General features: G+C 38.6%; 4 protein-coding genes, 2 long non-coding RNA genes and 1 other non-coding gene across 9 annotated transcripts; 5 read left to right on the forward strand and 2 right to left on the reverse strand.

The window, feature by feature from the left end:
- Positions 1–8045: 8045 nt before the first annotated feature.
- Positions 8046–18256, reverse strand: LOC104120520 (WAT1-related protein At1g43650-like). Of its 3 annotated transcripts, XM_070200009.1 has the most exons (11): positions 18149–18256; positions 17861–18008; positions 17030–17564; positions 11218–11253; positions 10070–10187; positions 9887–9949; positions 9687–9800; positions 9312–9561; positions 9060–9218; positions 8418–8581; positions 8046–8306 (listed from the first exon to the last, which is right to left on the reverse strand). In XM_070200009.1, the coding sequence occupies exons 3-11, from the start codon at positions 17502–17504 to the stop codon at positions 8150–8152; spliced, it is 1536 nt and encodes a 511-aa protein (XP_070056110.1). In that variant the 5' UTR covers positions 17505–17564; positions 17861–18008; positions 18149–18256; the 3' UTR covers positions 8046–8149. The 3 variants fall into 3 exon arrangements, with proteins under 3 accessions (XP_070056110.1, XP_009630586.1, XP_070056111.1); XM_009632291.4 differs by lacking the exons at positions 17861–18008; positions 18149–18256 and having other exon boundaries at positions 8418–8569; positions 17030–17852; XM_070200010.1 differs by lacking the exons at positions 11218–11253; positions 17861–18008; positions 18149–18256 and having other exon boundaries at positions 17030–17854.
- Positions 18257–27216: 8960 nt separating this feature from the next.
- LOC104120521 (uncharacterized) lies at positions 27217–35773 on the forward strand. The gene is made up of 3 exons (XR_011415807.1): positions 27217–27299; positions 27422–27502; positions 35256–35773. It is a non-coding gene; the product is annotated as an uncharacterized lncRNA (long non-coding RNA).
- A 17101-nt stretch (positions 35774–52874) lies between these two features.
- Positions 52875–52981, reverse strand: LOC117273474 (small nucleolar RNA R71). Its single transcript, XR_004503478.1, has one exon. It is a non-coding gene; the product is annotated as a small nucleolar RNA R71 (small nucleolar RNA).
- Positions 52982–53716: 735 nt separating this feature from the next.
- Positions 53717–55241, forward strand: LOC138910661 (uncharacterized). The gene is made up of 3 exons (XR_011415808.1): positions 53717–53830; positions 54150–54213; positions 54986–55241. It is a non-coding gene; the product is annotated as an uncharacterized lncRNA (long non-coding RNA).
- Positions 55242–56331: 1090 nt separating this feature from the next.
- On the forward strand, positions 56332–58590 carry LOC138910144 (uncharacterized). The gene is made up of 4 exons (XM_070201367.1): positions 56332–56579; positions 56685–57061; positions 57191–57377; positions 58026–58590. The coding sequence occupies exons 1-4, from the start codon at positions 56332–56334 to the stop codon at positions 58588–58590; spliced, it is 1377 nt and encodes a 458-aa protein (XP_070057468.1).
- Positions 58591–61730: 3140 nt separating this feature from the next.
- On the forward strand, positions 61731–62831 carry LOC138910145 (uncharacterized). Its single transcript, XM_070201368.1, has 2 exons — positions 61731–62166; positions 62506–62831. The coding sequence occupies exons 1-2, from the start codon at positions 61731–61733 to the stop codon at positions 62829–62831; spliced, it is 762 nt and encodes a 253-aa protein (XP_070057469.1).
- Positions 62832–62918: 87 nt separating this feature from the next.
- Positions 62919–65686, forward strand: LOC138910146 (uncharacterized). Its single transcript, XM_070201370.1, has 2 exons — positions 62919–63297; positions 65613–65686. The coding sequence occupies exons 1-2, from the start codon at positions 62919–62921 to the stop codon at positions 65684–65686; spliced, it is 453 nt and encodes a 150-aa protein (XP_070057471.1).
- Positions 65687–102538: the final 36852 nt, after the last annotated feature.

Below are 102538 nucleotides of genomic sequence, written 5' to 3' on the forward strand. Positions count from 1 at the left end.
GAAGGGTCAAGAACCTATCAACTCTGGCCCGTCTAAGCTCTGGTGGCAGATAATGATGAAGAAAAGCTTCTGTAAACTCCTGCCATACTGCTGGAGGGGCATCCTCACCTCTGGACAATTCCCAAGACTCGTACCAATTAACTGCAATATCTTGGAGTCTATAGGAAGCTAGATTAATTGACTCAGTCGCAGTGGCCTTCATTACCCTCAACGTCCTCTGCATTCTATCAATAAATACCTGAGGGTCTTCATTTGGATCTGCCCTAGTGAATACCGGAGGGTCCAAATTAATGAAATCACGAACCCTCGCGTTGACGTACCTATCTGTATGACCAATACCTACTTCCTAACACCGAGCCTGCGCGATTACTAATCGGGTTAATAGCTGAATAACATCTCTCATCTCCTGACCCAATGCATCCGGTTGAGGGGATGAACGTACAGGGACGGGCGCTAAAGCTGGTGCCTCTCGGAGCTCTCCTGGAGGGGGCGGGGTATGTGAAGTCTGAGTTGGAATCTCACTATGAGACTCTCCCCAAGCCCTAGTCACTCGTGGCGCTCGACTAATAATCTCACCAGCCACAGACTTTCCCTTCTGGGCGGTTGTAGTCTTTGGAGGCGTCGCTGAAAATATAATATATCGTTAGGAACATGAATTCTTATATCGCACGATCTAAGATAAGAAAAGAGGATAACGTCATATATGTCCTGTAGCCTCCCGTTTATAAGTGTGGTGCACAACACACCCATAAACAAGACTCTACTAGACACAGTCTGTAGACAACCCTAGGACAGAACTGCTCTGATACCACTTTTGTCACGACCCAAACTGATGGGCCGCGACGGATACCCGAATCCTACCAGTTGAACACCCTTAAGCATACGTCTAAGATATAAAAATAAATAGTGTATGTGAGGGAAACCTGCCCAAAAGACATATATAGATAGACATACGAAATACAGTGGGGCGAGCCGGCAAGGCTGCTATAGACAACTATATATACCCAAAACTGAAAGCCGACAAGGCCACATACTATCAAACTATACATAACTGTCTACAGACCTCTAATATAAAATACAACTATACAAGGACGGTACTGGGCCACGTCATACCCATATATGTATACAAGCATATCATACCAAAATCAAAAGCAGTTCCGGATCAAGTGGAGTACGTCAACTCTCGCTGATCGGGAATCCTAAGAAGGGGACCGTCGACTTGCCTACCTGCACCTGCGGGCATGAAACCCAGGTCCCGGGAATAAGGTGTCAGTACGAATAATGTACTGAGTATGTAAGGCATAAAAATCAGTACATAACAACCATAGATGAAACATGAAATAAAGAATTCTGACTGTAAGTCTAAATCACTTTGTAAATTCTGAAACATTTATAATGTAATGCACGTGCGCATAAATGTCGTGTCATTCATAAGTATAAGTGTACATAATATCATTAAACTTCTGAGGGCATCCCATTATATTATCTCGGCCACTGTGAGAAAAATCATCAACATATACCAACTGATCAGGTGGTAGTGCGTATATAACGCCGTAACCTTTTTCAATATCCCATATATATATATATATAAATACGCGTATATAACGCCATCTGGTCATGGGTCAATGTATATGTATAAATGAATGAAATGCATAAAAATATGTTAATAATCTCAATATTCCTTTCGGATAAACTTTATTAACTGCGTATTATTCTGAGACCCATGAACAAAAGATATAATAATATATCACATGGGGAATCAAGAACACAGAGACCCCTAGTATTTCTATGAATAGAGTCGCTTATGAAAACTGTGCGTTTGCTCGTTTCTTCTGTATAATTTGGATCATGCCAAAAAAAAAGGGATAGCCTTAACATACCTGGAATAGGGAAAAATTCGTATGATATTCTTGGAAAGGGTTGCACCATACTCCTTTAGAACCACAAAATTTTACGTTGCTAAAGTTCTAATAATTCTCGTTGGATTTTTATTTTTTTGTGTGTAGGAAATGGTTGAAGAATCACGTTGCTAATGTGGTGTTTAGAATCTGATTGAAGTGTTGTATTCCAAATATGATGTGTTGCTAACATTCTGACATGAAGTCTTTGTATTCAAAATCCTAGAAATGAATATATTAGGTTGAAATTAATATCCTAGAATGAAAGGTGTCTTGAAATTAATGCATTAAGTTGCCACCTAATCATAAATGACCAAGAGTCATTTGTCTAATATGTGGCTTGCTGACACGTGGGGGTGGGGTGAAAATTTTAAATCTTTATCCAACTTATTAGTTAATAAGGTAATGTCTTGTTACCCGATAATTAACCAATTATCCACATAATTAAGAATTATCTCAAATTACTTAAAATACTACTCATTTTTAATATACTTTATATATCATACTATCATGGTCATATGGTATCTTGTATGGTACTAGTCCATAAATATCGGGTATTATAGCTCGGACCGTATTTTACTCCAAATCGACAACTTTCAACGAAACTCATTTTCTTTAATTCGTGTATCATTTACCCTTCATGGCACTTACTTATCGCTTGTTATAAATAGCATAAATACGTTAACCTCAAGATAATCTCATCCCCGGGTCTACGTCGATTAACTGAAGGAGAAACTTTAACGTACGAAAACGCGAGATGTAACACAAACACCCCGGCAAGTCACATAATAATGATACAACATAGAGGAGACAATAAATAAGGGATCAGGTCTAAAATACTCAAAACGATCGGCCGGGTTGTTAGAGTGAGCAATGGTACCTACAATCAATTAGATTTGCTAATGTATGGAAAGAATATTATATAGAGTGCTCAAAAACTAATTAAGAAAGAAAAGACAATCATGATAAAATTGAGCCTATCATTGATAAAGCAGTTCTTCCGTCAATGGTGGAGTTTCGTTCGTAATGAGGGTACATCCATTTTCTTAACTTTCTTGGAATAAAATTAACATATAGGAATATTACATTATAAGTATTATAAGCAACAATTTGTTATAGCTAATAAAAACAGATATGAAAGATTAATTAACTCTTTGGTTTCAGTGTTACAAGTTGTTTGCTCGATTTTTTTAAATTAGAATAATATGATGTCCAACCTTGACTACTGATGCGTTAGTAGACGTAGTGATCAGAAACTGCTTTCAAATAAGTTTCTAGCCTAGTGTCACGTCCTTAGACTTAAACTAAGCGCACGTGCGACACTTGCTTACGTTTTTGCACAACTCGCTCACGATCTTGCTTTGCCAAGTCAGCTGAAAATACTGCACTCAAGATCGCTAAAGGAATGTTAGATAAGAAAGACAAGAGAAATTTGCCAAATGAAACTTTTTATTATAGAAAACTTGATTTGTTTTTGCTTGGTGAGTTACAAATAAATAGCCCCCTTTATATACTAGTCTCCTAGGGGCTAGTGAGTAAATAATAATTATTACGCAAGACTCTTATTATTTACAAGTAAGTCCCTTCTCTAGAATTTTTTACATAGCTAGAATCTTCTAAGTACTTTCCTAGCAATTCCATAGGGTTCTAAGGTCTTCCATGAGAAATCTCTATATTTCTCTAGAACCTTCCCGTGTGTGCTAGTCTATTTCATATGTAAGCTTTCCATATAACCGAAATATATGCCAAGTGGCACCTATGTGGCATAATGATGTGGCGGTCCATGACACTCTCCCCCACCCAATTTTGTGTCGCCCTCGGCACAAAGCATCGATACGTACAACTTTGTCCATTAGCCATGATGCCCTGTGGAGCGGTTCGTCTTCCCATATCACAAAGTACTGGTCATATTTCTTCTTGCCCCATTTGTACTTTGGATGACTAGCAATGGCCTCGATCCTCCGCCCATCAGATGCCTCTCCTTGCTCTTGGCTTGAATCTCCCCATGACTCAACCAAGTCTAGCAGCTTCTCAAGCATCGGGTCCATGCTTCCACTCCATATTTGGCTGTCCTTTGTGGTCCCAGCCCTGCTAGCAAACTTGACCTCTCTGCTTGGTGCATCGTCTAAGTCTGATAGCGTGCCATTACTTTGTAATTCGCCATCCTCTTCAACTATGTCCGCCCAACTTTTCTTGCTGCCACCATGCTCCATTTGCAGGGTGCCAATATAGGCTTTGGAATCCCTAACTTTCGGCTTAGATTCCAAGCACATCCTTCCAATGCAGGCGGTCCCTCCTGTGTCACCCTTGTATGCCTAAGCAAAGTTCCTGATCATTGCTGCAAGCTTCCCCAACTCTGGGCATTCACTTTTCCAATGTGATCATTTACAGAAGTAGCACCCTCTTTTAGGCATGTACTCGCTACCATTTTTCGCCCCTTACCATTTCTCTTGGGCTTCTATCCGTTATGGGAGGACCTCTTGTCATTGCCCTTGTATACCTCGGCTATGCCTTTCTCGTTGTCCTTGTCATGATCTCCCTCACCCCTCTCGGTGTTGTTTTCTTTGGACTTGGCAGGCTCCATCTTGAAGTCAACAAACGACTCGGCTACCGCTATGGCCTCATCCACATTGGCTACTTGATGTCTTCTTAACTCCTGTTTTGCCCAATTTTGTAACCCATACATAAAGTAGAAGAGGGAATCTTCCTCGGATAATGACGGGATTTGCAACATTAAGGTACTGAACTCGCGGACATACTCTCGAATTGTGGCCGTCTGTCGGAGTTCCCTTAGCTTCCGCCTAGTATCGTACACCACATTCATGGGGTAGAATTTCTTCTTTAACTCCTTCTTCAACTGCTCCCATGTCTCAATCTTGTTTAGCCCCCTCTCTATGTCAGTACACGTTTGACGCCACCATAATGCGGCAATCTCTGAGAGGTACAATACAATGGTATTGATCTTAGCCTCTTCGTCCCTCACCTTTCCGTGCTTGAAGTAGTTCTCCATGTGCCAAAGAAAGTTTTCCACTTCTTGTGAATCACAAACACCTTTGAATACCGGTGGCTTGGGAGCTTCGATCTTGGCCTCCCTCGTCATAACAACATTGTCGTTTGCCTCAGTCATTCCAGTATCAATATGCTCATCGATTGACTCTATCTTTGCCTTCATTGCATCGATAGTACTCAAGGCCTCCATGAGTCTGCATTCCAATATAGTGATGATTTGCCTTAGCTCCATCTCAGTCTGTGTACGTCCCTCCAAGTCATTTCGGATACTCTCAATCTCCTCAAGAGTGTGTCCCTCAAGAACACTAAGGGTGCTTTCCACCTTCCCTAAGCGTTGGCCAAATATCTCCATGGTATCCATTCCCGCATTCACCTCTATCACCCACTCTTTACATAGCGAGACGTCCTCCGATAGGACCACCACTGCATCCTCACTCGCCTCAATGACATATGGTTCTTGGTATGTAAGCCATTCGTTTGACGCAATCTCGGGCGACACCTCCTGGATCTTGTTGGTGAAATTTCTCTTTTTGTTACAGCCCTTCTTGCCACTGGATGACGTTGGCTTGGGTGTTGGCAGCATTAATTTCTCCGCCGTTCTCCATTCCCTTAGTTGCAACCTTTGCTCTGATACCACGTTGTCACATCCTTAGACTTAAACTAAGTGCACATACGACACTTAACAATTTGCTCACGTTCTTGTACAACTCGCTTACGATCTTGTTATGCCAAGTCAGCCAAAAATACTATACTCAAAATCGCTAAGGAAATGTTAGATAAGAAAGATAGGAGAAATTTTCCAAATGAAGTTTTTATTGTAGATAACTTGATTTGTTTTTGCTTGGTGAGTTACAAATGAATAGTCCCTTTTATATACTAGTCTCCTATGGGCTAGTGAGTAAATAATAATTATTACGCAATACCCTTATTATTTACAAGTAAGTCCCTTCTTTAGAATTTTCTACATAACTAGAATTTTCTAAGTACTTTCCTAACAATTCTATAGGGTTCTAAGGTCTTTCATGAGAAATCTTCATATTTCTCTAGAACCTTTCCACATGTGCTTGTCTATTTCATATGTAAACTTTCCATATGACAAAAATATATGCCAAGTGGCCCATATGTTGCATGATAATGTGGTGGCCATGACACTAGTCATAATAATAATGGAGTGATTTCTGGACAGGCAAGGAGATTATATTGGCAGAGATAATGCAGCATACTTTTCATCCTTTTCTCTTTTTGCTTTTATTTTAAGGGGTTAACATGATAGTCACCACTTAATATTACTGTAGGAAAGTCATTAATCTACTTGTTGTAATGAAAATTACTCATTTGTATTTAAATATCACAAAATTAATAAATTATTTTTTATAACGAAAAAGTCAATCAACTTTGTAAAGTATTACAAAAAGTTATTATGAGAAAACAAAAAAGGATTTATATGATACTTAGGTATGGTTGAATAACCTTTTAAAAAGATATTGGCTAATGACTTTCTATGATACTTAGGCAAAATTGAGTGATTTTTTGTTCCAAAAATAATTAAACTAGTGACTTTCTGTAATATTTAGGCAAATTTAATTGATTTTTTTGTTACAAAAAATAGTTTAATAATTTTTAATAAAAGTTAAATGGCCATTCATGAAATTACCTCAATTATAAGTTACCTGAATGTTTATTTCAAAAAGAAAATACTTCTAAAATGCAGTCATGGAATACCAATAAGTTGGATTAGTAAAATTTATGGTACTTTAGATTTTTTATTTCTCTGAAACACATTTCTAATGTTCCAAATATACTTTTAATATGGTGTGATATTGTCCGCTTTGAGCCAACATCGCACGGTTTTTCCCAAAATGCCTCACACCATTAATAGTATCCAACTCCTTATAAGTAGTTTTTTTTTTCTTTTTTACATTTGAGGTGAGACTTTGTTCGCACACACCCAACAATTTTTCCCTTGAACTAAGTTCATGACCCATCACCATTCATGGACTAATTTAGAGATTTAACTATGTGTCACCCATATGATTTTGAGTATTTACGATCACCGAAGCTCAAAGACTGTGTATGCGTCTTGAGAGTTACGAGTAAAGGTCGTAAACCCCGTAGACGGGCAAAGGCACTAAGCCCGGGACCCACGCCACACTCCACCATCTTTATAGTCTCGCCAAATCATTGGCTCTAATACCAGTTGTTTGGCTAAAATGACCCAAAAATACTCTTAACATGATATGATATTGTCCGTTCTGAACTTAACCCACTTTGCCTTATAGCCCACTAATATCAAGACATATAAATATGACTTATTTTAAGTCAGAAACATAACAAGAGAAAAAACATAAGGGGCAGTCGATTTTAAAGCCTTGTGATCTACTCCAATTAGCTCGTTCCGGCTCGTTAACAGTTGGATCATACTGAAATTTTGACTGAGTGTTCTTAATATCTTGATCTTTTATTTGAACGGTGGAGATCGGATTTGGAGGCCTGTAGGATCCAGTTTCGACCCCTGAACAACATGCCCGTTTTGTGAATTCTCCTCTTTCTTCAATTGATTTGTTGTTGCTCTTGTTGTTATTGTTGCTCCGTATTTTACACTTATTGTGTAGCCAATTTAGAGAACTTTTGTAACCCTCTTATTGTTATAGTAGAGGTTTTTTGTATCTTTGTGATCCCGTGGATTTTATAGGGTTTCCACGTAAACCTTGGTGCCTCGTGTGTTTGATTATTTACCTTCCATATTTGTGGTGGTTGATATAATTGCTGCCCATATATGTTTGTGTTTGAAATTGTTTGTATTCTCTTGGTTCAAATAAATTGGAAAAGTTTGACTTAGAATATTATTCCGCTTCTATCTCGTCGTGCACATTGCTTGTGCTTATTATTTCCCAACAAAGTGGAGCCCAACAATTTCAATAGACAATTACTTACAACTTATACTAGTTCCTTTTTATTGACCTAATAGTATATGAATGATCCATTGACGCTGTCAGTGTCTATATAAGTTAAATTCTACTAGAATTTATAGACGGCGAAGTGGCGTCTATGATCGAAGTAAGATTTGTAAGACTTCAGTTTTATGATTTTTCTTTTAAGTTGATCATGATGAGACTGGAGATTGGAGATCACTGAAACTTTGTATAAGAACCAAATCTATTTGCTAGGTAATATTGGACAGTCCATGCTTGTTAGCTGACATGCTTTTAGGAAAATAAGTGTAAAAACCTAATACTGTCCTATCAAATTACTGATGTAGAATGCAATGTAATGCATTCCACTGTGGTTCCTTCCTTGGTTTCCAGTATTTGATCCTTATTTACTTTCCTCTCTGCTTCTCTATTCTTTCCCCATAGGACCAAGTAGAGTCCACCAACTAGCAATATTCCTCCACAAACACTGCCAAAACAAAGTACAGAAAATTGAGCTTTTGAAGTTTAATTATACTGAGGAAATTAAAGGGTTGATTAATTTAAGTTGAAATTAGAAGGATAATATATGATTATGGACCTTCCCATATAAAGTGTTTCCTTCCACAAAAATGCTGACACTATAGCAGTTATGATAAGTGATAATGGAGTGAACATGGCTGTGAATACTGGTCCTTTCTTCTCTACTGCCCAAAGCTGTAACCAGTACGTTATCCCTGTAACAATCACACCCTGCAATGTTTTCTGCTGAATGAATTATTAACTACAAAGCAAAAAACTAAACTTAAACAATATAAAATAAAAACCATAAACAAGGATTTCAATTGTTTGTGGATGAGAGTACTCTTAGTAGCTTAGTTGGTTGGTTACCTGAACTTTCACATTGTTGGTGAGGATATGATTCTCCACCTTCTAATTCCCCTCCCCCATTTCCCCCTCTGTATAATTAAAAAAAAATTACTAATTTCTTTTTGCGGATACCAATAAAAAAGTGATTTAACTTGTATACAAACAAAGTAAGAAATTTTTGCACTAGTAAGACGGTTTTAACTCGTTGGAGCATATTGCTTTCCTTATTTTTCATGTTTGAACGGTTACATGTATTTATCTTTAGATGACTTGATAGTGTAAAAATCGTTGTTCTAATCGTTGTTTTATAGAAATAACTCATAAAAACAGTCTCAATCCTAACAGGAGGTTGTATGTATATTAGAAAACATACACAGTAAGCCACAGAAAAAAGATTGATGTCCCACTTGAGCTTCCATGCTGAGATGTTCCTTTCCATTGCCATTGCCCAAACTGATGATTGTATGCAGCTAAACAAGCAGTATAGGGTGGCAAGACGTAGCTTTGCCGAATATTGTTTTATAATAGGGACCTAAGAGAAGCAATATGTGTCAATGAATGAACATATTGTAATCCTTTTTCTTAAATTTTCTATTAAAACTTAGGGATGTGGTTGAAGAATTACCTGTAAAATGAGCCACAGAGACCATGTTATGTTAGCTAAAAGCATGACTAGTGAACCTTTTATCCATTCTTCCTTCAAAGTATAATGAAAATTTGAGCTATGAGTTCCCTTTGTGTTCCCCATAGACCAATTCATGAAGTTTAAATGTGGTCCTTTAACTAAGGCAAACACCAAAGCTCCTGAAACACAAATTGAAGAACCCAATACTTTTGCCATTCCATGTGACTGCTTTATTGATAGAGTCTCCACCCTATATGTTTGATTCAAAACAAAGAGAAAAAGATCGAAGACAAAAACAGAGAATATTAGCTACATATGGTTCCTTTTATCCTCGATATAATTAAGGCTGCTTAGGTAGTTTTGAAGTGTGCCTACCTTAGGATAATTGCCATAACAAAAGTTATGGATGGAATTATGTTAGTGGTGGCTGCAGCAAAGGTTGCTGTTGTATAGTGTATGGAGAAGTAGTAGAGATTCAAACTTAGAGTGCTGAAAATGTCACAAAATTAATCCAGTGAGGCTAAGAAATTTACAAACAATAGTTCAAGAAATTGAATATTTAACAGTGAACTTACCTAAGAAATGACATCAGTAAGATCTTGAACAGGATGTTGTAGGATAAAGGAACCACAGTCTTTCTATTTAATTGAAAAAGATGAACATATAATAGGTTTTATAACTCAATAATTAAGTTCTCAAATATGAAATGGACCTAGTAAGAGATAGATAAATTAAAACAAATTGTGGGACAAATTAACCTCTCGAAGAAGGCAGCGAGTGGCGCCAACGCGAGGACAGCAAATGCTTGACGATAAGTAACAAATACATAAGGATTCATCCCTTCAGATATTGCAGCTTTAGAAAACAAAGCCATGCCTGCGAAAATCATTTGTGTGAGGAGCATGGCTATATTAGCTTTATGCTTTTCTATTGAAATAGCACAACCTAGTAAATGCTTCATTTTCAGGTCTATTTGGTTTCTTGGACATCAATGCATTGCAGACTCTTCAATTTATAGAGAAACTTGTAACCAAAACGTTCATTTATGTTGTGCTGTTGATCAGTTAAGTGGGGTCAAGGTTCATTTTAGCCCTTCTGATGACTAACTGACTATTCAAAAAGCTAATGTCTCTGAGTAAGTCAATTGAGATATGTTAACTTTGTATATATGCAGACTAAAACCAGCTTTTAATGATAAGTTCTGTGATTGATTGTTCTGCTAAACTTGTTAGCTGTAATTTTTTTTTCAGTTGAGAAAATCTTTTTCTATCATTCTGTGTTATACAGTAGCCAGAAGGATGAAGTTACCATATTTTAGATTGTCGTTAAAGTGTTGCAAGATCCACGTTTGACACTTAAGTTTTTGTTACATTATTGACATATTTAGGCATGGAAAGTAAGTTGAATGGATTTGTACTAGCAGAAATGTCTCCCCGCATTGGTCTCATAAAGCAGAACACTCTATTGAAAAATTAAATTTAGCCAATATCCTATGGTTTGAAAGGTTTAGTCCTATAAGCAAGAATTACGAGCTTGACTATCCAAATCACTTTGAGAGTGCTCCTTCGAATTGTTATCTCAAAGACTAGATATTCTTCTCTATTTTGCTAGTACTTAACTGGTAATAGGCACTCTTACTGTGACACCCATAACGGAGGGTGAGCCGATGACGACGGATCAAAGAGAATGACTGACAAGCTTCTAGGCTGGCAAATTTCTGGAAGAAGGGCTAGGCGAATCCTACATCGAAATGGGAGATGAAAGTAAAGAGCTTTATAACGCATAACACAAGTTTACATGACACGCACGCTTTTTGGCTCGATAGTGTAGCCCAAGGGACAAATCAATGAGGTCTATTGGGCCAAAGCGAAAAATACGTAATATAGGCTTGGGCTGTGATACTTACTATAAGGTTGGAGAGGTACAACTCGTTGGTGGAGCACTGAGATCCAATCCGAAAAAAACAAAGGCACAAGCTTTAGATTTATCAACAAATAATAAACATTTCACGAGAAAATTAAAGAATGCTTTTTTATGTAAATCTCAAAGAAAGGTATAGTTAACAACTAAAATAGTCATTCCAAGTTTGTTTCTTCCAATTTGCAGAAAGATCAATTAAATAGTCTTGGTCCAGAATAATAATATATATGCAGTTATGCACTATCAATTATATAAAGTTTGTTTTTACAAGAATTAATATTGTAATAATGGTTTTGTTTTTTCACTTCAATGCCGTAAGATTTCAGGGTCACTCCATCTACAATATTGACAAGTTAAATATACCTCATCTATAAGCTCTTGATATTTTTTGTGTCTTTAGACTCTTAAATAGCAAAAATAACATAATTAAATCTCGACTCTTGATCAATTACAAAATTTTTTGTGATGACCCGATCATCCCTCAACTCTTCATCGTATCTCATCCCCCCCCCTTATCTTTTCGTAGGTTTTATACAATAACAACAACAACCCAGTATAATCCTACTAATGGGGCCTGGGGAGGGTAGTGTGTACGCAGACCTTAATAGTCATTCCAAGTTTCTTTCTTCCAATTTGCAGAAAGATCAATTAAATAGTCTTGGTCCAGAATAATAATATATATGCAGTTATGCACTATCAATTACATAAAGTTTATTTTTACAAGAATTAATATTGTAATAATGGTTTTGTTTTTTCACTTCAATGCCCTAAGATTTCAGGGTCACCCCATCTACAATATTGGCAAGTTAAATCTAGCTCATATATAAGCTCTTGATATTTTTTGTGTCTTTAGACTCTTAAATAGCAAAAATAACATAATTAAATCTCGACTCTTGATCAATTATAGAAATTTTTGTGATGACTCGATCATCCCTCAACTCTTCATCGTATCTCCCCCTTATCTTTTCTTAGGCTTCATACAACAACAACAACAACAATAATAACAACAACCCAGTATAATCCTACTAGTGGGGTTTGGGGAGGGTAGTGTGTACGCAGACCTTACTCCTACCTAGAGGTAGAGAGGCTGTTTCCGATAGACCCTCGGTTCCCTCCCTCCAAGAACTCCCCACCTTGATCTTGTAGTGACTCGAATTCACAATCTCTTGATTGGAAGTGGAAGCTGCTTACCACTAGAGCAACTCACTCTTATGCTTCATACAAAGAACATCTTGGAGGTGGCTTGCCTAATTAGCAACCTTGTCGAACATCTCTGAGACGGAGGAGAGTGAAGATATTTCTTTTTGGTAATAACTGTAAAAATTACCATTAATAAATACAAAACAATACACCTATAGAGCACCTAAGAAACCAATTTGGTTGCTAAGCCCCTAACAAAACGATTACATAATCTCCTTATCAGTAAACTACATCTATGGGCTCTCTTTGATCCTCTTAGAAAATCTACTCTCTCTCTGTGATCCCTCTTTTTATCTATGCAATTACAAAATTCTTATTTACATTTGTTACTCCAAAGAGCTTTTAGTTTCTAGCAGTCCATGTATGATAGATTGCAGCTCTCCAAATTGCAGTGATCACTTCCTTTTTGAAGTGTTTCCAGTGTCTGGTTTTGATCCATTACAGACTACGCATGACTCCTAGCTTCCTGATAGTTACTCCAATCCAGTTTGCTAAGCTTTCCCTGATCACTTCTATCCAGCTACATTTAGAGAATATGTGTTGTTGTGTCTCCATATGTACAGCTTCACATAGGCAGCAACTAGTGTCCTCCATTGGTATATGCAGCCTTACCAATCTTTCTCTTATAAGTAGTTTATCTTGAGCTGCCAACCAAACAATGACTCTGTGTTTAGGTTGCAGCACTGAACTCCAGATCAAGTCAGCTTCTGGAACCTTAGGCATGTTATTCTTCATGGCTAGGTAACTCTTGCTCACTGAATATTTGCTTGTTGAATTCAGCCTATAAATGCCATTCAAATATCAATCGACTATCTTGTTCTTGATTTCATTAAGTTTCTTCTAGTATCAAATACAGTCCACTGGTAGTATATGAGTCCATATGTAATTAATTTGTTTTCATATAAAATCCATGTATCCATTTAACTCATAACAAGTCCTTCTTAGTAGCCAGTTTCCAGATTAATTTTCCCACTGAGGCAACGTTCTAGGTTTTACTATCTTTGATGTTTAAACCTCCAAATTTCTTTGGAACACACACATATTCCCAAGCGACCAAAGCAATCTTTTTTTTTCCTCAGACCTACCCCAAAGATACTATCTGCACTTTTTATCCACCTCTTTCAAGATGCTCTGTGGCAAAATGAAGACAGCTCCCCAGAAGTCGTAGATTGAAAACAAAACATCATTAATTATTTGTAACCTTCCAGCATAGAAAAATTACCTTGCATAAATTTTAGTGATTATGCTATTTATTTTATCCACTAGTTGATAACATTCCACCCTGCTCCACTTATTTGAGGATAATGGTAGTCCTAAGTATCTAATGGGAAAGGTACATACAGTAAAACCTGTCATGCCTAACAGTTCCTCCCCTACAGATTCATGCACTCCTACTAGGAAGATGCTTGATTTGTCAAAATTTGCCACAAAACCAGTCACCTTGCTAAAATGATTTAAAGCTTCCATTACTCTAGTTACTGAAGCAATATTGCTACCTTTACAAAATATCATTAAATCATCTGCAAATATAAGATGTGTAAGTTTCAGTGCTTTACACATGGGATGCAGTTTGAAAATTGGAAACTCACATATTTTTCTTAATACTCTTGATAGGTACTCCATAACAAGGATAAACAATAAAGGGGAAATTGGATCTCCTTGCCTTAGACCCCTCTTCCTAGCAAAGTACCCATATCCTATTCCATTTACCTTCAGATAGAATCTAGTGGATGTGATACATGTTATAACTCTTTGAGTAAAACTTGCTGGGAATCCATGACCTTCCACTTCCTCTTCAATAAAGTTTCAACTTACCATGTCATATGCCTTTCTCATATCAATTTTCATCATACAACTAAGAGATGTATTCCTATTCTAATGCCTTAACAAATTATGAAAAATAAGTACATTGTGAACCAATGGCTTCTCTGCAATAAATCCTAATTGGTTATCAAATACTATATGAGTGATTGCCTTCTCTAATCTAGTACAAAGCATCTTGGAAATATATTTGTACAATACACTGCAACAACAAATGGGTCTATACTGGCTAGCATTTTCTGGAACTTTGACTTTTGGAATCAAGGAAACCATGGTGGAATTTACTTGATTCAACAATTTCCCATTGTTATAAAACTCTAACACTTTTCAGTTATGTCTTTACCTATTATTGCCCATGCAGCTTTATAAAATCCACTTTCATATCCATCCTTACCAGGACTCTTATTACTATCTATTCCAAACATAGATTCCTAAACATCCCTCTCTGTGAAATGCTACACTAACTCAATGTTGTTCTATGCTCAGTGTTGGATAATTCTTCAGCAATCCTGCATAAGCTTTTGTTTTTGATGTTTCCTTCCTCCCCAATAGTTTTTCATAGTACTCCACCAGTATTCCAGCTATAGCATTAGGTTCTGTTTGCAACCTATTATTCTTAAATTGTAGTTGAGTAATAGCTTGTTGCATCTTCCTATATTTTATAACTGAGAAAAAATATTTTGTATTGTCATCACCTAGTTTGATCCATGTTGCCTTACTTCTTTGTTGTAGGAACAACTTATCCAGATAAGATGATTGCCTGTACTTCTGATACTTTACTTTTTCATCTTGCTGAAGCACTGGATCCAAAGGGTTGGCTTGCAAAGATCTTTGAGCGAGAACTAGAAATTCCCTACCTTCACTTGCCTCTATTAGAATGTTTCTGAAATGTTGACCATTCAGTTCTTTCAGCTTCTTTATTAGTAACTTAAGTTTTTTTTACCATCTGCAGCATTTTACATCCATCTACTTAGACTTGCCACACCTTTTTTACTTTATCAGCAAATTGAGGATGCTTCGACCAAACATTATAAAATTGAAATGGTTTCTTTACTCTAGGAGGAATATTCAACATAGCAACCTTAATTGAGCAGTGGTCACTTATGCTTTCAGGAAGAAATGTGGCTACATAAACAGGTATGTTAAATAGCCACTCATTATTAACAAAAGCCTAGTCTATTTTGAAAACACCATTTGATCTCCTTATTTGTCATTTCATGAATATCGACTACCATGAGTTGGCAGTTCTAGCAATCCACGTAATTTCACACAAGTGTGAAAGTCCAGCAGCTCAGCTAAAGTTGTAGGATTCCCTCCAATTTTATCCTCCTGGTGCAACACTGAGTTGAAATCACCTAGGACCAATCAAGGGATATTACACCATATACTCTGATTCTCCAAATAGCTCCACAATTCCCTCCTTTCTGCCCTTTGGTTAAAAAATACACAAAGGTCAGCATAAATGTCATCTGCATAGGAGTATACCTCACTTTGCAAGTAATTTCTTGTGCTGAACTAGTAACAAGAGTTACATGCTAAGAGTCTTGCCTCCAAGTAATCCAAATTCTACTATTGTAATGATGTTCTAGGTTTGTGACATATTGCCAACATCCAAACAATTTATTTGCTAGACCCTCAATCTTATTAACTTTGACCTTCGTTTCTAATAAACCAACCAGTCTTGCTTCTTGTTCATTGCAAAGGAGTCTGATCTCCTTCTGCTTATTAGGGCTATTGAGGCCCCTTATATTCCAACTTAAAAGATTAACTATTTCCCGAGAGAGGAATAATATGTCCTTCCTCATTTCCAACTGAGTTGATTGAATCAGAGTATTATTCCTTTCTTTGTCAAGAACTTGGAAGGATTTTTGATTGATCATTTGTTGGTTTTGTCTGAACCGCTACTTTCTTACATTCACTGGAGTAATCCACCCTGTGTTCCGATCAACTGGTCGCCTACTCTGTACATTTGAGTCTTCACTAAGTTGGTAGATGATTCAGCATGTGTCATTCCTCTCTTAGTCATGGCTACTAATTTAACATAGTGTATCTTCTCCCGATTCCCTGCTTCTTCAATATCCACCTTTTGTTTCTCCTTCCTCACCTGCTCTCCTTGTTTTGGGCGATCCAGGTTTGGTAACCTTCTTTTTCCTACATTCCTCTTTGGAGTTCCCATACCTACGACAGAAATTGCATAATGTGGGTTTTCAATCATATTGGATCTTTTGTTCTAATAGTACTCCCTTCTCATTCCTAAATATTATCACATCAGGAAGCTTAGCATCCATTTCTACCTCTATAAAAAACCTAGCAAAATTGAGCCCCATTTTTTTTCTCAGTATTATGATCCACAAAAGGTGGTTTCCCAATTAGACTGCCTATTTTTCTTAAGCCTTTAGGACTCCAATATTTGAATTCGAGGCTGGGTAGCTTGATCCATATAGGAACTGTAAGTAGTTCTCTTCTTGTAAATTCCATATCCGGATTCCATATTTAACTATAAATGGTTTGTTGTCGAAATGATAAATTCCCTCTTGTATCACTTCATTTTTTCCCTCCTTTGAATCAAATCAAATTAATACAATTCCATTCTTCAGCATAGAAATCTTGTTGATTCCATGCTTTGCCCATAACCTCTGGTATGTATCCACTTAGCACAGCAAAAGGGGGGGAGGGGGGGATGTGTGCCCCAATGACATAGCAAACTACTGCCGAATTCTAGTAATCTAACTCTGAACTTATATCTTCAACGTTAATTGCACAAACAAAAGACTTACCATGAGTTTCAGGAGCGATGTATCCCAATTTGAAACCGGCATTCGAGATTTTCCCGATATCGAAGTTATCCCAAATTGGCCTTTTCGCCACTGTCTCTTCTGCTGCCTCCACTACCTCTGTCCAAGACAATTTGCGACTGCTCGTTGGCGATTGAACCATTTTAACCCATTCTTCTTGCATTTTTACATGTGATTCGGTCTCTTCTTCCGTCAATTGTTCCTCCAATTGTGTGTTTTCCTTACCCCTCGGCGACTGGTTCACTACCACATCAAATTTGTTTTGATTTCCTTTTCTTCCTTGATTTGTAGTTACCAATGATGACGACGCTTGCGCCACTAGTGCTTTTTGAGATGGAATTCGTGCCCTCTTCCCCATGGATGCGCACATTAAGCTAACATGCGCTGAGAGAAAAAACACATCGCAGAAAACGCCTTTTGAAAACAGAGTGATGATTTTCTCATTCATCTTTCTCATGATAATGGCATAACCTGCTATTTAACTTCTTCATTTGATATTCCTCTTTAATTTTCAAAACTGCACAAATCACAAGGAGCAAATAATTTTGTTTGAATTCTAGGTTAGTCCTATTGGAGCAAGGTACACAAGAGGGAAAGGGAAATTAACTTTTGTTAGTCATTACGTAATGGGATTTCTCTCATTTGCAGTCATGTTGAGGGGGTCCGAGTGTAATATCATATAAGCCAAAATAAGATTTGAGCATTTTTTTTATCAGATTAGTGAGGGTGTGAGTATCTGTCATCAGTGGCGAATGCAGATTTTTTACCAAGAGATTTCATCATCTACTATATAAAGATAAAAAGAAAAATGACCTTGTATAATATACATTATGGTTTTTCAACGAATAGGATACGGACGAGCCCCCTTCCGCTCCTCTAGCTCCGCCACCGTTAATGATGAAGCTTATGCCAGGGTTATGCACATTCTGTGGCTCAAAACCATTTGATCCACCTTGAGAGCCTGCAGAATAAGCATGCATGCCATTTCTTTTTTTAGTTCGAGTCGCAACACGTGCTCAAATGTTTTGTACCATCTTATATTGCGGAAACAGTTTCCAACATAATAGTCATATCACATTACATATTACCAACACGACATACATAGTACTGTTTGATTTGGTTGATGCATGTCTGATTTGGTTCATTTTTTTCTGAAAATTCAGCACTGTTCGATGTGCTCCATTTTCATGCGTTTAATCACCTTGAAAGCATCAGCTTGACAATCGTGTATATGTAGACCAACACTTTATCTTTATGTCAATGACACATATATTGAAGACTAATAGTGTTGTCATATTTGAGATTTTTATTTAAATTGACTCATTTTATGTTGGTTATCAATCTACTGCAATAACCGTTCTTTTTTTTTTATCCGGGATTGAGACTGGAAATCCAAGCTGATAGAAGATATTTGGCCCCTAAAAACTCTTATCTTCATAGTGTAACTAGTCCATCAAGTACATAAAAAGCCAATGTGACAAGGACAACCATTAAATAAAACGTACTAATTAAAGGACAGTTTTAAGGAAGCATTATCAATATATATCCAATGAAACAGCAGTGGAACCTTTGCATTATATTGGCACTTTCCAAGATGAAATCATTTCACTCGTCTGAAGTAAGAACATATGTTCATAACTTTAGGATAAGAAGAAACTTTGAGAATGTATTTTCCACGTGACTTTACAATCTTTAGGCGCAGAACATCTAAAATGCAAGCTTTTATCTTCTTCTTTTTTTTTTTTTTTCTCTAGTATCATTTGTCTTCTTTAACTTGCCTTTCATAAAGTGAACATATATAAGATTTATGTCCGATATAGAACAGTAAGCCATAATGCACGAAAGAAAGCTCCCAAAAATCACCAGTTAGTAAAGTAACTATACATCTAGGCTTACTATGAGATTTTGCTGCAGCTGATCCAGAAAGACGTACGCATTATCCCACTCATTCCCATTACAAGTATAGTACTATTCCAAGAATTAGTCAAATTAGCAATCCATTTCTCAACTATACAATGCCGCTTATAATTTTCTTAATTAACTGCACTTTAGCAGTACGGCGGCGTGTCCCTTCCACAAGTGCACAAAAGTTACAGCCAGTAAGGAGGAGGATATTAAACATCCTTAACTCCAAAACATGCCTTTCTATACAAGAAAATTTACTAGACAGATGCATCTCCCCAATACAAAATAGAACCAACAATACAGAAGAGAAGAAGCATCTATATCTATCAGAAATCACAAAAATAGATTCTTCCTGTCCCATCTGAATGAGATCCAACCTGTATGGTCCTAATTTAGCTTGGTCAGGTAGTGAATTAGGAAAAAAAATAATCTGATTTGGTCTTCCGACACTCCATTTTGCTAAAGCATCTGCAACTTGAATCGCTTTTCTGTAGCAATGAATAATCTGGCATCAAAATTTAAGCTTCCTTAATAGTGGCTTGCATCTGCCATGCAAGACACTATTAAGTATTTGATGTTGAATCCCTTAATTAACATATATAGATTCTGGTGCCGCTTTCAATTAATTCATGATATAATTACTGGACTTTGCTAACATTTAATTACCTAGTTAATTGGTACTCATATGATATATCTAATCTAATTTATCTCCCCCGCGGCCTCTTCCTTAGTCCATGATGGAACAAGACTAAAAATCTACTGTCTCTTTAAGAGACTGACAATGTGACCCTGTTGAGTGTAGTAGTATAAGTGATGTAGTTAGTGGTGTAACATAATTTAACCATAGTTTAGAAGACTATAGTTAGCTAGCCATAGTTAGTAGTTAGTTATAGTAGTTAGACTTGTATAAAGAGGACATGTTACTGTACCGCTGTCAATAACAGAAATGCAGATTAATTTTCTTCCTCAGCTTTCTCTTCTCTGTTCTTAGATGCAATTGCTTCCTCCTTCTAAATTCTATCTCGTTCCACAAACTTAACATGGAATCAGAGCAAATTACTAAGCGATTCTAGGGATTTCTTTGCAAAGTCAAAGTAAATCGAGAGAATCAACTTCAATTTTTCCTCAATTTCTTCAATTTATTTCAAATCGGGAACGACGATCTGTGGTCGGAATCCTAATTTTACTTCAGTTGTGTAATTGCGAGTAGATTTCTGTAATTTTCCATGGCGATTGCTGACGATTACGGCAATAGCACCACCGCAACAGTAGCATCGACCGGACATGTGAATAGCGGGAATTTCATTCTAGATCATAATCACCCACTCTACTTACATCCATCTGATATACCAGGTTCATTGTCGATTGGTTTGTTATTAACTGGATGGAGAATTATACGTTGTGGAGTCGAGTTACTAAAGTAGCTCTTCCAGGAAAGAATAAACTTTGTTTGGTACGCGGTACTACCTCGAAAAGTGATTTTGGACCAGAATTAGCTCATCGGTGGGATCGTTGTAATGCCATTGTTACTTCATGGTTGATGAGTAATGTTAATTCACACCTCCTTACTGATGTTCTATTCTCAGAGAATGCTCAAACTGTTTGGGCACAATTTAAGGAACGATTTGACTAAGTAAATGCTTTGAGGCTCTATTACTTACACAAGGAAATTTTTACTTCTACACATGGGATATCGTCTGTTTCTGTTTATTTTACAAAATTAACTGACATTTGGGCTGAATATGATGCTATATCACCCCCATTTCCTGTTAAGGATTATGTTGAACAACTGGAATTTCAGAGGTTATTGCAATTCTTAATGGGGTTGAACGATAGTTTTGAGCAAGCTAGAAGTCAAATTTTGATGATGCCTAATGTTCCTTCCATTTACCAAGCTTATGCTATGATAGTTCAAGATGAAAGCAGGAGGATAATCTCAGGCAACCATTTCAACACACATACATGACAGGTTGAGCCTACTGCTATGTTCACCACACAGTCAGGGAACAAGCCAAGGAAGAACTTCAGCATAGAATGTGAGTACTGTCACCAGAAGGGGCATATAAAGGCAGGCTGCTACAAGTTGGTGAACTGTGAATTCTGTAACAAACCAGGTCATTCAAAGGATAATTGCTATAAAATAGTGGGCTATCCATCTGTCTTTAAGCCTAAGAGAAGAGGTAATGCAGCACAGATAGAAAGCAATGTCCCACAGGAAGCAAATAAAGGAGTTCCAACACACATGGTCACAAATGAATAATATTCTTAGACCCTATAGATATTGAACAAAAGCTCGATTGGTGAATCAAGTGGCACTGTGGCAGCAATGGCAGTTACATTTCTTTATAATAATATTAGCATTCCTAAGTAGATTGTAGACACAGGAGCTACAAACCATATGATAGGAAATAAAGAATTGTTGCACCATGGAACACAAACAGAAAATGCATGACAAGTTTACCTACCAACAAGGGATTCTGCTAAAATTACTCACATAGGGGATTGTCAATTGTATGGAGGTGACACTATTAAGGATGTTATATGTCTCCAAGGTTATAAAAGATCTGAACTGTTTTGCTTCTTTCTTCTCTATATTTTTTGTATTTCAGGACCTCTTGTCTGGAAGAGTGAAGGAGATTGGTAGGGAGGTAGATGGGCCGTACACCATGACCTCAGTGGAGTTACAAAATAAACTGCATTCTTGCAGAGCTTTTGCAGTTGTCAAACAAGGAGATCCAGATATATGGCACAAGAGAATGGGACATGTATCTCTGCCAGTTCTTAGAAAATTACAATGTTTCAGAAATAGTATAGACTTTAATAATGCTCATAGGTGTGAGATCTGCCATTTGGCAAGGCAAACTAGAATGCCATTTCCACTAACCACTACTAGAAGTGTTGAACCTTTTCTAATTCACATGGATGTTTGGGAACCCTATAAGGTTGCTACCTATATTGGAAAAAATCTCTTTCTTACATTAATGGATGATTACACTAGATGGACTTGGAAATTTCTATTGAGATTGAAATATGATGTAGTTTTCATACTTAAAAACTTCCTTGCAATGATTAAAACTCAATTTGGCAAGTCTGTCAAGATGTTCAGATCAGATAATAGAAGTGAATTTTTCAATACTCATTGTAGAGAACTGTTTCAGTTGCATGAGATCCTACATCAAAGTTTATGTCCTTACACACCCCAACAGAATGTGGTAGTAGAGAGAAGACACATATATATTTTAGAAATTACAAGGGCTATCAGATTCCAAAGCCATGTACCATTTAGATTTTGGAGAGATTGTATTGAGACATCTGTATATCTTATCAATAGAGTGCCCTATACTATTCTTGGCAATAAATCACTATTTGAGCTATTGTATCACAAACAACCTTCCTTATCTCATATAAAGATCATATGATGCTTGTGTTTTGCTTCTTTACTGCCTACAATTGATAAGTTTGGGCCTCTAGCTGTGAAGTGTGTGTTGTTGGGATATGCAACACTTCAGAAAGGATACAAGCTACTTGATCTTGAGCACAATGTATTTTTTATCAGCAGAGATGTAACATTCTTTGAAGAAGCGTTCCCTTTTCAGAATCCTGAAGCGGGGACTGATTAGTCTTTTCTAGATGATCTAGATATGAGATAATTTCCTAATCATAATGGTATAGATCATGAGGCTTCTCTTCCTCCTGCATTAGCTCCTGTTGCAGACTCATTCTCAGACTTATTCGGTGCCTCTTCTTCAGAGAATGCATCTGTGCTTAACTCAGACCAGGGGTATCCAGAGTCCCTTCTTGGAACTCCTGCATCAGTTGCAGCTCCTGAGCCAAATGAACGACTTGTTGATGATGTTAGAAGATCAAGTAGGATTTCTAGACCTCCCATCTAGCTTAAGGATTATGTTAGAGTTGACAAAGTTGAACAAACCAATAATTGTAGATATCTCATAGCTGCTGTCATAGGCTATGATCACCTGTCTCCCAAATACCAAAGCTACTTATCTCATATTTCATATGAACAAGAACCCAATAGTTACTATGAGTCTGCAAAAGATAAAAGATGGATTGAGGCTATGCAAGCAGAAATAAAAGCATTGGAGGATAACTAAACTTGAGAGATAGTGTCCTTGCCCCCAGGGAAGAGAGCCATAGGATGCAAATGGGAGTATAAGATTGAGTACAACGCAACTGGAGAGGTTGATATGTTCAAGGCACGATTTGTGGCAAAAGGGTACAACCAGAAGGAAGGATTGGATTACCAAGAAACATTCTCACCAATAGTGAAGATCATAACTACTAGAAGTGTAATTGCTTCAGCTGCTGCCAAGCATTGGACAATCCACCAAATGGATGTTTACAATGCTTTTCTACAAGGTGATTTAACTGAAGAAGTGTTTATGTGCATTCCACCTGGATTTGTAGGCTCTAACAACAAGTCATTGGTATGTAAATTGCATAAGTCCCTCTATGGGCTTAAGCAAGCATCTCGACAATGGAATATCAAAGTCACTACATCACTCCTTGCCTCATGATTCCAATAGAGCCACCAAGATTACTCTTTGTTCACTTAAAGAACTTCAGGGAAGTTGGTAGTGGTCCTAGTATATATAGATGACCTCATTATTACTGGAGACAATCTACAGCTAATACAAGAAACCAAATCACAATTGCAAGATAGCTTCAAGATCATAGATTTGGGAGAGCTAAAATATTATCTAAGAATTGAATTTTTCAGAAGTAGAGATGGTATTTTGATGCATAAGAGGAAGTATAGCTTGGAGTTAATAGCTGATTTGGGTCTAGCAGGCTGCAAACCTGTTACTTCACCCTTGGAGTTGAATGCCAAGTTGACCACATTGGAGTTTGATACACACACAGGTTCTACAACTGATGATACTCTACTAGAGGATCCTGGTCCATATCAAAGGTTACTTGGTAGATTGTTGTATTTGATAATCACTAGACCTGACATCTCATTTGCAGTACAAATCTTAAGTCAGTTTATGCACAGTCTCAAATCATCTCACATGGAAGTTGTCCTGAGAGTTGTGAGGTATGTTAAACACTATCCTGATCTGGGGGTGTTAATGAAGGCTGAATGTTCTGGATCTCTATCATCCTTCTGTGATGCTGATTGGGCAGCATGTCCCAACAGTAGAAGATATATAACAGGATACTTAGTGAAGTTTGCTGACTCCCTCATTTCATGAAAATCCAAGAAACAATCAACAATTTCCAGAAGTTCTACTGAGGTAGAGCACAGGAGTCTTGCTTTGACGGTAGCTGAGATTATTTGGCTTGTTAGTTTGTTTAAAGAGTTAGGCGTTGATCAACAAGCTCCAGTTCCTATTTACTATGATAGCAAGTCAGCAATTCAGATTGTTGTCAATCCTGTCTTTCACAAACGGACCAAACACACATACATCGATTGCCATTTTGTGCGTGAAAAGATTCAGTCGGGGTTGATTCACACTGTCTATGTTAACACTGCTGATCAGCAAACTGATCTTCTCACTAAAGGCTTGAGCAGGTTTCAACATGGCTGCTTATTATCCAAGCTAGGGATGGAGAATATCTTCACCTTCTCTAGGTTGGGGGGAGGTGGGTGGGGTGGTGTTGAGTGTAATAGTATAAGTGACGTGGTTAGTAGTGTAACATAACTTAACCATAGTTTAGAAGACTATAGTTAGCTAACCATAGTTAGTAGTTAGTTACAGTAGTTAGACTTGTATAAAGAGGACACGTTACTGTACAACTGTCAATAACAGAAATGAAGATTCATTTTCTTCCTTATTAGCTTTCTTTTCTCTGTTCTTAGATGCGATTGCTTCCTCCTTCTAAATTCTATCTCGTTCCACAAACCTAATAGACCCGCATATTAGGTAATTAATTAAATTACTTATCTCAGTCTCCCAATTAAGTAATGAATCCGATAATATTCTATTGTTTGCAAATATTTTCTTGAGCATGCATGTTTGTCCGATTTCTTGTTTCACCTTCTTTAGTCTTTCTTCGTAGACTTGCAAAGATCTGATATGGTCACTAGACCGTATATGCGTCCTTACAACAATTTTGGAATACATGAACTAGGAAACTCCATGTACTTGTGACGAATCAAGTTTATTTATGCAACAGATAATTAATTGCCGCAATTATCCAATATCCAGATCATATTTTCATTAATGACGACCATGATTACCGCCTTCTCCACTCAAGGGATGGCCCTATGGGGAATGGTAGGGAGGTGTAACTATCACTTCCCTTGCAAAGTTTCAGTTATTTTCAGGTCCTGGCACCCATTTCAGAAATTCTAGCATGTGTTTATTGTGCATCCTAGTATAGGTCTTTTTAGGTATATTGCTAGGCACTGTTTTATGGCCATTAGCATCCCCACAATGCCATTATTTTGTGTCCCATTGAAGGTTGAAAAATGATAACTGCTGTCAATGCTAGCTAGGATTGTCATGACTCATGAATTCATTATAATACCTATCATTCTTTCCTATTTTTAAGCTTTAGACAACTCTGTCATATCAACTTCTTGTCACTGCTTTCTGCCATGTACTCAGGCCTGTACTGTTCTTTCGGGAAAATTGGCTTTGTATTAGTGAGCCAAGTTTTTTGATTTCTTCTTGTGCCCGAAATGGAAAGTAGTGAAAACTCACTGTTACACTCCCACTAGGGAATGATGATCAGATTCAGGACACATCCACTAACTGAACTGTAATATTATTGCTTCCCACTACCGAATTCAGTGGGGAGAAAAGTGAAGGCCGATTCTCTCTGAAAGACACATATATAGATTACGGGAATTTTGTTAGTTGCGAAAACAAAGTCTCACGTCCAAAAGCTGATAAGAAATTAAAGCTACATATAATGTGAGGCCTTTTTTCAAAATCTGTAAGTTTTGGCTCAAATCCGACAACACACACCATGTTAAAAGTATTCTAAGACTAGCTTAATCCAGCAAATTTCACATATGATCATCAAACTTTATCTGTTGTAGCGGACAAAAATAAAATATGACCAGAACGAAAGTTTATATTTTTTCTGTAAGATTATAAAACGTCATTCCTCACGTTAGCACTACAACATTTTAGGCCTTTAACTACTTTCGAAAAATGTAGGCTAAACTATCAAAAAGTAAGGCATTTGATCAAATGCCACACTTTTCGATTTTAGGCAACCTTTTCTGGAGTGGCCTAAACTAGCGTAACATTTTTCTTAAGGGCACGCTTTTCAAGTATTATTTTAAAAACCACGCTTCAAAAGTGTGGCCTATATGATATCAAGGCCACGCGTTTGTTACCTTATTGGCAACGATTTTCTTTTTCTAAAGCTACGTGTTTGAAGTGTAGCCTTTGTTATGTTATAGGCTACGCTTTTTAAGTGTGGCAATTTTGTTTGGCTGTAATAATTTTTTTTAATATTTATAAAAGGTACAATTTGTGATTTATTAGTTACATTTTTTACATACTACGATCATATTTATTTCAAGCATAGACAATATTATCTCATTTTGATTATCTCAAGCACTAAATTAGCTAATAAAACACTAAAAATAATAATTCATATGAATTTATTTGCAATAAACTTTGAAAAACCAACATATTTCTTGTATTACACCTACTAATAAAGCAATATTCCAAAATGTGCACCGGCAATAAACTGTACAAAGTGGAATATATTCAAAGATCACTAGTGTTCAAAAATATTCAATAGTCACTCTAATAGATCAAATTGACTCATGGCCACCATATCAAATTACATCACCCGCATTTTTCTATACAGTCAAAATACAATTAAAATTAAAAATAATATATAGTATGTATTCATATCACTACTAAAAAAAAAAGCAAATTTTTGACTGAAAATTTGCGACCGAAATAAGGTAGTCGGAATTTCCGACCGTTTCAGTTGGAAATTTAATTAAAATTATATTTTCATTTATTTAATAATTTTTGCGTCCAAATTTCGATCATTTCCGTCGATCAATTACGCGAAAAATGCCGCAAAAATATAATTTTGGAATTCCGACTAAGTTAATCGCAAAAATTAAAAAATTAAAATAAATGTTCTGACCGATTTGGTCGGAAATGCTAAAACAAATTGGGTTTGACTGGTCAAGGAGTTTGCGATCGATTCGGTCGCAATTTTAAATTTTAAAATTTCTAATTACGACCGAATCAGTCGCAAATCCTTTTATACAACTCCCCCCCCCCCCCCCCCCCAAAAAAAACCCGTTTTTCCTTTTCTCATTCTTTCTTCTCTATTTTTTATTCCTCTTCTCCCCTCTCCTCTTCTTCTCCCACCCGATCTATTTTCCTTCTTCTCTCAATACAAGGTAAGTAATTCCCTCTCTCTCACTCTCTTCTCCATCTCCCAGCCCCCTCTCCCCCGTCCATCGCCCTCCCCTTCCCCATAATTTGTTTTTGCCCCAATTTGTTTAACTCTTTTTTTGTGCAGTAAATCCGACGGCTCTTCTATTCTCCGATGGTGGTCCAGCAATTTCTCCGGTGAAGTAAATCCCGCGGGCTTTGGTACAAGGTTATTTTTTTTTGCTTGTAATTGGCATCTTCTTTCTTGGGTTTCATACGGTTCAAGGATTTCAAATTTAGTGTGAAAACTTTCTTGTTCTTAATTGCTTTTTAATATTTTAGCAATTTCTAGTTGTTTTTAGTATGTATAAATTAGATACACTAAAAATGTTTTCTTATACTTTTAGCGATTTAGTATGTATAAATTAGATATAGTATGGATAATTTTAGTTAGATGTTCTTGTGAAATTAGCTAGTATACTTGTATGTATACAATAGTAAATCAAGAAAAATTTAGAATAATTTGGGTATTTTCTACAATTATTTAATTCTTGTTTATATAAAAAATAATTTAAGTGCTAATACTTATCTTTTAGAGTTGAACAATAGTTTAAAGAGTTAGAATTTTTATACATTCATGTTAGGTTAGTTAAGAAACAACCTAAGTGCTAATACTTCTCTGTTTCGGCTTTTTGTTTGGAAATTCTCCATACCCTATCTATAGCCACTCTTATCTCTCCTATAGCCATCCTTATTACTCCTATAACAGCCTCCCTTATCCCTCCGCCCTGACAATATCGATAGCCACCATTATCGCTCCTATAGCCACCCTTATCTCTCCTATAGCCACCCTTATCGCTCCGCCCAGACAATATCCTAACACACATAACAACAGTGAAATGCCACCCTTATACCCACATAATATCAACAGTGAAATGCCACTCTTATATCCTCAAAATAATAACTCAACAATTTACACAGAATATTATCACGGTAACATAACAAAATCAATTCATAACACAATTTGCCCTATGGCCACAACCAATTCCAAAGATATAACAAATCAATTAATTTCATAACAAATAGCCGAAGATTCCACACAATATGTATAAGACCTCAAAAACAATCAACAGAGATAGAAATTACTCATCATAAGGCAGCGCCTTCATTAATCCAAATTCTCAATAATTATATAAACACCTCTTCTTAAACTCATTTAATTTATTATTTGCAGAGGAAAAATCCATAATAAAATTAAATTCCAAGAAATATCAAACCATAAAACTCACGGCATTCACATAAATATACAAGTAATATTCACATCAAATCATCATATAAAAATAAATTCAATAAATGTGAATTGAGGTATGGCAAATAGATGATTAAATAAATGCCAATAATTATCCAATTTACTACACAACATGCTCAAGACTTTAACTCAGTAAATTTTTCACATATAAGCCCGAGTACGTACTCGTCACCTCGCGTACACGGATTTTTATATTTTACAAATGGTACATAAGACTCGATGCCTAAGGGGTAATTCCCCCACTCAAGGTTAGGCAAGATACTTACCTTTTTGAACTTAGACCGATATTCCAAAATAGCTTTCTCATGTGAATTGACCTCCGGACGGTTCCAATCTTTCTTGAGCCTTCCTTATATTACTACGAGGTTCCGAAAATCCTAGCAACTTCAATCAATTTAGAAACATAACAAAAGTGAACGATAATCAGGAAGATTTTCATGGTTTTAGCTCATTTGAGTATTTTATCAAACACTAGTTGTAGAAATTTGGTTACAAGGTTCTTCTACAAGATTTCCTTCATTCCACAATCCAATCTTTATTTATTTGATCTCAATAATCTTCCCACAAACCTTATTGGTACAAGAATATATACATAATACTCTTATACCCAAGAATCATACTCCCAATCATCAATCTTTTACCCCAAACTCGAAATTTGAAGACTAGGGGTTGAATCTTACCTCTTAGATGAAGATCTTATGATTAGCTTCCTTGATTCTTGAAGATTGGATGATTAGAATGCTAGGTTCCCTCCTTCTCTATCTAAAATGGTCTTACCTCTCTCTAAAACCCTTAGAAAAATACCCCAAAATAAGCTCCAAAGGCTATTTATTAAAATGAGGTCGGGTTATGAAAATAGAAAGATTAACCCTTCGAAAATAGGTCTGCGGTCGCATAATAGACCACAGAATGGGTATGCGGGCCACACAATGCTTGCACATGGGACTATCCCCACATAAATGACATAATTTCAATTTCCAGAATCGGATTCCGGCCTTGTTATCAAAAATTCAACCTTCGATCGTACTTTCCGAAAATCGTCTATTTTCCAACTTTCGCCAAATTGCGTCGAATTGTCCTACGGACTTCCAAATCCAAATTCGGGCATACGCCTAAGTCCGAAATCACCATACGAAACTATTGACATCATCAAAATTCCATTCCGGGGTTGTTTGTTCAAAGGTCAACTCTCCGGTCAACTCTTTCCATTTAAGTTTCTAAATAAAAATTGTTCTTTTAATTTATTTTTGAATCTTCCGAAAATCAAATTCGACCATACCCGCGGGTCATAATACATATTACGAAGCTGCTCGAGACCTTAAGTCACAGAACCGGGCGTTAATTCTTAAAAAAACAAGTCGGGTCATTACATTCTCCACCTCTTAAATATACGTTCGTCCTTGAGCGTGCCAAGAATCTTTCTGATGACATTAAATTACTGAGTGTATTCTTACACACATACTCATGGGTGATTCTACGTTTCGCAATTTAACATGGGTCCGACAACACCATCTCAGTTGAGATTATTTCTTTTATCCATACTTATAAACTTTAAAACTAATTTCTTACACTCCAAACATTTTCAAGATGCCTGATTTTCACATCAACGCACGATATTAGTCTCAATTGGCTATAGCAACTCGTGCCTACACACACATCAATTTTTTTGATAGTGTTGAAGTACTTCAAAATTTTTTCCGGGGTGTTACATTCTCCCCCATTTAGGATCATTCGCCCTTGAATGAGAAGTGGAGTTCGCCCTAAAACACATAACATAACTTATCTCTTCTTTCGCACGTCTCAATCCCCCAAATTTTACTAACTCCCAAATTTTTCAGAAATTTCGGCAGAGTCTACCCTGTAATTAGGCCTATCCACCTGCCAGAGCAACACCAAAACAATTCCTAACAATACATCCACAACCCCACAAAGCACCACAATGTCTACATCAATAACACTAATCTCAACATTACAAGCACTACATTATCATAATGAAATTAGGACATAAAATACATCATATATATGCCCATTATCACATCTTTGGTCTTAATAGTTATTCATAATCGATTACAACATCGCCAATTAACTTCATATTAACCAAAACCTCGTTTCGAATTTTCACAACACTGACAGCAAAATGTGAGGCATGGAGACCTCATAACTATTTACCCGACTTAACGAGTCACATTTAACGCCACCTAGACACTCACCTCATAGGCTAAAACTCAATAATTACAGCACAATTATGGCACAGAAATACATAAAAGAATTATCACATAAGCCTATCAGGCATAACTCCCTATTAGTACTATATTACAAATTAAACTTTACAAAAGGGAGAATTTAAACTCATAAATATTTTACCACAAAGACCTCGTCCTTATATAACTTCCACTGCGGCTTGTAGCCTGGATTGAATATTTCACATCATATAAAAATGCGAGGATCTCGTTCTCAACTCCGAATCACATGTATTTTGCACATTGTGCCAACTGAAATTTCAATTTCCTTTCTTTCTTCTTTTCAATAAATTTCGTAAATATTTTTCATAACATATATTGAACCCTCATACCGGTAGGGCATATAATTCATAAAATTGGAATCAATTATTCCGAAACACATCAAACCCACTCTAATGAATAATAAAAATTACTTTTGGACTTATAGCCCTCAATGGTTCCCAAAAATAAAAATGACAGACACAGGCTCACATCTTCAAATCTCCCAACAGGGATAAACATATAAGTGGGTCACAAAATTACGAAGCTCACCCATAAGCGGAGCATAATAGGAGGACTCACCTCAATATTCAGATCCGAATCAAATTAAGGGAAAATATTCTTTTATAACAAATCGGGATCGTACCTATAACGACATCATCTGGTGTATCGGCCTCAGCCAAATCATAGCGATTATATCAACGGGTCAGGCTGCCACCTCTTAGGAGCCCTTTACCTGTCTGTCCTCCACCCCTAACTGGCTGTGCACGTGGGGTAGTAGCTGTACTGGGTCCATAGTCTGAGTGTTCTGATAAAATCCACCCCTCCCAAGTCTGGGACAATCTCTCATAATGTGCCTAGTGTCACCACACTCATAACAGCCCCTCTGAGGTCGCGGTTGCTCATACTGAGTCTGTATCGGATAACTGGAATAACCATTATAGGAATCCCGTGCCGGTGGTGCATTGTAACAACTTACTGGAGCACTCCGAGTAATCTGATGTGCGGACTGAGCTGGCCGAATGCTCGAGCCTCCGCTATAATAGGTCCTAGCTGAAGAGTAAAATCCACTGAACCCTCTAGAGCTTCGAGACCTTCTGGCCTCCTTAGACTCCCTTTCCTCGCCTAGAACACCTTCAATCTTCCTCGCAATCTCCATTACTTGTTGAAATGGAGGATCAATTTGCAACTCTCGAGCCATGCATATTTTAATATCATAATCGAGCCCCTCAATAAATCTGCGGACCCGCTTTCTAACTGTAGGAACCAATATAGGTGCATGACGGGCTAACTTACTGAACCTGATAGCATATTCTGACACTGTCATAGTGCCCTGACGCAACCGTTCAAACTCTGTGCGCCATGCATCACGGAAAGTCTGGGGAATAAACTCTTTCAAGAATATTTCCGAAAATTGAGCCCAAGTTGGTGGTGTTTCATCGGCTGGTCTACCTTCCTCATAGATTTGCCACCACTGATACGCTGCGCCTAACAGTTGAAATGTAGTAAAGAAAACTCCGCTCACTTCCACAATACCCATGGTACGAAGAATATGGTGACAATTTTCTATAAATTCTTGGGCATCCTATGTAGCTGTGCCACTGAAAGTAGGTGGACTATACCTCTTAAACCTCTCAAGTCTCTTTTGTTCTTCTTCTGATGCCTCTGGCCTGACCTTAGGCCGAATCGGAATAACAGGTTGTACCGGCACCACACCCGGAACCTGACCAACGTGAACCTACTGCTCAGGAGTTGTGGTAAGAGTCTGAGCTACTACCCCAATCTGCAAAATATTTGGTGCAACAGAGATCAATCCCGCCTAAGTTAATGTACCAAACATACTCAGGAACTGTGCTAAAGTCTCCTGAAGCCCGGGGGTAACAACAAGTGCTTCGGGTACCTGTCCCCCAGCTGGAGCTACTAGCAGCTCCTCAACTACTCCTCTAACCGATGTTCTAGCTGTGACACGTGTCCTTCCTCGGCCTCTACCCCGGCCCCGGCCTCTTGCGGCCCAAGCAGTATGCACGGGTGCCTGGTCAGCTGACCCGGTAGCACGTGTCCTCACCATCTGTGAGAGAATAGAGATTCAAAGGCTCAAATTCCAAATTTAACAAATTCCGCACGACAAGAATGAAAGAAGTGGAAATTTTCTAACAGTTCTGTAGCCTCTCGAAGATAAGTACAAACGTCTCCGTACCGATCCGCAAGACTCTACTAGACTCGTTCGTGACTCGTAGAACCTATGAACCTAGAGCTCTGATACTAACTTGTCACGACCCAAAATCCCGCCACAAGCGTCGTGATGCCACTTAGTCTGTAAGACTAGGTAAGCCGATTTTATAACAATTTAAGCCATTTTATTTTTACCAACAGCGGAAGTAATTACAAATATAACAACCTCCTAAGACTGATAATACTTAGTCACGAACTCTAACTGAATACATGAAATGATCTCGAGGATATAATACTCAATACTGTTTGATTAATAATTAACAGTCCAATAAAATGAAAAGACTTCAAGTGACTGCGAAGACCAAACAACTCTACCTTGAACTCTTGCAATCACACTTTAACTTTGTCTGAGTCCAATAGCTTCAATACCTGGCTCTGCATAAAAATGTGCAGAAGTGTAGTATGAGTACACCACGATCGGTACCCAGTAAGTATCAAGACTAACCTCAGTGGAGTAGAGACGAGGTACAGTCAAGACACTCACTAGTCTAATAACCTGTGCAATATAATATACAAAATAATAGGAAACAAATAACAATAAGTGCAACGCAAATTAACCAGTGATATGCCCGGCATGGTAACAAGAACACTATTAATATTACTCAACAAGTAATAAATAGAAGTACACCCAATTAAACTAAGTTCTTCAAATAAATATTTTTCATATATAATTCTTTCAAATAAATATTTTGAATATCATTCTTTCAATTAAATATCCTTCAAATATAATTCTTTCAATAAATCTTTTTCAAATATAATTTTCTCAATAAATATCTTTCACATACAATTCCTTCAAATACTACTTTTAGAATAAAAATACTTTCAAATAAATATTTTCAATATAATTCTTTCAATTAAAAGTCACCATGTGACACCTCATTTCATAATCATAAAAATATGGGTCTCAGCCCTTTTCATATTTTCACGGCACTTCATGCCCATAATTTAATCAGCATATTTTTCCGGCACCTCGTGCCCTCATTTCATATCACAACTGCACAGACAATTCACGTGCCAAATATCATTATCATTTACTCACGGCACCTCGTGCCCACATTTCATTTTATAATCCGCCTGGCAACAGCCACATGCTCTCAATTGCAATATAAATCAGATTGTTATCAATTTGCCAACAACAAGACAAATTGTTGTGACCCATTTAATCCCCCTTTTGATATTCATCATGATTTGGTTTAAACATCATTAAATTTCAGACCTTAAGTGAGTGTTGATTACGTGTTTAAGGTACAAGAGACATTCGTTCGAGCTAAGGAGCACACTTTAGGAAAGTCGCTCTTTTCTTGGCTTAGAGGATCTTAAATCCCTTGATGTCATTTGAGCTTTAGAAACACTAAAGCTCCAAGGTTTGCACATAAAGTTGAGTGTTTCTTTCAATTTAATTTGTTGAGATATTGTAAGTGGTTAAGGTTTGATGAAATTTTACCTTACTTTAAATTTGTTATCATATTGACTTTGTTGCTACTTTACTAGTTTACTTGCTTTGTTGCTTGAGAAAGAATATCTTGAGACATTTTGATATATCAATGGTCATTGAGGGTATAATTTTGTAATTGAGTAATGAATATGTTAAAAATCATATGGGCGTCATGTGAAATATTTTTGAAAGATAATTTAACTCGCCCACATATACGGATTGCTTGAGCATCATTGCATTCTTGTTCAGATTTTGTCCCTCTTATGATAGTGTCTTTGTCACTTATATTAGCATGACTTTGTTTGGATCTTGACCCATCTTGACTTTGGATTCACATTCCATCTTAATCATGAACTTTGTTCATTTTGAGTATGGATGGGAAAGCCACTTTCAATATGGCTCTTGATTCTCTTGATAATTGGATGACGACCCTACTTGATCTAGGACTCCGGTCCTCCTTGTTACTTGATTATGCTTTGATGTAATTGCATGATGCATGTGTTGGGCGAATCAACTAATCGGTGGACTTTCTCGGATTATAGTTGAAACTCTTCTTGACATTTGAGATTTTGAATAATGGTATCTTGAACTATTTTATAATTTAATATTTAGCCCTCTTGAGATGATTGTACCTTCATTAAGTACTTGATGTTGATTTTAATAAGCTCATATCTAGAACTTATTCCTTGTATTCATTTTATAGTTTATCTTTCTTTAATTATGAAAGGTTAGTTAAGTTTATGTGTCACTAAGCTTTATGCTTAGCGATAGTTTGTTACTATCGTAGGTGATGTGCCGAGAGATGCTTGAGGACATCATTTGAAGTAGACTCTTTGGAAGATTAGATAAATATCACACTTGCTTAGGCATATGTATGTTTTTTGTATATTTTGGGGGACTTGTACATGATCCATATGATACACTTAGATATGCATTCATGGGCATATGTTTTTTTTTGGGCTAGTTTATATTATTAAAAGAATGTTTAAATTTATAAGTATTACATTAGTGTTTATAAGTGGCATCCTCCTAGGGGTTGATACATTACATGATGGGTTACCTCTTCATTTTTTCCAATTCAACTTGACCACTTTACCATCTCAACGTTAGTTGATAGTTATACTACTTTATGCTCTTTTAACATATTTTTCCTTAGCTACTCATTTTTTCAGCATTTTAAACTATATTATAGACTCTCCTTTTTTATAAGGATATACTATAGATACTTCTCTATAGAATTCTAAACAACTGGTGTCTAACCCTTTATGCAAACAAGAAAAAGGATCAAGTTTGGCATTGTACTATCTAAAATTGACCTAAAAGGAATGTAATATGTCATTGTAACTCCAAAAAATAACTTGAAATAATAGAAAAATACCTTTTCAAGAATCAGATATAAGTCGAACCAGAGGAATGTGGAAGAATTTGGCCTCACATAACCCCGTACACTACTCGCATTGATCGAATAAGGTAGGTTAGATTAGACGCACCCTGTTATATCCTGTTGTAAAGATGTTTCATAGAAAGCAAAGACAAAAAAATGCAGTACATAATATCTATCTAGATGTATAAGGAGAAAAGTGTTACCAAGGTAAAGACTAAAATACAATATAGTTAATCTTAATCCGCATATAAATAGAGATCACTTTGACAGACTTTCTATGTGAGTTCAAAAGATTGGATTGTAGTTTCAAGGATAGAATCAAGCAATTGTCTTATTATATATATTTTACATTTTTTTCTTTTTCCATCATTGTAATGGATAACAAAACACTTCACAGAAACTATAAATTTGTGCACAAAAGATATTACTAAGCAGCCCTTGATTGCAGGTCAGTTTTCTCAATATCTCAACTTCTTCAAAGTTCTTACTCTATTCATTTCCTATTTGATTTTCCTTCATACTTAAGACATTTTCTAATTCAATTTTGTAGGTGCAGCTTTAGGCACCTTTCTTGTTTCCACTATTATTCTCTCAGTTTATCAGTTCAATTTGACAAAAGTAAAAATAAAGAGGAGAGGGTCAAGTTAGACTTGAAAGTTTTTGGAAGACTACAAGGTCATAAGAGCAACTAGATATTCTTATGATAATATTAAGAAAATAAAGGATTTTAGTGAAAACTTAGGAGAAGGAAGTCATGGCACTGTTTACAAAGGCAAACATTCCAAGAAAATCTATGTTCCAGTAAGAGTCCTACGTAATTTTAAGGCTAAATGAGGATAATTAATCAACCACAATCATCATATATCAAAATAAAAGTAGCAGGAAAAGCGTACCTGATATCACTACTTGAAGTGAGTCTCCGAGATCAGGCCCTTGTTTTAGTGAAACAAAAAAAAGTATTCTTTTTTTCACAATGAACTTTCAATAATGATTAGAAAGGAAGTTTATAAACAAAAAAGTGTAGTTTGTTTTATTAGAAGTTTATAAACTTCTAATAAGATCACTATGAAAATTATGACCATAACAATAACGACATGGCTTCTATAGATATAGTGCAGAACATTACCTTTTCTAAAGATGGCACACCAAACTTTGAATGCCCTGGTGGATTATATATTTACTATCAACTACTCCCCCTACAATAATTTCAAATTCCATATAAGAGTTAGATATACATTAAGTTTTCTCAAGATATAGCCAAATATATATGATGTGCCATCACTTAAAAAGTGTGCTCTTTATAGTTAAAGACAATATTTTACAAGTGTTGCCTAAAAACTGTGGTCAAAAGCTATTACTAAAGGTCACCCTTACAAAAGCGTTCCCATAGATATTTTTGGGAAAGCATATCTGTAACGATCCGACCAGTCATTTGGTATATTATAGCCACGTCCCCCCATTTACTATTCATTTTATACCTTACAATTGTTATGTAACTTGCCGGGTAATTAGTTCGGGTCCGGTGAGGTTTCGGAATGAATTAAGACACTTAGTCTCAAAGGTGAAAACTTAAGTTGAAAATGTTGACTGGATGTTGACTTATGTGTAAAACCCCCCGAAATAGAATTTTGATGATTCCAATAGCTCTGTATAGTATATTTAGATTTAGGAGAGAGTACAAAAAATTATTTGGAAGTCCGTAATTAAATTAGGCTTGAAATGACGAAAATAGAAAATTTAAATTTGAAAGTTTGACCGGGGAGTTGACTTTTTGATATCGGGGTTGAAATTCAATTCTGGAAATTAGAATAGGTTTGTACCGTCATTTATAACTTGTGTGTAAAATTTGAGGTCAATCGGACTTGATTTGATAGGTTTCGACGTTGAATGTAGAAGTTGGAAATTGTTAATTTTTATTAGGCTTGAATTGGGGTATGATTCGTATTTTAGCGTTGCTTGATGTGATTTGAGGCTTCGACTAAGTTCGTATGATGCTTTAGGACTTGTTAGTGTATTTGGTTGAGGTCCCGGGGGCCTCGAGTGTGTTTCGGGACTAGTTTTGAACGAGTTTGGGCATTTCGGCACTCTCATGATGTTCTGGGAACAGTTGGAGTGCGGGGGCACATTTTGGAGTACGGAGGCAGAGCCTCATGTGCAGACCTTAGAGCAAAATTGCGAACCGCAGAGGAAAATTGCGGACCGCAAAAATGCTCTTGCGGCCGGAGAATCTGCAGGTTCGATGGTCTAACTTCGGAAGCTTATATCGTTTCATCTATAAGTAATTTAGAGATGATCTAAAAATAAAAATTGTATCCCTTTGAGTCTAGTTTTCAGAAAGGTAAACCATTCATAATTTGGACATTTGTACAGAAAGTTATGGTCAATTTACTAAAGCCTGATAGTACAGATGCTGCTGAACTGCGACCGCACAATTTGGGCAGAGGCCGCAGAGACCTTAAATGTGCGGACCACACAAAACTTTTGCGGGAAACTCAATGGGAGATTAGATTTTGTACTATATGAACGAGGGTTAGAGTATTATTTCATATTTGGACTTTGGGAGCCCGGTTTGTGGCAATTTTTCGTGGGATTTTCAAGAAATTCATCGGGGTAAGTGATTCTAACTCGGATTTGGTTAATATACATGAATATATCATTGTTTTCATCATTTAATTAGTATTTTGAGATGAAAATTTGGGTAAAATTGTAGAAATCTCATAAAATGAATTTTTGGGATTTGAATGTCGATTCGAAGTCGGATTTGAGTGAAACCAGTATGGTTGAACTCATAATTGAATGGGTTATCGGATTTTGTCAGTTTCGTCAGATTCTGAGACGTAGGCCCCATTGGCGATTTTTGAGTGTAATTTCGAATTTTGTTAGAAAATTAGTATTTTCATATGGAATTAATTCCTATAATTTGTGCTGACTGTATCAAATAAATTGTGACTAGATTCGAGGCGTTCAAAGGTCGTTTTACGAGACAAAGGCATATTGGAATAAAGAATTGCACGTTTTGAAGTAAGTATCGTATTTAAACTCGGTTAAGGCACTAGTTTCCTAAATTGTTGTAATAGTCACGTGCTTTTGGGTGCGCACATATGTGGGGATAGTCCCATGTGCAAGCATCGGGCTGTGTATTTATGTTTGGGCTGTGCTCGGACTTCTATAAGCCCAGGAATGACTGTTAAGCTTCGAGCTTCAATATCTAATATGTGGTAACAATTTATGTGATCTGATTAAACCATGATGTGGTTACTCAGAGGTAAAATTTTTGGAACAAACTTGATAAATGTTTTTCACTGATAAAATTTTCGCATTTATTACGATCGCACACTTTGTAAATACCTACACTTTAGCATGTCATTTATACCAATCCAGGGACAGGGGAATCTTATTTCAGTCATTATATACTTGTACCCTTACTTTATTATTATTGCATGATACTTTGGCACGTGAGTTATCCGTGCAGAATATGAGTTGTCTGTGCAGATCCATATATTGATACTTTAGCACGTGAGTTATCCGTGCGGATCCACATATTGATACTTTAGCACGTGAGTTGTCCGTGAAACACGTGATTTGTCCGTGCAACACGTGAGTTGTCCGTGCGAATCTATATATTGATTCTTTACCACGTGAGTTGTCCGTGCAGCACGTGAGTTGTCTATGCAGATTCTATTGTTAGCACGTGAGTTATCTGTGCAATGTGTGAAACTTGTATTTTCTCGATCATTATCTGATTTACTGGTTTAATTTCCCCTACATGCCATAATACTGTTGAGCAGGATATAGTTGTACTGAATTAACTGGTGAATTCAACAAATTAAGCTTCTTTTACCTTGCCATATTTATTTGCGATACTTATTGAGTTGGTTGTACTCACACTACACCCTGCACCTCGTGTACAGATCCAGGTTCTTCCGGATATGACAGTTGCTAGATTCAGGGATTTATCTGTTGGAGACTATCGAGGTAGCTGCTTGGCATCCGCAGACCTTGACTCTCTCCCTCTTCAGTTATTGTGATGTTCTATAATTTCAGACAGTATTTCTATTAGTCAGATTGTGTTGTTATTTAGATGCTCATGTACTCAGTGACACCGAATTTTGGGAGTGTATTTGTATCAATAAGGTTGTGGGATTTTCTTTTAAATTTAAATATTATATTTTTAAACTTAAAATAAATTGTGGTTTATTGAAGTTGTCGGCTTGCCTAGAATTGAGATAGGCCCCATCACGACATGCAGATTTTGGGTCGTCACAAGTTGGTATCACATCCTAGGTTACATAGGTCTCACGAGTCATGAGCAGGTTTAGTAGAGTTTCGCGGATCGGTACGGAGACATCTGTACTTATCTTCGAGAGGCTGTCGAACCCTTAGGAAAATTTCACTTTCTTATATTCTGTCGTGCGAATTTGTTGATTCCGGAAACTAAATTTCTGTTATTCTATTCTCTCACAGATGGTGAGGATGCGTATTTACCTCAAATCTGATTAGCTTGAATCACAAATTGGGATACTGTATATAAGAATTTATACATTAAACCTTACTAGTATACTCTACCTTTTAAGAAATTTATCATAATGTATTTGTTTAGGAGTTTAGAATATTTTGGGTAAATATGTATATTTTTACTTTGTTGTGCCCCTAGCTCCGCCCCTACACATAGACCATGCGACGAAATTGACAGATATACAAGTTCAGAATGTGTTAGAGACTCTCACGATCAATTTATCCCACCAAAATTAAAAGATCATATCCTCAACTTGCAGCAGATTTTGGCAGGTATAATAATTATAGGACAAATTAGTCAGACCATCATAGTTGTTGGACATCTGAAGATTTATACTTATTGAATTCCAATTCTAAACCACACCAAGTGCATACACCTTCGACATAAGTTTAGTTTAATGTCAAGATCAGATCTTAACAGGTTAAAAATCGACAACACATCTTCACAAAGATTAGTTATTAAAAATAAGGATGCATTTCAGAGTTAGGATAGTGACTTCTTGGTTTTACCATTACTAGGAGACTGAAATAATAAAATGAATAAAGCACTAGTCGCAATTTTTTAAATTAATTTTCGAGGATGATAAGGTAGTAGTGTGGAACTACTTTCTTTTTTACTATTAATTAGGTATTGCAAAGCTTCCAAATCTGAGCACTTCTCTGTCTTAAGCTTTTTATTTAATTTTTCGATTAGTTCTAGGTGTTTTCTGGGGTATGTCACATCTGTGCGTGCACCAGAAGCGAGTCCGGAATGAAAGTGTGATTTTTTTAGACTCAAACGACAAAAATAGGTAAAAAAATAATTGATCACCATTTTATATATAGCGCGGTTATTTATCACATTATACCTTAATGATACGTTTGTCCGTTAAGGTATAGCGCATGTAATATATACACTATACTCAATATTTATAATTTGACTGCATAGCGCACGACCGGTGCTATCCATAGAATTTGTCTACGCTAATTCCTTTTGGTCAATTCAATACCTTATTTCCTGCATATCACTCCAAACTTGAACGGCTTTGACATAGGATTTGTCTATGCTATTTATTTAACAAAGGATTTGCAAGTCCGAAACCAAAGTGGTCTTGAGATAAGTGAATAGCATAGACAAATCCTATGGATAGCACAGGTAATTGATGCGCCATGCAGTCAAAATACAAATACTGAATACAGCGCATATATTACATGCGTTATATCTTAACGGACAAACGTGTCGTTAAGGTATAGCGGGGTAAATAACTGCGCTATATATAAAAATAGTATCAGTTATTTTTTTTACCTATTTTCGTCGTTTGGGTCCAAAAATATCATACTTTGGTTCCGGGCACGCTAGAAATTAACCCACTCTTTAATTTTCTACTTTTTCTATAGAATAAATTAAAAGAAATAAGGTGATAAAAGCTGACATCTTGGGCATATTCGCCTAGATTCCAATTTAATTATCATCGTCGTGATCAAGTTCACAAATCAATAATAAACAAATAAAGATTACTTCAAGAGAATTTGTTGTGGTAAGTAGGAGAGGATTGTTACTCCGTTCGTTTCCCAAAAGATTGATATTATTACTTGTTTGACAAAAACAAAATCTTGGTTCAAATATCTAAATATAAATAAATAGGGATTAATCTTAGCTAACAATAATATCCTTAGATGGAATTCTTAAAGAAACAACAAATATTACGTAGATTTGGTCGGACAGTGACAGTGGCATACAATAAATGTTCTAGAAATCAGAAGCAATAATGTAGCATTCAATAATAATGAATAGCAATAAATGACATTTAAGTAAATAGAAGGAATGATTCACCCAAGAAAGGATGAAATAAGTGGATGTTCTATCTGACAATGATGAATGACAGACAATCCCTTGAATATTTGAGTTATTCTTGGATCTAGTGAAAAAGTATATACAAGAATTTTAGTGAAAAAGGTGATGTTTGTATCTTAGCAAGTGAGATTCGATTCTCTTTCTCAAGTCAAGGTGTGTTTTTTACAAATGAATACCATATGTCCCTTATCATTCTCTCCTTTTCTATTTATAGGGAACATGTTCCTAAGAAACCCTAATAGTACAAGTGCAGAGAATATCCACTAGAATATTCTCTTTAATTTCTCTTGAAAACTAGCCGTTAAAACTCTGTCAACGGTACTCGACCTCGGCCTCGACCCTTCTTGACACCTCGACTACGGCTCTCGTTGGCTCTTCAATCACAGAATTCGCTGCTCCTTGGGCCATTTTGACAAACGGCGACTTAGGAACTCTTCCCTTAGTACTATCTAGTCTTGAATATTCTAAAGACAGATTTTGACCCATACAGTTAGTCCCTCCGCTTATTAAGGCCGACTTCAGGCGGGCTCGATGACTGGATCTTGTTCTTTGCGGTCAACTCAATCGAGCGAGCTATGCAGGCCATAGTGGTTGTGGCGAACTGGCAGTGTGGCCCTATGTGGACCGCACATTTCAAACGCTTCGATTTTCTTGGGCGATTTGCTGGAACTATGCTATCCACGAGTTACGATGACGTCATTACGTCATGCATCATTATGATGCATATTCCTGATGTGTTGTTTCATTTCGCGTGTGACCCCTGATTGAACCTACCGCTTTGGTTCCGTTGCCAGTGATGATGAGCCATTTTTGGTTCTGGTGTCAAGACCTTTATAAATAAAGGTATTTGGACACGATTTTGAAGTTTAAGTTTTCTGTTGCTTCGAAATCCCATATTTTTCTCTTGCTCTCTTATTGCTTCGACGTCTCTTCTCTGTTCTAGTGATTCGTATTGTTCTTAGATTTTCCTTGTTTGATAACTCTCTTTCCTATTTCAAACTATGTCTAACATGCCTTCTAAGTCTGGTGAGGGGAGTCATGTGCCCCCTTGGCAGTGGTGTATTCCCCTCATGAGGAGAGTGTTATTGCCGTTGTTGAGGATGAAACCTTCCTAATGGTGGAGGAGATAATTCCTCGCAACCCTGATTCCAGATCCGATTTCACCAAATTACCTGAAGCTGGCCTTGGGGCCTTTCGGTCAGTGATGACGGTGAAGGAATTGGAAGAGCTTAAGGCTAAGTTCCTCCTTCCCAATCATATTGAATTAATCCCGGCTGGGTGGGATATGCTGCAGGTTCACCGTCCTGGGTATTGCGCCTTCTACGCCTACCCTTTCCAAGTCGGCTTCACTCTCCCTCTCTTACCGTTGGCGGAGGAATTTTTTCGTTATTACGGCATTTGCCCAGCTTAGCTCGCACCGTACGTTTATAAACTTATAAAGATGCTTACCAAATTTGTCGAGCTAGCCGGGGTCGAATTGACACTTCGACATTTAATACATATATTTTGCCCCTAGCTTTTATAGGGGGACGATATTGAATCTTCGCCACCGAGGAAACAAGTGCTTGGTGGTAAAGATGGACGATAAAGCCAACCACCAATTCTAGTGCAACTTCTTCTTCATAAGAACCAAGGACGTGGTGTCCAACACGACGGTTTTCCCGAGGCTTGGAATTATGCTCGTAAGTACCTAATTTCCTTGTTTGTAATTATTTGATTTTTTTCCTGTGCTTGGTCATGGGCTTTGACCTCTTGCCTTTTTCTTATGCAGCCAAGACCTCGCCTTCTCCTTCGGTCGCTCACACTTCTGACTTGATTGGTCGGATCCTCCCTTATATTGCAGGGATTCGTGAGTGATCGGGTTTCTTTAAGAAGTTTGGGGATGCTCTCCCTTCAGCTGGTAAGTTCCTTCTATCATTGGTGTCTTAGTTCTCTCTTCTTGTTTTTGTTTACCTTTGCTGACTTTCCCCTTTCCTTGTGTTTTCCTAGCTTCGGCTAGGGGATCTTCGAGGAGGTTGAAAGCTCCCGCACCCTCGTTCCGAAAGAGGAAAGCTATTACGTCCTCGTCTCCCGCCCCTTCTTCGACTGCGGCTGATGTTTCTCGTGTCTTGGTCCCTCCAGTGGTTGCATCCGAATCTGTCCCTTCTTTGGCCGTGGAGACTTCGGTCGTGGAAACATCATCTTCTCCCTTGTATTTTCTTATAGATGAGGAGGATGAACTTTTGCTTGGTGATGGAGATTTGATGCCTCGTAAGAGGAGGGCCGTGGACATCGGGGGAGAGAGGTCGATGGCCGCTGATGCAGGAGACTGTGGTTTTGTCTTGCGGGAGACAGTCACAGTGCATATCGGGGAGAGCCCTGAAGCTAGTCATGAGGCTGTTTGTTTAGAGGATACAGATATATGACCTGCAGGGGTTGCGGTCGAAGGCGTGCTGAACAATGGCGGCCCTGTTCTTCCAAGACGCGAAGAGGCCTCATCTTCCTGGGTTGCGGCAGACGTACCTCCTTCGACTGATGATAGAAGTAAGGTTGTTGCTGAGTAGGATGTTGGATCCGATTGCGACATAGATGTAGATGATCTGAGGATGATCGACGAGGGACTTACTCAACTTGAAGTGAGGTTGGAGGGAGGTTCGAGGTCTATTACAATCCCGATGGACCATAATTTTCCCATGGATACCGAGAAGATTATCCCATCCCTTATTCCTCTTAGTTCTGAAGTTGAGGGTAAGACCCTCAAGGATATGAATGACAGTGACCTGTCAACTAACATTTCCAGCCTCGCCCTTCGGGTAAGTACATTCGTTGTTGATTGTTTTCCTTTGGTTTTGTTCTTTTACAGTCTAAAACTTCTTTTGTTCGTTTTGTAGACGGTTGTCCTGGAGATTGAGAGTGCTCGTAGGGAGCAGAGGCGTAAAGATATTTATGTGAAGTAGAAGGACAAGTACTTCAGAGTCCTTGACAAGTACATAGAGCTTCGGTGCCGACTTCGCAAAAGCGGCGATGTGCGCCAATTGAGGGATGACTTGAAGGAGAGGGACGAGGAGCTAGTGCGGATGGTGGGGAAGTGTAGCATCTTGGAGGGTACATTGAGGAGCAAGGAGGAAGAGCTCGATCTCAAAAAGGGGGTCGAAGCCTAGTGCAGTGATCTCCAAGCTCAGGTGGTTTTGCTGCAATCCCAGCTTGAGGAGTATCAATTTAGGGCGGAGGCTCATAGCGGAGAGGTCGTCGAGAAGATGGTGGAGCTAGAGAAGGCGGATTCCTCTCGGTTGGGGCTTTGAGGAAAGCGGAGTCTCTTGAAGTAGTTATTCGGACTCTCCGCTCCGAGCGAGAAAATGACTTAACAACAACAAGTCTCAAAGAAGAGTGACTTGATGAGAGGATCAGAGAGTTGGAGAAAGAAACTTCTGGCTTGTACGACCGAGTTGCTATTCTGGAGGCCGAGAAGGCCCAGTAACTGGCACAACCGTCCTCTTCATGCACTTTAAATTTTCCCAATGTTCCCCCGGAGTTGTACGAGAAGTGGATCCATGTCGAGGCCCAGTTTGATTTCTTTCGAGATTTACATGCAGCGGGATCCGTTTCTGAGTCTGCCCTCAAAGTTGTTTGTGCTAAGGCTCGTGAAGCTCGAGTCGCTTGGGTATGATCCCGTTATTCCCGAGGCCGGTGATGACGAGGGGGACTAGTGCGTAGACCGGCTCGAGGAGAATGGTTGGTATGATGCCGCATATCCTAAGGGAGAAGGTGGCGATGGCGAGGGTGTTGATGGTCTAGGTGGAGATGTTATTGAGGGCGAAGTTGGGGAGGATGTTGAAGGCCCTAATGGTTGTGATCAGTAGTTTTTCCTTTTGATCTTTTGTGTATATTTTGTCGGCGTCTTCACGAGCCTATTGTAAACAGTTTTAAGTTTGTGAAATATCAAAGTTGTTCCTTGCATCTTCTTCTTTTCTTGTGGTTTATTTTCTGTACTTGTGTGTATTTTTTGTTTGTTTGTTGGGATGTGGTTGTTCCCTGCCGGCCCTCGGCCATGAGGTCGAACATAACCTTTCACTAAATCATGGCCGGGGGCCGGTAGGTGTTTGTTCGAGCGGGGTCGAACATAACCTTTCATTAAATCGCGATCGAGGGATGGTAGGTATTTGTTCGAGCGAGATCGAACATAACCTTTCATTAAATTGCGGCTGAGGGCCGATAGGTATTTGTTCGAGTGGGGTCGAACATAACCTTTCATTAAATCATGGCCGAGGGCTGGTAGGTATTTGTTCGAGCGGGGTCGAACATAAACTTTCATTAAATAGCGGCCGAGGGCCAGTAGGTGTTTGTTCGAGCGGGGTCAAACATAGCCTTTCATTAAATCGTGGCCGAGGGCCGGCAGGTGTTTGTGCGAGCGGGGTCGAACATAACCTTAACATGAAAAAGGTGTGTTGATAAGCGTAAGTTTCTTATTGCTTTGACATTGTTGCTTTGGTTACATACTTGGAGAAATTTACAAATTTTTAGGTGTTGGCTGGCGTTCCAGTCCCAGTCCCAGTCTATCTAGTTTCTTCATTGGTTGACTTGGAGCGTATTGAGAGGTAGAGCAATAAAATCGTAGCCATAACCTTATCTTTACGTACTTCAACTCGAAGCGTTCCCTTCGCCGCCTCATTAAAAAACTCCTTGAGAAAACCCAAATGGAACAAAACTCAAGTGAGGAAAAAGGAGTACGACTTGATGGACGTTTTTTCTCTTAGAAGTTGAAGTATTTGAGGTGGCTGATATTCCAATTGTTTGGTAATAGCTTTCCTTCTACTGTCTCTAGTTGGAATGAACCCTTGTTTGCTTTGGCTGTGATTTTATACGGACCATCCCAATTTGTTCCCAACTTGCCTTCCCCGGGATTTTTGCTCGCTTGAGTTTTAGCTTTCAGTGCGTTGTCCCCGACTTTGAGCGGTTTGACCTTTGCGTTCTTGTTGTAATAGCATTCTGCTTATTGTTTTTGGGCAGCCATTCTTATGTAGGCCATATTCCTTCGTTCGTCGACTTCGTCGAGTTCCTGCCTTCTGTTCTCATCGTTACTCATGCCGCTTTCATGGAAGTACCTTAGTCTAGGTTCTCCGACCTCGACTGCTATTACTGCCTCGGTCTCATAGACCATAGAGTAGGGCATCTCTCATGTGTTCGTTTTTGGAGTTGTTCGGTAGGCCCATAATACTTCTGGTAGTATTTTTTACTATAGTTTAGTATTGACTTATTGGAGGACTCTGTTTTCCCGTTACCTGCTGGGTGGTATAGGGTTGAGAGTATTCTCTTAATGTGCCATTTCTCGAAGAATTTGGTGGTTTTCTTCCCCGTGAATTATGGTCCGTTGTCACAGCTGATTTCCTTGGGTAGGCCGAATTAGCATATGATGTTTCTCCATATAAAGGTGATTACCTCATGTTCCCGTATTTGGGTGAATTCCCATGCTTCTATCCATTTAGAGAAATAGTCAGTTAAAACCAAAAGGAATCGTACATTACCTCACCCTGATGAGAGGGGGCCCACGATGTCCATTCCCCATTTGATGAACGGCCAAGGGAAGGTGACTGAGTGGAGGTGTTTGCCTGCTTGGTGAATCATTGGGGAGTACTTCTGGCACTGTTCGCATTTCCTCACAAAGTCTGCGGCATCCTTTTTCATGGTGGGCCAGTAGTAACCCACACGTATGAGGCATTTGACCAGTGCTAGATTGCCGGAATGAGCTCCACAATGGCCTTCATGGACTTCTTAGAGGATGTGTTGGGTTTGGTTCAGGCCCAAGAACTTCGCTAGATAGTCACCGTAAGTCCTCTTGTACAGATCGTTATAAAGGAGACTATATCTGGCCGCATGCGTTCTTAGTTTCTTGGCCTCTTTTTTGTTGCCTGGGAGTGTGCCATCCTGCAAATATGCAATAATGCGATTGCGACAGTCCCAAGTTAAGTTTATGGTTCTTACCTCGATTTGGTCTAGTGATGAGTTAAGGAGGTGGACTATGCTTTTATCTCCAGTCGTGATGCTTTTGGTGGCTGCGACTAGTTGGATGAGGCCGTCTGCTTCGGCATTCTGTGCTCGTAGGATTTGATCGAGCTGGCATTCGTCGAACTGAGGCAATAGCTTGCAGATTTTGGTCTGGTATTTTTGCAATCTTTATTCCTTGATTTGGAAAATCCCTATAACTTGTTGACTACGAGTTGGGAGTCACAACGGAGTTTAAACCATTTCTCCCCATATTTGAGTGCTAGCCTTAACCCTGCAATTTCGGCCTAATACTCGTCCTCATTCTTAGTCATATTCGGGCACCTTATGGACTGGAAAATTACTTTGCCTATTGGGATCTCGAGTACAAGTCCCAGTCCGGACCTTGATACGTTGGATGCTCCATCGGTGTATAGCACCCAGAGGTCTTGTGTTTGGAGGGAAGTTTGGACGACTTTCCTTTTGACTCCAGTCATTATTGTTGCACTGAAGTCGGCGACGAAGTTGGCGAGCACTTATGACTTTATTGTCGTTCGCGCCTGGTATGTGATATCGTGCTCACTTAGCTCGATGGCCTATTTGGCTAGCCTCCCCGGTAGCTCAGGTTTATGCAAAATGCTCCTCAGGGGAAAAGTTATGACGACCGAGATTGGGTGGCATTGGAAATAGGGTCTAAGCTTCCGTGAAGCTACGACCAAGGCTAGAGCCATTTTTTCGAGGTGTGGGTACCTCGTCTCGGTGTCGACGAGTGTTTTGCTAATATAATAGGTGGAGTATTGCGTACCTTTGTTTTCATGGATCAAGATTGCACTTACTGCTACCTCGAATACGGCTAGATAGACGCGAAGTTGCTCCCTAGGTTCAGGTTTCAAGAGCAGGGGCGGTGATGATAGGTATGCCTTTAGTTCTCGCAGAACCTGGATGCACTCAGAAGTCTATTCGAGGTCATTTTCCTTCTTGAGTACGCCAAACATATTGTGGCATTATCCGACGACCGCGAAATAAACATTGATAGGGCGGCGATACGACCAGTCAACCTTTGGACTTGCTTTTTGGTGGTTAAGAGTTCTGGTATCCCCTCGATAGATTTGATTTGGTCGGGATTGGCCTCGATCCCTCGCTGCAACACCAAGAAACCCAAGAATTTTCCCGAGGCTACGCCAAACGCGCATTTCTCTGGGTTCTGCTTCATTCTGTATCGTCTAAGTATGTCGAAAGTTTCTTTCAAATGATCGATATGATCCTCTGCCCTTTTGGATTTTACCAACATATCGTCTATATATACCTCCATGGTCTTACCGAACTGGTCATTGAACATCTTGGTTACCAACCTTTGATAAGTAGCCCCTGCATTTTTTAGTCCAAACGGCATGACCCGATAGCAATATGTTCCTTGGTAGGTGATGAACGTGGTCTTCTCCTGGTCTTCTTCCTCCATGAGAATTTGATTATAGCCCGAGTAAGCATCTAAGAAACTCAGTAGTTCGTGCCCGGCTGTTGCGTCGATGAGTTGTTCGATGTGGGGTAATAGGAACAAATCCTTCGGACATGCTTTGTCCAAGTCTGTGAAATCTACGCACATCCGCCATTTCCCATTTTTCATTTTGACCATCACTACATTGGCAATCCACTTTGGGTACTTCGACTCCTTGATGGAGCCATTTTCTAATAATTTTTCCACCTCCTCCCGGACTGCATCATTGATGGTGGAGTTGAATTTACGTCTGACTTGCCTTACTGGGGGATGAAATGGTTCGACGTTTAACTTGTGTATGGCGATTTCCTTTGGGATGCCCAGCATATCTGCATGGCTGAAAGCAAACAAACTAGCATTATCTATTAAGAATTGACTGAATTTACCTGGTTCCTGGAGTATCCAGTCGATATAGGGTTTCTTGCTATGATCGTTGAGGTCCAATTGAACGGGTTAGAGGTCTTCTATGGTCGAACCTGCAGCCTCGACCAGGTCGGGATCCATGATGACATCCCTGATTTCTTCTTGTTTCGACCTCGACCCTGTTGATTGCTATGCCTCTTTTTCTTTGTCTTTTTTTTCTGTTGGATGGTCGTGCTGTCCAATGCAATGCGGTAGCATTCTCGAGACGTACACTATTCTCCGTGTATGCTGAATATCCCCCATGGTATCGGGAACTTAATTTCTTGGTATAGGATGGATGGGATGGCTCTCATGGGGTTTATCCATGGTCGTCCCACTATGGCATTGTACGCGGTGGCCTGGTCCATGATGTGGAAATATTGTCTCCATAGTCACGCTACCGGCCAAGACGGGGAGTGTAATTTCCCCGAATGTTCGCTCAACTGCATTATTAAAACTGGCTAGCGTGATGCAGCGTGGCACTATCTTATCATCGAGCCTTATTTGGGTAAGGACTCGGGGATGGATAATGCATGCACCACTTCCATCATCCACCATGATGCGTTTGACATCGGTATCTAAAATGCGTAAAGTAATAACGAGGGCATCATTATGAGGGAAAGTCTTATGGTAGGCTAGAAACCCATGTTTTAGCCGTAGTATTGCATTTTACGTGTGTTTGAGCTTAATTGATAGTAAATTATACTTATTACGTGTTTTATGCATTGTAGGAAATGATTCTGAGCTATTTAGGTAATTTGAAGCGAAATCGAACAAGTTGGAGCTTTGAAGTCTGAGTGGAATCCCAAGAAACTAGGCCGGGATCATGTTCGGGGGTCGAGGACCAAGTCCAGATATCAAAAAGTGAACACATGAATTTACTCTGAGAAAAGACCACTACCGCACCACATGGGGCGCCGCAGTGCAAAGGTAGCCTGACAAGAAAAATGCGAGCTCTCTGGATTTCCTCACTAGCGCGCCGCATGGGGCGGGGCGGCGTGCGGCGCGGCTGTGTAAAATTTTTCAGAGTCATTTCCAAATTCGGTTAGGAAAGGGTAGTTTCGTCCGGGCTTGTTTCTATACGATATAAATACACCAAAAACATGATTTTGAAGGGACTTTTTGACCTACAAAAGATTGGAGAACCAACCAAGGCAAGAAGACTCAAGAATTCATCAATAATACAACCTGCAATCGGTGCAATACGAGAGTTTGTATCGAAATCATTAGCTTTGATATTTTCTTTATTCTTAAATTTATTTGAGATATATTACTCCATTGTTATGGAGTAATTTCCATTAGGGTGTTGACAGATACGATATTTCGATAACATAATTAGGTATTTGATTCTTGATAATTTTTAGAATTAGTTGATGGAGCTTTAATTTGTATTGTGAGTTATTTGTTGTTTTGCTTATTCGAAAGAGGAGTTTGATATTGAATTTCGTCACATCTTATGCTCTAAATTAAATTCGTGATTCAAATAGGTAATCGAAAGAGCCTCTTGAATTGTTAATCGAACTAGAAAATAGGGAAATATTCGTGAGAAGTTACCCTTTAGATCATAACCATCATTTGATTGTTGCAATTGTTCACCGTGCTTCAATTGGATTAATTACTGAATTAATGTTTAATCTAAAGAGGAACATTAACTTCAAGTGCAATCTGATTATCGGTTGAATTCGTGAGGATCAACCGTATTATAGAGTGAATTAACTCAAGAATTGGATCCTGAGTCGGTTATCTTTCACCTATCTAGTCAAATACCCTTATCCCTCTCATTGATATTTCTTTGTTGCTCATCTGCTGTCTTTTGTGATCAATTGTTATTTGCTTAATTTTTAGTAGTTCACTGTAGTACCAGTTATCAAATCAAGTGTTAATTTTCCTGGATAGTAATCAACTGAAGATTATTCGAACACTGTTTAAATCCAATCCTTGTGGAGATGATAATAAATCTATACTATCTTTGATTAGCAAGCAATAATTTTGTGTTGTGTGTTGCGCTCGTCAAATTTAGGCATTGTTGCCGGGGATTGACAATCAATAATGTTTAAAATAGTTTTTAGTACTAATTCAGGAACCACTTTTTACTTTATTTATTCACATTTCATACTTGTGTGCATGATACAGGTTTGATTTCTCTGGTGTATGACTCGATCATCTTCAAAGGAAGTGATAACCTACGAACCAGAGTTGGAAAAACACCTGCGACAACTGAGAAAAAAAAGAGACTTAACAGAAAAAATCTTGGGTCAAACTTCGACTCAAGATACCATGGAAAACGAAGAGAATGATGGAGTAGACTTAGCTGCAAGAGAGGTAGCACAACTAGAAGTTGCACGGAGAATTACTAACGAGACCATCAACGATGATAGGGGTCGAAGATTCAATCTAAACCAACCCTTAGTTGAAGACCAGTTCGAGAATGCAGCACCCAGGCCTGGAAGATCATTGAGTGACTATGCTAGGCCAGTCTATAATCAAGGATTGTCAAGTATTAGACCCCCCCCCCCCAATAGCAGCAAACAACTTCGAATTGAAGCAACGCTTGCTTCAAACCATCCAAAACAACTGCACTTTCATAGGGAAGGTGAACGGAGATCCTAATACTCACTTGATGGACTTTGAAGATATCATGAACACATTCCAATACAATGGAGTTTCAAAGGATGCAATCTACTTAAGGGCATTCCCCTTTTCATTGAAAGATGACGCGAAGCAATGACTTCGTGGCTTACCCGCAAGTTCTATCAGGACATGGGAATATATGACCAAGAAGTTTCTTGACAAGTACTTCTCAGCGGTAAAAACAGGGAAGTTCAGAAAGGAAATCCACAATTTCTGCCAGAAGGAGACAGAAATGGTTTTTGAATCTTGGGAACGATTCAAGGAGATAGTCAGGAAGTGTCAGCACAATGGAATCGATTTGTGGATGCAACTCCAGGATTTTTGGGATGGACTTATACATCCTCGCGACGAACTCTGAATACTGCATGTGGATGTCCACTAATGAAGAAAACGCCGGAGGAGGTTATCTTAATCCGTAATGAATTATCTGAGTATTCTAATCAGTGGCCGACTGAGAGTAATGACAGAAGAAAATCAGTTGGGGTTCACCAGGTGGACTCTAACACATCCACGCAAGCCAAGCTAGACACCATAGCCAAGGAGATAAAAAAAAGTTGACATTGGCCAAGGTACAGAATGAGCCGCAAACATCATGTGACTTTTGTGGATTGGGACACCCTACACATGAGTGTCAAGCATCAGCTGAGAAAGTCAACGTAGTGGAAAATTTTAATAGGGGAAACTACCAAGGTGGGAACAAATATAATTCTATGGGTCAAAGGCATCCAGGTTTTTCGTGGAGTTTACCTAGTGGGAGCTTGAATACATGGCAGCAAACTAATCTCAAACCCCATGGTCAATGTAATGCCCCAATATTTTAAAAGAGGATATATCGGATATTTAGTGAATAATTTAAGTCCAAAGAAAAAAAAAGAACTAACTAAAAAACAAAACAAAACAAAAAAAAGGAAAAAGGGATAAGGAATTGAAAGAAAAGGGTCGAAGCCCATTAGAACATATCTGCCAATTGAAAAGAGTTAGGGGAAGGGGAACGAAGCAAAAGCTTCAGAGAAACGAAATACCAAAAAACGAGCAGAGAAGGAAAGAAAGAAAAGAGAAAAGAAGGAGGAAGAAGTTGATGCAGTGCGTTGGAACCATAGCTATAACTGTTGAGGAATCTTAAGCACTAATTGTGTCTTACGGGTATTACTTGAGCTTCTTCTTCTGGTAGATTTTAATTTCGATTATCATGATTGGAACTACAGAGTAATAGAAATTATACTAGTTCATTCACACAATTGAGAATTTTCTTCCTAAAGAATCAATAGAACTTTATGAAATTGGATTAATAAATTATATGAATAGGTTGGAGTTGATAGATTAGTAATTACTCATATGTGGGTAAATATAATTCGGCGAATTAAGAGTCAAATATGAAACCTCGAGGGTTAGGAAGTCTAAATTAGCTATGAATTAGCCTAAACAAGGAAATTAACATGAAATTGATATTATGTAATTATAGATTGATCGGAGAAATTTGTACGAATTGCTCGAGGTGAAGTATTTGGTATTTCGGCACGAGTACTGTGAGTAGTAATCTTACCGCAATTTGTATTTTCATAACTTGCATGATTTACACTGATTTTAATATGAATATGTTACCAATTATTTTGAGTTGCATGTGGGACAAGTCTTTTACTCGATATGATACCGAAATAGTTATGTGAGATGATTACCGTTATTTTAAATATTCTTGTTGTCACTAGATATGTTTTACCGTTACTTGAATTTACGGTTATCAAAATGAAATTACATGATTTGATAAGAACCGAAATGCTCTATATTGTTTTAAAATATTTTTTTATAAGTATATACGGATTACAAAGACAAGTATAAATGGGAATAGACTTTGAAGGATCCCGTAGCTAACGGCGGGGTCATTAGACCTGGTGCACCTTGTAATTACTGAGTACAGTTATAGCCCACTCTAGTGGGAAGGTAGAACTAGCATACCGTTATCGATTTTCCTCGAGTAGGGACTACCATTATATTTGACTTCTTGCGAAGAAGTCCACAGTTATACCGATTACATGATCCATTCATTGAAACCTCCCAAACATGAATATTAATATTACACAGTATTTACCGAGCTTATTACCGAATTGTCAATTGATTTATATTACATGAAAAATATGATGATACTGATTATTATTTATTATTTCTGAAAGGGCATTCTTATGATATTTTCTGTTTAAAATATATAATAGCATGTTTTCTGACTTGTCACCAAAACGGTTGTGGTTAAGTATTATTACTCACTGAGCTAGCGACTCATTCCCTGCTAATTTTATTTTACAGAGACAGCAGTTGACGCGGGCGAGGATTTCGTTAATTAGAGCGCACAGGTTGATAGTTCTTGGTGAGCCTCGCACTTGTTCGCGTGGGCAGAGATTTTCTTTATTATTATGGTCTTTTCTTTGAACTCTTAGAGTCGCTCCATAGTCATTCTTTTAGTGTCTTGAGTATTCTTTTGTTATTATAGACTTATGTTGAGTATCGCTCATTCTTATCAAAGTTGGAGATAAAGTAGTATTTCTTGTTATTAGTGGGTGGACTATTAATGGTAGATATTTTTTTTGGTTAATTGATAAAGTCATTATCGTTTGAATTGATATTAGGATTTTTGGTTGTTGATTTGAGACAGGGAAATTTTTGTGATAGTCCAAAAATAGGGGAAACTCTGTCCGATTTTCTGTAAAATACCGATGAGGCTTACTTGGGGGAACTTGCTCCTAAGTGCCGGTCATGATCCTAAATTGGGTCGTGACAAAGTTGGTATCAGAGCTTAGGCTTTAAGTCCCGAGTCATGAAGCAATGTTTAGTAGAGTCTTGTTCATGGGTATGTAGGCACCCATACTTATGATCTTGAGGCTACTGAACATCTAGGAATGTTTTCCCTTCTTTTATTCTTTGATCATGCGTTGAGATAACTTGAGATTGACTTTGGAGTATTTCTTAAGCAGATGGCTAGGACACGCACACCTTCATCTACTGGACGTGGTGCTGGACGTGGTACTACCCGGGGTGGTGGTCAAGTTGGGGTTCATCAAACTAGAAGACAGGATGCTCCTTAACATGAAGTTGGGAACATGGGTCAACCCTAAGCTACTATGCTAGATCAAGTGCAAGAACAGGGGGTTCAGGATATTCCATCACCAGTGCCAACTGTTGTACCTAGTGTTACCTTACCTGCAGACGTCGTGGTAAGGTTATTGAATGTGTTAGAGGCATTGGTGCCTACTCAGGGTGGAAGTTCAGCTCCTCGGGCTACTTTACAAATACAAGCATCTGCATAGACTCAGACTTTCGGGAATAAGGAAGTATCCCTACAAGTGTTCCTGAAATTGATATCACCAAAATTCACAGGTTCTGATAATTCAGCAGATCCTCAAAGTTTCTTGGATGGGACACTCAAGGCATTACGTGCTCTAGGATGTTCTAGTGAGAGAGTCGTGGAGCTCGCAGCATACAAACTAGAGGATATGGCCAATATATGATATGAAAGTGTGTTGCTGGGAAGGCCAGCATGAACAACACCACTGACATGGGACGAGTTTACTAAGTTGTTCATGAATCATTTTCTTCTAGACAGCCTGATGCAAAAATATATTAGAGACTTTGAGAGATTGGTTCAGACTCCAGATATGGACGTGTCAACATATAACACCAAGTTTTGTAAGCTGGCAAGATATGCTCCTTACTTAGGGCCTACCGAAGAAGCTCGAGTTCAGAGGTTTGTTGATGGATTGGTTGGTCGTCTATACACTATAGTAGCCCCACAGATGAAGACTTTATCCTACTCTGATGCAGTTGACCTTTCTAGAAAGATTGAAACCAAGGGACGTGATGAGCGTGCAGCTCGTGATTTACGTAAGAAGTCCAAGATGGGAGGGTCTTTCAGTGGCGGTTTTAGTGAAAATCGAAGAGCAGGAAATCAGGGACAACAACAATAGGGTTCTCAGATAGGGACACACCTGTCTTCATAGTCCACATACAGACCACATTACAGACAGGGTACTAGGGGACCATCACCATCTGGACATCGTAATTCTGGGCAGATATATGCCACTACTTCAGTCTGCCAGAAATGTGGTAGATCACATCTGGGCCAATGTCGTGTTCTAACTGGAGAGTGCTTTCGGTGTGGCCAGTTGATACATCACTTGAGGGATTGCCCTCAGCCTCCGAGGAATTTCAACCAGGCTTCTATTCAGTCAGCTACACCTACTCAGACTATAGGTACAGGAAATAGACGTCGAGGTGCTGGAGACCGTGCTACTGTGAATCAAGGACAAGAAAATGCTGGTAGAGGTCAGGCAAGAGTTTTTGCATTTACTAGACAGGATGCTCAAGCCTCGAATGATGTGGTTACAGGTATTCTTTCTGTCTGTTTATTTGATGCACTTGCGTTGATTGATTCGGGATCTACTCACTCATATGTGTCCTCGTACTTTTCTTTGAGGTTTAGTAGATAGCCTGAGCTATTGAATGATCCTTTTCTAGTTGCTACTCTTGTTGGAGAGTCTCTATTAGCTGAATATGTGTATCGTGCTTATCAGATTCGGGTTGAGGGTAGGGATACTCTAGCTAACCTTATTGTACTTGATATGATTAACTTTAACATACTGATGGGAATGGATTGGTTGCCTTCTTGCTATGCTATCGTCGATTGTCATGCAAATATAGTTAAGTTTGAGATACCAAACGAACCCAGTTTTATTCTAAGAGGGAGTCAGGTTTCAGAGATTTGCAAAGTTGTATCTTTTATGAAGGCTCAACTACTTCTAAAGAAAGGTTGATTGGGTCTCTTAGCTATTGTAAATGACATAAGAAAGGAAACAGTCAGTATAAAAAATGTACCAGTAGTGAGAGAATTTTCTGATGTATTTCTTGAGGATTTACCAAGATTGCCTCTAGTACGAGAAATAGATTTTGGTATTGATTTGCCACCTGACATACAACCCATATCAATACTCCCATATCGGATGGCGCCAGCAGAGTTGAAGGAGCTAAAATAATAACTACAGGATTTCTTAGATAAGGGTTTTATCAGACCGGGTATATCTCCATGGGGTGCACCAGTACTCTTAGTAAAGAAGAATGACGGATCCCTGAGAATGTGCATTGACTACAGGCAGTTGAACAAGATAACAATACGCAATAAATATCCTTTGCCTCGTATATATGACATGTTTGATCTGTTACAAGGAGCTTCCTACTTTTCAAAAATAGACCTTCAGTCTGGTTATCATCAACTTAGAATCAAAGATGAAGATATTTCTAAGACTGCTTTCAGAACTTGATATGGGAATTATGAGTTTCTTGTGATGCCTTTCAGACTGACTAATGCTCCAGCTGCATTCATGGATTTGATGAATAGGGTGTTCAAGACGTTTCTGGATAGATTTGTAATAGTATTTATTGATGATATCCTGATATATTCTCGTAGTCAAGGAGAATACGAGAATTATCTCAGGACTGTGTTGCAGACATTGCGAGAATATCGGCTTTATGCTAAGTTCTCGAAGTGTGAATTTTGGCTAGACTCAATAGCATTTCTGGGGCTTGTTATATCCAAAGATGGAATTATGGTAGATCCTAAGAAGATAGAAGCTGTGCAAAAATGGCCCAGACCTACTTCTCCTACAGAGATTCGTAGCTTTTTAGGCTTGGCAGGCTATTACAGGCGTTTTGTGCAGGATTTCTCCAAAATAGCAGCGCCACTAACTAAGCTAACACAAAAAAATGCAAGGTTTCAGTGGACGGGAGAATGTGAGAAGAGCTTTCAAAAACTCAAAATGTGTTTGACAACTGCACCAATATTATCCTTACCATCAGGTTTCGGAGGATTTACGGTGTTCTGTGATGCATCGAGGGTGGGATTAGGATGTGTTCTCATGTAAAATGGTTGTGTTATAGCTTATGCTTCGAGACAATGGAAAACGCACGAGCAAAACTATCCTACATATAATTTGGAGATGTCTGCAGTGGTATTTGCTTTAAACATTTGGAGGCATTACCTATACGGTGAAACTTGTGAGATTTATACTGTCCATAAAAGTCTGAAGTATATCTTTCAGCAGAGAGATCTAAATCTTCGGCAGCGTCGGTGGATGGAACTACTCAAGGACTATGATTGTTCTATTTTGTATTATCCTGGAAAAGTGTCACGACCCAAAACCTAACCCGTCGTGATGGCGCCTATCGTGATACTAGGCAAGCCGACATCTCCAAAACACTTTCAACATTTAACAGAAATGAATTAATATATTTAAAATAACCGGAGTCTTTCATAAAAATGGGGTAAAACCCAAAGCATAAGTGCGGAAAAATTAGCCCGACATTGGAGTGTCATTGAGTACATGAGCATCTATACCAAGAGCAGTCTAATACAACATCTAAGGAATAAGAACTAAAAATGCGATAAAGATAATGAAGGAAAGCCAAGGCTTGCGAAAGCTATGCAGCTACCTCGATAGTCTCAGGAATCGGCTGCTAAACTATCAACACCCGCTATGACCGGGAACACCTGGATCTGCACACAAAGTGCAGGGTGTAGTGTTAGTACAACCAACTCAATAAGTAACAAAAATAAATAAGGAACTGAGAAGGTAGTGACGAGGTATACAAATACAGTTCATTTTCAATAGTTCCAGCAAAGAATAGACATGCTTTCAAATCTGGCAGTTTAAGTCAACTCAGTTTTATACAGTTCAAGTTCAGGTGATCCGAATATAAAATCTTTCAGAAATTTCACAACAATGACAGATAGCAACTAGGTGCATCAACAAATGAAAAGCAAGTACAGCCTCTCAGGCTAACAGTCACTCAACTCGTCACAATAGCTCAACCACTCAGCTCTCAGCCTTTAGTACTCAAACTCAATAGGTACATGCGCTTACTGGGGGTGTGCAGACTCCGGAGGGGCTCCTTTCAGCCCAATCGCTATATCTACATGGACAACTCACGTGTTGCACGGACACTCACGTGCTATAGTATCAATATGTGGATCCGCACGGACAACTCACGTACTATAGTATCATTACCTCACAGACAGGCCCTCGGCCTCACTCAGTCATCAACCTCTCTAGTCTCTCGGGCTCTCGGAAATCACAAAGATCGGCCCAAACAAAGATACCATAGTGTATCAACAAAAATAAAGAAGAGGCTGAGATATGATACGCGAGTAAAACCATGACCGAGTACAAGACAATAATTAGCAAGTAATTCAATAAGTGCGCGACCTCTACGGGTCCTAACATGATTTGCAGTCAAATGTTTATAACACAGGGAGAGCATATAGCTAGCAACAAGTTATTCAACTTTACAGTTTCACAGAATGGACCGAGTCCCAATTCCTACGGTGCACGCCCACACGCCCATCACCTAGCATGTGTGTCACCTCCAAAATACTCACATAATCCAATAGTTCTGGGTTTCATACCCTCAGGACCAGATTTAAAACTGTTACTTACCTCAAACCGCGCAAAATCCTACTCTGCCATGCCTTTCCCCTCGAATCAATCTCCAAACTCCCTAAATCTAGCCATAAGTAGTACGATATAGTTAATATAGGCCAAAAGAATCAATTTCGCATGAAAAATACGAAATTATAAGCCAAAATCCGAAGTAGACTCAAACCGGCCCCCGGGCCCACGTATCAAAATCCAACAAAAGTCACAAAATACGAACACCCATCCACTCACGAGTCCAACCATACAAGAATTACTCGAATCCAACCTTAAATCACCTTCCAAAACTCGAAATTGTAGCCTATTAAGTTTCTACCATTTCCCCCCAAATTTACAACTCAAATCCCTAATTAGATGATAAAAATAGCAATAGATTCATGAAATATAGTCCAATCCGAGTTAGAATTACTTACCCCAACAATCTTCTTGAAGAAACCTCGAAACATCACCTTACACCGAGCTCTCAAAGTCCCAAAATCAAAATGGGACACAAACCCTCGAAATCCCATTTTCTGCCCAGTTCTTCCGCACCTGCGGACATACTGTTGCACCTGCAGAATTTCCCTCACAGGTGCATAAATGACTTAAGGGACTGGGTTCGCATCTGCGAGCAAGAGGTCGCACCTGCGTGTGCGCACCTGCGGACAAGGGTTCGCTTCTACGATCTTTCCCTCCAGCTCACTCTCCGCATCTGCGGAGCTTCAAGCGCACATGCGGGCTCGCATATGCGGAAATTCCCTCGCACATGCGACACCTAGACATATCCTCAATTCCTGCTTCTGCGCTTGGCCTAACGCACGTGCGTGCCTACACCTGTGACCACCCACCGCAGGTGCGATTATACCAGAAGCTTCAAAGCTTCAACAATTTGCCTAAGTCCAAATTCAAACTGTTAAGCATCTGAAACACACCCTAGACCCCCGAGACCTCAATAAAATATACCAACAAGTCCTAAAATACCATACAAACTTAGTCGAGCCCTCAAAACATGTCAAACAACAACAACAAAAAAACACGAATCACCGTCCAATCCAAACTTAATGAACTTGAAACTCCAAATTCTACAAACGATGTCGAACTATACCAAACCACGTCCGATTGACCTCAAATATTGCACACAAGTCACCTTCAACATTACGGACCTACTCCAACTTCCGGAATCAGAATTCGACCCCGATATCAAAAAGTCAACCCCACGGTCAAACTTTCCAAAAATTCGACTTTCGCCATTTCAAGCCTAAATTAGCTACGGACCTCAAATTCAAAGTCTGGACACGCTCCAAAGTCAAAAATCACTCAACGGAGCTAACGGAACTGACGGAACATTATTCCAGAGTTGTTTTCACATAATTCTGACTACAGTCAAAATCTTAAGACTTAAGCTTCTATTTTAGGGACTAAGTGTCCCAAAACACTCCAAAACCAAAAAAAAGACCTCCCGGCAAGTCACATAAGCAGAAATAGATACGGGGAAAGCAGTAAATAGGGGATCGGGGATAATACACTCAAAACAATCGGCCGGGTCGTTACACAAAGCCAATGTAGTGGCTGACGCATTGAGCAGAAAATCTATGGGAAGTTTGGCACATATAGTTCCTGTAAGGAGACCTTTGATTGAAGATATGCATATAATAGAGGGTACAGGCGTCAGATTTAGTGTCGAAAATTCAAAAGCATTTTTGGCTTGTGCTCAGGCTAAGTCTTCATTATTTGAGCGCATTAAGGCCACCCAATATGAGGATGAGCGATTTTGCAAATACAGTGATGAGGCCTTAGCTAGTAAAAACAAGGTTATGATTGTTGAAAGTGATAGTGTCCTTCGAATGGGTGACATGCTATGTGTCGCGGACGTAGATGGGTTGAGGCATGCTATTCTTAAAGAAGCTCACAACTCTAGATACACTATACATCCTGGATCCACAAAAATGTATCATGACCTAAAGCAATTTTATTGGTGGAAAAGTATGAAGAAAGATGTTGCTAACTTTGTTTCTAGTTGTTTGACTTGTCAGTAGATCAAGGCTGAGCATCAGTGACCCGCATGACTATTACAACAAAATGAGATTCCAGAGTGGAAGTGGGAAAGAATTACTATGGATTTTGTCATCGGTCTACCATGAACCCTTAGAGGTTATGACTCGGTATGGGTGATTGTAGATCGATTGAAAAAATTAGCACACTTTTTTCCAGTGAAGACTACATATAATGGAGTAAGATATGCACAGATATTTATGAACGAAATTGTCTGATTTCACTAAGTTTCAGTATCCATCATCTCTGATAGAGGATCACAGTTCACTTCACACTTTTGGAAATCTTTTCAAGAAGCATTGGGTACATGAGTAGATCTTAGTACTGCATTTCACCCACAGACAAACGGTCAGTCTGAGCGTACTATACAGATCTTGGAGGATATGTTGAGAGCTTGCATTCTTGAGTTTGGAGGTAGTTGGGACGCTTATCTACCTTTAGCTGAATTTGCTTACAATAATAACTTCCAGTCCAGTATTCAAATGGCACAGTACGAAGCACTGTATGGTAGAAGATATCGTTCTCCTCTCGGATGGTTTGAAGCTGGTGAAACTAACTTATTGGGACCCGACATAGTACAAGAAGCTATTGACAAGGTCCAATTACTCAGGCAGAAATTGCTCACTGCTCAAAGCAGATAAAGGTCGTATGTAGATAGGAGAAGAAGAGATTTAGTGTTCACAATTGGGGACAAAGTTTTTTTATGAGTCTCTCCTTCGAAAGGTGTGATGCGGTTTGGGAAAAGAGGCAAGCTGAGCCCCAGGTTTATAGGACCGTATGGTATACTAGACCGAGTGGGAGTTGTGGCTTATCGTTTGGCACTTCCTCCTGAGTTGTCTTTTATTCATCCAGTGTTTCATGTCTCAATGCTAAGAAAATGTATATCAGACTCATCTATGGTGCTTAAAGCGCCGACCATTCCACTTGATGAGAAGTTGTCTTACGAGGAGGAGCCGATGGCTATTGTTGATAGACAAGTAAGAAAGCTACGGTCAAAAGAAATTGTGTTTGTGAAAGTCTTATGGAGAAACCATATAGTTGGAGAAGCTACATGGGAAGTGGAAGATGTTATGCGAGTCAAGTATCCTTATTTATTTCAGTCTACAGGTACGTACTTGAGTTAAATTCGGGGACCGAATTTTATAAGGTGAGGAGGATGTAATACCCCAATATTTTAAATGAGGACATATAGGATATTTAGTGAATAATATAAGTCCAAAGAAAATAATAATAAAAGAACTAACTAATAAAACAAAACAAAACAAAAAAAAAAGGAAAAAGGGATAAGGAATTGAAAGAAAAGGGCTGAAGCCCATTAGAACATATCTGCCAACTGAAAAGGGTTAGGGGAAGGGGAACGAAGCAAAAGCTTCAGAGAAACGAAAAAACAAAAAACGAGCAAAGAAGGAAAGAAAGAAAAGAGAAAATAAGGAGGAAGAAGTTGATGCAGTGCGTTGGAACCATAGCTATAATTGTTGAGAAATCTTAAGCACTAATTGTATCTTACAGGTATTACTTGAGCTTCTTCTTCTGGTAGATTTTAATTTCGATTCTCATGATTGGAAGATTCTACAGAGTAATAGAAATTACACTAGTTCATTCTCACAATTGAGAATTTTCTTCCTAAAGATTCAATAGAACTTTATGAAATTGGATTAATAAATTATATGAATAGGTTGGAGTTGATAGATTAGTAATTACTCATATGTGGGTGAATATAATTCGGCGAATTAAGATTCAAATATGAAACCTCGAGGGTTGGGTATTCTAAATTAGCTATGAATTAGCCTAAACAAGGAAATTAACATGAGATTGATATTATATAATTATAGATTGATTGGAGGAATTTGTACGAATTGATCGAGGTGAAGCATTTGGTATTTCGGCACGAGTATTATGAGTAGTAATCTTACCGTAATTTGTGTTTTCATAACTTGCATTATTTACATTTGATTTTTAATATGAATATGTTACCGATTATTTTGAGTTGCATGTGGGACAAGTCTTTTACTCGATATGATAGCGAAATAGTTATGTGAGATGATTACCGCTGCTTTAAATATTCTTGTTGTCACTAGATATGTTTTACCGTTACTTGAATTTATGGTTATCAAAATGAAATTGCATGATTTGATAAGAATCGAAATGCCCTATATTATTTTAAAATATTTTCTTATGAGTATATACGGATTACAAAGACAAGTATAAATGGGAGTAGACTTTGAAGGATCCCGTAGCTAACGGCGGGTTCGTTAGACCTGTTGCACCTTGTAATTACCGAGTACAGTTATAGCCCTCGCTAGTGGGAAGGTAGAACTAGCATACCGTTACCGATTTTTCTCGAGTAGGGACTACCATTATATTTGACTTCTTGGGAAGAAGTCCATAGTTATACCGATTACATGATCCATTCATTGAAACCTCGCAAACATGAATATTAATATTACACAGTATTTACCGAGCTTATTACCGAATTGTCAATTGATTTATATTACATGAAAAACATGATGATACTGATTATTATTTATTATTTCTGAAAGGGCATTCTTATGATATTTTCTGTTTAAAATATATACTAGCATGTTTTCTGACTTGTCACCAATAAAAACGGTTGTGGTTAAGTGTTATTACTCACTGAGCTAGCGACTCATTCCCTGCTAATTTTATTTTACAGAGACAGTGGTTGACGCGGGCGAGGATTTCGTTAATTAGAGTGCACAGGTTGATAGTTCTTGGTGAGCCTTGCACTGTTCGCGTGGGCAGAGATTTTCTTTATTGTTATGGTCTTTTCTTTGAACTCTTAGAGTCGCACCATAGCCATTATTTTAGTGTCTTGAGTATTCTTTTGTTATTATAGACTTATGTTGAGTATCGCTCATTCTTATCAAAGTTGGAGATAAAGTAGTATTTTTTGTTATTAGTGGGTGGACTATTGATAAAGTCATTGTCGTTTGAATTGATATTAGAATGTTTGGTTGTTGATTTTAGACAGGGAAATTTTTAGGATAGTCCAAAAATAGGGAAAACTCTGTCTGATTTTCTGTAAAATACTGATGAGGCTTACTTGGGGTCACTTGCTCCTAAGTGCCGGTCATGATCCTAAATTGGGTCGTGACAGTCAAGGACCACCAGGTTTTCAGAACCAGCAGAGGCAGCAATACCAGCCATAACAGTCAAATCAGTCTAGTATGGAAGACCTCATGAAGGCTTTCATCAACAAGTCAGATGAGAATTTGAGACTCAGGGCACAACTATCAGAGAGCAGGGCACGGCCATACGGAATTTAGAAAGACAATTGGGACAAATTAAAAATTTGTTATCTGAGAGGGCTTCTGGGACTTTGCCCTCTGACACTGAAAAGAACCCAAAGGAAACAATCAAAGTTGTATCTCTGAGAAGTGAAAAAACATCGGTTAATCCAGTGGTGAAAGCTAGAATCGAGGTGGTGAACAAGCAGGCAGAGACACTAGCAGGGAAAAAAAAAGGTGAAGAGTAGCAAGGTCAGAGTAGTGGGGTACAAAAGGAGAGTGAAGAAAGTAGACATATGCCAGCTCTACCATTCCCTCAAAAGATGAAGTGGGAGAAACTTGACAAATGTTTTGGGAGATTCTTGGAGATGCTCAAGCAACTTTATGTGAACATTCCCTTCATAGAGATACTCACTTAGATGTTGGCCTATGCAATGTTCTTGAAGGAAATCCTGTCTTGCAAGAGAAAATTAGAGGAAACAACAGTGGTCAAGCTAAATGCCCAATGCAGTGCCATATTGCAAAATAAAATTCCCCAAAAGTGTGGGGACCCAGGTAGCTTAACCATACCATGCTCGTTGGGGAGTGAAAAATTCGACAAGGCCCTCTGTGATTTTGGTGCGTTGATAAATCTAATGCCTCTGTCTGTATTCAGGAAACTGGAAGGTGAGCTCAGAGTGATCAAATCAATACTAGTGTCCCTACAACTGGCTGACCAAACCACCATTCTACCTGAGGGAATCATTAAGGATATCGTAGTGCAGGTGGACAAGTTTGTGTTCCCCGTAGACTTTATTATGGTGGATATGGAGGTGAACAAGGAGGTGCCTTTAATTCTAAGGAGACCATTCATATGTATAGGTATAGCTATCCTTGATATCTATAAAGGGCAGCTTATGCTCAGAGTGGGCAACGAAAAAGTGGTGTTCCAGATAAAGAGGATGATGAAATACCCCAGTGATGAGGTGCCCGCCTACTCGTGTTTCAAGCTGGATGTTGTTGGAGAATTGGATGAAAGATACAAGTTTGACAAGCTTATGTGGGATACTCTAGAGAGGTGTATTACTTAGTCTAGCATAGTGGAGGATGAAGATCCTGAAATAAAAAAAGAGGCTGAAGCTCTTAAAACTGAGGATCAAGTGGTTGATGAGGAGGAAATAAAAAAGGAGTCTTCTAAGCCTAATGTGGAATTGAATGTCCTCCCCACTCACTTAAAATATGCTTTTCTTGAAACTAATAATTTTCCTGTGATTATTTCTGCTGACTTGTCAGGTACACAGGAGAAAAAGCTAGTGGAGCTGCTGAAAAAACACAAGAAGGCCATTGGCTGGAGTATAACCGATATTCAAGGAATCAGTCCAGCCATTTGCATGCATAAAATTCTGTTGGAAGAAAAAAGCAAGCCAGTGGTGCAGCCCCAACGCAAGTTGAACAAAAATTTGGAGGAGGTAGTGCACAAGGAGATCATCAAATTACTAGATGCGGGAGTGATATTCCCCATCTTTGATAGCCAGTGGATTAGTCCAGTACAAGTTGTACCTAAGAAGAGGGGCATGACAGTGGTGAAAAATGAAGATAATGAATTGATCCCCACAAGAACAGTCACTGGTGGAGAATGTGCATTGATTATAGAAGGTTGAACGATGCAACAAGGAAGGACCACTTCCCACTCCCCTTTATTGATCAAATGCTCGAGAAAGTGGTTGGACATGGATGTTACTGCTTCTTGGATGGGTACTTAGGCTACAATAAGATACCCATTGCCCCAGAAGATGTTGAGAAAACCACATTCACTTGCATGTCATGCATTTTTTCTTAAAGGAGGATGTTGTTTGGGTTATGTAATGCACCTGCCACTTTTCGGAGGTGCATGATGTCTATATTCTCTGATTTAAATGGGAAGTGTCTAGAAGTATTCATGGATGAATTCACTCTCTTTGGTGATGACTTTGAGGACTGCTTGAAGAATTTGGAGTTCGTGCTTGAATGTTGCGAAGCCACGCACTTGGTTCTTAACTGGGAGAAGTGTCACTTCATAGTGAAAGAGGGAATTGTATTGGGCCACAAAGTAACTGCACATGGAATTGAAGTTGACAGAGCCAAGGTGGATGCAATTGCTAGGCTCCCTCCACCAACGTCGGTGAAGAGAATAAGGAGTTTCTTGGGACATTCTGGGTTCTATAGGAGGTTCATCAAAAACTTTTCCAGCATTACCAAACCATTGACCGCATTGCTAGCGAAAGATGTCAAGTGTGTTTTCAACGTGGAGTGCTTAAGAGCATTCGAATTGATAAAGGAAAAGCTTGTAAGTGCTCCTATTATGGTGACATCTGATTGGAGCCAGCCATTTGAGATAATATGTGATGTCAGTGATGTAGCTGTGGGGGCAGTTCTGGGGAAAAGAAAAGAGAAAATCTTTAGGCCTATTTACTATGCCAGCAGGACGTTGAATGATGCTCAAGTAAACTATGCCACTACTGAGAAAGCGTTTTTTGTTGTGGTCTTTGCTTTTGACAAGTTTAGATTATACCCGGTGGGGAGCAAAGTGATTGTACACACGGATCACTCAGCCTTGAAATCTCTGTTGAGTAAGAAGGAATCCAAGTCGCGTCTGATACGGTGGGTTTTGTTGCTCCAAAAGTTTGACTTGGAGATCAAAGATAGGAAGGGCACAGAAAATCAAGTCACCGATCATCTATCTCGACTTGAGAGACCTCCGGTTGAAACAATTAACGTGAGAGAAGAGTTCCCTGATGAGCAGATTTTCTCCATTGTTGCGGTCTTCGAAAGACCGCCTTGGTATGATGATGTAGCCAACTTTTTGGCTAGTGGATGGTTGCTGCATGACCTCTCTCGTGATCAAAGAAGGAAGCTTCAAGGTGAGGTAAAAAGTTATTTTTAGAATGACCCTTTCTTGTTTAAACTGTGTGCAAATGGTGTGATTCGAAGGTGTGTGCTTGAAGGAGAGATGGCAAGCATTCTTTCTCATTACCATGATGGAGCAGCTGGAGGACACTATGGTGGAAATCGCACTGCAGCAAAGGTCATGAAAGCCGATTTCTATTGGCTTACTTTGTAGAAATACACACGAGCATATATAGTTGCATGTGACAAGTGTCAAAGGGCAGGTAACATTAGCAAGAGGGATAAGATGCCACTTAACTCCATTTTAGTATGTGAAATTTTTGATGTTTGGGGCGTTGACTTCATGGGTCTATTCTCATCATCTTATTCATATGAGTATATCCTAGTAGCCATTGACTACGTCTCTAAATGGGTCGAAGCAATCCCTACAAGGACCAATGATGCTCGGGTGGTGTGTGAGTTCCTACGGAAGAACATCTTTACCCGCTTTGGGACACCTCGAGTGATTATCAGTGATAATGGGTCACACTTTGTGAACAAACAATTTGCTACATTGTTATCTAAGTACGGGGTCACACACAAAAATTCAGGAACCCCGTACCATGCCCAAACTACTGGGCAAGTTGAAGTGGCTAACCGTGAACTTAAACGAATTTTTGAAAAGATGGTTAGTGCTTCTCGTAAGGATTGGTCTATAAAGTTAGATGAAGCTCTAAGGACATATAGAACTGCGTTCAAAACAACCATATGGACTTTACCATTCAAATTAATAAACACAAAGCTTATTGGACAATTAAGATGCTTAATCTTGATCGTAGTCTTGCAGGTAAACACAGGTTGGCGCAGATGAACAAATTGAAGGAGTTTAGACTGGAAACGTATGAAAATGCGTGAATCTTTAAGGAAAAGACAAAGAGGTGGCATGATCTTTTGATTAAGCCAAAGAAGTTTCATGAAGGGGACAAAGGCTTACTATACAATAGTAGACTTAGGTTTTTCCCAGGGAAATTCAAATCAAGATGGACAGGTTCGTATGTGGTGAAATACATCTGGGGCAATTGAAATACAGGATGAAGAAGGGAATGAAAGTTTTAAGGTGAATGGGCACATGTTGAAATAGTACCTTGTTGGAGGATTTGACAAGTAATCCTCAAAAGTCATGACCAAATGAGGCTAAATGACGGAGTCAAGCAGACGACTATAACTCAGAACTACTTCTAACCCTCTTTATTTCTTTTGTAGACTAGTTAGATAATGGTAGTTTAGGATTATTAGAGTTTAGTAGTTTTGATAATTGTTTGAATAGGTATGAGCATGAATCGAACACATAATAAGTATAAAATAGAGTCGGGGTGCGACTCGTAGGCTAAAAAGTAAAAATAAAATCGGGACTCTGAGAAAAGTGGCCAACCGCATCGCATGGGGCACCGCGCTAGACCAAACGGGCAAAATCTGTCAGAATCGACGATATCGAAAACTCTACTACCGCGCCGCACCCAGCAACGCGGAAGTACACATTTAAAAAATAATAATTAAAAATTTTTAAACGTGAAACTTTAACACCCCCGACCCTGTTCCTTCTTTTCCCATTCTTTCATTTTACTGCTTCCCAACTATTCCCTCTCTCTCACCCTAAATCCCTTTTTTCTTCTTCAACTTACTTCCACTCCAACTCCCCATCTTTACCACTCCAATTTCAAGGTAAGTTCTCCTTCTCTTTATTTTAGTATTTAGTTATAGAATTTAGTTAATTTGAGTTTAAGTTCTCTAACCCTAGGTATTTTATTTTGTGCTAATCTTTTAACTATTTTTTCTTCTATTTTGGCCGAATTTATTGCATAAAATTGTGGAGTTTTTATTGTTCATTTGATTATGGGTGATTCTTGGTATGTTTTGATGGGTTGGAATTAATTTGTGTTGAAGCTTGGTGGGGGTGCCCAAGTGGCCGAAAATTGGTGAAGTTTTGTGTAAAATTGTGCACTTTGTGCTATTGGGAACATACGGTGATTTTGTAGTTGTGGTGAGTGGTATTTTTGATATGGTTGTATGATGATTCTAACCCACTTTGAATTGAAATAAGAATGTGAAAGGTATGCCCGCAATGTGTTTGTTGAAATGTCTTAGTGACATAAAATTTTGTAGTGTTGCTAATATTGAAGGGAATTACGTTGTGGGATGTGATGCTAGATGATAAGTGTGGGGTGAGATGTCATGTTCGTATGTTGCTAAACTTTAATTTGTTAGCCCCTAGTACTAATTGATTGGCCACCCCATACTAATGTGTTTCTAGGTGCTAAATGGGTTGCCCGATTCATGCTAACTACGTTTGTAGTGTTGTATTGTATCGTAAATGTTGTTAGTAGTGGATTAGACTAACTTCTTGTGATTCTTTTCTTAATTACTAGTTTAGCTTCTTAATTTTGTCTTTTACACTAGTGTAGTCCGTGGTTATGTTATTGTAAGGCTGTATTGGTGGTCGGGTGGGTTGTTCATTACTCGTGGCGTGCTTTCAATGGGGTAGTTTGAGTCCCCGATATAGATTGTACTTGTGAACATGCCAATAACATAAGTGTGGGGTGGTTACCCCATTTGGTCCTGTTTATATTTTAAGTGTAGTGGCTAATGTTGTTCGTCTTGTGCAGGTACAATGTCTCGACGCCCTAGCAAATGTTCCAACACATGTACCTCAGAGGTTGCCTCTAGTAGCCGTTGAGGAGCTAGACGGTCACCTCCCCCCACCCCAGTGGAGGAGGAAGAAGAGCGCATTGATCCTGATGCGGATGTAGTGCCAAGCTGCAAGTATGGCATTCAGGCTATGCCAGCTCATACTAAGATGTGGTATTGGACCTTTGTTCCAGCGGTGAGTTCTGACTCGGAAGTTGGCATTGCTGATGGTAAGTTATCCAGGAAATACTCGGGGATTTACAACAACATCATATACATGGGTTTTGAAAGCTTGTTCTGTCCCGGTGAGTTGGTGAATGTGAACATGGTTAAGGAGTTTTATGCTGACTGGCAACCCGAGGCCAGTTTAGATGCATTGTATGAAGTGGAGGTGCGAGGCAAGATGATTCCATTTTCTTCCCGAGTAATAAAACAGATCATGGGATTCACGGAGCATTCACATAAGTTGTTTTTGAGGTTGCTGCGTTGGCCCCCTATCCTGATATTAGACGCCAGCTGTGTGGCGCGGGGTCTCTTGCCACATGGACGCGTGATGCTAATGAGTTCCACAAGAACATGAAGAAGTTCCATTTCCAGCGTCCCGCCAGAGTCGTTCTCCGTTTGATTAATGCAAAGATCATGCCTACCCAGAATGACATTGATGTCTCCCGGTTGAAGGTGTGTCTCATTTATGCTATTTTGACTCGGATAAAGTTTGATCTGGGTAAGATTATTCTTGAGCACATGTCTCGAGTATGACCACTTGGGGCCTGCCGCCTATATTTCCCGAGTATGATCACGGGGCTTCTGAGGACCCACCATGTGGAAGAGGAGTTCCACTATGATCGACAGATTCTAGTTTTGCGACCTCTTAAGACTTTTGATGTCACAACTGTGACAGACCCTCATGTTGTTGTTCTTGTAGATCAGAGATTTGTTCGTGTTGAAGAGACACTACAGCTGCTATTTGCCGATATGCTCCTTCGCTCTGATCGGGGGGAAGTTGACTTGGCAGAGCTACAGGAGGACCATCCACTCTCCGCGGTCATGCAACAGTGGTTGGGCTTAGATGCTAGAGTACAGATGCCGCCAGATGAGGACGCCAACTCTGTTCCCTCTTATGATGAAGAGTACTTGCGCACTTTTGAGGTTATTGATGAGGAGTAGGCCATGAGCCTCAGGGAGTTACCTTTTCACTCTTGTTTTATTGTTTTGCATTGGGGACAATGCAATTTTTAAAGTGTGGGGTGCTCCTATTTGATTGTATTTGTATTTGTTTTCTATTTGCCAGTTGGTTTTGTTTGATTTGTTTCTTGCTTTCTTAGACAATATGGTCTGTAATCATAACTCTGAATTATATCGGCCTGTAATAGTTAGTAATTAACTATTTAGTTTTGACTCTTCCCGACGATGGATTTTGCCGACTGGCTTCTTGAGGGATTTGAAGTTGAACGAAACAAAAATTAAAAAAAATTGAAAAATCCAAAAATATGTCCTTTGTTTTATTTTATTCTATTTTATTTTACTTTCTTAGGTAGTGTAGTAATTCTCCCTTGATTTTTATTTGTGCCGCGATTCTTTTCCAAGGGTTTTACTTGAACCAGGCGTAGTTAGTTTTTTGTTTTATAGGAGTAAAGAATCTTGAGTCATAGTGCTAATTTGAAGCAATTTCCCTTGACTGCATATGCCTTGAGAGTGGTGAGTGTCTTAGTCGTGATGCCTAGGTTCATTTCTTGACTTTTAGATAAGTATCTTAAATTGCTTGATCGTAACTCTACTTAACTGCTTTGACTAGAGAGTCGGGAAAGATCCAATCATGAGTGAGTTATGCACCAATGTGTGAGTGTGGTTTTTGTTGATATTATGTGCATGTCAGTTGATGTCTAGAACTTGCCATGTATGTTTGCAAAGCGAAATAACAGTCTTGTTCAGTCTAGGAAGTGATATAGGCATTTCTTTGTTGAGCCAGATATATGCTTTTGCCCACCTAATTAATGTTTATCTTAGTTAGCCCTTTTGAGCCTGTAATCATATTTCTTTGTAACCACAATACAAGTCTGAACTCTTTGTTTGAATTGACTATCTGTTTGAACCGTCGACCTCTCTTGAGCACTTGAGTTTGTTATGAGCTTGTAAAAGCTAGGTGGAGATATGGTTGGATTTTTGAGTGGAACTATAGAAAAGGGAAAGGTGCACTGTTGAAAAAATATTATGAGAACCACTTGTAGGGAATTGAAAAAAGAAGAAGAGAATATCAGAATCTAGAAAAATAAAAAATATTGGTGTTTGTATATATTATAAAAAATAATTCCTTGCTAGTGGTAGTTTTTATTGTGTTTGTGCTTAAAGAAATTGGGAGCTTTATGCTATTATGTGTGAAGGTTGGGGTTTGGTTCCACACAAGTGTGGGGTGAAATTGTTAATGTATATGTATTAAAGTGCTTAGGGAGGTGTAGTCACTATATCCAAATGTATCATACACGACCTGTAGCCTACATTACAACCAATTAAAGTCCTAATTTCTCTTGAACTTTATTGTATATGGAACCACTCTCTATTGTTTGTGTGATGGCACATGACTTGTGAAGATAAGGAAAAGTCTTTGACCTCTGTGTTAGAGTAAGCGAACAAGTTGTGAAAAATGCGTGGTGATTTTGAGTCGAGTCCTGAGGTCAGGATGTTATGATAGGGTGCTTAGTTGATTTTAAACATTCTTGGCATGATGTGTTAGGGATGTTGTTTAATGAAAAGGTCGTCCCTAGGTGAAGTGCAGTTTGATTGCTCGAGAACGAGCAATAGTCTAAGTGTGGGGTGTTGATGGTAGGATAGAAACCCGTATTTTAGCCATAGCATTTTACGTGTGCTTGAGCTTAATTGATAGTAAATTATACTTATTACGTGTTTTATGCCTTGTAGGAAATGATTCTGAGCTATTTAGGTAATTTGGAGCGAAATCGAACAAGTTGGAGCTTTGAAGTATGAGTGGAAGCCCAAGAAATTAGGTCGGGATCATGTTCGAGGGTCGAGGACCAAGTCCGGATATCAAAAAGTGAACACATGAATTTACTCTGAGAAAAGGCCACTACCGCGCCGCATGGGGCGCCGCAGTGCAAAAGTAGCCTGACAAGAAAAATGCGAGCTCTTTGGATTTCCTCATTAGCGCGCTGCATGGGGCAACGCGGCGTGCAGCACGGCTGTGCAAAAATTTTCAAAGTGATTTCCAAGTTCGGCTAGGAAAGGGTAGTTTCATCCGAGCTTGTTTCTACATAGTATAAATACATCAAAAACACGATTTTGAAGGGACTTTTTGACATACGAAAGATTGGAGAACCAACCAAGGCAAAACGACTCAAGAATTCATCAATAATACAACCTGTAATCGGTGCAATACGGGAGTTTGTATCGAAATCATTAGCTTTGATGTTTTCTTTGTTCTTAAATTTATTTGAGATGTATTAATCCATTGTTATGGAGTAATTTCCATTAGGGTGTTGATAGATACGGTATTTCGATAACATGATTAGTGATTCGATTCTTGATAATTGTTAGAATTAGTTGATGGAGCTTTAATTTGTATTGTGAGTTATTTGTTGTTTTGCTTAATCGAAAGAGGAGTTTGATATTGAATTTTGTCACATATTATGCTCTAGTTTAAATTCATGATTCAAATAGGTAATCGAAAGAACCTCTTGAATTATTAATCGAACTAAAAAATAGGGAAATATTCGTGAGAAGTTACCCTTTAGATCATAACCATCATTTGATTTGATTGTTGCAATTGTTCACCGTGCTTCAATTGGATTAATTACTGAATTAATGTTTAATCGAAAGAGGAACATTAACTTCAAGTGCAATCTGATTATCGATTGAATTCGTGAGGATCAACCGTATTATATAGTGAATTAACTCAAGAATTGGATCCTGAGTCGGTTATCTTTCACATATCTAGTCAAATACCCTTATCCCTCTCATTGATATTTCTTTGTTACTTATCTGCTGTCTTTTGTGATCAATTGTTATTTGCTTAATTTTTAGTAGTTCACCGTAGTACCAGTTATCAAATCAAGTGTTGATTTTCTTGGATAGTAATCAACTGGAGATTATTCGAACACTGTTTAAATTCAATCCATATGGAGATGATAATAAATCTATACTATCTTTGATTAGCGAGAAATAATTTTGTGTTATATTTTGCGCTCGTCAAAGTCAAACCATCGGCATCCGCTCGTCAAAGATGATACTTTCTTTGAGTTCGTCGTACCGTTCGCGGGTGATAGACCGCTTGAGTTTGTGAGTGGTGGTGAACTTCATGTTGTTGATAGAGGCATCGTTGCTTCCGCCGATGATCATGTTAATGGTACGAGCTGGCGATGGCAGCTTTGGCAGGCCTTGGTGTTCACGTCCTTTGGCAAAGTTGGTCCTACCCCTATCGCTTAATAGCTCTTTGAGGTTCCCTTGTCGCAACATGTTTTCGACTTCTTGTCTGAGGGCGATATAATCTTCAGTTTTGTGCCCTCGTTCCTGGTGGAACTCACAGAGGGCGTCAAATTTTCTGTTGTTCAGGTCTAATCTCATCTTCGGCGGCCATACCACTTTCGGTCCGAGCTTCTCCAGAGCGTAGACTATCTTTGTAGGTGACACAAAATAATTGTGAGTAGATAATAAGGAAGGCATACCTCTTTCATTCCGATGAGTTCCCGTCCTTGGCTTGGACGGGCCTTCTTCGTAGCGGATGAAAGGCGCAACAACCGTCTTGACATATGGTTGGTGTCATTCCCTGTTAGGTCGCAGGATTGGATGATCTCTTCTGGTCCTGTCTCTTCGTTCTTTTCTGGATTCGGCTTGTACCAAGGTTAGTTAGTGGATTGGCCCGTTGAGGTCATCGTCATCTTCTCGGACCTCGGCATAGTAATAATTATGGATTTTATCCCAAGTGCTTGGAGGATACTTCATAAATCGACTCAACAATTATCTAGTTGCTCTTGAAACCTCTCTATTCAGCCCATTCTGAAAAGTTGTGACCGTCATCCCTTCGGATACGTTTGGCAGAGTCATCCTTACTCTGTTGAATCGGGTGAGGAAGTCCCTTAGTCCCTATCCCATGGACTTCTTAATAGCAAATATGTCATTTACTCTCGCCTCGAACTTCTTGGCTCCGGCATGGGCGGTTACAAACTTATCGGCCATTTCTTCGAAAGTTTCTATGAAGTGTGTTGGTAGCTGCGAATACCATGTTAGTGCCCCTCTTGTGAGGGTCTCGCCAAACTTCTTCAGCAAAATAGAAGACACTTGTTCCTTGTCATTGCCTTTCACGGCGGTGTAGTGAGTCACATTGTCTTTAGGATTGGTCGTTCCGTCATATATCCTGAGGTAGGGCGGCATTTTGACGGTTTTTGGTATGTATGGCATGTGGGGCTGCATCATCATTGTATGGCTGCTCTACAAACTTGCTGGCATCCCTTTTCGGCAGCAGCTTAGGAGCGCCCGGTATCTTGTCTACTTGTTCTTGGTGTTCTTTCATCTGGTCTCGGAGTACTTGTTTTCATTCTCCATTTCTTCCACCCTCTTTAGAATGGCAGCGAGGGCGTTGTCACCTGTAGTATCAGTAACATTGGAATTTATACCTGTCGTTAGAGGGAGGGGCCAGTTGCACTGCTCGTCTGTTTGTTGTATCGTGCAGGCACTTGCGATTTCTGTAGCCCTATCGGGAGCGAGTTTGTTGAGGGCGCTCGTTAGCGTGTCAGTCAGCCATGCCTCAAGGAGTCTTTTCACAGTTGGGGGTGTCCCTTCTTCTGTAGATATGGAGGCCCTTTTTCCGCCGGGTTTTGTTATACTATAGTGTGGGGGTGGTGACCTTTCTCGCCTAGGGGACGCGTTGGGAGTCGGGTCCTCGCCTACTATTTCACAGCTTTCGTTGATGACATTCATCAGGTTGGTTGGGAAGTCACTTGTTATTTTTGTCCTTTGTCCTTGGTTACCTGCCATGTAGGATTTTGTATACACAAAGAGAAGAGATCTCAAGGTTTTTTGACGTTAGTGACCGACGTTAGTTGTAGATCTAGAGGAAACTAAAAATTTAACTAAGAAATTACCACAAATAGGGATTAATCTTAGTAAACTATATCTTGGTTCAAATATCTAAATATAAACAAATAGGGATTAATCTTAGTAAACAATAATATCCTTAGATGGAGTTCTTAAAGAAGCAACAAATATTACGTAGATCTGGTCGCGCAGTGGCAGTGGCATACAATAAATGTTCTACAAATCAAAAGCAATAATGTAGCATTCAATAATAATGATAGCAATAAATGACATTTAAGTCAATAGAAGAAATTATTCACCCAAGAAAGGATGGAATAAGTGGATGTTCTTTCTGACAATGATGAATGATAGACAATCCCTTGAATATTTGAGTTATTCTTGGATCTAGTGGAAACGTATAGGCAAGAATTTTAGTGAAAAGGTGATGTTTGTATCTTAGCAAGTGAGATCCGATTCTCTTTCTCAAGTCAAGTTTGTTTTTTACAAATGAATATCATATGTCCCCTATTATTCTCTCTTTTTCTATTTATAGGGAACATGTTCCTAAGAAACCCTAATAGTACAAGTGCAGAGAATATCCATTAGAATATTCTCTTTAATTTGCTATCTTGAAAACTAGCTATTACAACTCTGTCAACGGTACTCGAACTCGGCCTCGACCCTTATTGACACCTCGACTACGGCTTTCGTTGGCTTTTCGACCACAGACTTCGCTGCTCCTTGGTCCATTTCGACAAACGACGACTTGAGAACTCTTCCCTTAGTACTATCTTGTCTTGAATATTCTAAAGACAGATTTTGACCCATACATTACTATTTTGAAGTAATATATATGACATAAATTTTATAAAGAAATTTTAACTAGCTTTAAAACTATCTTTTTGACAAAATAAAGATATCGTACTATTTTCAAGAAGGAATCGCTATCAGGAATGGGAGTTGATTTCGGTGATCTCTTCCTCCTATAGCATGGAAAAAGGTATAAAAGCCAGTCAACCACATGGAAGGAAGGATCGAAAGATCAAGGTATGCCAGTTGGTATACTCTACTTTCATGATTGGTTAAGTCTTAAGGGCATTTAGTAAGGTATGAAAGATTTAGTGACTATATATCTGTCTGCTAAAAGTCGTCAACGAAGAACAGACGAGAGTTGATAGGAAGTTAAAACTATTCTCATGTCTTCCTCATACATATATGGTTAATACTTGTAGTTCTCTTCACCTTGTTACTCTAACAATGTCTCCTAGAAACTCCATTGGATCATTAGTTGCCCTAAGTTCTCTTCTCCGTCTTTCTCAATCCTACTTGTCTCCTCGTTTTTAATTCCTCTTTTTTATTTTTTATTGATTATGCAAGTACCTATTTTTTCCTCCACAAAATGAACTTTCTTATAGTTTTGTAAAGAAATGAATAAGTTAGGGGGGTTGAAAAAATCAAAAGGATAAGGTGCAAATCAAAAAATGATTCATAATATACATTAGGGGGTAAAATGCGAAGGACTCTGTAATGGCCCGTAGTTCCTTGAGCGGAGCCATTAGTAAAAATCCCAATATAGACTGTTAAGTTTGGCTTCACTTAAATGGTAACTAACGTATAAAGTAGAGCACTAATAGCTACTCTGATTTTTCAAAAGTAGTGGAAGAATAATCCAATTAAACGGGATACATCTATAACTAATAGATCAAGTTAGACAAATTTCGCAAAATCATCCCTAGGGTTGGCGCTTTGCTCAAAATATTTTTCTTTTTTGGTAATTAAATATTTTTATTAATCACTAAAGTGAAGAATTGCAAAACATAGCTTAGTGTCATGACCCGGAATTTCCACCCTCGGGATCGTGATGGCGCCTAACATTTTACTTGCTAGGCAAGCAACGTTCGAACGATTTCAAGCCATTTTTAACAATTCAAATTAAATAATAATCAAGAACTGAATAAACTAAAATAGAGTGAGAAGATCATACAACTGCGATATCTAAATAAAATCCTAGAACTAGTATCACAAGTATACGAGCGACTAGAATAATACAAATAATGGTCTGAATGAAAGTACAACTGTCTGAAATGAAATAAACAGCTAGAGTAAGGTAGAAGGGGACTCCAGGGCTACGAACGCCGTCCAGCTATACCTCAAGTCTCCGAACCGGTAATCAATCCGAGCAATCTACTGACCGCCGCTAGGACCGACTCCAAAATCTGCACAAGAAGTGCAGAGTGTAGTATGAGTACAACTGACCTTATGTACTCTGTAAGTGTCGAGCCTAACCTCGATGAAGTAGTGACGAGGCTAAGGCGGGTCACTTACAATAACTTCTATGCAATATAATAATAGTAACAGGAAAGGTACACAGGAAAAGTAAGGCAGTTAACTTATGAAAATAAAATCAATCCTCAAAATCAGTAAAACCAGAAACACCAGTCCTCATAATACCTAGAACTATGAATCGGACACCAAAATGAATGAAATTTTCAAAAAGAATTAAGAACAAGCAAATTTACAACCGGACGTCTGAATCACGTCAAATCAAATCTGTTTTGCACCAAATTTTGCAGACAAGTCATAACTGCTGAAATGAATGTATACCAAGTTTCGGAACCGAAATCCGAACCCGGTAGCAACAAAGTCAACATTCGGTCAAACTTAGAAATTCTCTAAACCTTTAAATTGCTAGTTTTCAAAAAATTACGTTAAATCAAGCTAGGGACTTCTGAATTCAATTATGGGTATACGCCCAAGTCCCAAATCACGATACGGACCCACCGGGACCGTCAAAATACTTATTCGGCTTCATTTACATGAAACATAGACCGTAGTCAACTCATATGAGTTTTGAAGCACGATTTCACATTTTCATCAATTTTCTCATAATACCTTTTCGGAAAAAGACACGGACTGTGCACGTAAATTGAGAAAGGCTAAAATAGAGCTATTCGAGGCCTCAAAATACGAAAATAAAAAGTAAAACTATAAATAACTCTAAAACAAACGTTCGTCCTCGAACGGACATAGAAATGTACTTGGATTGGTGAAAAGGTGTGGATATCTACTCCGCATATCTGACTAAAACTCCCATGTGGATGCCTCTATCGGCTGACTTCTCCACTTCACTCGAACTAAAGGATAACTCTTAGACCTCAATTGCTGGACCTGTCGGGCAAAAATAGCCACCGGCTCCTCCTCATAGGTCAAATCCTTGTCCAAATGGACTGAGCTGAAATCTAGCACATGGGACAGATCACCGTGATACTTTCGGAGCATGGACACATGGAATATTGGATGGACTGCTGATAAACTAGGTGGAAATGCCAGTCTATAGGCCACCTCACCTACTTTCTAAAGAATCTCAAAAGGTCTGATATACCTAGGCCTCAACTTGCCCTTCTTTATGAACCTCATCACACCCTTCATGGGTGATACCCGGAGCAGTACCCTCTCTCCAATCATGAATGCAACATCATGAACTCTACGGTCGGTATAACTCTTCTACCTAGATTGAGCAGTGCGAAGTCGATCCTGAATAATCTTGACATTATCCAAGGCATCCTGTACCAAATCGGTACCCAACAACCGAGCCTCTCCGAGCTCGAACCATCCAACTGGCGAACGGCACCACCTCCCGTATAATGCCTCGTAGGGAGCCATCTGAATGCTCAACTAGTAGTTTTTCCAGGCAAACTCCGCAAGTGGCAAGAACTGATCCCAAGAACCCCTGAAATCCATAACACAAACGCGAAGCATATTCTCTAATATCTTAATAGCGTGCTCGGATTGTCCGTCCATCTAGGGATGAAATGTTGTACTTAACTCAACCTGTATGCCCAAATCACATTGTATAGCCCTCCAGAAGTGCGAGGTGAACTGCGTACCTTGATCAGAAAATGATAGACACGGGCACACCGTGAAGACGGACGAACTCACGGATGTAGATCTCAGCTAACCGCTCTGAAGAATAGGTAACTACCACTAGAATGAAATGTGCCGACTTGGTCAACTTGTTCATAATGACCCATACCGCTCAAACTTCTTCTGAGTCCGTGGGAGTCCAACAACAAAATCTATAGTGATACACTCCCACTTCCACTCAGAAATTTCTAGCCTCTGAAGCAAACCACCAGGCCTCTGACACTCGTACTTTACTTATTGATAATTTAGACACCGAGCTACATATGCAACTATATCCTTCTTCATCCTCCTCCGCCAATAATGTTGCCACAAGTCCTGATACTTTTTGGCGGCACACGGATGAATAAAATACCAGGAACTGTGGGCCTCCTCAAGAATCAACTCACGAAACCCATCCACATTGGGCACATAAATACGACCTTGCATCTGTAAAACCCCATCATCTCCCATAATAACCTGCTTGGCACCACCATGTCGCACCGTGTCCTTAAGGACAAACAAATGGGAGTCATCATACTAACGCTCTCTGATGCGCTCATACAAGGAAGACCGAGAGACTGTGCAATCTAGAATATGACTAGGCTCTGAAACATCTAACCTCATGAATTTATTGGCCAAAGCCTGAACATATGCTGCAAGCGACCTCTCACTAACTGGAATGTACGCAAGGTTGCCCATACTCACAGCCTTTCTACTTAAAATAACAGCCACCACATTTGCACTCCGCTCGATAGTTTAAGGGCATAAGTAGCTCTGTATGATGTATTATAACTTGTGTGAATTGTCAGTTTTGGTTTCAGATTATTCAAAATTGATTTGGAAGGATGAATTTCATGATTGAAGCTTTAAGTTGGAAGAGTTAATCAAGTTTGACTTTTTAGTATTCGACCTCGGATTGAAGTTTTGATGGTTCTGTTAGGTCCAAATGGTGATTTTGGACTCGGACGTATTCCCGGATTTTCATTTGGATTTCTAGAAGGTTTCAGCGCTAATTGGTGAAAGTTGAAAATTTAAAGGTTGGAAAAGTTCATAAGTATGACCGAGAGTTAACTTTGATGATATCAGATTCGGATTGTGGTTCCGGGAATTGTAATAGCTTCGTTATGTCATTTGGGACTTGTGTGCAAAATTTAAGTTCATTCTGAGTTGATTTGATATGTTTCGGCGTGAGTTTTGGAAGTTGAAGATTTCAAAGTTCATTAAATTTGATTTGAGGTGTGATTCATCGTTTTGATGTTGTTATGGGTGATTTGAGGCTTCGAGTAAGTTTGTATTGTATTTTAGGACTTGTTGCTATGTTTGGATGGGGTCCCCGTGACCCCGAATGTATTTCGAGTGAGTTTTGAATAAGTTTGAGCATTTCGGCACTTTGATGATGTTTTGGAGCGAGTGAAGTGCGGAGGGAACATTTATGGCCTCACTTAGAAAGCTTATATCTTTTAATCTATAAGGAATTTAAAGTTGATCCAAAAATGATAGTTGTATCCCTTTGAGTCTAGTTTTCATAAAGCTAAACCATTAATCATTTGGATATTTGTACCAAAAGTTATGGCCAATTTACCAAAACCTAGTAGTGCAGTCACTACTGAAGTGCGACAACACAATTTGAATCGCGGCCGCGGAACATGGAATGTGCGGACCACACAAAAAATGTACGGTCAGAACATTGGGAAATCAGATGTCGTACTATATAAATGAGGGTTTCATCTCATTTTTCATTGGTGGGCCTAGAGAGCTCGGTTTGTGGCGATATTTCATGGGTTTTTCAAGGAATTGATTAGGGTAAGTAATTCTAACTCGGATTTGGTTAAATTACATGAATATATCCTTGATTTCATCATTTAATTAGTGATTTGTGTTGAAAATTTGGAAACAATAGAGAAAACTTCTTAGGTCGATTTTTGGGGATTTGAGCGACATTTTGGTATCGGATTTAGGTAATTTTGGTATGGTTGGACTCGTGGTTAAGTGGGTGTTTGGATTTTATAATTTTCATCAGATTCCGAGATGTGGGCCCGGGGGTTGACTTTTGAGTTGACTTTTTGACTTTGATTAAGAACATAGCATTTTCATATGGAATGGATTCCTATAGCTTAAGTTGATCGTATCGAATTGTTTGTGACTAGATTCGAAGCATTAAGAGGTCGTTTCGCGAGGCAAGGGCTTGTTGGAATAGAGTTTGGCATGGTTTGAGGTAAGTAACACTTCTAAACTTGGTGCTGAGGGTATGAAATCCCGAATTACGTGTTATGTGATTGATGTTGAGGTGACGCGCATGCTAGGTGACGGGCGTGTGGGCATGCACCGTGTGAATTGTGATTTAGTCGATTCCATGAAACTGTGTAGCTATAAAAACTGAACATTTTTACTGTACTCTGTGTTAGAGCACTTGGGCTGTAATTTATGCTAGACAACATTTTAGGCTATATGCTAGTACTATTGGGACCCACAATGATCGTTCTTTGCTGTTGAGTTATTTGCTTAATTGCAGTTATGTGCTCAGTCGCATTCATCATTACATATCATATCTCAGTCTTTGTTATCGTATATTGTCATATCTCGTATCATTGATTAGGGTTGCTTAGCATGAGTGTTGTGATCCCGAGAGACTGGAGAGATTGATGACTGAGTGAGGCTGAGGGCCTATTGTGAGTGATATTTATGGGATCGGGCTGCACGCCGCAGCTGGCTTTATTGATTCATGCCAAGATTTGGCCTATTATAGCGCTTGGGCTAGATCGGCCCCTCCGGAGTCTGCACATCCACAGTGGACGCAATTGCTATGGATTTTGGGTTGGATCTGCCCTAGATTCATTTGGATTGGGTTGGATATGCCATGGATTTATTTATGATTAAGCTAGATTTTCCCTGGACTGGATCTGCCCTTTACAGTATTGAGTGACTGAGTGTGCTGAGTATTGAGCATGGAGAGTGAGAATATGAGACAGTGATATTGAGTACTCTAGAGTGTGAGTACCTGAGTTCATTACTGAGATGCATTGCGTTTGTCATGCGTACTTGAGATTCGGGCATAGAGATGCATTTCCTCACGCTACCCGATTTTGGTGACATTCATGATTTCACCTACATATTGACATGTAGGTATAGAGATGTACTTTTCTTATGCTATCTGAAAATGAAATATCTTATTTATTGTTGAAAGGTTTTTGGGAAAAATCACAGTTTTCAAACTCACTCATATGTTCTTGGTGTTTTCGATGAAAGATTTGGGATTTACTGTTATAATTGAAAAGCATGCCCATTTTCCGTAACTATGAACGAGTTGAGCATCTTATTTATGAGTTATTTCTTGTACCATTTTTATTGTGTTGTTATGAACTATTGCTGGTTATTGGAGTAAGACTCTGACCCTTGTCCTAACTCGTCATTGTTTCAACCTAAGGTTTGGTTTATTACTTATTGAATGAGGTCGGTTGTACTCATACTACACTTTTGTATCTTGCGTGCAGATGTTAGATGTTGATGTTGCTGTGTACGGTAGGAGATGAATTTGAAGATGTATCTTCATTCCAGTTATGGCTATTACTTCATTTACATTTCTTGGTAGTGTTAGATTCGAATTCTGTTCATTTACATTTCAAATAGATGTTGCAATTATTTCAATTCAGTTTTGTAAAAATCTAAATCTTAGAAGCTCGTGATTTGTACTACCAGTCCTTGGAAAATTCTTGTATAAAAGTAGTAATATTATCATTTCTTCTCTTAATCAACCTCATTAGATTGGATAGTTGTTAATTAGCTTAGCTAGTGGGTTGGGTTAGTTGCCATCACGAGTAGATGGATTTTGGGTCGTGACAAGTTGGTATCAGAGCTCTAGGTTCATAGGTTCTACAAGTCATGAGCAAGTGTCTAGTAGAGTCTTGCGGATCGGTGTGATGACGTCCATACCTATCTTCGAGAGGCTACAGGGCATTTAGGATATACTTCCCATCTTTCTTTCCTTATCGTGCAACATTGATTCAGCTTGAAGCGTAACTCTTTGAATTCTTTCCACGCATTCGTATGCGCATATGAGCACTCAGTATCAGTTGTGCATCGACGGCTTGTGATTCCATGGCTAATGTGCGAGATGTGATTTCTGTGTGCTGATGATGGGCCAGTCTGTAGGACTTGAGGCTGGGTTCTGGCTGTAGCGTGAGCATGTGGATTTTGGTTATCTGAGCACATGCTTTAAACTTATAATTCCGGTAGTGTCCCTATTAGAGGAATTTATAGCCCGATGAGTGGTTGGATGGCTATATGATGAGTAAGATGTGGCTGCGGGATGTGTTCAGATGGTTTGAGTGTGACAAGAAGGGTTTTTTTGAGATGTAAAAAGGATTATTGGGTGCTTGAATTCTTTCTTGATGTGATGTATATTCTCGAGTTATGAGTGTATTGATGGATCTTTTCATGTTGTTTAATTATGGAATGAATTAGATTCTCAGGGCTTGTTGATGAGTACGGACTCAGGAAAATTAGGTGATTGAATAGTAGTTGTGGCTGTGAAAAGGTATAGAGAGATTATAGTTTGAGGCTAAGCAGGTGGGTTATGACAGGGGTAATCTACAGATGTGTGATCCTTATGATGTTGTGTGGAGGCTTTCTTTTCTACCAGTGGCTATGGGTGTTGCAAGTTGAGTTTGGATCGGTTGTAATAGTTGACCTGGCCATCATGAGAATTAACGTGAGCTTAATAGATGATTTGAGGTATTATACTGTTTGTGTTACATGAGTTTATGAAGGATTGAGTTGAATCTCACTGCGGTATTATGGCAGTAATAGAGTATAGGCATTGTGAGTTATAGAGTGTTTTGATCTATGGCTTTGAGCCAAGCGGGGGAGTCGGTTATCAAAGATTGGATTACATGGTTATGTGTTGTGCTGGTTTCAGTTTGAGGCATACTTATGAATCAGTTATGACTTACAGAGGTTGAGATCGAGGATGACTCGAGTAAGGGAATTTCTAGATATGGGGTATATTACACTTTATGGGTATATGAAAATCATGGAATGATTTGAGTTTATTATTCGTGATGGATGTAGTGTGTATGGAATAGGGGTTCACTCGATTGTTTAGAGGTGTAGGTTATTTCTTTGGGCGTTGTCGTACTAATGGGGCACAGGTCGTTCGGCCCGTTGGGCAGTGCAATTGAGATTCGAGTAGAGGGAATGACTCTCGAATATCTGTTAATGGATTCAAGATTTATATGTAGCAATTGAGAATTTTCGAATTTGTATATGACTAGAATCTGAGATTTACATTGGATGGTATCGAGACTCGCGATATATTCTATATCACTATGAATTCTCTGTTTCAGTATCAAGAAGGTGAAGTTAACGGGTTTAAATTCACGAAATATCTCTTCAGAGTATGTGTCTCGGTTGTGGTACTTTTGGGATACTTAATAGGGAATACAACGACTTATGGGCCTCAGGGTGATGTGATTTTATGCTAGGATCTCTCGTGGTGAGCTTTGGGTAGGGTCATAGTCTACTAGCAAGGAGAAGTGTCAACTTGAGGGTGATTCGGAAGGAACTAAGAGAAATGGGACAGCTTGGTAGTAGGTTGGATCAACACGACAATTGATACGATCGGTCCTTTGGGTACTTATGATGTGGTGAATATTTACAGGTATTTTGTGGCAATACTCTTGGATTTGGCGACCTGCGTGGCTTGGTTGAGTTAGAGAGATTCAGTTCTGATGGTTTGGTTATGCGCAAATAGGTTTCGGAGAGTTCTCGATGGTTTATACCATGGTTTGAGATTGATATTTCCTACTGGCGAGATGGGCATGTTGCGCATTGTGATTTTCTCGTGGGTGAGATCAAATGGAAGGTTTCTGACTGATTGAGTATGCATTCTACTTGTGACTCAGAGTTGATAATGATATTCTCGTACTTTTCATATGATGGCATGATAGATGTGATCTGTTCTGTGGGATTGAGATTTGGTATGTGCAACGTCACGGTACCATTTTGAAGGGAAGGTCATGAATTCCTAGATAACATAGAGGGTTTCAGATGTCTAAATGAATGTTATTACTACTTGGTATTGCCTGAGAAGGGTGCGCATTTCAGAAGGCACACTGTGTTTTGACTTACGGATGCTTCATTGATATTGCGGTACTCGCCTAGTTGATCGACTGCTGATATTCAGATTTTGCTATGTGGCGCGGAAGAATTATAGAAATATTTCTTGTGGGGGTGATCATGTATGAGAGATGTGCTACACATTCGGGCGGTAGAGTTGGGATCAGATATGGTGATTCGTGTGTTCTATGGATTTGGAGACTGGGAGTTCTCACAAGCAGATTATTTCGTGGTTGTAGACTGTGAAGATATGATCAAAGTTAGCTGGATGGTAGTACGTGCTATGGTTAGGTCATTGTGGACTTTTGGGGGGGCATTTATCTATTTGAGGATGAACAGAGTTGGTTTGGGGGCCCACTAGTAGGCCCAATGAGGATGTGTATTCTACACCATGTCGGATTTGTTGGCTCAGAACTATTAGTGTTGAGGGGTGTGTCGTTCGGTTAGAGTTGAGCTTATTCGTGTTCTAATGTGATAAATGTGTTACTCTTCCATGCTACGAGGGGTTGTGATTTGTTGGCTATATGCACACATGATGTGGCTCTGTTTGGGCCTTAGCAAACTACGTGTGATTAATTGGGGTGTGGAATGGTTGGTTGCGCCTTGGTTATGGTCCTTTCGGGTTTGTGGTATTGTGTTATTTGCTTCTCTGTGGTTATGGTCATAAACCTTGTGTACTTGATGTTAAATTGCGTGTGGTTGTAGATTTGGAGCATTGTGGCTTGAGGTATTTCATATGGACTAGTGTTTGGATGGGGTCACACATTGCAACTAAGTTATGTCGGGATATTATCCTTTGTGTTAGATTCGTGTGTCTTGGTTCCACAAGGTATGATGGGTTCGTAGCATTGCGGTTGTGGTGGTGCTTGTTGAGCTTGCAGGACGGTTCTCTCATTCGAGTCATTTTCCATTTTGGGTACATTTGAATTATTTCTTATTGGTGCACGGATTGCACAATTTGTGATTCTAGGTAGTATTGGGTGGCATGTCAATAGAATAGTTGTGCTTGATGAGGTAAGGTTATTGGACCTAGAATGGATACTATTAGACTGGATTACAGTATGTATGGAGGAATAATATCGGAAGTCGTCTTAGGACTTGGCTTTGGTTCCTGACGGACGAGAGAGAGCTCCATGACTTGTGGATCTGATGAGTGATTAAGAGTTTTTGCATGTCTCTTTCGTCATTGGCAGTGTACAAAGGTTCAGAACAAGATTTTAGTTGATATGAGGTTTGTTACCGGTGTCGAGTTGGTTATCGAGCAGCTATTGAGGTCGGAAGCTATTGCTATGAGTATTGAGTTATGTAGTATATCATGTGATTGTGTCTTGGGTTATGGTTACGGCTTGGTGTAACTTTTGCAGACTTATACGGTGTGTATATGCAAGATGAGGGTCTTATAGGAAATTCCGGATGTTAGAAATTGGATTCTAAAGCTTACAGGCTAAGGTTGAATTAAGGATATTCAGTTATATTGTGTCGGCAAGCTGGTATAGATTAGGGTGACATGTGATCACCCCCAGGTACGTGCATGGTAAGGTTACATAGCGGTTTGATGGCTTTGGAACAACTCTCGGCACGTTCGAGGACGAACGCATGTTTAAGTGAGGGAGGATGTAACGACACGACCAGTCGTTTTGAGCATTTCCACTTCGCTCGGTAGTTTGAGGGCATGAGCAGCTCCGTATGATGTATTATGACTTGTGTGAATTGCCGGTTTTGGTTTCAGGTTATTCAGAATTGATTTAGAATGATGAATTTCATGATTGAAGTTTTAAGTTGGAAGAGTTGACCAATTTTGACCTTTTAGTATTCGACCTCAGATTGCAGTTTTGATGGTTCTGTTAGGTCCGTATGGTGATTTTGGACTCGGGCGTATGATCGGATTTGTATTTGAATGTTTCTAGAAGGTTTCGACGCTAATTGGCGAATGTTAGAAATTTGAAAGTTTGGAAAGTTCATAAGTTTGACCGAGAGTTGACTTCGATGCTATCGGATTTGGATTGTGGTTCCGGGAATCAAAATAGCTTCGTTATGTCATTTGGTACTTGTTTGCAAAATTTGAGTTCATTCCATGTTGATATGATGTGTTTCGGCACGAGTTTTGGAAGTTGAAGATTTCAAAGTTCATTAAATTCGATTTGAGGCGTGATTTGTCATTTCGCTATTGTTATGTGTGATTTTAGGCTTCGCGTAAGTTCGTATTGTGTTTTAGGACTTGTTGGTATGTTTGATGGGGTCCCGGTGAGCCCGGGTGTATTTCGGGTGAGTTTTGAACAAGTTTGGGCATTTCGGCACTTTGATGATGTTCTAGAGCTAGTGAAGTGCGAAGGGCACATTTTGGAGTGCTGAGGAAAAGCCTCATCTGCAGGTTGATGGTCTGACTTCGGACGCTTATATCTTTTAATCTATAAGGAAGATGGAGATGATCAATAAACGAAAGTTGTAGCACTTTGAGTCTAGCTTCAAGAAAGCTAAACCATTCATCATTTGGACATTTGTACCGAAAGGTATGGCCAATTTACTGAAGCCTGGTAGCGCAGTCACTGCTGAAGTGTGACCGCACAATTTGGATCGCGGCCGCGGAACTTGGAACGTGCGGACCACACAAAAAATATGCGGTCAGGACTTTGGGAAATCAAGTGTGGTACTATATAAACGAGGTTTCATCTTATTTTTCATTGGTGGATCTAGAGAGCTCGGTTTGTGACAATCTTTCGTGGGTTTTTCAAGGAATTGATTGGGGTAAGTGATTCTAACTCGAATTTGGATAAGTTACATGAATATATCCTTGATTTCATCATTTAATTAGTGATTTGGGTTGAAAATTTAGGAAAAATGGAGAAAACTTCTTAGGCCGAATTTTAAAGATTTGAGCGAGATTTTGGTATCGGATTTGGATAATTTTGGTATGGTTGGACTCATGGTTGAGTGGATGTTCGGATTTTGTAACTTTCATCGGATTCCGAGACCTGAGCCTATAGGTTGACTTTTTGACTTTGATTAAGAACTTAGCATTTTCACACGTAATTGATTCCTATAGCTTGAGTTGATCGTATCGAATTGTTTGTGGCTAGATTCGAGGGATTCGGAGTCCGTTTCGTAAGGCAATGGCTTGTTGGAGTAGAGTTTGGCACGATTTGAGGTAAGTAATACTTCTAAACTTGATGTTGAGGGTATGAAACCCCGAATTACGTGTTATGTGATTGATATTAAGGTGACACGCATGCTACGTGACGGGCGTGTGGGCGTGCACAGTGTGAATTGTGATTTAGCCGATTCCATGGAACTGTTTAGCTATCTTATCTGAATATTTTTATTGTACTCTGTGTTAGAACACTTGAGCTGTAATTTATGCTAGACAACATGTTTAGGCTATATGCTGGTACTATTGGGACCCACAATGATCGTTCTTTGCTGTTGAGTTATTTGCTTAATTGTAGTTATGTGCTCATTCACATTCATCATTATATATCATATCTCGGTCTCTGTTATCGTATATTATCACATCTCGTACCATTGATTAGGGCTGCTTAGCATGAGTGTTGTGAGGCCAAGGGTGTGTTATGAGTGATATTTATGGGATCGGGATACACGCCGCAACAGGATTTATTGATTCATGCCGGGACTTGGCTTATTATAGCGCTTGAGCTAGATCAGCCCCTCCGGAGTCTGCACATCCACAGTAGATGCAGTTGCTATGGATTTTTGGGCTGGATCCATCCTAGATTCATTTGCATTGGGTTGGATATGCCATGGATTTATCTATGATTGGGCTGGATTTACCATGGGCTGGATCTGCCCTTTACAGTACTGAGTGACTGAGTGTGCTGAGTATTAAGCATGGTGAGTGAGAATATGAGATAGTGAGATTGAGTACTCTAGAGTGTAGGTACCTGAATTCATTACTGAGATGCATTGCGTTTGTCATGCGTACTTGAGATTCGGGCATAGAGATGCATTTCCTCACGCTACCCGATTTTGGTGACATTCATGATTTTACCTGCATATTGACATGTAGGTATAGAGATGTACTTTCCTCATGCTATCTGAAAATGAAACATCTTATTTATTATTGAAAGGTTTTTGGGAAAAATCATAGTTTTCAAACTCACTCATATGTTCTTGGTGTTTTCGGTGAAAGATTTGGGATTTACTGTTATAATTGAAAAGCATGCCCATTTTTCGTAACTGTGAACGAGTTGAGCATCTTATTTATGAGTTATTTCTTGTACCATTTTTATTATGTTGTTATGAACTGTTCCTGGTTATTGGAGTTAGACTTTGACCCTTGTCCTAGCTCATCATTACTTCAACCTAAGGTTAGGTTTGTTACTTATTGAGTACATAGGGTCAGTTGTACTCATACTACACTTCTGCACCTTGCGTGTAGATGTTGGATGTTGATATTGCTGTGTACGGTGGGAGCTAAGGGCAACACCAATACTGAACCGAGCCCAATACGAGATGAATCACAATACACCGTGTAGGATCCTGAACCTGTGGGCAACACCAACCCTGGTGCCCTAGTCAAAGTAGTATTGAGCTTTTGAAAGCTCAACTCACACTCATCCGACCATCTGAATGGGGCACCCTTCTGGGTCAATCTAGTCAATGAGGCTGCTATGGATGAAAACCCCTCCACGAACCGGTGATAATAACTCGCCAAACCCTGGAAACTTCTGATCTCTGTAGCTGAAGTAGGTCTAGGCCAGTTCTGGACTGCCTCAATCTTCTTAGGATCCACCTTTATGCCCTCTGCCGATACAACATGCCCCAAAAAGGCGACTGAGTCTAACCAACACTCACACTTTGAAAACTTGTCATATAATTGGTTATCTCTCAAAGTCTGGAGTACAATCCGAAGGTGCTGCTCATGCTCCTCTCGACTGCGGGAGTAGATCAAGATATCATCAATGAATACAATAACAAAAGAATCCAAATAGGGCTTGAACACTCGGTTCATCAAATCCATAAATGTTGTTAGGGCATTTGTCAACCCAAATGACATCACTAGGAACTCATAATACCCATACCGAGTCCCAAAAGCTGTCTTAGGGACATCGAATGCCCTAATCTTCAACTAATGGTAACCAGACCTCAAATCAATCTTCAAAAACATCTTGGCACCCTGAAGCTGATCAAAAAAATCATCAATCCTCGGCAACATATACTTGTTCTTGACAGTGACTTTGTTCAACTGCCGATAATCTATACACATCCTCATCGATCCATATTTCTTCTTCAAGAATAACACGGACGCACCCCAAGGCGAGATACTAGGTCTAATGAAGCCCTTATTAAGAAAATCTTGCAACTGCTCCTTCAATTCCTTTAACTCCGGCGGGGCCATACTGTATGGTGGAATAGAAATGGGTTGAGTGCCCGGAACTAAATCAATATAGAAGTCAATATATCTGTCGGGTAGCATCCCCGATAGATCTGCAAGAAACACCTCTGGAAACTCACGCACAACTGGTACTGAATCCATGGAAGGAACCTCCATACTAGAATCACGGACGTAGGCCAAATAAGCTAGACATCCCTTCTCGACCATTCGTCGATCCTTCACATAATAAATAACTTTGTTGGTAGAATGGTCAGGAGTCCTTCTCCACTCTAATCGAGGCAACCCCGGCATGACTAAGGTCACCGTCTTGGCGTGAGAGTCTAATATAGCATGATAGGATGACATCCAATCCATACCCAAGATAACATCAAAGTCTACCATATCAAGAAGTAGGAGATCTATGCTAGTCTCAAGACTCCCAATAATAATCACACACGAGCGATAGACACAATCTACAACAATAGAATCTCCCACGGGCGTGGATAAATACACATGAGCACTCAAAGAATCACGAGGCACAACTAGATATGAAGAAAAATATGATGACACGTAGGAATAAGTAGAGCCCGGATAAAATAGAACTGAAGCATCTCTATGGCAAACTGGAATAATACCTGTGACAACTGCGTTAGATGACTCGGCCTCAGGCCTAGCTGGGAAAGCATAACATCGGGTCTGGGTCCCACCACTCTGAACTACGTCTCTGGGACGGCCTCTAGCTGGTTGGCCTCTACCTCTAATGGCATGACCTCCACCTTTAACGACCTAATCTCCATCTCTGGATGCCTGACCCCTGCCTCTAGCTAGCTGAGCAGGCGGTGGAGCAACCAAGGCTGGAACCATGGCATGAGAACTCTACTGTGGCATGCCGCCTAACAATCTCGGACAGAACCTCCTGATGTGACCAGTACCTCCACACTCAAAACACCCATTCTGCTGTTGTGGCTGCTGAAGCTGACCCAAACGGGCTGGATAACCATGGTGATAGCTCTTAATTGGAGGTGCACTTATAGAAGCTGATGGTGCACTATAGGCTGGTTGCCCATAATGAGGCACATAAGGACAACGACTCCCTGAAGCACTGTGAGATGCCTGAAGTGCTGACTGAAATGGCCTGGGAGGATGGCCTCTACCAAAAGTACCCCTGCCTCCAGATGAGGCACCGCTAAAACTACTAGAATGATGAGGCCTCTTATCAGACACTGACTCCCTCTCCTGAGCACGAACCATCTCGATCCGTCTGGCAATATCTACAGCATTCTGAAAAGTAATATTATCTCCGGTCTCCTTGGCCATCTAAATCCTAATAGTGAAAGTGAGCCCATCAATGAATCTCCTCACTCTCTCCCTCTCAGTAGGAAGCAAGAAAATGACATGGCGAGCTAGGTCCACAAATCGAGTCTTGTACTGGGTAACAATCATACTACCCTACTGAAAACGCTCAAACTGCCTGCAATAATCCTCTCTCAGAGTGACAAGGATGAACTTCTCTAGAAATAGCTGTGAAAACTTCTCCCAGGTAATTGCAGGCGAACCAACTAGTCTAGTACATATAATCTCTCTACTATCTTTTGGCGGAACCAATCATCTGAAACACTACAAATCGACCCTATTGGTCTCAACTATGCCCATGTTCTGCAGTACCTCGTGGCAACAGTCTAGATAATCATGTGGGTCTTAGAAGGTGCACCACTGAAATGAACAGTAAAGAGCTTGGTAAACTTGTCAAACCTCAACAAAGCCTCAGAATACATAGCGGGCCTATCATCAGCCTCTGCCGTAACAACTAGCTGAACCACCCCAACTGGCGGCGATGCTGGAGTCTGATACTAGGGAGTCACTTGCTCCTGAGTGTGAGTGGTGGGAGTCTGGGCTCTTCCCCCAACCCGAGAGACGGCTGGTGCCACTGGGAATGTACCGGTCTGGGCCACTTCTCCATAAGTCCCACCAAACGGACTAGAGTGTCCTGAAGCACTGGAGTGGCTATGAATCCCTCCGGGACCTGAGCTGGTCCAGCGGGTACAACCTGATATGGAAACTCCTCCTAGTGATCAAGTTGAGGCTCCACTGCAGGTGCTGCTACTCGAGCTCTAAGCTGAGCTCTACCTCTGGCTCGGCTAGTAGCTGCCACATGGGGCTCTGGCTCATGTCCGACTGTAGATGCAGTGCGTGTTCTCGCCATCTGTGAGAGAAAAAGAATAGAATGGTTCAATCATCAATGATAGAATAAAATCGCACGATAGAGAAAGAAAGAAGTGAAACCACGCCTAACATTTTACTTGCTAGGCAAGCCAACGTTAGAACAATTTCTAGCCATTTTTAACAATTCAAATTAAATAATAATCAAGAACTGAATAAACTGAAATAGAGTGAGAAGATCATATAACCGTGATATCTAAATACAATCCCATAACTAGTGTCACAAGTGCACAAGCGACTAGAATACTACAAATAATGGTCTTAATGAAATTACAACTGTCTGAAATGAAATAAACAGCTAGAATAAGGTAGAATGGGACTTCAGGGCTGCGAATGCCGTGCAGTTATACCTCAAATTTCCGAACCGACAATTAATTCGAGCAATCTACTGACCGCCGCTAGGACTAACTCCAAAATCTGCACAAGAAGTGCAGAGTGTAGTATGAGTACAACCGACCCCATGTACTATGTAAGTGTTGAACCTAACCTCGATGAAGTAGTGACGAGGTTAAGGTGGGTTACTTACAATAACTTGTACGTAGTATAATAATAGTAACATGAAAGGTACACAGGAAAAGTAAGTCAGTTAACTTATGAAATTAAACTCAATCCTTAAAATCAGTAAAACTAGAAATACCAGTTCTCAGAATCTCGTATGAAAACACCGAAAGCTAACACAATACAACAATGAATACCAAATCATACAACACTTATCTTAAAGTGTACAAGTAAGAAAAATAAGGCAGGTAGCAATTAATCATGGAATAATAGAAGAAACAAGCATTTCAATACAAGAGTACTAGGTGACAAGTAACAAGTTAAGGCATAGAAAGAAACTAAGACATGTAATAGTTAAGGCATGGAATGAGATAATTAATGAAATATGGGTAAACATGAAAAACAACTATTTTGACGGCTTATATACACTCGTCACCTTGCATATACGCCGCCACACATATAATTCACATAGTTTAAGGGTTCCTAATTCCCTCAAATCAAGGTTAGATCCAACACTTACCTCGCTCCGCAAGCAAATCAAAGCTCAACCGAGGCCTTTCCTCTAAAATTCGCCTCAGAACCAACCGAATCTAACCAAAATCGACTTATATCAACAAACAATGCTAGAAAAATCAATTACAATACATAAAGTTAAGATTTTTACATTTTTCCCAAAAAGACAATAAAAGTCAACCCCGGACTCGCTTGGTCAAAACCCGAGATTCGGACCAAAATCCGATTACCCATTCACCCCTGAGCTGGTTATGTAATTAGTTTCGAAATCCGATCTCAATTCGAGGTCTAAATTCCAAATTTTATTATACCCAAATCCCTAATTTCTATCATGAAAATCCTAAATTTGATGTTGAAATCTTCTGAAATGTAATGGGTAATTGAAAAGAAATAGATTAAAGTCACTTACCAATGAATTTAGAAAGAAAATCTCTTGAAAAAATCGCCTCTAGGGTGTTCAGGGTTGAGAGTTTGTGAAAAATGAGCTAAATCCCGCATTCTCAGCGTTTTGTCGAGGTGCAGATGTCACAATTTGCGAACCCCGCAAATGCGAAGGCACTCCCGTCTATGCTTTCATCGCAATTGCGATCTCTGCTGATCCCCGGCCCCATTCGTAATTGCAAATAAATTGTTCGCAATTGCGATCATGACAGACTTAGCCTTATGTCGTAATTGCGACCCCTGGTCTCACAATTGTGAGACCTGCACACCAAATCACACCAGCAACTTTCTAAGTTCAAAAATCACTCTCTAGCCTATCTGAAACTCAACTGAGCCCTCGGGGTCCTAAACCAAACATGCACACAAGTCCACAAGCATCATATGAACTCGCTCGCACGATCAAAATACCAAAATAATACCTAGAACTATGGATCATACACCAAAATGAATAAAATTTTCAAAGAAACTTAAGAACATGCAAATTTACAATCGGGCGTATGAATCACGACAAATCAACTCCGTTTTGCACCAAATTTTGCAGACAAGTCATAAATGCTGAAACGAACCTATACCAAGTTCGGAAACCGAAATCTGAACCCGATAGCAACAAAGTCAACATTCGGTCAAACTTAAAAATTCTTTAAACTTTTAAATTGCTAGTTTTCAATAAATTATGTTAAATCAAGTTAGGGACTTCCGAATTTGATTCCGGGCATATGCCCAAGTTTCAAATCACGATGCGGACCCACCGGGACCGTCAAAATACTGATCTGGGTCCGTTTACACAAAACGTTGACCGTAGTCAACTCAAATGAGTTTTAAAGCACGATTTCATATTTTCATCAAATTTTCTCATAAAACCTTTCCAGAAAAAGACACGGACTGCGCACACAAATCGAGAAAGGCTAAACGGAGCTATTCGAGGTCTCACAACATAGAAATAATAGGTAAAACTATAAATGACCTATCAGGTCATCACAAGTGCTTTCTTTGTAATCTCATTCACCCCGACCATGCATGTGTACTATTTCTTTACTCAAAATATTTCCCAAAGTGAAAGATGGAGAACTAATTAGTCCTCTAAGTTTTTGAAATTGTCCACATGTATTCCAACCCAACATCATCTGTCTATATTTCATGCTGAATTATCTCTTCATTCCCAAACTTATAAAGGAGCACTTATAATAGTGTCTAGATTTCAAAGTTGTCCACATTTAGTCCAACCCAACAAAAATTTTGTCTATATATCGCGTTAAATTACCTGTTCATTCCAAAACTTATAAAATGATCCCATCGTTCATTTGCTGGTCGGAATTACTTTTGAACCTTAATTGAGTAAACGATAAACCATATTCAAAAATTTGTAAATGATAAAGGATTTTCAGCTAACAAAGGGAAAAAAAACCCTAAACTTCAGTTCTTGCTAATTGCTATGTCACAAATGAGATATAATTTTTTTTTGAACAAATGTGATTTAGTAGTTATATTTTTGGAAAAAAAAGATTTAATTGAAATTACAAAAGGTGTCAGCTCTCGTAACCTCGAACTATAGAGATCAAATTGGCGTATACTTAGACTAGGTTGCAACAAGTGGACACATTAGGTCTAAATTTTCATGAAGAATTACCCTAAATAGTTGTTTATCCAATCGTTTAAACTAAAAATAACCGGTGGATGTATTATATAATTTATGTATACAGTTAGAATCAATAAAAATAAAGAGTTTTTTACACGCTTGATCTTTTTTAACTATTATTTAAAAAATAGCATCATTTATTGTTCATTTCATAAAGAGCACTTTTTTTATTATTATTATTAGCATATTATAAAAATTAAGCTCAATATTTAATAAGTTAACTAATTTACTAATCACGGAAAGTACTTTTTTTGTCCATCTCCACTCTCCCTTTCCAACATTCATCTTTTTTACTCTAATTTTTGAAAATCTGATGCATATGTGAATGCCACCTAGATTCAAGATGTATTGAGTTGTACGTTTTTTATACTTTGTATATCAAGTATCACTTTAATTCAAAATATATTTTTATGTATATATTTTTTGTATATTTATTTGTGAAGTATCATCTTATTTTAAGATGTATTTTTAATGTATATTTCAAATATATTTTGTATATCAAGTGCCATTTTAATTCAAGATGTATTTTTTAAATATTTTTTTGTATATTTATATGCCATCTTAATTAAATTTAAGATATATTTTTTTATGTATATTTTACATGTCTAAGTGTTATCTTAATTGAAGATGTATTTATATATATATTTTTTGTATACTTCATATGTGTTAATTCAATATATATTTTTTATATATACATTTTGTATATACTAACGTATATTATTATCGAAGTAAGATCTTTATGTTAAGAAAGAAAGAAAGAAGGAAGAGAAAAACTTAAGAAAGATAATTAAAAAAAAATGAATGGAACAAATTTAGAAAATATATTGGTTTCGGCAGAAGACAAAATTAAGAAAATGAAGAAAAAGAAGGAAAGCTAATAGATAAAGAGCAAAAAAATGCATGATTTTTGTATAAAAGATTATTGACTTTCCATTCAAATTGCTTATGTTTAGGGATTAATAATTAATATTCATATTTTAATGGAACTTTGTGCTACAAATATAAATATTTTCCTATCACAAAATGTAATATTGAATTTCATGTGAAGAAAAATTTTATATTTATTTTAAACTGTGACAGTTATGTAAAGTTCCCAAAAATAAATAGCTAATAGCCGATTATTTGTATAAAGATCCCAAGTTTCATCGACTTTCTCTCCTCGTTGTTTTACAATTTTGGCCCAACATCAGAGGTTTTGTAGTGGCAGCTCATAGGCCTAGTCTGCAAATTCAAATCCAATGTGAATAGCCCAAGATTCGTTTAGCTAAAGAGGGCCACCCATTACCGTTACCTAGGTCTTTCATCAAATTCCAAAATTTGCAGCCTCTATATAATAACGCAGAACGTTACTTACAGATGAAGCCCTAGTTTACTTTTTTCTTTCGCCTCATTTTTGTGTTTTTATCGTAATTTTCTGATTCTAGTTTGTTATCTTCAAAATTTGGTTTCGGAAAAGCCCGATGATGGAAAATCTATATAAATTGAGAGGCTGTGATGGTTTTAGATTCATCAGTTGCCTTTCTGCATCACCTGAAAATCAGCGAGAAAAATTCAATTTTTTTTACAAAAAAAATCCCATCCTCCTCCCGTTCCCCCTAAACATTTTTATAGAGCTGATTTTTGTGGTGATGTGTGAAAGGCTTCTGATGAGCTCCATCACGATTTAAGCCGTCTGTGATTCTGAAGCTATGAGATCTGAGGGCTTTTCACTTCTTTTTTTTTCTCTCAATTTGGTTTACAAATGGTTTTTTGGTTTGCTTTTCTTTTCGGAAAATTTATACTATTGTTTTGAGAGTATTGCTTTTTGGTTTGTTTTTGCGATAATTTCTGTTTCATAATTATGTGGATGATGAATATCAACAGATAAGGTATTTTAAGTAAAAATTGGACAAAGAGAGCGAAATTTGTTACAAGGACCGTCAAATATAGAATAGAAAAATATTTCGCCCTCTACGATGAATATCATTAGATTTAAACAATTGTTAATTCTGTTTGTTTTTTAGAGTCCGTACCAAATGGTTTCTAACCCTAATTTAGTCTAAACCAAAACAAGCATGAGTTAATTAATGATGCTACTTATTTCAATGGGGTTTCGCTTTTGCTTGAAGGATGATAATTGAGCGTCACAAAACAAAGGATATTCATTCCATATTCTAGGGTTTTTTTAGACCTATATGAGTAGTGCAATTTAATTGGTAATCTAGCTATTAAAACTTGAAAGAGTATACTGGAAATAACAGATCAAAAAGGAACATTTAATATTCGTTAATTGAGAACTGGTGTGTCCTTTTTCAATTGCTCATGCAGATTGTTCCTTCGAAAAAAAACGTTTAATCAGTAACTGGTGTGTCCTTTTTTTTTTTTCAATTTAACTATTTATCTTACCTGCATTTATTAATATGATAAGATCCACCTTAACCGATCTTTGCGTTTTCTATGTTATTTATTTTCCCCACATGTTACTTAGCTTGTCTATATTTTGATCATTTGTGTGCTTGTGTGAAAACTGCAAGTTAAATTGCAAAAGTGGTTTAATTGCTTGTTGATATTGGGGTATCGGTTTAACGGATGGGGAACGGATTAAAATTTTATTATTAACGGCTTATCAGTTTAGGGACGGATTATTTAATTTTCTTATCGGATAAACCGTTAATCCATTAAGAATTTATATATATTAAATATCCCTTCCACTTATCCACTTTTGAAGAATTTCCTTTTTTTCTTTTTCTGTTGTTCAAACCTATAACATGCCAACAATCTCATTCTTTGCATGTTATAAATATATAGGTAAATGAGATCCTAATGCCACCACATAGACCGATTGTTGGTTGTTGGCCAAAAGAGGATAGTAACAAGCAATGGCTTGTGTTTTAAGGTAATAGTGAAAAAGGGAGGGAATACATGCAAAGTAAACTGGCTTTTTGCTTGTATTTATTAGTAACAGTGTAACACGAAGGACCAAAATAGGCCTCTGTAATATAGATTCAACTAGGTTGATAAACTGTTTGATAATAGCTAAACTGATACCAATCCGTCCGATATCTTATCGGATGGCTAGCTGATTAATACATTTAAAAGCCGATAATCAATAAGTCGAACCGTTAAGATTAAATAATCGCTCAATCCGCCCGATAAGCAGCCCTATATATAGGTACATGCGAATGTGTTTGTAGTTTCCAAAAGTTTAAAAGAAAACATGTAAGATGAAAATGCAAAATTCCTCTTTATATTCTACATATGTATAATTGTTGCTTTCCAAATAGATACATATATTGTTAACTTAAAAAAATTTAGTCCTCACACATTAGAAATACTACTATGTTGTCATCACAAGGGAAATTTGTCACAAGGGAAAGTATGGTGAAACATGATTTTTTTAATTTTTCCTTTGAACGGGAGATGAGTTTAATAAACGTACTGAACATATAGAACATTCCATAGAATTTCATACATCTCTAATATATTTACCACCTGAATTTTGCTCAAAAACATCGGTAAAAATTCCGTTGAATTCTTGGCTCTCTTTTTTGTCGCGACTCATCGATCTGCAGCCTGTGTATATAATGCAATTTGCTCAACATTTTCCAGTAGTAGTATACACGTGCTCCAAATGTGTACTTCAACTTTCGAAAAAAAAATTGAAAAGTTGAACTATCTCATCTATATAATTCCATGTCATCCTCCTCAATTTCATCCAAAATGGAAAGTATTGCTTGGCTCATCTTAGATTCTCGTTCGTAGTAGCATTAAGTGATGGAAAAAAAGACCACGCACATGTAAAAGAAAGAAGAAAGAAAAAGTCAAAGAAAGATGACAAAAGAAGTGAAAAAACAGATAAAGAGAAAAAGCAAATTATATGTTTGTTAGGAGGAGGAAGAATACCTTCGAATTCTTTTCCTACGGCATAAGTGATTTTTACTTCCGAACACACTTTCCAACATTAAATTTTCATTAGAAGCCTCCTCCAGGTCCAAAAACATGGCCTATTATTGGCAGTTTGCATCAACTTGGTTCTCTACCTCACCAATCTGTACACAAATTATCCCAAATATATGGAGATGTAATGTTTCTAAAATTTGGTTCACGCCCGGTTGTGATAGGATCCTCCCCCAGAAATGGCAAAACAAATGTTGAAAACTCATGACATCATCTTTGCATCTCGCCCTCAGACTGCTGCTAGTAAGTACACTAGCTAGCTATATGTTGAAGAGTTATTTAACCAAAAAAGGCTGGATTCGTATTGAAGAAAGGAATGCTTTGATTTCTAGACTTGTGGCTCTCTCAGGGAAGCCAATTGCACTAGGAGATTGTTGCGTTATAGTCTTTCTTCTATAAGTAGAATGGTGCTAAGTGACAAGAACTTTAATAAGAAAATTTCGAACAATATAAAATAAATTTACATGATTAGAAACTACGTAAAAAAGTATTATAAGTCACAGTAATTAACCATTCAAGAATTGTGAAAAAGTTATGGTAATTTTTTTTTGTTTGGCTCTCAAAATCCAAATAGTGCCACATAAATGGGGACGGAGGGAGTAGTTTTTCCTCCTCCTTTTCTCTGTTATCTTTTGCAACCTCATTTTTCTTGTTTTTCCCCTCAATCTTTATATGGTACTTGTCTACTATCTGTACAAGTGAGACAAATTAAACACTCTTTTGAGAAATGGATAGTATCACACCAATGCCTTCTTCTGGAAATTGGCTGATCATAACATGAGGCCTGAAGATGTAAGCATGGAGGAACAATTTGGGTTGACTACTCATCTAAAGTTACCACTCTCTTTTATCATACAACCGAAACTACCATCCCATCTTTATAACTAAGTTCATCTTTTAAGGTGTTTTCTTCATACTTTCTTAATAATTCATGTATTTATGAACGTCGTTTCCGGT

This window comes from Nicotiana tomentosiformis, chromosome 4, assembly GCF_000390325.3.
Source record: "Nicotiana tomentosiformis chromosome 4, ASM39032v3, whole genome shotgun sequence".
Classification (NCBI taxonomy): domain Eukaryota; kingdom Viridiplantae; phylum Streptophyta; class Magnoliopsida; order Solanales; family Solanaceae; genus Nicotiana; species Nicotiana tomentosiformis.

What these genes read in the sequence shown, in the direction of transcription:
- LOC104120520 (XM_070200009.1), bottom strand. Translation starts at nt 17,504, where the DNA reads ATGAGAAAGATGAATGAGAAAATCATCACTCTGTTTTCAAAAGGCGTT. An exon ending in CATCGCTCCTGAAACTCATG is followed by an intron (nt 11,254 to 17,029) that starts GTAAGTCTTTTG and finishes ATTGGATCTCAG; the next exon opens with TGCTCCACCAACGAGTTGTA. An exon ending in GAAACACTTTATATGGGAAG is followed by an intron (nt 8,307 to 8,417) that starts GTCCATAATCAT and finishes TTGTTTTGGCAG; the next exon opens with TGTTTGTGGAGGAATATTGC.
- LOC138910144 (XM_070201367.1), top strand. Translation starts at nt 56,332, where the DNA reads ATGGACGTGTCAACATATAACACCAAGTTTTGTAAGCTGGCAAGATAT. An exon ending in AAGAAGTCCAAGATGGGAGG is followed by an intron (nt 56,580 to 56,684) that starts GTCTTTCAGTGG and finishes GTCCACATACAG; the next exon opens with ACCACATTACAGACAGGGTA. An exon ending in CTCGAATGATGTGGTTACAG is followed by an intron (nt 57,062 to 57,190) that starts GTATTCTTTCTG and finishes ATCCTTTTCTAG; the next exon opens with TTGCTACTCTTGTTGGAGAG.
- LOC138910145 (XM_070201368.1), top strand. Translation starts at nt 61,731, where the DNA reads ATGGGAAGTTTGGCACATATAGTTCCTGTAAGGAGACCTTTGATTGAA. An exon ending in TGTTTCTAGTTGTTTGACTT is followed by an intron (nt 62,167 to 62,505) that starts GTCAGTAGATCA and finishes GTACATGAGTAG; the next exon opens with ATCTTAGTACTGCATTTCAC.
- LOC138910146 (XM_070201370.1), top strand. Translation starts at nt 62,919, where the DNA reads ATGCGGTTTGGGAAAAGAGGCAAGCTGAGCCCCAGGTTTATAGGACCG. An exon ending in TTATTTATTTCAGTCTACAG is followed by an intron (nt 63,298 to 65,612) that starts GTACGTACTTGA and finishes CGGTTAATCCAG; the next exon opens with TGGTGAAAGCTAGAATCGAG.